Source organism: Mauremys reevesii, linkage group 7 (assembly GCF_016161935.1).
Source record: "Mauremys reevesii isolate NIE-2019 linkage group 7, ASM1616193v1, whole genome shotgun sequence".
Lineage (NCBI taxonomy): Eukaryota > Metazoa > Chordata > Testudines > Geoemydidae > Mauremys > Mauremys reevesii.
The window spans coordinates 89,915,948-90,036,285 of NC_052629.1; the positions used below are offsets into that span (position 1 = coordinate 89,915,948).

The 120,338-nt window shown below is 42.9% G+C and overlaps 1 protein-coding gene across 6 annotated transcripts; it reads right to left on the bottom strand.

Annotated features, from left to right (window-relative positions):
- Window positions 1–17,329: 17,329 nt before the first annotated feature.
- Window positions 17,330–111,854, bottom strand: EFCC1 (EF-hand and coiled-coil domain containing 1). Of its 6 annotated transcripts, none has more exons than XR_005601047.1 (9): window positions 110,958–111,852; window positions 107,623–108,032; window positions 38,844–38,989; window positions 34,339–34,474; window positions 33,451–33,616; window positions 24,539–24,697; window positions 21,364–21,433; window positions 18,672–19,490; window positions 17,330–17,642 (listed from the first exon to the last, which is right to left on the bottom strand). XR_005601047.1 is itself a non-coding variant. In XM_039546340.1 (8 exons), exons 1-8 carry the CDS (start codon window positions 111,681–111,683, stop codon window positions 19,357–19,359), a joined length of 1,947 nt encoding a protein of 648 aa, XP_039402274.1. In that variant the 5' UTR covers window positions 111,684–111,852; the 3' UTR covers window positions 18,615–19,356. The 6 variants fall into 6 exon arrangements, 3 of the variants coding, with proteins under 3 accessions (XP_039402274.1, XP_039402275.1, XP_039402276.1); XR_005601048.1 differs by lacking the exon at window positions 17,330–17,642 and adding an exon at window positions 22,640–22,728 and having other exon boundaries at window positions 19,444–19,490; window positions 110,958–111,854; XR_005601049.1 differs by lacking the exons at window positions 17,330–17,642; window positions 24,539–24,697 and adding exons at window positions 22,640–22,728; window positions 26,039–26,195 and having other exon boundaries at window positions 19,444–19,490; window positions 110,958–111,854.
- Window positions 111,855–120,338: the final 8,484 nt, after the last annotated feature.

A 120,338-nucleotide genomic window follows, 5' to 3' on the forward strand; every position in this document is an offset into this window, starting at 1 on the left:
TATGGAAAATGCATTTTAATTCACTTGTTGATTTTTATAAAAACCAACCAAAAAACCCCTCTTTTAGTCTTATTGAAAATACAGTTGTTAATGTTTGTGGGTTAGAGAGAAGTTTGCTCAGCTAAGTAATATAGCTTAAAACAATTAAACAAAGTATAATGCTGAATTTGCTAATTTAGATAATTCTCTTGTCTTTGGTTCAGAAGCTTTGGGCTGGTTTTACTCTCTTGATTCTATATCTCTCTGCTTTTTAAAGGTACAGTTCTTATATTTATCACAGATTTTTTAAGGCCAAAAGGTACCATTAGGATCATCCAATCTGATCTCCTGTATATACCAGGCCATATAATTCACCAAGTGATTTGATCCTAAAACCCATAATTTCTGTTTTGAACTAGAGTATCTCTGTTAGAAAGATATTCACCTTAAAGTGATGCAGAATCCAGCATGTTCTCTATAAGCTGTTCCAGTGGATAATTACCCTCACTGATATAAAAACTGTCCTTATTTCTAGTTGGAATTTGTCTAGCATCTGCTTCAGCCTTCGGATGTTGTTATGCTTTTGTCTGCTAGATTAAAGACTCTCCTGTCAGAAATCTTCTCTCCGTGCAGATACTTATAGACTATGTTCAAGTCACCTCTCAACTTTCTCTTGGATAAACTTATAAATTGGGTTTCTTTATCCTTTCACTATAAGACAGAGTTTCCAGATTTGAATAATTCTTGTAGGTCTTTACTGAACCCTTTCCAATTTGTCAACGTCCTTTGCAGTGCAGACACCAGACCTGGACACAGTATTCCGGTAATGGTCTCACTAATGCTACTTGCCATGCCAATGCCACCTCCCTATTTTTACTCACTAATCCCCTGCTTGTGTATCCAAGGATCACATTTGCTCTTTTAGCCACCAAATTGCACTAGAAGATGATGTTCAGATGATTATTCACCTTCTGACCCAAGTTCCTTTCTGAGAAACTGCTTTCTAAAAATACAGTGCCCTTCTCTATAAGTGTGACCTACATTCTTTTTTCTGAGACGTGACCTTGCATTTAGCTGTATTAAAAATGCATGTTGCTCAAGTGAGCCCAGCTTACCAAGTGGTCTAGGTTGTACTGTAGAAATGACTTGTCCTTAATATTATTTACCACTCCACCAATTTTTGTGTCCTCTGCAAACTTTACCAGCAATGATTTTGTTTTCTTCTAGCTCAGTGGTTCTCAAACTGTGGATTGGGACCCCATTTTAATTGGGGTTGCCAGGGCTGGCTAAGACTTGTTGGGGACAGGTCTGAAGCCTGGGCAATGGGGCTCAGGTTACAGGCCCTGAGCCTGGGGCTGAAGCCCCTAGGCTTTGCCACCCACCCACCCAAGATGGTGGAGCGCAGGCTTTAATCCGCCCCCCTTCCCCACAGGGAAATGGGGCTCAGGCGGCCTCAGGGGTTTGTGTAGTAATTTTTGTTGTCAGAAGGGGGTTGCGATGCAATGAAGTTTGAGAACCCCTGTTCTAGCTCATTGTGTGATGCTATCTGAAGTGGCTTACAACTGTGAGTGCTAATTTCAGGTCAGACTCAGAAAACAGGCCAGATGCTCCAAACTGCTGGTCTGTTCTATAATTAGATTTCACCAAGCCAGTAACAAATGTGCACTCCTGGATCACTATATTAGTCTTACCAAGGAGTCACAAACAGTCCCCATAGGCCTGGCCACTCGGGGTACGTCTACACTACGGGATTATTCCGAATTTACATAAACCGGTTTAGTAAAACAGATTGTATAAAATCGATTGCACGCGGCCACACTAAACACATTAAATCGGTGGTGTGCGTCCACGGTCCGAGGCTAGCGTCGATTTCGGGAGCGTTGCACTGTGGGTAGCTATCCCATAGCTATCCCATAGTTCCCGCAGCCTCCCCCGCCCCTTGGCATTTCCGGGTTGAGATCCCAGTGCCTGATGGGGCAAAAATCATTGTCGCGGGTGGTTCTGGGTACAGCCTCACCCCTCCCTCCCTGAAAGCAGCAGACAACCGTTTCGCGCCTTTTTTGCTTGGTGAACTGTGCAGACGCCATAACACAGCAAGCATGGACCCTGCTCAGCTCAATACCGCAGTCGTGGATGTTTTAAACACCTCGCGCACTCTCGTGCAGTATATGCTGAACCAGGACCTTCAAACCGAGTCGAGGAGGAGGCGGATACAGCAGCACGGCGATGACAGTGATGAGGACGTAGACACAGAATTCTCTCAAACCGCGGGCCCCCGCGCTTTGGAGATCCTGATGGTAATGGGGCAGATTCTATCCATTGAACGCCGATTTTGGGCCTGGGAAACAAGCACTGACTGGTGGGACCGCATTGTGTTGCAGGTGTGGGACGATTCGCAGTGGCTGCGAAACTTTCGCATGCGTAAGGGCACTTTCATGGAACTTTGTGACTTGCTTGCCCCTGCCCTGAAACACCATAATACCAAGATGAGAGCAGCCCTCACAGTAGAGAAGCGAGTGGCAATAGCCCTGTGGAAGCTTGCAACGCCAGACAGCTACCGGTCAGTCGGGAATCAATTTGGAGTTGGAAAATCTACTGTGGGGGCTGCTGTGATGCAAGTAGCCAAAGCAATCACTAAGCTGCTGCTACGAAAGGTTGTGACTCTGGGAAACGTGCAGGCCATAGTGGATGGCTTTGCTGCAATGGGATTCCCTAACTGTGGGGGGACGATAGATGGAACCCATATCCCTATCTTGGCACCGCAGCACCAGGGCACCCAGTACATAAACCGGAAGGGGTACTTTTCAATGGTGCTGCAAGCACTGGTGAATCACAAGGGACGTTTCACAAACATCCACGTGGGATGGCCAGGGAGGGTTCATGACGCTCGCGTATTCAGAAGCACTACTCTGTTTAAACGGCTGCAGCAAGGGAATTACTTCCCAGACCAGAAAATAACAGTTGGGGATGTTGAAATGCCTGTCGTTATCCTGGGGGACCCAGCCTACCCCTTGATGCCATGGCTCATGAAGCCATACACAGGCAGCCTGGACAGTGGACAGGATCTGTTCAATTACAGGCTGAGTAAGTGCAGAATGGTGGTGAAATGTGCATTTGGCCGTTTAAAGGCGCGCTGGCGGACATTACTGACTCGCTCAGACCTCAGCCAAACCAATGTCCCCTATGTTATTGCTGCTTGCTGTATTCTCCACAATCTCTGTGAGAGTAAGGGGGAGACCTTTATGGCGGGGTGGGAGGCTGAGGCAAATCACCTGGCCGCTGATTACGCGCAGCCAGACACCAGGGAGATTAGAAGAGCACACCAGGAAGCGGTGCGCATCAGAGAAGCTTTGAAAACGAGCTTCATCAATGGCCAGGGTACAGTGTGACTGCTGTGTTTGTTGATGAACATCCACCCCCCTTGATTGACTCATTCCCTGTAAGCAACTCACCCTCCCCCTTCGAGTACAGCTTACTTATGCAAATAAAGTCACTCTCGTTTAAAAATAATGAATTCTTTATTAATTCATTATAAAAAGAGGGAGAGAAGTAAGGGTGTGGTTTGGGAGGAGGATAGGAAGGATGGAGAAGGCCATTAAAAAAATTTCACATTAACGACAGCCTTCTGGTTGGGCTGTCCACGGGGGTGGAGTGGGCAGGTGCACGGAGCCTCCCCCCACGCGTTCTTACACGTCTGGGTGAGGAGGATATGGAACATGGTGAGGGTTGAGGGTGGTTACTCAGGGGCTGCAGCGGTACTCTGTGATCCTGCTGCCGTTCCTGAAGCTCCACCAGACGCCGGAGCATGTCAGTTTGATCACGCAGCAGCCCCAGAGTTGCATCCCGCCACCGCTGATCTTCCTGCCGCCACCTCTCATCTCGGTTGTCCCTCCTGTCCTCACGTTCACTGGCCTCTTTCCTGTAATTTGATACCACGTCCTTCCACTCATTCAGATGAGCTCTTTCATTGCGTGTAACTTCCATAATATCCGAGAACATCTAATCTCGCGTCTTCTTTTTCCTGCGCCTTATCTGTGCTAGCCTTTGGGATGGAGGAGGGACGCTTGAAATATTTGCAGCTGCATGTGAGGGAGAGAAATATTTTAAAAGATACATTTCACAGAACAATGGTTATACTCTTTCACAGTGAACAGCACTATTCACCTTACATAGCCCATGTGATTTCCCTACAAGGTCGCATTTTTCATCTTAATACTGAGTGCCTGCAGCTCTGTAGTTACAGATCTCACAGACACAGGTCCAGGCATCAGAATTCAGCTTGCATGCAGCCATGGTAAGCCACTGTCTTTCGGCTTCTGCAGTGATTTACCCCTTCCCCCAATGCATGGCTAATACCACGCTAGCTCCCTGCTAATCAACACCCTTCCCACCACCCCCACCCACTGCGTGGCTGGTAGCTTGGGGAAGCCCCGCTGGCCAAACACAAAAAAGATCATCGGCATTTCATTCCTCCCTTCCCCCCGCTTGGCTACGTGGAGGAAAGGATTTTTTTTTAAGCTGCTGCAGTCCACGAACCCAGTAGGAAAATGGCCATCCCCCTTACTTAAATTCCTGATTTTTAACCAGGTTATCCTGAACGATATCACTTTGCTGAGGATAACACAGCGAGATAAAGAGCGGATGCTTCTTGAATGCCAGCAATCACCGGGACCATACGCTGCTATGCTTTGCCACGCAATTATACCGGACTACTTGCTACATGCATGGCGTGGTAAAGTGTCCTACCATGGTGGGCGGAACAAGGCTGCCTTGCCCAGAAACCTTCTGCAAAGGCTTCTGGAGTACCTACAGGAGCGCTTCATCGAGATGTCCCTGGAGGATTTCCTCTCAATCCCCGGACATGTTAACAAACTTTTCTAAGTAACTATACTGTCTGCGAATGCATCCCAAGTCCTCAGGGCAAATCAATCATTAAAAAACGCTTGCTTAAAAAACAATGTTTGCTATTTACAAAGGTACACTCACCAGAGCTCCCTTCCATGGCGTCATTGTCTGGGATACTTGCTTGGGAGGGCTGGGAGGAGGGTAATTCCGTCAGGGTGAGAAAAAGCTCCTGGCTGCTGGGGCTCACGGAGTGCTGTGTGCTCTCTGCTAGGTCTTCCTCCTCTTCTTCATCTTCATCTTCCCCGTCTGCATAATCCTCAGCCATGGCAGAGATTACAACCCCCACCTCGGAATCCACGGTCAGGGGTGGGGTACTTGTGGTGCAGCCCCCTAAAATTGCATGCAGCTCAGCATAGAAGCGGCATGTTTTTCGACCTGCCCCGGACCTTCTGTTTGCTTCTTTGGTTTTCTGGTAGGCTTGTCTGAGCTCCTTAACTTTTCACTCTGCACTGCACTGAGTCCCTGCTGTGGCCTTTATCCGTCATAGCCTTAGAAATTCTTTCAAATACTTTTTCATTTCGTCTTTTGGAACGCAGTTCTGTTAGCACTGAATCCTCTCCCCATATAGCGATCAGATCCAGTACCTCCCGTGCAGTCCATGCTGGGGCTCTTTTTCGATTCTCAGGAGACTGCATTGTTACCTGTGCAGATGAGCTGTGCGTGGTCACCTGTGCTGATGAGCTCTCCACGCTGGGGAAGCAGGAAATGAATTTCAAAAGTTCATGGGCTTTTCCTGTCTACCTGGCCAGTGCATCCGAGTTCAGAATGCTGTCCAGAGCGGTCAGTGGTGCACTGTGGGATACTGCCCGGAGGCCAATACCGTCGATTTGCGGCCACACTAACCCTATTCTGATATGTTAATCCCGATATTAGCGCTACTCCTCTCGTCGGAGAGGAGTACAGAAACCGATTTAAAGAGCCATTAAAATCGATATAAGGTGCCTCCTAGTGTGGACGGGTGCAGCATTAAATCGGTTTTATGCTCCTAAAACCGATTTAAACACCTAGTGTAGACCAGGCATCAGACAAACTGAATTTTGTGATAATGGTTCCTTATACCACATATCACATCACATTAGGTTACTTCCAACCTGAAAGGGTCAGTCACTTACCCCAGGTCAATGGATACTCTCAATGTCACACCAAAGACAATGCTGGCAGCCAATTTCTCTAGTAAACTAACTAACTATTAGCTAAGAAAATAAATAAGCGTTATTGAGAGGTTAAAGCAGGTAAAATACATTAACAGGTGAGTCAAAGTTTGTAAGTCCAAGTGACAGCAGAGTTGTAGTGACCTGCTCATTTTCCACAAGTCTCTTAAGGTTATCCAAAATAATTCTGGGGATCTCTGTCCACTTGTTCAGTATTCCACCCTGTTAAAATCCAAAACAGTTAAGAGATACAGGATCGATCCCTGGAACCATCCTTCTAATGTCTTTCCCCAAAAGTCAATTTGGCATGTGTTTTCGTTCACTGCATGGGCTCTTCCTTTGTTGATTAAATGCAAGCAGAGTCTGAACTTCCATTGTCGAACACAACAACCCATGCTTTGAAGTCTGCAATTTTTTTACATTTCCAACGCTGCAATCTTGTGTGATGGGTAAATGTAATGTAAACACAATGTGATAGCCAGAAACAATCCTTCATTAGTTTTCATGAAATTTACACATCCAGTACAATCACATCTTAGCACACTTTAATCTAGGGTTATCTAATTACTGAGGGTACGTCTACACTACGGGACTATTCCGAATTTGCATAAACCGGTTTTGTAAAACAGATTTTATAAAATCGAGTGCGCGCGGCCACACTAAACACATTAAATCGGTGGTGTGCGTCCATGGTCCGAGGCTAGCGTCGATTTCTGGAGCGTTGCACTGTGGGTAGCTATTCCCTAGCTATCCCATAGTTCCCGCAGCCTCCCCCGCCCCTTGGAACTTCCGGGTTGAGATCCCAGTGCCTGATGGGGCAAAAATCATTGTCGCGGGTGGTTCTGGGTAAATGTCGTCAGTCACTCCTTCGTCTGGGAAAGCAACGGCAGACAAGCATTTCGCGCCTTTTTTCCCTGGATTGCCCTGGCAGATGCCATAGCATGGCAATCATGGAGCTTATTTTGCCGTTTGTGACTCTCACCGTATGTGTACTAGATGCCGCTCACAGAGGCGATTCAGCAGCGCTACACAGAAGCATGCTTTTGCTTTTGCATGACAGCAGAGATGGTTACTAGCCATATTGCACCATCCAAACCCTTCCATAAATTGGAACTGAGGATGATCATGGCTACCAGTCCTTTTGTACCATTTGCTGCTAGTGCCCCTGGTCAATCAGCCAGGGGCGCAAAGCCAAGAGTGGTTACTAGCCATATTGTACCTTCCATCGTTTTGTACCATTGGCTGCTGTCATAAGTGCCCCTGGCCGATCAGCCAGGGCGCAAAAGCAAAATTGGGAATGACTCCTGAGTCAATCCCTCCTTTTAGTATCTAAAAATAGAATCTGTGCTGCCTAATATAGGCAAGTGTGCTAGAGAACCACCTGCTCTGTGTCAGAGCCCGCAGAAATTATCTGTATGCTATTCACAGGGGGTGCTCCTGTAACAACCCCACCTGTTGATTCCGTTCTTCCCCCAGCCTTTCTTGGCTACCGTAGCATTGTCCCCCCACTTGTGTGATGAATTAATAAAGAATGCAGGAATAAGACACACTGACTTGTTAGTGAGAAATGAGTGGAAGGCAGCCTCCAGCTGCTATGATAGTCCAGACAGGACATTAAGCAGTGTGTAGGAGAGAAGCCCAGCATCCCACTGCTAGTCCAGGGGCAACTGAATCTTTTCTTTACACATGAAGGGTGGGGGCTGATGGAGCTCAGCCCCCTGTTGCTATGATGAGGATGGTTACCAGCCATATTGCACCATCCATCCACCAGAAAAAATTAGGGCCAATAGGCTGATGACGAGGACGGTTACCAGTCCTTTTGTCCCATCAGCTGAAGCTGATCATGAGGATAGATTTCCATCATTTTGTACGATCAGCTTATGCTGATGATGAGGATGGATTTCCATCTTTTGTACCATCAACCGCCCATGACGGGGAGCAAGGATGTTGGTGTTGAGTGCTGCACTATCGCGTCTATCTGCAGCATTCAGTAAAGATAGGGTGACATGTAAAAGAGTCAGAGGATTGTTTTACCTTTCGCTTCTGGGGGTGGGTGGGGGGTGGGTGAGTAGATTGCCAAGCTATGCCCTGACCCGCGGGCACTGTGTTTGACCCTAGAAGCATTTGGAGCTCAGCCAAGAATGCAAATAATTTTAGGAGGCTGCAGGAACTGTGGGATAGCTTCAGTCCTCCAGTCCATGCGCATCCATTTGATTCTTTGGCTTTCCGTTACGCTTGTCACGCTGCAGTGCGCTGAGTCCCTGCTTTGGCGTCTGTCTGGAGATTTTTAAAAAAGGATTCTAACGGAGCGCTGATAGAACGGATAGAACGGATTTGCCTGCCCTTACAGCGATCACATCCGCATGGTCCATGCGGGAGCTCTTTTTTTTATTTTGATTTCGGACTGCATCGCCACCCGTGCTGATCGGAGCTCCACGCTGGGCAAACAGGAAATATTCAAAAGTTCGCGGGGCTTTTCCTGTTTACCTGACCACTGCATCCGAGTTCAGATTGCGGTCCAGAGCGGTCACTGGTGCACTGTGGGATAGCTCCCGGAGGCCAATACCGTCGATCAGCGTCCACACTAACCCTAATCCGATATGTTAATACCGATACTAGCGTTACTCCTCTCGTTAGGGAGGAGTACAGAAACCGGTTTAAAGAGCCATTAAAATCGATATAAGGTGCCTGCTAGTGTGGACGGTTTCGGCGTTAAATCGGTTTTACGCTCCTAAAACCGATTTAAACGCCTAGTGTAGACCAGGCCTTAGTATACATAATGTAATGCAGTAGTAAATGAGAGGTTATAGGTAAGTGAAGACAAAAATATTAACGTTTCTTTGATATTCACCCACAAGTGAATTAGTCTATGGCTTTAATCTGAGCTGGCCTGTCAGTGTCATACATTGATTTTATATCATATATCACTAACTGATCAACTGGCTGAACAATTATTACTTTGCGATGTTGTCTGTGCAATACTCAGAAGGCTAGAGAATTCTCATTGTGTAGTACCTCTTAATCCGGTGTACAAATCCACCAGAATTTGTCTCTAGAATATCCTGACAGCTGACGGTGCCACTGAACCCGAACCCTAATAATACACTGTATAGTGCTTTCCATCAATAGATCTCAAAGTGCTTTACAAAGAAGGTGAGTGTCATTATCCCCATTTTACAGATGGGGAAATGGAAGCACAGAGGCATGAAGTGATTTGCCAATGGCTCATATTAGGCCCCTGGCAGAACTGGAACTAGAACACAGGTCTCCTGATTCCCAGTCTGGTGTTCTAGCCACTAGGCCTTCCCAAACTGAATTTGAATTTGTGGCCTTAGTCTGATTTTAGTTACACCTGTGTACATTAGGATTAATCCTATAGCAGTTAAAGCAGTTATATATGAGTAAGTGACTTATTGTCTTCTCGTCTAATTTCTAAGCACAAGCAATGCTCCCCTTGACAAGCTTACCCATTAGCTTGCTGCAGAAATTCTGCACAGACCACAGTTAAGAATAAAGTAGTCATTTTAGGGGAGAAATGTCATTTTAAAAGCAAATCTCACTTTAAGCATTTAAATCTCACTCCAAAATGACATACTTCATCTGAGTGAGTGAGAGAAAGTGAAAGTAAGGCAGACATGCCTAAAAGAGAGCTGTCCCAGAAGCTGAGTGCTGTACTCCAACTGTCTCAGCTTGAGGGCCAAATTTATTTCTAAAAAGTTAAGGTGCCAAAATAAACTTCAACTACTTTGGTAGGCAGACAAAGCCAGACAAGCACTCATCTCATTTACAATGTCACCTGAAAGTGAAAACAGGCATTCACATGGCACTGTTGTAGTCAGACTGGCAAGCATTGGCCTAAGTATGAAGGGGCATACAAATGTTTAGCATAGCTGGCTTGCAATGCCAGCTACAACAGTGCCATGCAAACACCTGTTCTCACTTTCAGGTAACACTGTAAATAAGAAATGGGCAGCATTATCTCCTGTAAATGTAAACAAACTTGTTTGTCTCAGCAGTTGGCTGAACAAGAAGTAGGACTGATTGGACTTGTAGGCTCTAAAGTTTTACATTATTTTGTTTTTGAGTGCAGTTATGTAAAAAAAATCTACATTTGTGAATTGCACTTTCACGATAGAGATTGCACTACAGCACTTGTGTGAGCTGAAGTAAAAACTCTCTTTTTTACAGTGCAAATATTTGTAATAATATAAAGTGAGCACTGTACACTTTGTATTGTGTTGTAATAGAAATCAATATATTTGAAAAAAAAAATATAAATAGTATTCTATTATTGTTTAACAACACAATTAAAACTGTTTAATCACAATTATTTTTATCTCACAATTAATTGTGATTAATTTTATTAATCTTTTGACAGCCCTACATATTTTTTTATTCACAGTTGCCCTTAAAGGCTGCACTGGTACCCCAGCAGGGAGCACTAGATATAGGTAATTATGCTGGTGAGTTACAAAGGGTTGAAAGATGTAGAACAGAAACATGATAAGAATGCTGAAAATCCAGGCCTCTGGAAAAACAAATGATAATTCAGGAAAGAAAGATGATATTCAATTAAATTTCTCACTAAGAAGGGCACTGTACTAGTTTTATGTAGTGCTGAATTATGTGTAGATTATAAAGCAAATAAATTGAAGTAGATTTTAAAAGGCTTAAACCTCCATGAAATTATTACCTTTATAGCAAACTTTTTGGGTGGTAATGTGATATCTCACACATGCTGAGTGTTTTGTCATACTTACTTGCAAGGAATTCTGCTTAATGCACCATTATTTTAATCTTTCTGGAACATTTCGGAATATAGAAATTGCCCTACTGATCAGACCAAGTGTCCTGTCTGTGACAGTGCCCAATACTATATACTTTAGTGGAGGGTCAAAAGACCCTGCAATAGGCAGTTATGGAATAACCTGCTGTGTCAGGTGGACTTTAATCTGCCAATAATTTATATTTCCTATAGATTAGAAATACTGGTAGGAGGAAATTATAATGGAAGAATACAACTTGTACGTTGACCATTTCGGAGCCACTGATTAGCCAGGAGTGAGAAAGGTAATGGAAGGAAGAGAGTGTGTGGAGAATAAAGTTAATTAGGAGGACTCGGGGGGTATGTGAGCACTTTGGAGCTCAGTGGGAAAAATGCTCTGATATCTGTGCTGAGGCAAACTTCCATTTTTAATGTAAATGATACTGGATATTTAATAGTAGCTGCTCATGAAACCAATTTGACTCTGGGACTGTAGAGAACTTATTTTGAGTCATTAAGCCCAAGGAAGTCTGACCACATTCTAGCAAAGACCATTTCCTTTCTTGTTTTTTTTTTTCTTTCCTGAGGCAAAAATACTGAAAAAGACAAGGCCCTGGAAGCACTGTTCCTTATTATTTACTGTTGCACTGTAGTAGCATCCAGTCAGGGATTAGGGCCCAGTTGCACTAGGCACCATATACACACGTACAACACAATAAAAAGAGGGTCCCTACCCAACAGAGCTTTCAATTGATGTATGTGATGAGACACAACAAGTGGATTCAACAAACACACAGGAGCACAAAGTAGCAATGAGGCTATGAAGATTAGTGTAACAAGCAGCAGTCACAGCACACCAGCTGCCTCGCCTAGCCTAGCCATTCCATTCCCTTGGTTGTACTGACTATAATACCTGTAACTTTCTTCATGAGGAGAATAACTATTGTGATGGAATAGAAAAAGATAAGGAACTTTTCCCTCACTCAATTCCCCTACAGAGCTGATCTCACATCTGTGCCACTGCCCTCAGCTTTCTGGAATAATCTGCAAAGAAAACAGAGTGCATAGGATATGGAGAGAAATGGTGGGATGGGGGGAGGAAATTAGGCAAAGCTATTGAGAAGAGTGATCAGAAGCAAGACTTGCATGAAGTATTGGGAAGATTTACTTGGGTGAAGACATCCAGTAATCAAAAAGTAAATTGGAATAGCTGAGAAATGTTTAAAATGGCGGTCTGTAGAGAAGAGAAGATCGGGCTAAAAAGGAAATAGGTTACTGAATTTAGGGAAAATAAATGTATATGTACGGTGCAGTAAACTTGCTTGATACCATATTATCTGGACCATCTGTAAAGAAATTGGTAGAAAATAAGACTGTCATTTAACATTTGGGGCCAAAGCCAGCTGGGTGATAAGTTTGAATCTGTTTCTGTGGCAAGTATCTGAGCATGCATCCTGAAGGATACAGACATATAAATCATGGCTGCTATCAGTGAAACAGAGTATAGATCTTTCAGCGTCTTCCCTTCTAATTCTTCTGTAGTATTCCCCAGAGGAATGTGTGAGAGAGGTGTGTATCAGTCTTTTGCACTGCTGGAAATGTATACAAAATCGTAATACAGAAAGTCTGTCAGATCCAAGCTGTCAGTTCCAGGTGATGCAAATTTGCAGGTAAAGGGACAAGTTCCTTGACACTTGCTGGGGTGAAGATTTGAGAATGGGGAGAGAGCTTTAAGCAGCCGTGCAAGAGAGGATTGGGTGCATAAGGGTCTGAGTGAAACCTGGCAGGTTGTGAAATTCTTTTTCTGAGGATTGGTTATGAAAGAGGAGGGAAAGGCCAGTAGAATTAGCTATGGGGAAAAAACTGGTTGAGGAAGAGTCCAAATTTTGAGATGACAGGATGTTTCACTCAACAGATACAGCTGGGGAGAAAACAAACCTTGTTACTATCTACGCCTAATAGAATCAGAAATAAGCATGGAAGGGGGGAGAGGGGAGCTTAAACACATTAAATAATGATGAAATATTCTATAGATGTAACTAAATTGGTGCAAACCCCAATTAAATTGGTGCAACCCCCTTGTGTGGACACTCATCAGTTCCTAAACCAATTTAGTTAAATTTGTACAACTTTCTCATTTAGACAAGGCCTAAATAACCCACACACCTTGGGTATGGCTCAGCATGGCTGTGCAGAAGGAGGCTTATAAGAAAGTCTTGCTTATACAAATGTATACATTAATCTAGAACTGCTTGATGTGAGGGTGGGTCTCCAATTTTAGTAGGAGTCTACTTTAGAGTGAGAGGTCTCCATTTGCGTAACAATACAGCCAAGCTGTATTGTTACGGTAGGTGTCACCTGGTAGAACTGTTATACATAGTGTTCCAAGTTCCTTTTCTTAGTGTGTGAGCAAATGTTCAGTGTTGGGAAGATGCTGTGTTGTGGTGGTCATTCTGTTACACAAAGTTTTAGGTAGAGAGAGCTGGGCAAGCAGCAGGAGAGTTCGCACTTGTACACCGTGACCTAGAATATATCCAGATTTCTCGTTACTGATTTCTCCTGCACTGGGAAACTGACCTGTAAGGCCTGGGCAGCTGCTACTGCAAAGCAGAGGGCAAAAATCCTGTACTACACTGCATGCAGGAATTTGGTCCTGGACTTGTAGCCTTATTTCCTACATGGAAGTTTTGGGGTTTTTTGACGGGGGGGGGGGGGAAAGGGGGGTCTGCATTTATATCCTGTGTATTTATTTTTCTTAGGGTGAGGGAAAAGGTGTTTGTTTTTTTTAACAAGGTTGGTTTTAAACTTGAGAGTCTTCCACAAAACCACAAAGTACTGGTTATATCATCTTGTGCCACAAGAGTGGGTGCAGAGCATGATACTGTGAGGGCGCTGATAACAGTTCAGAGACAGTTTATTTTGCAGTCCTACTAAGGTCACACATCAGTCAAGGGTGTGTATAAAAACTGTTCCAAGGCTTGAAAACTGGTATGAAATGTGCAGGTTTTGCAGTATTGCCAACTCTGTGTTCAAAACTCATAAGTCAAGTTCCAAAACACCCATGAGATTTAAAAAAAACACATTTTTTTTCTCTTCTCTCTTCTGAGCCTTAAAGATATACTCTGGTCATGTTTTCAAATTTTTCCTGCAATCCTAAGGGTAAGAAACTTCCTTTCTTTTTGTTTTATTAAAAGCTGAGATTCTCCCACTTGACTCTGAGGGATGGGGCTTTCAGAAGACAGCCAAGTATCAGAAAACTTGTAATAAATTGGCCAGATTTGGCAACACTGGCTTGCTTCACTGAGGGTAGTGTGACTGTTTCCTTTGGTTACAATCTGTGTGGCTTTGTGCACAGCCTCTCCTCCCACTTGAGTTTCACTTGGAGTTTCCTTGAACAAACTCCAGATAACTAGTGAAACTGATATGCTCCATCTGGTTTTGAGTAATAGTTGTTGAATTTTCATGCATTTGATGCAAAACCATAAGTTGGCCCAGCTTTGTGTGAAGTGTCTGGGAACCTCACCCACCCTTTCAACTGACTCGATCTGAGTATAAAAATATTAAATGGAAAAGCATTAAAATGCATTTTAATTTCCTTTTTTTTAGGTCACCAAAGTAGCTCTCCTGCATCACCAGTGCCCTGCTTTGCCTCAGACACTCAGCATGCAGTGGGCTGGTGATGGAAATGCCACTCAGTCTGTACTGAAGACGGCAGTCTGCCTATGGAGATACAGTAAATCTGATCTTATTCAATATTAAATGTTTGTTTTTTAAATATTCCTCTTTCACTAGGAAGATCTGATGTACTTGGACTATCCCGGGTTAGAGGGATTGGCCAAGCATTCTGTCCAGTTATGCTGATGACAAGATTGTGTTCCAGTATCAATAGGACCAGCCAGGACACCCTGATGACTAGACACAAACAAACGGTACCTCTGAGAGATCCATCTCTTTTACAGTTAGATAATATTACCATAAAGGGAAAATGGTTTCACACGGCAAGATTCCTTTACTTCCATATTGACTTAATCATTACATTCCAATGAAATTAGCAAAAGCTTCCTGTTAGCACCTGCTTTTTACCTTACTCTTAGCGGCAGCAATAACTTGTATTACAGATTCACCTTTTTGTCTCCAGTTAACCTTAATTGCTGTTTGTCTGTGCTACAGGGCATCTAAGTTACACTGCTCCTTCAGTTTCTCATTGGGACAACAGACTGCTTAATGTTTTAGATACCTAGGCTATGTTAGAAAGTGAAGTAGAAACCTAATGGCAGAAAAAAATTATAGTATTCCTCCCCATCCCCATCCCCCATACACAGCTTATTAGTAATACACATTCAAGGAACTGAGGATACCTTCCACATTTGCAGGAGTATATAGTAGGGATGTACTTGCATTATAAGCAGATTCCCTACACACCTTTTCCACCAAATACACATACAAATACTGTTCAGTATTTAAGAATTTTGCAGCAGTCGTGCTAAACCAAATTCTGCCTCTTAATACATGCACAGGGCAGGATTTGACTCATTGTTCTGGCCTTTGGAGGAAATGAACACAAACAGGAAACACATGGTGCCCTTTTTATCTGCTATTTCATTGTTGTATATTTGTACATAATTTCCTTGCCTGCAAGATGACTCCTATACTGCGACTGTCTCTCTATCCGTGGCCTTGTTTACGTGATGGGTGCTTTGTGGAGGTGTGATTTCTAAAGCACCCTAATGTATTGTGCATTAATGGATTGGGTGGAGACCCCGCTGGTGCGCTTTAATGCTGTGCTGTTTGAAATAGCATTACATTAAAGTGCATTAGGGAACCTTTAGTGTGCACCAGCAGGGTCTACATGGACCAATTAATGTGCAAGATGATAGTATGCTGTAGAAATCAACCCCCTGTAGAAAGCATTACCTCACCATGTAGAGAAGCCCTAAGTCTAATTTTGCGTGTGCATGTGTGTAAAAATGTATATCCACTGGGCCAAATTTTGCTCTCTGCTATCCCAGTGTAAATTCACAGTAACCCTACTGAAGTAACACTGGTGTAACACAAGACAGAATTTGGCCCACTATTTCCATAACCTTTTTCCTCCCCAAAAGGAGTGGAAAAGATCTATTGCAAATGTTTGTTATGAACACATTGCTAATAATATAGTGTCGTGTACAATTTTGGATGGAAAGTACACAGATGATGTGATCCACCTGCACAATAAGCACAGTGTGGTCCTAAAACAAAGGACTACAAAATAAAAAACCCCACAAAATAAATAGGATTGTGGTTTGAGCCATTTTGCTATAGACTCATAGATGTTATGGCCAGAAGGGATCATCATGACCATCTAGTCTGACTTCCTGCAGATCGCAGGCCACAGAACCTCACCCAGCTACTCCTGTAACAGGCACATAACCTCCTGCCTGAGTTACTGAAAGCCTCAAATCATTATTTAAAGACTTCAGGTACCAGAGAATCCACCATTTACTCTATTATAAACCTGTAAGTAACCCATGCCCCATGCTGCAGAGGAAGGTGAAGAAACCTCTAAGGTCTCTGCTAATCTGAAAAATTGCTTCCTGTCCCCAAATGTGGCGATCAATTACACCTGGTGCATGTGGGTGAGACCCACCAGCCAGACACCTGGGAAAGAATTCTCTGTAGTTGCTCAGAGCCTTCCCCATCTAATGTCCCGTCTCTGGCCATTAGCGATATTTGCTAATAGCAGTTGCATATGGGCCATATGCCATTGCATGCAACCTGATCATACCATCCCCTCCATAAACTTATCAAGCTTAGTCTTAAAACAAGTTAGCTTTTTTGCCCCTCACTATTTCTCTTGAAAGGCCGTTGCAGAACTTTACTCCTCTGGTTAGAAACCTTTGTCTAATTTCAAGCCTAAACTTGTTGATGGCCAGTTTATATCCATTTGTTCTTGTGTCAACGTTGGTGCTTAACTTAAATAACTCCTCTCCCTCCCTGGTGTTTTATCCCTCTGATGTGGTTAGAGAGAGCAATCATATCTCCCTTCAGCCTTCGTTGGTGAGACTAAACAAGCTGAGCAACTTGAGTCTCCTCTAATAAGGTAGATTTTCCATTCTTCTGATCCTCTTAGTAGCCCTTCTCTAAAAACCTTTTTCCTAGGAAGGCTGTGATTTCTAATCTGCATAATTTTTAATTCAGTTGTCTCGTTTTGTTCCCTGTATTATCTCAGGTGAATCCAGTTCTCTTCATATTCCCAGAAGAGCCTACTGTACGTCTTTTTTCATTACATAGATTCAGTAGACTGTCTTAAGAGCTTTGCCTTTTATTTGCTTCTGTTGATGATTGAGGAAGCAACAGCAACTTCGCAACACACTGTCCTCTTATATTTGTCCCTGGGGATTCTCTTATTACCAGGGCCAGCTCTAGGCACCAGTATTCCAAGCATGTGCTTGGGGCGGCACTTTTCAAGGGGCAGCAATCCGGCTTGTTTGTTTGCTTTGGCAGTGGCACTCTGACCCCCCTTTTTAATTTATTTTTTATTTTATTTTATTTTTTTTGCTTGGGGCGGTGAAAAACCTGGAGCCGGCCCTGCTTATTACTGACCAGAATATATGCTTTCATGAGCATGTCCAGCATTTTACTTCCATCAAGCCCTTTGCCTGCAAATGAGGCCTTGCTTTGTATCTTTACAATCTCACTTAGACTATATGGGATGGGAATGTCTTATATGTATATCATTTGCCAGTTGGTTGGGGAAAGAGTAATATGAAGCTTTCTTCCTTTCACTCCCTATCTCTGTAGCCTTCCCAGTTCCTGGCAACTTGGGGAACAAGATCATTCTTCACTTTTTTCCAAGCAGTTTACTGTTTAACATAAAATCTAAGATTATAACCAGCAAGGACAGTTACAGATTAATATCAAAACATAATCACTCTTCTAATGGACTTGTAATTACAAATACACCTCTACCCTGATATAACGCGGGTTCACATACAACGCAGTAAAGCTCTGACACGCTGCTCTGAGCAGCGTGTTAAGGGTGCCAGGCCAGGCTGGGGCCAAGGGGTTCGATAAGGGGCAGAGGGTCTCGGAGGCAGTCAGAGGCTCCCCCCCAGGGTCTAGGGGGCAGGAGCTGTGGGGAGGGCACTTTTGGGGGCCCCGCAGTCCCAGAGTGGCCCAGAGGATTAGCGGGGGGCTGAAAGCAGCCCACTCTGCTTCCCTTGCCCCGGCCCCAGCCGTGTCACTTGGGGGAGGGGGCTTGCGGGACAGGATCCCCCACACACTCATCAGCAGCGGCGGAAGCGGAGCAGCCCAGCCCCAGCCTGCTCCACTCTGCCAGCTCCCAGCCACCTCGCTCCGCTTCCTGCTGCAGGTGAGTGTGGGAGGCGTCCTTTCCCCAGCCTCCCCGCACTCACCAATGACGGGAAGCAGAGCAGCCCAGCTCCAGCAAGCTCCACTCCGCTAGTTCCCAGCCGTGGCGCTCCACTTCCCACCGTAGGTGAGTGCAGGACCTTTCCCCAGCTGCCCCCCAGCAACACGCCTGGGGCCAGGGCAAGGAAAGCGGAGCGGGCTGGGGCCATGTCACTCCGCTTCCCACCACAGGTGAGTACGGGGGGGCATCCTTTCCCCAACCTTCCCACACTCACCGGCAGCAGGAAGCGGAGTGGAGCAGGCTGGAGCCAGGCTGCTCAGCTTCCCACCGCTGCTGGTGAGTGCCTGTCAGGGGGTGGGGGTAGGGGTGGGGTGGACAGGGGTTGGAGCAGTCAGGGGACGGGGGGATGGGTAGAGGGTGGGGTCCTGGGGGTGATTAGGAATGGGGGTCTCTGGAGGGGGCGGTCAGGGAACAAGGAACGGGGGGGGAGCAAAGCAAGTTCGATATAACACGGTCTCACCTATAACGCGGTGAGATTTTTTTGTCACCCGAGGACCGTGTTATAGCAGGGTAGAGGTGTACAAAATCCGCATGAACAGAAACATAAATGTATCTCTAGAGTTAAATAAGATATATAATCACAATCACAAACACATACATTTATACATGGGTCTTTAACTTGCCCTACTGGCATATACTGGTGTGCATATATCTTTATAACACAGCAATTTTGTCTCTTGTACTTTAAGAAAGCAACATGTGTCAGCCAGTTAGTCTGTCTTCCACTATTGAATGTACTGGTTCAGCTATCAGAAGAGGAAAAATCTCTAGCTAATCGACAATCAGCTATTCAGTTTGGGGTTTTCCTCTATTGAGCTGATCAGTGCATTTGTAATACTTTTCATTTGGTGAACTGGTACAGTTACAATGCCATAATGTGGTGGTTGTCAGGCTTCAGAGATGGACATCATTAAGTAAGTCTCATGAAATGTGAACACTTATAGAGGACAGCTGCGAAGTTAGCTGAGGAATTAGAGGTCTTCCCAGAGCAGTATACCTGTGATTTCATGGCTTAGTTGTCCTAACTTGTCCCTTTATTATTGAACTCCTCCAAATCTGGCAAACTCATTCTTCCACCCTCTGTTTAACATGGTAAGATTTTAGATACTTGACTAATCATGACGAACTGTAGATGGCACTGTTGCTCAACAAGAGATAACCAGTGGGTTAGACAAGGACTGGTGACTTTGAGCTTTTTCTAGAGGCTCGCTTTGTAGGAGTTCACAGGCAGCCAGCTCATGGTAGAGAGTATCTAGGACCTCAAGAATGTGGGCTTTTCCTTTAAAAGAAAATTATGAAATATATTAGCATATTGACAAAGCCAGGGAGATGCAGTTTAACAATTTCAAATATAGAATTCTGAATTTGGAGACCACAGAATGAATTCTTCTGCGTATCAAAGGGACACAGAATGGAACAGTACACAGGGACTGAGTCTACTTCCGTTCCTCCTACTGCAAACTCTCTGCTCATTAAATCCCCTCATCCTTGTGTGAACAGAGACTGATTTTTGAAATGTATCGGCTGTCTGTGTTCTGCACTGCATCAGCAGTTAAACTTCCTGAAACCTATCCCTGAAAGATGGGTACACAGTGCTGGTCTAAATACCTACTCGTCATTCAAATGGAGACTGGATTCAAGTCACATCAACGAAACGTAGCTAATCGAATCAGCCATTGGGGTAGCATTCTCACACAGTGAGAGAATGTTTGACTACAGAGATTTTGGAAAGCAGCTCATGTGACATCAAGTGCAAAGCCAGAAAATCCAAAGCAGAGGAAGCATAGGGAGTTTATAGCAAAAGTGATGCAGAACAGATAGAGTATATATTGATTTGGGCTTCATAGCTTTCCCTCATTAAATACTTTGGTTCTCAATTATGCATCTCTGGAGGCTGAGCTGTGTTAGAGTTAGGGAGTGGGCACATTGCCTCAGCGACACTACTTGGAGTGATTATTTCCCTGTTAGGTAGGTTTAATACCTCCTGGGTGCTGTGGGAAGTGCTGGACAGCTATCCTATAAGATGGAGCACTGCCAGAAAACTTCCTCTGTACTCACTGGAGCTGCTAGTACTTCTGAGGGCACTAGCTACCATCTATCTTTTCCTTCCCAGGCCTACAGCTCAGGTATGGCTGCCTTCTGTGTGTGTGCATTGGCAGCAGGAGAAGGCCTTGCTGTGCCATTTTCCCCTGTTCCCAGAACACCCAGGCTGGAGCAGCACCACTTTGTTCGAGAATGTCTGGACACTGAATCACTGCATGCTAATGACAAGCCTTTTGTACGGCGAGAAGGCTTCGTGGAAGCCAGAGCGTTTTGTACATGTTACTTTCCCTGAATTACTGTTTGTAGTATTCTGCAGAACAAACCCTCAGGCTGCATCTACCCTTTCATTATCTCTTCTTTGACCCCTCTCTGCCTATTAAAAGCCCCTACAGGCAGTCTTCCTATGCAAACTGACTGGGTACAGTATGCCAGCTTCTTTGAAGAAGGTAAATGCAAAAGCTCTGCTAACAGGGACAAAGTAATCAAATGTAAACCTCCAGGCTGTGAAGCCTGCATGGTTCTTCCGTAGGCAGCTCCTGCACAGTGGGCTATTGTCCAGGGAGATGAGTTTGCAAGTTTAATTTTCGTAACAAGAACATGAAAGGCTGCTATTAAAGGAGAGGTTTGACCCACAGACTTTACTGAAAGATGCTGCTTTCCTTTGTACCTTCTCTTTATGTCAGGCAGAGAAGAGCTCTAGACAATGGAATTGTAAATGTTGATGAGTGGTCAGTCTACAAACTAGGGGCCCACATTCTGCTCTCTGATACCTGTGCAACCACACTGATGTGTTTAGAAGGCAAAATCTGGCCCCGTGGGCAATTTCTGCCCTTGGATGTGTGCAGATGGCTCCTATTGATTTCAGTGGGATGAAGAATTCACCTTAAGGGTAAAATTTAGCATGATGCCCCAGTTTCTGTAATTTCAAAGATTTGAAGCCTTCAGTTTTAGTAGGGGTCTTGCAAGTAATTTTTCCCCCTTTGGAAGTGAGTGACTTTTTGCTTTTCTGTCTACTGTTTACAAGGTATATAATCTGCCTCCCAAGTGACTCTGAATTACAAAATTACTTTGCACACTTCTTATTCTTCATATGTTTTTTACTTTCTTACCATGTTGGGGGTCACGACAGGATTCCAAAGTGCTCAGCAAGATTTTCCCCAAGGCTCGCTTAGATATGTTCTTTAAAACACAAAACAATATCATGGAACAATTAACTCCCTGACCAGCTTAATATAAACAACAAAATCTAAATATATTTACAGTGGATTTGCATTTGAAAATGAAAACAAAATTAATGCCTCATAACATAGTGTCTTATTTTGGAACCTTTGAGTCAGAAACTGCACAGTGAACGGCAGATTTGGGTGTCCCTGTTCCTTAGTTCCTGGCTTTACTATAAGAATCTGCAATAGTTCAAAGGGAAATGGAGAGCACAGGGCTGAGCTTTCAAAAGCTTGTGGCCATGAAAATCCAGATGCACGTGTGCTTATCACAGAATGCAAGCAGGAGATAGGCATGCTCAGGACTATCAAAGGCCTGGCCAGATTCATGCAAAGCCCTTGTGTGTTGAAAGATAGGCAGTACAAATACATGGATTGTGGGTGAGGCCTCAGAAATAGGTCCCCTGCACGTATTTTCAGAAACATATGATACCATTTTAAGCACACACAAACTAGGGGAAGTTACTGCATGTGTTGTTCAGGAGAAACAGCTGGGGAAGGTCCTTAATCAGCCCTCTCTTGGCTGCTGTCTATTGAGATCTATTAAACATTATTGAGAGTACCTCCAGTTTTTAGGGCTAAGGCAGCTTGGCTGGCCTGCCTTTGTAATGATTCCGTTTTAAAAATGGTTGAGGCTGCCACATGGTGTTTAGAAAGCACCACTCTCTTAACGTGGTACCTAACTCTCGTTTAGGGGAGAGGCAGTCCTGCAGTCTGTTTAACTGGCACCCTTAGCCCACCTACCTGAGAGGGCAAGATGTTTTGATTAAACTCCACGGAGTGGCAATAGGCAGAAGCAATTCCTGAAAAAAGAGAACTGCACAGCTCACAACTGCAGTTCAAGTGTTATTGCATCTGCTTATTCACATGTCCCATCCACCTTCCCCTCCTCTTTAGAATCCTACTTGTGTATAGCCCCCTTGGGTTTAGTGAAAATAGGAACTCAGGTGTTTGGGGCTGCATGACCCTTCGATTAACCTCTGTTCTGAACATTCAGTGCTGCAAAAGGATGCTTATTTGGCTCCAGACTGGCCCAGCTTTCTAGAAGGTTCCTGCACTTGTGTAATGCTGGGAATGCTGTATCCATAAGGGTGAATTTACAGAGGCAATATAGCTTTAAAAGCTTATTCATCTGTAACTGTAGTTTCTCATTCATCTAACGTACCTCCTCCATAGGACTCTATGGGACGTTCTTCAGGCTCTACAGGGGATCCTGTAAATCATCTTTTTCATTAACATCTTTATTCACTGGAGCTAGGGAACATGGCCACACACAAAGGCATATTTCCAGCAATGATTAGCATCAAGCAGTATTTTCACAACAATGTAGCACATTGCATGATGGATCATCTCCTAAGCTGGAATGATTTTCAATAACACTGCTGACCAGTGAATGACATGTCCAAGTCTTGACATGGAAAGTTCTTATGCCTGCTGTCAATCACAATCAGTCATTCTTTGCCAGCTTAATAGTACATCCTTCATTGGATTGGATTATTATTGATCCATGTGGCAAGCAGTGTCAGACTTGGGATGTGAAACTAAAACGGGCTGTGCCAAGCACTAAAGTAAGGTAACATAATTTGAGATACTGCATTTGTTCCCTAGAGTCAGCCGTAGAACACCAGCATACTTCAGGCATGGTGAAGTCATTATGTGCACGAATAATCTAATTAAATACACAGTGTACAGCTCTGCTGAAAATTCAGGAGATGCCCTGAATCCTAATACAAAAAATTAACTCCTAAAAGTGCAATGCAGACTCCATATATACCCCACGTTCAACAGCTTATCCAGCTTGCTCATCTCTTGGCTAATTCTCACCACTCCCCTCCACCTGAAGCAGGGATTTAAGAAGGACTGACCCATCACATTTTAAATAAGAACCACTTTGTGCTGTGATTCCATCAACTCTGATTAACTAAATAGCCCCTCTCTGGGTTAGTACTTGGATGAGACGCTTCTCAAAAACACCTCTGGCGCTGCAGGAAGTAGGTTTTTTCCTTCAGTAAGTTGTACTCTTCTTGCTACACTAGTGCCCCTATATGATGTAGTTGGATGTGCTAGAAGACTGAGGAACTGTTGTGTAATGTAGCTGGCTGCTGCATTTCAGCCCAGCACTGACCATACATAAGGCTGGTATTTCTGTGCTTGGGAATGAAAAGATTTATAGAAATGTAAGGGAGGATTATGTTCCTACATTTCTTTTTTTCAATAACATGTGGAGGTGAGTGGTGCCTAATCTATGCATGGTGCATTCAGGGGTGTGCCAGGCAAAGGCCCTTTAAAGTAGTAGCAATAGGATCAGACAAGTATTTCTCAGACCTGTTTCTACTAAATTGAAGGCAGTCAGGCTGCCACTAACCCATTCCCAAAAATATTTCCTGTGGATGTGGGGGTCAGCAGGCCTAACTTGTGCACTCCAGAGACTCAAAATGGACCGAGAAGTCAGTTTGATGTGAGGGCATTTATTTCTAAAGCTATCACTGGGGCAGTGTGGAAAGCCAGCAAACTCCTTCCAGAAGACAGTTGAAATAAAGAGAACCCTACACCCAGCCTTTGAGAAAATATCATGATGTGGTTCTGCAAGTATTGACTGATCCTTACAAATTCATATTGCAGAGCAATCCATGCAGTGATGTAGGTATGATCCCAAAGAACAGCATCTTAGATGTACTGGGTGTTTGGGTGGGTCCTACACTATCAATTTAATATTTGATGCATTTTCTTCCGGAGGACTAAATCCTGCTCTGAAAGGGGCTTGGACCTAATTTAGTGGAGTTTTAGAAAATCTGAAACTTCTATGATTCCAAACTTTTGTTTGGAGGGAGGGGAGAGTTTGGAGATCTATACTGGAAAGTCACAAGTAAGAGCTTCTCGGCTTTTCCTCTTTGCTGCAACGCAACCATTGGAGCTGATGGTTCCAGTGGCAAAGCTGTGCAGCTGTGTGTCTCGCATGTAAGGGAATCTTTGCATTTGGATGTAAGGTACAAACATCCTTTTCAGTTTGGGAGGGACACCATCAAAACCAGTTCTCGTTCTTTGGACTACTTTCTTGCCGTACCAGGTCTTGAAGTTGTTGAAGAAGCTGTAAAACATCCATGAGCTTTTCTTCCACCAGTGACAGCCTAACTCTCTCAGTCTCCAACATCTGTAGCTCCATCTTCAACAATTCAGTCTCCTCCACCTTTTGTTGCAGTTCACCTAGCAATGGGCCTTTCATCTGGACAACGACACAGGAAGTTAAAAGCACTGGAGCTTTTGTTCTCTTGCACAATAATCACAAAGCTAACTTTTTGTCCAATCTGGTAAATGTCAGTTTGCTCCAGAAAACTATTCTGATGGGAAATTCTTCACTTTGTTCTATTGCTACATTTCTTTAAGGCACTGAATAAATAGCTGCTAGGAGATGCATTTGCTCTTCTACTTCATGATATTTCATTCAATATTTGGTGCAATCAGACTACTCAGAAATTGTAACTGTTCTCATTCTGAATTCTGTACTTCAGCCTTTCTTATATCTATATTTTTCAAAGAAAGATAATGCAGAGAGGGCTCTGCTTCTCTCACAACTATTTTCACACTTTTTTCTACCCCATCCACTATGCATAGATTTATTTATTATTAAATTTATTTATTAAATAAAGTAATAAGTAGGTGATTTAGTTAGCAAGTTTCTTGTAAGCATCTTGGGAAAAGTGAGTCTTGGGGAAACTTTTAAGACCCTGATGCAGCAAAGCATTTAACCACATGCTTAAATGGGGAGAGGTCAGTGGTTTGCAGACCAGCTCAAGAAAGCCCGGTTCAAATAAGGCACTGAAGCAGGCTGAAGGGTAGCCTATGGAAGTACTCATGTGCTTAAAGTTAAGCATGTGATTAAGTGGTTTGTTGGATCAGGACCTTCCTGAGTTACTGCAAAGCCAATCTCCAGGACTGTCCAGTAACCAATAAAACATGGGTCTCCCACATTCCCAGTCAGCATCCTAACTACCAGGCTATAGAATCAGTTTCTCTCCCAGTCTTTCCAGTTGGAGCTGTTCCACTTTGTAAAAGTAATTAAATATTTTGTGAGACAGGCCAGAGAGATACAAACTCTGTAGTCAGTCTCCCACATCTCTGGCAAGTGCTCTAGCCACCAGCCTATATATTTTGATGGAACAAAGTCATGTTGAAATATTTTTGACCAGTTCTAAAACCTCTCCTCATTTAAGCACTTGCACAAGTGCTTTGCTGAATAGAGGTGGATTTCTTATGTATCTGCTTAAGCACTTTGCTGAATCAGGGTCTTAAATCCTTCCTCACAACTTCTTCCAAGATGTTTACAAGAAACTGTCTAAGTCATCTACTTATTTGTTTCATGTATTTTTCTTATGAGTTAAATGCTCACTTAGTGGCAGAAGTATGTCAAATGTTGGGAGGACAGGGCATGAGGTATCAAAAGCTGGGTTTGGTGTAGAAGAGAGACAAGAAGGCAGTATTGCGGAGGAAGGGCAACTTAACATTTAACTTACAAGTTTCATATTTGTAAAGAAATAGGACTTGTGCCTGTCATCACCCTGATCACCTGGGTTGTATGTTGTATCCCTTTTCCCACCTCTTGCCTGTCAGATGCTACACGGTCTTTGGAACAAGAACTGTGTCTTCCTTGCTGGTTGGAAAATGCCAAGATGCTCATGTGACCTAAATAATAGTAACCAGCTCTGTGAATCTCTCTCCCATTTCTGTAAAAACAAGTTCAAATGCCAGTTTGGGATATATGTGGCAATAATAGTTCAGAACACAGATTGGTCATTAACTAATTTCATAATATCTTGGGAGGGAGGCAGGGAAAGAGACAGATGAGCATTGGTATCCCCATTTTTCAGATGGGGAAAATGAAATAAGGAGGTTAAATGACTTGTCTAAAGCCAGCCAGAAAATCCTTGTCAGAGCCAGAACTCTGGAGTTCCTAGCGATCAGCCCCCATAGTCAGCCCACTAGCTAATTCTGCCTCTCAGAGTTCATGTTAGCCCCCTTGTTTGCATCATAAAACTGCCACACAATATGGACTGCTAGAGAGATCTACTCACCAGAGGCCCAGGACTAGGGGAGGTAGTGCTGGTCAGGAATGCAGTGCATTGGGCAAGCTATTAAAGTGAGCCTGGAAAGCATCTACTGGAAAAGTGCTTAGATTAAATATTAATGTCTGACTTTCATGAGCTCTAAGCTCCTTCAATTAATTAAATCAAAATAAACCTCATATCCCATTCATTACTAGACCCAGGCAGAGCTCACAGCCTTCCTAAATATTATCATTCTTTGCAATTATTTGCTGCAAAGAGAAGTCAAATATATTTATTCTTACTGTATTTATGAACAAAATCCTATGGGATAAGTTTCATGTTTTCTGGTTCTGTTAATCCCTTTTTGTTATCTTTATTAGTTTTAGCTGTATAGAATATCAGGGTTGGAAGGGACCTCAGGGGGTCATCTAGTCCAACCCCCTGCTCAAAGCAGGACCAATTCCCAGACAGATTTTTACCCCAGTTCCCTAAATGGCCCCCTCAAGGATTGAACTCACAAGCCTGGGTTTAGCAGGCCAAGGCTCAAACCACTGAGCTACCCCACCCTGCTGTAACAGGGCCCCTTCTGGGAGGGGAAGCAAGAGAGAGAGAGAGAGAGAGCACTGTACCAGAGTAACTGTAGGATTTAAACTAAACAGCCACTTCTTAGATTTTATTTGGCAGAAAATATTATCCGAATCAACGTTTACTAATTGGGCAAAACGTCACTCCTCCCCCTCCCCACTTCCAAGAGCAAATGTGGTCAGAGTGCAGAAGTGAGATAATCCTTGATCCACATAGAATCCTTCTAGAAGGTCATTTAATTTCTATGACACAGCTGAAAAGTATGTTTTAATTGGCACTTGCTGCAGCATCAGCTGAAAACTAGCTGCCTCCATTAGCCACACATGACCTTTACTTTATGAGCACCTCCAGCTCCTCCACCCTACAGAACAACGTACAGTTCGGATGACTTAGTCTATATCCTCTGCCAAATAGTGATTTGAGAGTTCCTCAGTGAACACCCATTTTGAAGGAACTAAGCAAATAAACAAATAGTTGTCTGTACATACACCCAACATAATCACCATCACTGGGGAGCAGTCAGACTGAGGCATAATTAATGCTCTCTGAGGTTGTGGGGAGGGAATTGTCTGTTGTGAATTAATCTTATTGCTTCTTTCAGTTAGCAGAGTTCCTCCTTTCCTCTTCTGCACTGCAGATATCCTGCACATCGTAGGAGCTGCCCATTACAGAGAGAGCCCTGAAAATCTGTGGATACCTACTTTATAGCCGCAGATATCTATGGATAATTTTTGCGAATTGGACGTGGATACAAATTTTGTATCCGCGCAGAGCTCTAGCCAACACATGAAGCAGAGCTACATTTCCCCCTCACATCAGTACAATGAAAGGGACAATATATAAATGAAAAGGGGCGGGAGGGGGAGGAAAGGCCTTTATCTGCTTAATCAGAGCACTTCTCTCTCTTGAAACGTTCTGGGACGTTTCCTCAATATTCTAGCCCCTCTGACCCTCTTCTCCTGCACCACCTTCCTAATGTGTTGGGCAGCAGCTGCTTCTTTCACACACAGCTATTCTGAACCTGAGTCCTAACAGCCCTCTGCGTTGACAACCAATAGGAACCCAATCTGCCACTTTGAAGAGCTTTTTTCAGGGTATCTTATCTTTAGCTACACTGGGGGGAAAAACACACATGAATTTATATGTCCTCTGCTGCCTGCTACTGCAAGGCAGCAGCCCCATGCTGTTCACCTTCAGTCACTGAACAAACCCTTCTGGAAAAAACTCAATCTTTTCTCTGTAGTTTGCATGCCACTTTAATTCTGCCCACCCAGCATTCAGCTGTCCAATGTCATAACCACCTGCTTTAGTTTTTATAGATACTCTGCTCAGAATATCACTGGATAGTTCTGCTGTTGTCTCCTTGTCCCAGCCTCACCTGTGGTGCTATTTCTTTTGTACCTCCCAATCTGCTGCTATTATACTAACTTTCCCAAGACAGTTCTTGCCTCTTGATGCTCTTACTATGAAATAGATGCTAGTTTCCCTTCATCTCCTAGTCTGTTTTGTTTATATCTAAGATGCCTATAGTTGCTTTTGGTGCTTTACTGTTCCTCCAGCAGTTGAAGATGGTGGCTCAATGTGGGTTGAAAAAGTTCTCCAAGGTAGTTTGCTTCACATAGGCTATATCTATTATCTTCTCTCACCCCATTTGTTGCAAATTAGATGATGATTACTATAATAAAGTATAGATTGTTCCCTAAAATAGATATGGAGGAAGGATGATCGACTTTTAAGGCACTGGACTGGGACTCTGGGTTCCAGTTCCAGCTCTGTTATAGACTTTCTGATTGGCTGTGAGCATGTCATTTAATCTGTCTCATCTATGAAATGGGGATAATACTTCCTTACCTCATGAGGTAAAATTCATTACTGCTTATGGGGTGCTCACATACTAACATGATGAGTGCGACAGAAAAACCCAAACACAAAACCAGGATATAGAGATTTGATAAATATGTTTGGCAATTTAGTTTCTTACTAGAACTCCTTTCTTTCTGTGTTCATCAATTGGTATAGAATCTGCTAATGAATTGTCCCTATTTGAAAACTCTGGACCAGTTTCAAAAGTGGGGACTCATTTCCATCTGTGTATGTCATAACTATAAAGGGAAGGGAACAGCCCTCCTGTGTACAATACTATAAAATCCCTCCTGGCCAGAGACACCAAAATCCTTTTACCTGTAAAGGGTTAAGAAGCTCAGGTAACCTGGCTGACACCTGACCCTGGCTCTCTGTCCCAGTTCAAATCTTGGTGGGGGGAAGGCTTTTGTTTGTGTGCTCTTTGTTTTGGGCTTGTTTGCTCTTGGGACTAAGAGGGACCAGACATCAATCCATGCTCTCCAAATCTTTCTGAACCAGTTTCTCATATTTCAAACTTGTAAGTAACAGCCAGGCAAGGCGTGTTAGGTTTATCTTTGTTTTCTCAACTTGTAAATGTTCCTTTTTGCTAAGAGGATTTACCTCTGTTTGCTGTAACTTGGAACCTAAGGCTAGAGGGGGTTCCTCTGGGCTCTATGAATCTGATTACCCTGTAAAAGTTATTTTCCATCCTGATTTTACAGAGATGATTTTTACCTTTCTTTCTTTAATTAAAAGCCTTCTTTTTAAGAACCTGATTGATTTTTCCTTGTTTTAAGATCCAAGGGGATTGGATCTGCACTCACCAAGAATTAGGAGGGGGAATGGTTAATTTCTCCTTGTTTTAAGATCCAGGGGTTTGGATCTGTGTTCACCAGGAACTTGGTGGAGAAGTCTCTTAAGGCTACTGGGAGGGAGATAGTCTGGGGGGAAGATAGACAGAGTTTCCCAAATAACTCTTAAAGGATTTGGGTGGTGGCAATAAAACCAGATCTAAGCTGGTAATTCAGCTTAGAGGTTCTCATGCAGATCCCTACAACTGTACCCTAGAGTTCAGAGTGGGGAAGAAACCTTGACAGTGTGTACTTAAAAAAAAAAAAAAAGAGAGAGAGAGAGAGAAAAAAGCACATGCAGACATAACTAAATGTGCAAACTTGCACTTGTGCTTGGAAATATTCTTGCATGATTACCTATTTGCACACAAGGGCGCATTTTTGACAGGTGTAAATTAATTCTCTACTTTTTGATTAATCTGGCCTTGCAAAGCTGAGGCATTTGTTCAGAGCACAAAGCTTTGTAAAGTGCCAATATAGCTTTAGAATTTTCTCATGTTTTCCTCAATCTATCATCTAGGCCTGACACCTTCATTAATCTGTCCTTGGTAGATGGTACTTAGACTTTTCAGTTATTGAGAACTGGAGCTCACTATAAAATGAATCAAAATTAGCTCCTCTTTAATCTTCTGTTTTTTGTAGTCTTAGATTGGCTCAATGATTGGTCCATATGTGCAGCTCTTGCTCTTCACCTGCCTGCTGATGTTGTTTGTGTGATCTTTCAGAATTGTTTTTGTAAATCTAAATAACAGAGCCTGTTGCTATGTGTGTGCTAGCTTCCCCAACACACCATGGAAAGTGACAGCTTGTTCTCAGTGATTTCTTTATTAAACCTGGAAATGCATTTAATTTGGTGAGAGAGGGTATTAAGAGTTTTCCTGCACACTTTTTGTGGATTTAGAAAGTTCAGGTGAGCATTCACTTTTTCAAAACTGATCTTTGATCCTTTCAAGATCACTATCTCTTATTGCCAAAGAGCTTTGTAGCAGCAGTAGCACCAAGCTAACCCACCAACTAAAATGATGCCTTCATACCAGCGATATACAGTACATTAGATGAATTGTAAATAAGCTAGGCTGTAATGGACTGTAATCTGGACTGTAATGACAAAGGCAAATTGATTCACAAATATTGATTTTTAAATTTGTGGTTATGCTACAATCAATGTGAAGTTTATCTCTTTTTTTTGGTATGATTTTTAGGAAAAGTTGATATTTTTATTCTGGAATTTTAGAATAACTACTGAAAATTTATAATGGGCCTTTTCTGAGCAAGTTGCACAGAACTCGTATCCATCAGCAGAGGTTATAAAGCAGGCAACAGGACATTCCTAGCTGTGCAAAAGGAAGATGAATACATCTAAAAGTGTGAGTGGAAGGCAAGGAAAAGAGGTAAACATGGCCACCATCAGTAAGAACAGAGTGAATTTAGCTTTTTACATGGTTGGTGTTTAAGCAGCACAGAAGCAAAGCATTCCATTAACCTAGGTAATATTACAGGGATACATTGTCATAGAACCTAGTGTTCTGACAGTATTCAATCACCAGTACACTGTACCAGGTGCAAGTACGTCTTCTTTTCATTTTCCACACTTTTTCCCTAAGCAAATTTCATTGTGTGTGGGGGTGGGAGGGGGGAGCATGTCCTTGAAACAGAAATCTTGATAAAGCCACTGAGTGGCAACATGCAGAAAAGTTGAAGATTAAGCTATGAATTTTAACAGACCTTAGTGGTTAATAAAATCATTCCAAAAACACTAAAGTCCACAAACTTCTTTTGAGGAAAGGAGCATAAAACAGCCAGTTTTTGATTGAGAAGCAGATGAAACTTTGGAACAAATTAGGCTAAAACAATGTGAGGTGATAACATTTTTATAGTATTCACAATTTCTGGCATAGAAACAAATGAATTGCTATACCCAGTCAGGCAAGTTGTAAGCCAGTTTATGACCACATTTTCTCCTCTTTCCTTCCTCCCCACCCCTTCAGCTGTACCAAGGTACAGTCAAACCCCGCCATAACGCACCCCGCCTTAACGTGAAATCGCATATAACGCGATCACAGGTTGGCTCTTATTTAAGGTACAGTATAATACAGTAGGATACTGTACCAATGGTCCCCAACACCATGGCAGGGGAGAGAAGCTGTGGCCCGCACCTGCTGGGGACAGAGAATTCTGAGGTTGCTGGCGCCGGTGCTCTCTGTCCCCGGCAGGCGGGGAGCCGCGGCTCCTCTTGTAGCCAGAGGGAGGCCGCGGCCCCGCACCTGCCAGGGACAGAGAGCACCGGCGCCCGCAGCCCCGGAGTTCTCTGTCCCCGGCAGGCGGGGAGCTGCGGCCCCACACCTGCCAGGGACAGAGAACTCCGGGGCTCCGGGCGCCCGTGCTCTCTGTCCCCGGCAGGCGGGGAGCCACGGCTCCTCTTGTAGTCGGAGGGAAGCTGTGGCCCCGCACCTGCCGGGGAGAGAGAGCATCGGCGCCCGCAGCCCTGGAGTTCTCTGTCCCCGGCAGGTGGGGGGCCACAGCTCCTCTCCCCTGCTGGGCACTAGGCACCAGGGGCACTAGGCGGTGCACCTCAATGCACCGCTTTGGGGACCACCTGACTGATTTGAAACCCCGCTATACCGCGACCCCGCATTTAGCGCGATGGGATTTTTTGGACCCCAAAGGTCACGTTATAGCGGGGTTTCACTGTATTATATACTACTTACTTGCTCCTCTGTTGTACAGATGACTATCTGGGCCATGTTCTGTATTCATTACTTTTAAATACCTCTATCAGGGAAAGACTGGTGGCATTTACACAGATGAGTAACTGAGGTTTTGTGCATTTAAATACGATTAGGTGAAGATACTGAGACAGCACGTGTTTTTGGAACCTTGACGTTATGTCCACACTAGAAATTGAGGTAACCCCAGCCCCCCAAGGCTGAGGTTGAGATTTTCCTTCTGTCAGTGAGCTGCAAGATTTAACCTAAGTTGAGCACCTGCTACTGAGCCAACTGGAGGTGTATTTAAAAAGGTTATTTTGGGGGACCGGTGAGAAGATTGGTAATAGGATATGTGAAGCCTTTCACCCAGTGCTGAGATACCACAGGGGAGCCTTGTATTTTCTGCACCTACTCTCTGCACTCTTTTAGAGTAGCAGCCGTGTTAGTCTGTATCCACAAAAAAAACCAGGAGTACTTGTGGCACCTTAAAGACTAACAAATTTATTTAAGCATGAGCTTTCGTGAGCTGTAGCTCACGAAAGCTCATGCTTAAATAAATTTGTTAGTCTTTAAGGTGCCACAAGTACTCCTGGTTTTTTTTTCCTCTGCACTCTGTTCTTCAGGGCTATCAGTCCTGCGCCTTTTCCAGCTATTAAATCCACATGGATATCTGACAGAATTTTAAACACATAATTTTGTGAAAATAGCCTGTGTTGCACAGTATAGTCCTTCAGATACATGGACGTTCATGTAATAGTCATATTGGAAGTGCTGTTGCCATGGAAAGCTAGGATGTGGCCCCGCTCCTGAATTGATGACACTGTGGTGAGGCATCAACAAGGTTGAACGCAAACAGAAATTAGATGTAAATACAAAACATGAGTATTTAAAATATTTATGAAAAGAATCTGTGTGTACATAAAATAATGTAAACCTCGCACTTGTTACCTCCTTCATGTTTGTTTCCAGTTTTTTCACTTCGTTCCCTTTCATCTCAAGCTGTTCAGTTAACATGGTGATTCTCTCTGCTAGCTCCACAGTGGCATTCTCATGGTCATCATTATTGGCACTCCCAAAATAAGACATCAGTTTCTTCACCATTTTGTCATCACATCTATATTTGAAAAAGAAAAGTTAGCGAAACCTCCCAGCCAAGGTCAATCTGCTTAAGAGCTATGACCGATTTCCTGCTGTTCTCCTGGCATCTCATAAATTCAAACTCGTGACTTTGACCTATTGATTTCTTTATGGTTTGGATCCCTATGATGCTGGTTTCCCATCCCCTCTTAGCTGACAGCTGAGATCAGCTGAGGTGCCAGAACTAACAGCTTCTACATTTGTACAGCTGGAAAGAGACTAGGGGCAGACTGGAAAGCCTATTCACTCATGGCTTTACTGGAAGGAGGATTATGATGGAAAAGATCTTTTCTGGCGTGTAGGGGGAGATTTCCCAGAAGGAATTAAAATCCATAATGATTGTTTATGCAGTAAAGACTTATGTGATATGTTGGGGTATGGGTGTAGAGAAAGATTTCCCTCTGGCATGTGGACCTCTTTTTACTTTCTTCTCTAGCATTGAGTAAAGTTTAGACACATGCACATACCTTCCCCCTCCGCTCCCCAATACCTCACTTTCCTCTCTGACTCCTGTTAGGATCAGGTGGATATATTACACCCAGTCTGGGTCCTGTGACTGGAGGATTTCTATCTTTTGTTTCTGTGAAATAGTTGTATGGCTTCTTACTGAAGCCACAATACTTCTGAAATCTTTAAATCATGCGATACAATTTGCAATGGGACAACCAAAGCCTAAACACTAATCTCCATGAAACATACCCACTTCCACAACAGGGAACCCTGTCCAGAAGTTTCTTCAATTCAGCCACCTGGGATTGCTGGTCCCCTATCCACTTCTCCTCCTCTTCATCTGAGGCAGCCTGGCCCTCCACAGAACGGAACATCTGATCTTCCACTGGGGAAAAGAACAGCCACTTAGCTGGAGCTAAAGCTTGGTCATGCTCATCACCTTTTGGATACTTAATTCTCAACTCCATCTATTTAGGTGAAAGTGAATCACTTTAAAATCTAACATGCTTAAGAGGGAAATGGCATATTCACATAATAGCATAAAAATACTCCCATAGCTTTTTAGCAGCATCTGAGATAAAATTAGTGGTTCTAAGATTTGATCCACTGCAAACAAATATGTAGTGGGCGGCATCAGCAACAGTTTTGTTCTGAGCATTAATCCCTGAATTTCCATCAGTTTAAATCAATTTAAATGTGGTCTTTCATTTTTAATTGTTTTAATAAAGTGCAGTGTCAGATCATTAAAATGCACGGTTTCAGTAGTTAGCAATTGTTGTTTGCAGTGTTGTTGTTGTAGCCATGTTGGTCCCAGGATATTAGACAAGGTGGGTGAAATTATATCTTTTATTAGCCCAACTTCTGATGGTGAAAGAGACAAGCTTCTGAGCTGTGTAGCTTGAAAGCTTGTATCTTTCGCTAAGAAAAGTTGGGCCAATAAAAGATATGAGCTCGCACACCTGATCCCACAAAGTCAGCAAGTCAAACCATGTATAAACAATCGATAAAGCTTATTTCTTCACAAATATAAAGTTATTAAACCTTAAACAATATTTCAAGTACAGTGTATGTGCACATTTAGTTATCGTCTGTTCAGGAACTTAGTGTTTTTAGTGTAAGGTATTAGCTTTGTGTGTATGAACAAGTGATGGTGCCCTCTAGAGGCAGGCATAAAAAGAAGATATGAGATCTGCACCTTCAACCAGCTAAAGGCTCAAGTGGTAGAGGCTTGTGTATTAGGAACTGAAGAACCAGAGTTCTAATCTTAGCTACTTCTGTGTCTACTTGTGCAGGGGAGAATGGGAGATTTATATAATTGTCTGCAGACTTGAATTTTATTTCAGTTGGCACCCAAACTGTGCTGTAGACTGCTGCCTATGCATTTGTTACAATAAACTACAATGTTCACGCAGTCCAGGAAATAAAATTCAGCCATCCTCAAGATACAGACCTCTTCTGCTCAAGTTTAAAGAACAATATCCATTAGCTGGCACTAGTGGTAGGGTTTGTTATGTAATCCCTTTGCCTCACCCTCTATTGGCAGAAGGGCTGTAATCACAAACATTTGGGTAGGTCTGATGTATTATATTCTATCCATTAGAGGGCAGTGTTGTTGCACATATGTACAGGCCAATACATTCATCTTTTACCTGGCTACAAGCCTAAATGATATGATACCAGCTCCTCTGTCAGGTATATTTTCTATAATTAAAAAAGGCAACCTGGTTTCTAATTATTTTTTTAAAATACTGGACAATGGCATGCTAATCCAATTTGCCTTCAAATGAAGTTCCATTTACCTAATTGATGGGTTATCACAATCAATAATTCATCTGCTGAGCAGGAATAAACCTTAGTTCCCTCCAGTATTACATAGTGTCTGTACATTTATATTGCAATACTTAATACTACGCACGTTAACTTCCTAGAACTGCTTTTCCTTCAGAACTCTTCCCACTGCCAAAACAAAGAATTCCTTTCAGAGCTTCAATCTGTGATACATTATTAGTACACATTTTTGCATAATCACTTATATTATCTTGCTAATAGAGTGCAACAGAAAAGGGATCCGGGTTACAGTGGTTGAGGGGGTAGCAGAATTGTTGATGAGCCACTGGTGTTACAGAACAACATCAATTCCTTTAAGATTTGCAGACGGTCATGTTTGTTCTAGTCAGTGTCGCATATGCCACGTGCGATACACAGATTAGCTCTTTACAAATGGAGGGGAAAGGACACAAACTTTCAGGCAGCCCTAATGCCTGAACATTTGAACCACTATTTATTACTTTTTCCATGCATGGAAATGCCACTTTCTCTAACTGAACATGTCCACTTACACATCCACTACTGTCATCACAATAGAATGACATAGCAGACGCTACCTTTTACATGTCCTTTACTGCCTATGGTTATTAGGACTGGAAACCAGAGAGACAAGTGAAATCTCTTTCATGGTGCTCCGAACAGCCATATAAATTGCATAAGACAAATATTCTCAGGCTTGTTCAATCTAATTCTCTAATCACATGTTGTTCAACAATAGTTACACATACTTTTCTGCAATGAGAAATTAAAATTTATAAAAGACCTACAAAAATAAATGCATGAAATCATATTACCTGCCAACCCTAGAGCTGTGTGAAGCTGACTAATTTTGTTTGTGCAACTTTCCAGTTTCATTCTGAGTGATTTTTGTCACTCCTGTCTTTCAACACCCAAATTGGTCTTTACTGGAGAAAATATCTATTTTCATATTGTAAAGGTGTTAATATGATTTTTTTTTGTGTCGTTCTTGATAGGAAAGACATTTAAACTAGAAATATAGGTTATTTTAGCTTGGAAATGAGGCCTGTCTTTGCATTACAAATGTGCCTACCTTAGCAAAATGTTGTGTGAAAATGGGCTCACTTTTTAGTTCCTAACAATGTGGGAAATTTTGAAATTTCAAGTATTTTGCATTTGAATATTTTGCAAATCTCTGGTCAGCTCTTCATCCAGGATTTCCAGATTTTAAAATAGCACATGTAAAAATTGGGTGGTTGTGAATGTGTACAGATCTTAGATACATTAGTAAAGATCTTTTCACTTATGCAAATATGTTCCCATGGGAGACCTGAGGATTTACACCCTCTCTCAGCTCACCCCCGCCCCATCATAAACAGCCTATGTAAAGGCCATCATCTTTCCAGCAGAGAATTGGATGGGACACCACCTACAGACTTTTAAGTGCCTCCCTTCAGTCTGTTCGAGAAGACGTTGATCAATGCATGCTCTGAACTACCCATCTCCTGAGTGCAGCTGAACAACTTGTCTAAGGCTACGTACGCACTTTAGTTTACGTTGGTATAAGTTACCTAACTTGGGTGTGAATAAGCCATCCCTCTGAGCAACATAAGTTACATTGACCTACGCGCCGGTGTGGACAATGCTATGTCAGCGGGAGAGCTTCTCCCACTGACATAGCAACCGCTGCTCATGGGGGCTGGTGTTAAGTCAGTAGGAGGGTTCTCTCCCGTCGACTTAGAATGTCTGCACTAGCAGCGCTACAGCGGCAAAGCTGCACTGCTGTAAAGCTCTGTAGTGCAGCTATAATCTAAGTCTCTCACATGGTAGTACGGAGTCACTGCCACACAGCAATCAGATCAGGTCTATGCTAGCCGTTTTGTTGTATTCAACTCAAATTAAAAGTACAGAGATGCCTTTAGAAAATCATGCTAGAAGCACTTCTTATTCCCACTCCCCTAGAGACACTCATACGCACAGCTGCACTCTAGCAGAACAAAATACCTGCTCATTTTTTATAATCAAGGACCCCAATGACATCTCTCTCTGTCTCTGGAGGGCATTATTGTATCACACTTCCAGGCATACACTTCAGACCTCAAATTTAGCTGTTCACCTTCAAATCTCTTCTCAATGGATTTCTTCTGTAGCACAATTTCTTGCTCATGGTTAATTCCTAAGCAGCCTGATATTTGTCTTCATTTGGCTGTAGATGTGTCCAACACCACTAAGAGAAATTCAGGCTCTAAGTTTGCAATTGCTGTCTACTTGGCATATAAACCATTACCAGGATGAAGGACCTTAGGATAATAAGACAGCTTTCTTAAATGGCTCTCATCATTACAGCATGTAAACGAGCCAACAAAATTGTCATCCCATCCAGAGTCCCTATAATTCTTTCTTCTGTAGAAGTCTAGTGGTATTCTGGGTAAATATTAACTAGCGCCAGTCTTGGGAGACCTAATGGCTTTACGAGACTTTCAAACAGTAGTACATGCAATTCCCAGGGGAAATTGCAGCAAAACAGCAAGTTTATAGCAGTAGTTAGCATTACATGCTCTAAACCAGTCGGATCATTCAAAATTACATAGGGGATAAGGTTGTTTTCAAAGAGCCTGTGTGGAATATTAACTGTGACTTGACGTTCTTGGGTATTATTCACACAGCAGCTAAAACCACTTACTAATAAGCAAGAAAAAAAAGTCACTCTGGTCCAGTGAATTCTAGGAAGCAGGTGATTTTTTTGAGTGTTAGTTACAAGTGACATGTTCTGGTTTTTAATAAACATAAGACATTTTTTGAGGGGAAGCTGACTTTTTGTTTAAGGTTTCAAAATTCATTAGAATTAGTCTGTGGCTTTGATTGTTCAAAATCTTTAAAGCAAATATTAGTTTGTCTGCCGAGAATCTGACACATCATTGAGGAAATAGAATAACTACGGATTCTGCACTTATAAGGATTCTCTATACCATTCTCTGACATCCCTGCTCCCCCAGTGGGTGAGCTTCGATCCAGTTGCACAGCAGATAAACAGTGTCTTCCATCCAGTAGTGCTGCTCCTTCTTTTTGCTTTGTGCTGCCTCTTGAAGGAAGCTGAAGCTTCAGAACCTCTGACCTGGAGAAGAAAAGGCGAAAGAAGATGGACTTTTAGTAAACTTCCAGTAAACTGGATGAATGTGCCCAGCAGAGGCTGCTTCGCCCCATTAACCATTCTGCTAAAATGAAATTGTTCAGACATGCTTCGGAAGCACAGGAGCATCTGCTTTCAATGCCTATTAAACACAGCCCTTGAGGGTAGTTTTAAAAGACTTTATTAAGAATCAGAGGAAGATGGAATTAAACTATTCTTGGACTTGGGCATTAATAATTAAACAAACATTACTTATAGCTTTTTGTTAAAATTCAAGATGTCTGTAAAACATGTGCGGACACAGTCTACTTTGGCCATAAAATCTGCCTTCTTCACTGACACTGATTATGTGCTTGATTTTTCCAATGTGGGCCCCTACTCAGGGCAGCAAATCCTGCATTTGGACACTTACGTTGGTGCTTAGGTTTATAAATGTCAGTTTTACATGCTTAAGCACTGGGCCAAAGTTGAAATTCACCCTGTTGAGCAGAGTTGGTGCAAGGCTCTTCAGGGAACTTAACCCCCACTTAAGCTTTTAAAGTCAGCGCTAAGCAAGGTTTTAAGTATCTCTAGGACTTTGTGAGGGGTCCTCTGCACTGGAATGACTGAATGGAGTGTAATATTAACAGTAATACTTAGCACTGCTATTGCTTTTCACAGGTTTAAATCACAAACACAGATAAATGAGACCTCATAATACCCACTTACGGCAGGTATTACCCTCATTTTATACATGGGGACACTGAAGCAGAGAGCTTGTGTCTTGCCCTAGACCATGCTGCATCTAAAATAATACAAAAGCAAAAAATACATGTAAGGAAACTTCCCCTATAGGCTGATTATCCCATAATTTTCCTCTTGAAGGTTTCTTGCATGTTCCTTTGAAGCATCTGATATTGGCCACTTTGTGAGACAGGATATGGAACTACATGGACTGTCAGTGTGATCCATTTTGGCAATTTCTATGTTCCAATGACCACACTGCTTCTTTGCTGCTCATGTTCAAGAATTAGGTTCCCATAGCTTTACTTAAAAATATATAGATAGATTTCATATTTTTCACTAGGACGTTTTCTAACTTAAATCATTCATTGCTGCTGTTGTGCACTTTACCTGTTGAGAGATGGTTCACAGCTCACAAGAATTCTTATTTAAATGTATATGAAAGCAAACCAAATCCAGGAGTTTTACTTAATAAATCTCTTCAAATACGTCTGGGGAATTGATTTTGTTCCATGCAAGCTGGAATATTCCTTGCACTTAACGCACTCTCTTAAACATATATCAAAAGAAAATGAGAGCAAAACACTTAGAAAATTGGTCCTACTAAAACAGTTTTGTAACACGATCTTTTCATACAAGCCTTTCAAACACTTCCCACAGTTATATGCATACATTCAAGTGTTAGATACAAAACTCTATATAGAGTAATGCAAAGGCTGGTGCCAGGTTAAAAAGATAAGTATCATGGCGAGCTTTTGTTTAATCTAACACAGCTGCTGTCAGTTTCTAAGAAACTACATCAGTTCTGGCTCCTTGTGTGTGTGCACGCGCACCAGGCAAGTAGATCAAAATGTAACAGAAAAGGGCATTATTTAAAGCTGTCTGTTAGGGAAACAGCTGAATAAAACTGCTAAAAAAAATGCTTCCAAGAATAGTGTTGGGTGTGCAAAAACAAACGATGTATTTCATTTACGATCTACAGTGATCCTTAGCTTAGCAACAGTTAGCTTTCCTATCAAAATAGAGGAGAATGGTAACCTTTAGAATGGGACCTGCCATTCATTTGTTCTGTACTAAATCATAATCTTGAAATCTATAAGAGTCCTTTTAAAATAAGGCAATCATTTAGGTTGTGAAAGGTTAGTTTGTGGTACAGCTTTCAGTTAAAATCCAAATGATTTCCATATTTTTTTTTCAGATGTTTTTCACAACATTCAAATGCAGGGCAACACATCAAAGGCATTACTTAAAAGTTTCTGTTGAAAGGCTTGTTTAAAATAATTGTCTGAGAAAACTCAGACTAAAATGTTGTTTTTCTAAATAGCTAAAATATAACTCTGTTTAGAAGTTTGAAAAAGGCTTCTCGCCAACCCTCTGAGCAAGAGGATCAGCAGCATCTGTAAGTGAAGCCAGGTTCCCCTACTGCCCTCTTGAATGCATAATAAACGTTGCTAAGATTTAAAAAAATGGCTAGTGATTCTGGGTGCCTCACATTTGGGCACATATCTTGACTATGGATACCTTAAAGATGTATGATTTTCAGAAAGTTCTGAGCAACCACATTGTGAAAATCAGGCCACTTCAAGGTTGGGCGCACTCTATTTCGAGCACCTCAATTTTTTGGGTGCCCAATTTACCAGTCATTTTTGCAATGATGCTCTTTAGTACCACTGTTGTAAGCTATAGTGTGCTGGGCTATTTACTGTGGAATGGAGTGTTTTTTGTTTATAAGGGATGTATATTATATATTATTTTTCAGAATGCAACCTTTCCCTCAACTTTTAAACAAAAATAATCTAGTACTCGATTCTACAAACACTTCCTACAAAAGCTTCAATGGCAGTAAGCACTACGTCTGGTAGTGTTGGGAGGATTGGGCCCTGTTTGGAACATTTACATGATTTGGGCCTGTCACAGACTAGCTGGTCCCTGTGAATAGACCAAGCCCAGCTCCTGTATCAGAGCAGGTGAGCCCAAGTAAGCTCATTAAACAAGGGCAGGGCTATAAAGACCTGTCAGAGGGCAGGAAGAGGAAGAGTGATTGGGGCAGCCTGTGCCTGGGGGGAGAGGGCTGGTGGTGGGGCTGTGGAGCAAGGGGCTAGGCGCCCAGAAAGGTTGCCCTGGATTGGACCCAATGTTCCTGAAAAGAAGCAGAGCTGGCTGGGACTGGAAAACTGCAAAAAAAATATTGGATCATCAAAAACCCTTGTAAGGGGTGACTATGAAACCCTAGGGTAAGCTAAAGGACTGTTTGTTTGTTTTTTACTTGCTTGTGTTGGGACAATAAACATTCTTAAAGAAGATGGGGTGGGGCAGCATGTGTTTGGAAGCTGGGGAGAAGCCCTGCCCTGTGAGGTATGGTGGAGAATGTGGGCACTTCGATCCGGCCTTGGTACAAAGGAAGAGTGAAGTGGACCTTTGGTGCCCAGGGAAGAGAGAGCCCCACCTGCAATACTGAGTGACCCCACACAGTTTGGGAAATAAGGGGGAAAATGGAGGCGGTGATCTGCCTGTTAGTAATGGGGCTGCAGCAGCAAGACAGCTGCGATACAGTGGCAAGAAGAACTGCAGCAGCAGACTCGGGCTCTGCTCATGCAAATGATGGTGAACCAGCAGAAACATCAGGAGACACAATTTGCTGCACCACAGAGGGTGGCAAGAAGCCCACTTTTAAGAACTGTTACATAAACAGTTGGAGCAAGAGACGGCAGGCAACATGGTTGGTGATGGGACAGTGAGGTGGCTGGCCCCGGGCCTGGTGAAGTTGGGACCAGAAGATGAGCACAAGGCCTTCCAAACACTTGAGAGAGTGATGAGGACAACAAGCTGGGAGGAATTGACATGGGCAGCCTACATAGCACTATTCCTGATGGCTGAGGCATAGGCAGTCTACTGGGAAGCAAGTGATGATGAACAGGTAAACTCCTATCTGGTAGCGAAGGCAGCCATTCTGGACCGATTAGGGTGGAGTCCTGAGGCATATAAACACAGATTTTGAGTTGCTTCGTTTCTGTGACGAGCACAACCATAGGTAGTGGCCCAGAAGTTACGGGACCTTGCAGCCTGGTGGGTCTGCTCCAAAGACCAGCTCGATACAAAGGATCATGGACCAAATTGTCCTGGAGCAGTTTCTAAAGGTTCTACCTATGGGAGCCAGAGCAGGGTAAGGCACTTTCAGCCGCCTCAGTCAGGGAAGCTGTTGAACGAATAGAGACTTTCTTCGAGGCTGAGGGACACAAGCGGCTGGGTGGTATGGCAAACTGAGGGAAGCTCCCTAGGCAGAAGACCTCAAGTGGCCAAAAGTTGGGGGATACACAAGAGCTCCAGAGACCCCAGGTAGTTCTACAATTTAATGGAAACACGCCTGGGGGTGGGAAAGGGGGCCCCTTGGCATGCTTCAGATGTGGCCAGCCTGGGCATTTCAGACAAGAATGTCCAGTCTGTGTGTGAGTGTGATTATCGAGGCTGTTAATACAGCCAGTCTAGGGTCGGGGTCCATTTGGAATCGTTAAGGGGGCTTGGCCATACATGCTATCAGTAGGTTGGGAGAAGTGGTGATTGAGGAACTCATAGACTCAGGTTGTAGGTGCACTCTTGTCAGAGAAAATGAGGTGAGGGTAGACCAACAAGGTAGACCAACATCTGCTGGTATGCATCTCATGTATCCAGGGTGAGACCCATGTCTACCCCATAGCAGAAATTGAGCTGGAGATCCAGGGCCGGAGAACTCAGCTGCACATGGGTGTGGTCAAGGAGCTACCCTTGCCAATAATTCTGGGGAGATAATGGATAGGTTTCTCAGCCCTCATGCAGCAGGAAGTAGAACAGCCCAGGACAGGGAGGGTCTGGGGTTGACTGGAAAAGGAAATAAGGGGCTGAAAGCTGGAGTAAGGATGGTGAAGGGGGAGTGAAAAGGGAGCACGCGACCATCCCCAAGGCCTGCAGGAGCAGCTTAAATCTTTCCAATAAGAATTGGAGGAGGTAAGCACTTATGGGAAAAGATTATTAAACAGTATGTTCGGAACAAAAGTTAGCCTGGGTTCAGAGGGAGGCTGAGAAAGAAACAGCAATGCTTAATCCTATAGCAAGAACTGGCCTGTCTTGAAGTAGAGAAAAATACTAGGGAATGACAGGTTTCAGAGTAGCAGCCATATTAGTCTGTATCCGCAAAAAGAACAGGAGTACTTGTGGCACCTTAGAGACTAACAAATTTATTTGAGCATAACCTTTCGTGGGCTACAGCCCACTTCATCAGATGCATAGAATGGAACATATAGTAAGAAGATATATATACAGAGAGCATGAAAAAGTGGAAGTAGCCATACCAACTGTAAGAGGCTAATTAATTAAGATGAGCTATAGTCAGCAGGAGAAAAAAATCTTTTGTAGCGATAATCAAGATGGCCCATTTTAGACAGTTGACAAGAAGGTGTGAGGATACTTAACAAGAGGAAATAGATTCAATATGTGTAATGACCCAGCCATTCCCTGTCTCTATTCAAACCCAAGTTAATGGTATCTAGTTTGCATATTAATTCAAGCTCAGCCATTTCTCATTGGAGTCTGTTTTTTAAGCTTTTCTGTTGCAAAATTGCCACCTTTAAGGAGGCTGGTAGGAACCCAAACAAAGTCTCAATCCCAGCAGGATACTGTGAAGACCCAGACAGGGCTGAACAAATGGTAGAGGACCAGATAAAGGGCTAAGGGTGGAAGCAGGGCTCCAGTACAGGAAGAGAGACAAAAAATACCTATTTTTATGAAGGCTGTCAATCACAGTTAATTCACGCGATTAACTCAAAAAAATTAATCATGATTAAAAAAATTAATCGCAATTAATCGCAGTTTTAATCACACTATTAAACAATAGAACACCAACTGAAATGTATTAAATATTTTTGGATGTTTTTCTACATTTTCAAATATATTGATTTCTCACTTTATTATTATTTTTATTACAAATATTCGCACTGTAAAAATCATAAACAAAAGAAATAATATTTTTCAATTCATATCATACAAGTACTGTAGTGCAATATTTTTATCATGAAAGTGTAACTTACAAATGTAGATTTTTTTTGTTGTATAACTGCACTCAAAAACAAAACAATGAAAAACTTCAGAGCCTACAAGTCCACTCAGTCCCACTTCTTGTTCAGCCAATTGCTAAGAGAAACGAGTTTGTTTACATTTACAGGAGATAATGCTGCCAGCTTCTTATTTAAAATGTAACCTGAAAGTGAGAACAGGCATTCGCATGGGACTTTTGTAGTCAGCATTGCAAGGTATGTACGTGCCAGATATGCTAAACATTCGTATGCCCCTTCATGCTTCGGCCATCATTCCAGAGGAGATGCTTCCATGCTGATGATGCTAGTTAAAAAAATAATGCTTTAATTAAATTTTGAATGAACTCCTTGGGGGAGAGTAGTCTGTCTCCTGCTTTATTTTACCTGCATTCTGCCATGTATTTCATGTTATAGCAGTCTTGGATGATGACCCAGCACATGTTGTTCATTTTAAGAACACTTTCACTGGAGATCTGACAAAAGGAAAAGGTACCAATGTGCGATTTCTAAAGACAGCTACAGCACTCAACCCAAGGTTTAAGAATCTGAAGTGCTTTCCAAAATCTGTTCAGGACAGTGTGTGGAGCATGCTTTCAGATGTCTTAAAAGAGCAACACTCCGATGTGGAAACTACAGCACCCGAACCATCAAAAAAGAAAATCAACCTTCGCTGGTGGCATCTGACTCAGATGATGAATGTGAACATGCGTTGGTCTGCACTGCCTTGGATCGTTATTGAGCAGAACCAGTCATCAGCATGGAAGCATGTCCTCTGGAATGGTGGTTGAAGATGAAGGGACATCTGAATTTTTAGCGCATCTGGCACGGAAATACCTTGCAACACCGGCTACAACAGTGCCATGCAAATGTCTGTTCTCGCTTTCAGGTGACATTGTAAACAAGAAGTGGGCAGCATTATCTCCTGCAAATATAAACAAACTTGTTTGTCTGAGCAATTGGCTGAACAAGAAGTAGGATTGAGTGGACTTGTAAAGTTTTACATTGTTTTATTTTGAATGCAGTTATTTTTTGTACATAATTCTACATTTGCAAGTTCAGCTTTCATGATAGAGATTGCATTATAGTACTTGTATTAGGTGAATTGAAAAATACTATTTATTTTGTTTTTTACAGCACAAATATTTGTAATAAAAATAAATATAAAGTGAGCACTGTACATGTTGTACTCTGTGTTGTAAGTTAAATCAATATACTTGTAAATGTATAAAACATCAAAAATATTTAAATAAATTGTATTCTATTATTGTTTAACTGTGTGATTAATCGTGATTAATTTTTTTAATCACACGATTAATTGTGATTTTTTTAAATTGCTTGACAGCCCTAATTTTTATGGCTTCCGTCCTGAAATCTGGGGAGCTCGCAGAACAATTAGAAGTGATGTGACGCATGTTACAGAACCCCAGGCATGAGAGAGAGCAACGGGCAACAGACCTGTGGTTCACTCAGGAGGAAAGAGGATGCTTAATCTTCATGGTCAATGAATCTGAGACTGAGTTAGAAACTCTGTGTGCAGACACTGAAAAACTTGTGGGTGCAGTGAGCTCAAAGTCCAGGTGGAGAAGATGAGATTGTATATTGACTATGCTATGCGAGGCTGAGTATGAGACCCTGGCTGTACTGCACTGGACTCAGAAGGATGGGGATTAGGGGTTTATTTCTGTGAGACTGGGTTAGGGTCCATGGGACTTGGGGAACCTTCTGTGCTCTCTCTGTTTGTGTAATGTCATATGGTTGGTTTGTTACGTTAAATAAATGCAGGGAAGGTTTTGGTTGGTTTGGGAAAATGTGGGGGTCAACCTTGATGGGGTTCTATTATATGGAACCTTTTCTGAAATGTATTTTGGCTTGGGGTGGGGATGAGAGAAGCCCAATATGGCATCTCACAGGTCGAGACAAAAAAACAACAACAAGGCTTATTTTCTCTGAAAAATGGGGAGGTATATTACAGGGTAGCTGGTCCCTGTAAGTACCCAGTTCCTGTGTGTCAAAGCAGGTGGGCCCAACTGAGCTAATTAAAGGGGGCAAGGCTACACCTGGGGCTATAATCAGGGGCGGCTCTACAAATCAGGCTGCCCCAAGCAGCGCGGAGCGCTGCGCCGCCCTTCCCCAGTCCCCGGGTCCCTTCCCCCGGCCCCTCGGCATCCCTGGGGAGGGGGCGGTTGGTTCGCCGAGCTCCCGCCGCATGCCTGGGCAGGTCGGGGCCGGGGGGGGGGACAGCGGACTGCATGCCTGCGGGGCTCCGGCGGGGAGAGCAGCGGGAGGACGGGGACCGCGCGACGCGCCGACGGCGGCAGGTCCGCGTCCCCCCGCTCGTGGGGACCACAGGCAGGGCGGCGGGCGGCGAGCAAACCGCGCGCCCGCCCCCCCCCCTCCCCCCCCCGCGCCCAGCCCGGTGCTTGCCGGCCGCCCCTGGCTACAATGACTGTCAGAGGGCAGGAAGAGGAGGAGTGATTGGGTCATTTTGTGCCTGCGGGGAGAGGAGCTAAATCCTGTGGAGGGGCCCTGGAAGGCTGTCCTGGATCTGTTCCAGAAAGGGAGAATAACTGGCTGGGAGTGGAAGAAATGCAAGAAGCTGGATCACCTCCCAGGAGGAGAGGCTGTGAAACACTAGGTCAAAGGGTGAACTACAGGACTATTTCTGTTTGTTTTACTTGCTTGTATTTGGCCTGGACAGGCCTCTTTTTTGGCTGGCTTTTCCTCTGTCCAGTACTGGGACAACACCGGATGTAGTTTTGTCCGGTATCTGATGGGGGAATGCCTTTTTGAACAGTGGATGGCTCTGCCCCCACTGGTGTGACTTTGCACACATGTGAGGTCAGGCCGATGGGGGCAGGGCAGTGCACTGCTGAAAATGGCATCCCCTGTGTAGCATGACCTTGCATGCACCATGTATGGTCATGCTGGTGGCGGGACGAGGTCATGCAGGCAGGGGTCGGCCCACGCTGTTCCCAGAAGTGCCAGAACGTTGGGTATTTTGGGAACAGGTGAGTGGTCACCATAGTTTTGACAATAAGCCTTCTTAAAGGAAGCTGAGTGGGGCAGAGTGTGTTTGGAAGCTGGGAAGAAGCACTGCCTTGTGACAGGCCCCTTTGCACTTTAGAGCAGGGGAGAGCAAACTTTTTGGTCTGAGGGCCATATCTGGGTGGGGAAATTGCATGCAGGGCCATGAATGTAGGGCTAGGGCAGGGGGTTGGGGTGCAGGAGGGAGTGCGGGGTGTGGAAGGGGGTGTGGTGTGCAAGAAGGGGCTCAGGGCAGAGGGTTGGGGTGCAGGAGGGGTGCAGGGTGTACAAGGGGGCTCAGGGCAGGGAGTTGGGGTGCAGGAGGAGGCACAGAGTGCCGTAGGGAGTTCAGGGCAGGAGGCTGGGGTGTGAGGTGCGGCAGGGGGCTCAGGGCAGGGAGTTGGGGTGCAGGAGGGGTGTGGGGTGTGGCAGGGGGTCAGGGCACAGGATTGGGGTGTAGGAGGGGCACGGGGTGCAGCAGGGGGCTCAGGGCAGGAGGTTGGGGTTTGGGGTGTGGGCTCCAGCCTGGCACCGCTTACCTGGAGCAGCTCTGGGGTGGCCACAGCGTGCAGTGGGGCTAAGACAGGCCCCCCGAGCCTGCCCTGGCCCTGCGCCGTGCTGCTCCCGGAAACGGCCAGCACCAGGTCTTTGTGGCCCCTGGAGAAGGGGGGAGGCAGAGGGCTCCGTGTGCTGCCCTTGCCTGGGGGTACCTCCCCCGAAGCTCCCACTGGCCGCGGTTCCCCATTCCGGCCAATGGGGACTGCAGGGGGCAGTGCCTGCAGGTGAGGGCAGCGCACGGAGCCCTTCCCCTGCTCCATCCAAAGGCTGCAGTGTTGTGGTGCTTGCCGCTTCTGGGAGCGGTGTGGGGCCCACAGAGCCATGGGAGAGGCAATCCCACAGGCCAGATCCAAAGCCCTGATGTGCTGGATTCAGCCTGTGGGCCGTAGTTTGCCCACCCCTGCTTTAGAGATTATTAAAGCTAGTTTTGCATTTAAAAGAGTGGCTTGCACTATGCTGTACATTTGCTGCTTAAGCTTTGAACCTGTAAACCATCGAGCATCTTCCACTAGTGTGAAAATCTTTTCTCATAGATGTGGGTGAGTGTCGGGCTGGTGAATTGGGAAATGTTGATAGCTATGGTGTTTCACATCTGGAGATCTGGTTTTAATTTAGCTTTCAGCCCTATGCACATTCAAGAGCTTACTAATAAAAATAATTATTTCCATAAAACTCTGCTCTGTCATGGTTTGGCACTACTGACTGTCTCTGCTTAGATGAGATTCAGGATGAAGCTAAACAGTATCTTGAACTCTTCCTATAGTTCAGGGGTCAGCAACCTTTCAGAAGTGGTGTGCCGAGTCTTCATTTATTCACTCAGATTTAAGGTTTCACGTGCCAGTAATACATTGTAATGTTTTTAGAAAGTCTCTTTCTATAAGTCTATAATATATAACTAAACTATTGTTGTATGTAAAGTAAATAAGGTTTTTAAAATGTTTAAGAAGCTTCATTTAAAATTAAATTAAAATGCAGAGCCCCCCGGACCAGTGGCCAGGACCTGGGCAGTGTGAGTGCCATTGAAAATCAGCTCGCGTGCTGCCTTCGGCACACGTGCAATAGGTTGCCTAGCTCTGCTATAGTTATTACTAAAGAATGTTCTAACTAGCCTCTGAACTACAAAGTTAAAGATAAATTCAGCTTCTTGTGGACAGGGATTCCTGATATGGGATGAAAGCATATAGGTATGATCAGGTACCCCCAAATGTGAAGCACTTGGGGGGGGAGCACAACAGGCAAGGTGTTTTATTTAATCTTTCTGCCCAACCCAGGAACTGGGGCGGGGGGGAAGGCACATCTTTGTTCTGTCATTTTTGGGAATGCCAGCTGTGAAACTAGAAAGAGAGCTGAGTTTTGAGCAGGGGACTGAGAATTAGGCACTTTGGAGGTCAAATCCCAGAACAGACATCAACTTCTGGGGCTTGCATCAAGTCTCCTAACCTCTTTGCCTCAGTTTCCCCAAACGCTGTAAGGCCAATTACTGTTTCTTCAGCCCTGAATAAAAAGTATGATGCAGTACTGACTGCACACCGCTCTAGAAAGGCTCATTTCCTGAAGGCGGGGGAGAAATGACAACTCCCATCGTTCAAGGAATTTGGACTGATTTGAAGTGTGAATCAGGGAGCATAGATCCATCCATGCTGGTACTTCAAAGCCTTGCATTTTGGTTTCTCTAAAATATCTTTGCCATTTCATTTTTGTTTTGAAAAATTGCTTTTTCCTACCCCCAGTTCTTCCACCTCATTAACTATCTCTACCCTCTATCCTCTATCCTCTACCCACTCTTTGCCGTTCTGCACCCCCAGCCCAAAACCTACTTTGCTGCAAGACCCAAGCTATTCTGCTTGGCTCTTCTGTGTCAGATTAGACTGAAATATCAAGGGAAGCAGTAACAGGGTTGACAAATGGAGATTTCAAATAAATCTTATTTCATAGATTCATCGATTCCAAAGCCAAAAGGGACCATTATGATCACTAATCCAAACTCCTATATAACGCAGGCCAGAGAACTTCCCCTAAATAATTCCTACAGTGTATCTTTTAGAAAACCATCTAACCTTGATTTGAAAATTGGTAGTGATGGAGTGTCCACCATGATCCTTGGTAAATTGTTCCAATAGCTAATTACCCTCATTGTTAAACAATTGTCTTATTTCCAGTCTGAACTTGTCTAGCTTCAACCAGCCATTGGATCATGCTATACCTTTCTCTGGTAGATTCAAGAGCCTAATTATTCAACCTCAGTTCCCCATGTAGGTACTTGCAAGCCGTAATCAAATCGTCCCTTAGCCTTCTCTTTGTTATGTTAAATAGATACCAGAAGGTCAATCACAGTCAGGCATGTATTCTAACCCTTTAATCCATTCTTGTGGCCCTTCTCTGAACCATCTCCAATTTATCCACATCCTTCTTGAATCATAGGCACTAGAACTGGACACACTATTCCAGTGCCAAATACTGAGGTAAAATAACCTCTCTAGTCCTGTGTGAGATTCCCCTGTTTATGCATAACAACATAAGAACGGCCATACTGGATCAGACCAAAGGTCCATCTAGTCCAGTATCCTGTCTTCCAACAGTGGCCAGTGCCAGGTGCTTCAGAGGGAATGAACAGAACAGGAGTTTTGGAGTGATCCATCTGTCACCCATTCCCAGCTTCTGGCAGAGCCAAGAGCATTAGCCTTTTTGGCCAGTGTCACACTGGGAGCTCATGTTCATCTGGTAATCTACTCTCTCCCTCCAGCCAAAAAAACCAACAACAAATCTTTTGAATTTGATCACGTAATCTGGATTAAATATCAGAGGATGGGGGGGAGGGGCATTATTCATTGTTCTGGAATGTCTTGCTAGGGATCCAGCATTATATGTCTGATGGTCAGAAGCAACCAGGGCAGGATAAAGGAAAAAGGCTCGGTCGACCAATAAACTGAAGATGATGCCCTGTGTCAGGGACCCAGCATGTTGTTCGAGGGACAAGGGGGAACGCTGAAGATGTATAAAGACCATTTCTAATTCAAAAACTGACTGAAATGGGAGAAGGTATGGAACAGTCTGAGCCGCTGTACAGCCAGCTCTACTTTCAAGATCAAAGGGGTACAGCTGCAAGCCTTTTTGTTTACAGAGCAAGTGGGGGACAGCTAATGTTTGCTGATCTTCCTGCAAGGATGTGTGCCTAGTTTCTTTACAACTGTAGCAGGATGCCAGGTCTGAGGGAGAGTGAGGAAGGTTCTAGACAGAAACTCTGCACTGAAGCAGAAGAGACAAAGTGGCTTTAGGGATAATAAAATGTCTTGCTCAGTGTTGGAAGAAAGTGTGCCTTTCTGTGATTTTTTTTTAACATTGCCACATGACCCTGAATTCCCTTAGGAGAGTGATTCAAGTAACGGGCTAAGTTCTGACTTGATTTTCCCCTCCTGGTTAGGCTGCATAATAGGACCAAGTCAAGCAGTAAAGAAGTGTTTTTCATGGGTGCTTACTCATGCTTCCTAATTCACACTGGTGGGATACACAGCGGATGCCCCAATACCAGCATGTTTACTATAACTGATGCAGCACTGGGTGGAAAGGGGCAAGGGCATGGCAAAGCGAGTCAGGGACAGAATAAAGCAAAAACCCTGATCTTATGATTCTGAAGTGTGTGCTTTAACCACTAGACAGTTCTTCTTTGCAAGTTCTTTATGCAGCAGCACAATGTAATACACAAAACAGACACTAATTTTGAATGTGCAGAGGTGTCCGAGTTTTAAGCAAGTGGGACTAAGCAGCCCAACCATGACACTTTGTACTGCCCTAATAAAGCCTCCTCAGAGGAAGTTACACTTTTTAAAGGGTGGGTTCAAGTCTTTTTCATTAGTATTCACAAACCGTCTAACAGGGTTTCATCAATAGGGAGAGGAGTGAATAAACTGCACATTTGTGTGGGGCAAAGATCACAGGGGAAAGTGGCTCTGAAGATTCCAGGGAAGCATTTGTGTACCATGCTGTGGCAAGGTTTCCATAGTGACAGTCAAACAGTCCACATTCATTTTAAGGCCTTTGTACTGAGGATAATGGGCAGCTTGAGAGAGGGAAAATCCAAGAGCAGAGAGTTTGCAAAGTGTTGGACCTCAGAATAATGTCCGTGACTAATTGGCTTTCAATTAGTGCTCCTGTCATTGTTACGGCAACTTCTAACCGCAACACAAAGCACCTGTTTTTGCCACTGACCAAATTTTTCTTGTTTAATCCAAAGCTAGCTCTAGGGAATTGTTTGGCATCGTAATTATAGATTCTTAACTGCTTCAAGGCAGATTCTTAACCATATTGCCTAAAAGAATGCATGTCTCTATTGTGTGTCTGTGTGTGTACATAGCAGTATATGCTGATGTGAAAATACTATATACTTTCAGAGGTGGGAAAAAGAGAAGGCATTTTTGGTTTTGTAAAGCTAAAATTAGGACTCATCCTGCTACCATTTTATCCAGACCTTCAAAGTTCAGGGATTTCACAGAGTGGTTTTAGTTCTGGGCATCTCTAATAGGGAAGGAACCATACCTTTAAGAGATTATGTATTACCACCATATATTTACTGCTTCTCAACACATATCAAGCAGTTCAAATACTATAGTACAGCTTCATATTGGAGCTAAATAGGTGTGTGGTCTGTCAGGATTCCCTTCTCCCTCCCACATTCTTAAAAGCCCCAAGAAGCAGTGCCTTTCCTTCCAGCTGAAATAGCACAAACGTACCTCCCACAGCCCATCCAGAGTGATCCAAACATTGTTCAGGGGGTTATGAGCTGATGCCCTCCACTCCCTGAGCAGGCTGTCCCTGCAGCTCTGCACTCTTCCAAATCCCAGCCTCAAGTTCCTTCCACTGTCACGGTCCAAAGATGGCCAAAAGTTTTCTTTAAACCTCTGTTGCATCCCACCCCAAATAAACAAATTAAAACCTTTTATGCTAAGTTTTAGTCTGTCTTTTAGGGCCAAGTTTTAAATGCCTAAAAACAGGGCAGTTTTTGTTTACTTTTAGCAGTCTTTGGTGCAGTAGCTAAAATGAGGGAGACTAGAAGTCTTGCAGTTTTAATGATTTGTGAATAAAACTGTCACGAGGGGAAATATGGTCTCTGAAATAAGGGTCATAATTCTGGGTTGTCTTTGTTATCTTCTGCTTGTGCTAATTTTCTTGTTAATTAACATAGATTAACATAAGCAGAAGAAAACAGAAAACTGTTATTCACAGCAGGGTTTGAATAGAGTGCAGTCAATAAGGCACAGGGCCACTTTAAAGAAAACTCTTGGGAAAATGACCTTGCTGACTGCAACTTTTCTTGCTCAGTCATTCTACTTGTCTGCATGTGCCTTCAGATGAGCAAATGTAACAGGCTGTGCTGCCACGTGTGATAGCATAAGATAGGAGAATAATCATGCTTTGCGCTCTTGTAGCTCTCTACATACCGAAAGGTCAGAGAGAGACGGAGGGGGGAGCGACCGGCTCACGTCACACGAGGTACGGTACGTCTACACAGCATTTTGGAATGAGCCTCCCAGCTTGGCTTGACAGACTTGTGTCAGCGGGGCTCATGCGAGTGCTCCAAAAATAGCTGAATAGACAGCTCTTTGAAGTTGTGGCTTGGCAGGGAGCTTGGGCTGTCAAGCCTAGGGAGGGGGTTGGCTGTCCGATGGGAATGACATTCTTTCCCCATACATATAGGAGTGAGCGATTGCTTTTATGGGGACAAGGTTAGCCTGGCTCCTGCTAGCTGGCTCTTTTGGCTCAAATGTTAGAGTGGCAGCCTTTGGTTCATGAAGGTCCCAGTTCAAGTCTCAGCTGTAACATGCATGATGCCCTCAGAGCAAATGTAGCCACCAGATGGGGGTACTCTGTTAATTGGGCTCTAATAGCTATAACCACCAGCTGGCTAATGTGGAGTCATCTAATAAGGGAGGGTCTTATACTGAACCACTTTGCACAGCATAATGAAATTACAGTGTAGACGCAAGTCATGTATTGTCCACAGTAGCATCTGCTAAAGAGCAAAAATGGATTGATTTGAATGTTTCCATCCCCAAAGATACATTGTCCATAATGCCCCTGCCTCCCTTGTTGCAGAAGTTGGATACTATGTAGTGAGGAAGGCAGGGGACTACAAGAAGAGAGAGGGTGATCTCATGCTTTAGGCAGTTGAATGACACTCTGGAGAAGTGGATTCTATCCCTGCCTCTGCCTGCCAGAGTTTCTTTGTGTTGCTGGACAAGTCACATAAATCACACTTTTCACAAGTGGTCACTAATCATATTCTTCATTTTGTGGGTGTCCAGTTTGAGACCCTGGTGTCTGATGTGCACTCACACTTGCAACAGAAGTCAATGGGAGCTGTGCTTTGAACACGTAAAGTGCTATATAATACTTATTACTTTGAAAAATCAGCTCCTAGGCATCTTAGATTGGGGATCTGCAATTAGTGGGCACCTTTGACTTTAATCTTTATGTCTCAATTCACCTTCTGTACAATGAGGATAATAATAACCCCTTGCCTCACAGAAGAGTTACAAAGATAAATTCATTAATGTTTGTGAAACCATCAGATACTATAGTGATAAGCACCATAGAAAAACCCAGGAGGAAATTAATATAGTTGCTCCTTCCATGAGCACCATCCATCCTACACACTGAATGAGGCAGGGGTCCTGTAGGAAAAAATAGTGTGTTCCTGTAATTAAAGACTGTATCAAAATGCATACACACTAGGGGGCTGAATTAAGGTTGCACAGGCATCCTTAATTCTGGTATTTCCTAACTTTTGGGGGCAGGAATTTGCAACTTGTTTTGTTTTATTGTAGTTTTATCACAGAAATGTAGAGTTGCAAGGGACATGAAGAGGTCATCTAGTCCAGCCCCATAACCCCACCCTGCGCTGAGGCAGGATTAAGTATACCTAGACAGGTGTTTGTTCTTTAAAACCTCCAATGTTGAGGATTCCACAACTGCCCTAGGTAACCTGTTCCACTGCTTAACTACCCAAAGCTTTCCTTCATATCTAATTTGACTCTCCCTTGCTGCAAACTAAGTTGATTATTTCTTCTCTTACCCGTGGTGGGACACCATCTTCTTTATAATAACCTTTTATGTATTTGAAGACTGTTATCATGTCTGCCTAAGCCTTTTCTCCTCTAGACTAAACGTGCCCAATTCTTTAAAACTTTCTCATTGGTCTAAACCTCTTATTTTTGTTTGCTCTCCTCTGGATTCTCTCCAATTTGTTGGTGTCCTTCTCAAAACACGAGTGCCCGAAATTGGACACAGTACTCTAGTTGAGGCCTCACTAGTGCTATGTAGAGTGGAACAATTACCTGCCATGTCTTCCATATGACACTTCTCTTAATGCAACCCAGCATATTTACCCCTTTTTTTTTCTGTTTTTTGGCAGCAGCAGCATAATACTGTTCATTCAATCAATTAACTATTTATATTACATACACCCTCTGTGTGTGTGTGAGAGAGAGAGAGCGAGAGCATGTGAGCGTTTAGCACTGATGAAAGGTGCCAGACTGACAACCCTATTGACTGAAATTCTTTATCTGTAGCACAGATATAGCACCAAGAGCAACAGTGTAAACTTTCCTATGCTCCATTGTGGCTCAACACTTAACTGAAGGAAAAACTTTTAAAGATGAGGATAGTTCAGTCTTTGCGATTATTCAGCCCTTGGCCTGCTTAGATTGCCAACAAGGTTGTCCGTTATTATTATTAAATCACTTATTTATAATATTTAGTTTAAAGACTTGTGCTGTTTAATGGAAGATGTATTTACTAACTGTCATACAACCTGCTACTACACTAAGCAGAGGTGGTAATTTTGGTAACCTCTGTACTTAGATGTGGTTAGAATTTGTATTGTACTGTGGTGAAATTTTGAGTATGTATGTAGTGAAATAGACTGCTTAAAAATCTGATGGATAACAGTGACTACATTGTCTTGGATGAACGCCTATCATTTCTGAATGGTCATTTAGATTCTGTTGTCCCTTTAATGAATTCTTTTATGACATTACAAAAGAAATACTTTCCAGATATTGTTTGAGTGGAACAAAAAATTCCTGTGCCACACCTCGCTAGCTAGAAATTCAGATAGTCATACTGGAAGTCTGTGAGTTGGAGTCGCATAGTGCAGTTTTAAGGGAAACTGTAAATATCCCTATTCTTAAGGAACATTACTCACTTGTAGAACCCTTGACATGAGCTCCCTAAAGCTTGCATAACTTCTCTCAGAGGTCCGAACCATAAAGATGGACTGAAGTTTCTTTCTTGTCATGGAAATGGAGCTCACAGGGTCTAGTGCTCCCCTTTGTGTACTATTCCCACCTAAGATCTAGGAAACCAAGTTTCCTCTCTGTTGTTCAGTCAGTGCATTGGGAAAACAATGGTGGATCACTTATGTCCACTCAGTGATGCCACATAATACATGTTATACTGATGGTTTCACAACTGCCCCAGAACCCCCCCAGAGCTTGTGGATTGCCTGTGGGCTTCTATAGCAGGTTCTACTGACACTAGCATTGTGCATACTAGCGTGTCATGTTGAGTAGAAGCTGCAGTCTGTGGCTTGTCTGCACCTCAAGAACAATACAGTATATTTTGCATTAAAATTACACATTCTTTGTACTGTGTTTTTCCTAGGGTATGTCTACAATGGGGCTGGAAGTGTAATTTCCAGCTCAGGTAGACACTTCATGCTAGCTCTGATTGAGCTAGTGTGCTAAAAATAGCAGTGTAGCTTCAGCAGTGCAAGTGATAGGATGGGCTCGCTGCCTGAGTATGTACTTAGGGTCTTGGAGGGGATCATACTCAGGGCAGCTATCCTGTCACACCATTGTAGGTACACTTCTATTTTTAGTGCACTAGCCTGATCAGAGGTAGTGCAGATATGTTTAGGCTCAAGCTGGAAATTGCTCCTCCCAGCTCCAGGGTAGGCCTACCCTTGCTGCAGATATCAAACCCTCCCAGGTTGTTAAGTACACTGTTCTGAGAGCAGACAGGCTTCACTCAATATGGAAGACTACTAGATTGGCTCCACTGATCACTGAGATTGGTTTCAAAATCAGTGTCTGCTTTTTTATGACTATATCAATGGAGTTTGAGCAAGGTCTCCCTTTCCTGCAGAACTTGAGGATACTGGGCTATCTTCCCTCAGGTCAGGTTGGCCATGCACACATTTGTTGAGGACTCTGTTGCAGCAATGGGAAGTGGTTAGGAGGTTCATTTCAGATCAGCATCCAAAAGTTCATACACTTCTCCAAACGATCAGAAAATATTAATCTGCAGAATGGGCTGGAGATCTCATAGGAACAAGTTCTCAAGTGGGACCTGCAGTACTTTCTTCTTCTGGTCAGGGTGGATATACCATGAGAACAACCTCTATAGCCATTTTTGAGGCTTTCACTTTCAGTCTAGCCCAGAAGCAGGAAGAGACAAGGAAGTAAAAATAAAAATTTCTTAATTTTAGCATTTTCCCTTAAACTTCAAAAAAGTTTCAGTTGAGGTTTGCAGTGAGGGTTCAGGATTTTATCTGAACAAGTTCCCCTACCCTTACTTTATATCAGTACAGGTCTCCAATTACAGTTGAGGCGTCAAGGCACTACTGTAATATTGCTGCTAATAATAAACTAGTAAATTAGTGGATTTGAAAATTCCCAGCAAGATTGGGGATGGGGGAAATCAGCAATGACCAAAATTTGCATTTGTTCCAGCAGGTCCATGAAATTTGCACAGGATGGTGCAGTCATAGAATCATGGAAGATTAGGGTTGGAAGAGACCTCAGGAGGTCCTCTAGTCCAACCCCCTGCTCAAAGCAGGACCAACATCAACTAAATCATCCCAGCCAGGGCTTTGTCAAGTTGGGCCTTAAAAACCTCTAAGAATGGAGATTCCACCACCTCCCTAGGTAACCCATTCCGGTGCTTCACCACCCTCCTAGTGAAATAGTGTTTCCTAATATCCAACCTAGTCATCATAGCCAAATTAATTTTGTTGCTTAGATTATTAGTGTGACTACTAATTAGTTCCTTCTAGGAAGGCCATAACCTAAAACTAATATCTAAAATAGCATGCCATCCTAAAACACTGGGATTGCGACTATAACCAAGATGTCTGATATTAAGATAATAAACAAAAGGACCAGAGCTTTTGCTTTTTAGAAGTCCAAATCATTTCCTCCTGCCTCTGTTTGTAAAGCAAACAAAAAGCTGCACATATCCTATATGTAGATTAGATGTGTGTTCTTTAACTGCCAGCGACTCTCCTGTTACCACTAATGCACTAATCTTGTAGGGTGCTGGCCAGTAGAGGATAAGTGTTTGATGAGTCTTTTAATGTCTCCTGTACCTAATATATAAATAAATGTTTCTGGCTAAACTGTGAGTCAATGTGTACTCTTCAATCAACTGGGAACTATATTATGTACAACTCTAGGAGCCTTAAAAACATTGATTAAACATTATTTAATTATAACCCTGCTTTGTGTGTGCAAAACTGCAGCTATGGCCAACAGAGGCACAACATAAGGTAGTGCCAGCTCTTTGGCATGCTCCCCCTTCATCCCCTGTGCTAGGTACCGCAGAGTTAGGACTCTGTGAATGTGAAAGTGCGGAATAAGGTGATGGCTGCTCTTGATAGCAGCATTCTTCCCTCACACACCACAAGACCACCTGTTGAAAAGTAAAGCTCACCAATTATGGCAGCTAAGCCTTTGGAAAAGAATACAGACTTACATTCCTTAGAGGAGCTGCATTCACTGATTTCCTATCGCTCCATATTTTAAAAAGCCCCCAGAAAATAAGGCCCCAAACCTGTCAGATAAATGGCCCTTGTATTGTGCTGAGTCCTTCACGAGCAGGTCATCTTGGTGCTAATGCTGTGTGGGTACCCAAAGTGCAAACAAGGTGTGTAGTTATTACAGAGCAGGACGGGAAGCCTGGATTATTCTTGTCATTGCCAAAGACTTGCTATATGATCAGAGGCAAGTCACAAATCCTCTGTGCCTCAGATTCTCCATCAGGAAATAGGAATAACAATTAACCCATGATGTTGTGCAGCTTAATGCACTAATGTATGTAAAGTGTTTTTAGATCCTTGGATGGAAAGCTCTACATAACTGCAAAGTATTGTTATAATACTCAACCTGTCTAATTAGACAAGCCTCCTTTGCATTTTAGCTCTGCATCTGCTGTTCTGAGGCCTGTGTGAAATTAGGGTGGATAAAAATCAATTTAAAAAATCAGATGCTTTTTATTTAAATCAGATTTGTTTGGTTTAAATTAAATACAGGCTTTTTTTTTTAAATAAGCCTATTTAAAACTAAATTTAAAATTGACAACTAATGCCAAGACCTAAACTCACTAATATATTTAATTTAGATTACTTTAATATACAAAATAATATTAAACAAAACATGTTTGCTGCCAAGTTTGAAAGAAGGTAAGACCACTGAAGTTGTGGAAGTCACTAGCTAGCCACCTGGAACCAGAGTTTGTTCAAGTGCTAAACCGGCTTTTGAAAGCAATAGCTTCTTCTGCAGGTGCAGAGAGAATATTTTCTTCATTTTAGTTTATTCAGCTAATTCAGTTCAATGACTAGTTCCTTCAAAGTTAAGAAACCAATTTGGAGTTGGAAAAGCAGGAGAACCTTTTCTTTTCCAATTTAGGAATAATAATAATAAATAAACAAAACAGGGGGGATGAGATCTACTAGTTCTAAAATCTTGAAATACATGGTGACCAGAAACAATCAGTTCAGTTTAGTAATTATAGGCACTTCCTTTGTTTAATAAATCAGTTAGTTTTAAATGCAAAACATGTTTTTATAAACTTTTTTCTTATGTTTCCAGCACATTTAAAGTATTTTGATTTAATTAAAAAAATTAATATGGTTTTTCTGCATTTTTAATTGCATTTGAATTTCCATCCAAATAGTTTGGCACAAATCACAAGTAAAAAATTAATCTAGTAAATAAGAACTGCATCTAACATAATGAAAACATAAAAAAATAAGAATCTGAAAAAATGTAGGCAGCTATATAGTTGCTTAAATACATAGATATAGTGTACCCTCCTGGTTAGCAAAAGACTAATGTAAAGGTTCTATTTAGGCTATAATATAAAGGCTAGTGTAGAAACTATATTTAGTTGCAAATCACTGTATTTTAATGTCAAGTATCAGAGGGGTAGCCGTGTTAGTCTGGTTCTGTAGAAGCAGCAAAGAATCCTGTGGCACCTTATAGACTAACAGACGTTTTGCAGCATGAGCTCATGCTGCAAAACGTCTGTTAGTCTATAAGGTGCCACAGGATTCTTTGCTGCTTCTACTGTATTTTAATGGGTATCAGGCAACGAGAATCAACTTCTTCAGGAAAATAACTAAAAAGTACAAATGCACGACATGATTAAAATAGATGATTTAAATCAAGGTTTCCTGCTTGCCAATTAAAATCCATAATTTAAATAGCTTTGATTTAAAGCAATCCACTGTTTGAAATAGTTTAAACTTTCCAGACAGCAGCCTGGCCCCCACTCTACTGCTCCTATGCTAGGTTAATCACAATTGCACTTGCCTTTACTACAATACTCAAGTTGAATTCCTGCTAACCTTTATATGTTATGTGCCAACGAATTACAATGGAGATCTGAAAAATACTGCTTATTCTTCCCTTTGTGTCAATTATGATCCCACCAGTCTAGCTGTGTTTTATCAGCAATTATATCCCTCTCCCAGTTGATCTCTTAATGGTCATGCAGTTGAACTAGAAACATAATGTTAGGATTGTTATGTTGCAGAGTGAAAACACATACAACATTACATTGCCTGATACATCTCCCTAATACAGGGTCATGGCCCCATATTATACTTTGTAGTGCTTTGTCTAGACTAGTTTTAAATATCTCTATTGATGGTTCTATTTCTCAATCTAACAAACCTCAGGGCTTGTCTACGTGGTATTCTAGTCTGCACCAGAGGGCTGTAAATTGTAGTGTGCACTGGCATGTCATGCACTTTCTGGTCTGTGAGCACTCTGCTGGAGCACACTAAAAGTTCCCTAGTGCTAGTTAATATAGTCCTGTTTCGAATAGTACTATGTTAACGCTCACTAGGGAACTAGTGCATGCCAGCAGGGTTAATAGGGGCCAGTTAGTGCATGACATGCTAGTGCTCAGTACAGTTTACAGCCTTCTGGTGCAGACTAAAGCACTGTGCAGACAAGCACCCTATGTATGAATTTATTTCTTATATCCATCTAAAATTTTCCATCTTTCAACTCATTACTGTTATGGCTTATAAATAATAATAATTCCTAAATAATTCCTTTGCCTGCTAAGACCCCAATCCAGCAAAACACTTAAGCAGGTGTATAGCTTTAAGGACGTGACCCACTGAAGTCAAATACATTTGAGTTAATTTGTGCTTCATGATGTCAATGGGACTAATTGTGTCTAAAGTTACATGCCTGCTTATGTGCTGTGCCCAGATTTTTAAAGGTATTAGGCACCTAACTCCCACTGGTAGTTAAACACCTAAATACCTTTAACTACCTGGCCATTCATGTTTACATCCTTCAAGTAGCTGATCTGATCCAAATTCAAACTGTTTGTGCAAATTCATTTGCCAACTCTCTTCAAACTCTTCTCTTTAGACACTGGATTTCAGTTTTCATAACTTAATATATTGCACACATTTATATGGTGCCCACTGGTATGTGGTTCCACAAATGGATTAGAAATACAGCAGTGTTCTGTTCAAGGAACAGTACTTTCCTCTACCATCCAGTAACACCTGGGATTCATGTGGTGGTCATGTGTAACATCATTAAACTTTTGTGGGAAATCAATAGAAATTAACCCTTAATCATGATATCAACTTTCCCTGTAACCCAAACATGTTGAAGATGCTAGCTGAGAGAGTTCTGACCTTTATTCAAAGGCAATAAAGGACCTCGGAGACCATAGATAGGAAGAACAATTTAAATAGAAATAATCATTAGAGATTAAAAACTATGACTGACACATTTTTCTGAAACAACAGATAAGGTGGATGTCATAAACATAGAACATATTTCAATACATCAATTGACCAGTGAAGTCAATGGGCATCATCCACAGAAACTCATGAGAGAATATGGTCTTATTCAAGGGGTTACAGTCTTAAAAGGTATGCAAACTGAAATTAAGCAACAAGCACATGCAAAGGAGGGTGAAGAAATATTTCTTTATGAAAACGGTGATTTGTGTAGGAAACAGGCCACCAAAAACAACAACAGAAGATGCAACTGTAAGATAGTTAGCCAAATCCCTGAGGTGTCGGGATATTACAGGGTACAAATGCTATATTAGTGTCTAGCTCTTGATGGGTCACATGGCTTTCTTCTCTCCTAAAATGTTACTACATTGCTACGGTCAGCGATCTGATCTCTTCTTTGGGAATGTATGTACAGTTACAGAATGAGGCCATGCTTTTTTGATTTAGGATCTGTCAAAGGGACTGTCACTCACTACAGGTCTGCACAGTACCCAGCTCAATGAGGCTCTGATCTACTTGAGGCCAGTAGCCACTACCGCAATACAAATAATCAAAAACATAGTCTCTGACATAAAGTGTAAAGCCCAGCGGTGTCCTCCTTTATCCAATGGAAAGTGGCCACTGACACTGCACGGCTGTGATAACATTCCAAGATTGTGTCAGCCTCTACATGTTTAGACTGTAAACTCTGCAGGGCAGGGTCAATGGCTTCCTACCTTCCCATGTGTTTGTACAGCACATGGTCCTAATTCTGATCAGGGTCTTTGGGCAATACTACAGTATAAATAATATATTAACTGGTCAATTTTTCCTGGAAAATTGGACTGATGGAGGGTTTTTCAAGCCAGTTACCAACACATTCTATTTTTCCTTATTCTTTCAACTATATTTCAATGAACCAGGAGAAAACCTGATTTAGCAGCAAGGCAGTCCATTGGACTGCAGAAAAATAGCACAATAATAGAATAAAAAAAGAGAGGAAAACATCTTCTGTCCCTTAATGCTTTAATATCCAGCCTCTTGAAATCTCCACGCATCCAGCTAAAATACAGCTGCTTTGGGGAGCAAATTTCATCCAGGTTCCATGGAGCCAAGCAGACTGTCAGAAACCAGAAACAGATGATGAAATTATGTTGCAATACTTCAATTGCCTTTTTCTCTTTTTTTTCTATACTAGAATTTCTAACTTCACAGTCTGGAAATGAGGATGTCAAAAGCAAACTGGGGTGCAGCTTGGAAAGAAAGCAATTCAAGTTGTAACTCCGCTAAGTGTAATTCTGTTTTGACCACTGTAAAATCAAGGCACATAAAAACTTACCAACAGTAAGGCTATGTCTACATTACACAGCTTTTAGCAACACAGCTGTGTCGTTACAGCCGGGCTGCTAAACGGCACGCAATGTAGCTGCAGTTTGTCAGCTATCTTGCTGACAAAGCACTGGTCACACCAGCACCTGTCATCAGCAAAACTTTTGTCTTTCAGGGTGTGTGTGTTTTTTTTAACACCGTTGAAAGACAAAAGTTTTGTTGTTCAGTTGCCAGTGTAGACATAGCCTAAGGTACATAAAAGAAAATAGTCGTTATAATATTTAGGTCATGTCTTGAATCATACGTGGCTCTAAGTCCATGCTATTGTATCTTATTCTCTGCATAAATGTTGCTTATATGTGGGTTTCTCTGGGTCCAGTGCAGTCCAGCTCTCCAGGGAGGAGAGCCAATTCTAGTAGAACATAACAGGGAGGTGTGGAAGGGGGAAAGCCATCCCCCTGGGAAAGTTCTTCCATAAGAGTGTTGTAGGGGCTGAACTCTGCTTAATTTTATAGATGAGGCGGAGTGGGGCAGTATTGTTCATTGGCTAGATCCTGCTAGTATATGGGCACTCAAACGCTGATTGATCCCAATGGGAATTCTACTCACAGAACATTTCTTGGATCAGCTGCAAAGCCTATATCCTACAGAAACCTAAGAGCGAGTAAAGGGGAGCCTTTTGGACAGTCTTGCAGGTATTCAGACAAATATTTCGTATTGTCATAGTTTCCTCAATAGATTTCCCCAGGAAAAGTGGGAAATCTGTATGAAAAACAGAGAACAACACTCGGAAGACGCAAACTGTAGCATGGCACAAGGAGGAAGACCTAAAATAAACACAGTTGCTGGAGACACAGGCCATAGGTGGACACCAGTTGTGTTGTCTTGCTATGAAAGCAGCTGATTAAACCAAACATCACAGGACTCCAACAGAAAAATAATATTTTTATCATTTTGTTTTGAGTCGAGAGTGGAAGTGGTTTAATATGGAAGCTATTGAGAACTGTATGTTTAACCCTCAGAGCACTCAGTATGCACTAACTTTACTGAGAACGGAAGGTAAAAACACCTCATCTCCCTCAGCCCACAATGAGACCCTAAGCCTCCAAATGCTGATCTCTTCCAACCCAATCTTTGACTCAACACCCTCCTCGGTTTCCCACAACCCAACCCCTACTCCTGGGATAAGGTCAGGATTTGATCTACCTAAGAGTCTCTGCTACCAGAAACCTTCCTAATCCGCCGATTTGGAAGCCCTCATTGACTCCCCTGCAATCTCTTACAATTCCCAGTTCCCACCAACCATTAAGAAATTGGTCAGTGTTCTATGCTTTGTTGTGGAGCGCTGTAACTGGCTTGTAATGTTTGTCTGAAACATCCCACCTTCTTAGCAAGTGTTGATCCTGCTATGGAAGAGTTAAATGGATTCTGCTAACTTACAGAGAGAAGGGATTCATTGCCCCACCTGGTCAAAAGGAGGTGTAGAAGAGGTCCTTTAGGGAAGGAAGATCTAGGATGTGGGCTGAACAGTTCTGAGAGAGGAACCCTAGTAGCAGCCAAACCTGGGGAGAAGGTTTGAGCTGAACCTTACTTTATTTACTCTGTTTTTAGAAAAAGGGTGAGTGTGTTGTCAGGTTGAGAATGGTTAGGAATGGCACACATGCTCACATGCATATCTTGTGCTCAGTTCTCAAGGGAAAATGGGTATAGAATGAATGTTCTCATAATTTTAATTGCAAGCATTTTAGTTGAGTACCTTCTTGAAGTTATGAGAGGTCCTTAAAATAATATTTAAAATAAAATCCTCACTAACCTCAGGCCTTTAAAACATTGTTAAGAAAACTCTGTATCATACTAGTCAGCTGGCAATCCTGCTCCTTTAATTTTTGTTTCTCGAGATTATACTAAGAAAAGGTCTAGCTTTTTGTAGTTTGATTAAAATACGTACACCTCTGTAAAATGATGGGCAGAGGTTTAAAAAGATCTTGTCTTGCTAGGATCTTTAAGATGCCACTTAACATACTTTTAAATGGTTGGTATAAGACTAGATTAAAAGTAGTATAGATCAAGAGAAATTCAATTGAAATCAATAGGGTAAATGAAAGCAGAATCCATCAGGCCCAGCATACCTCAACAGCTGAGACTGTTTTCAGGTTTAGTCCCCCAACCAAGTCTGCTGTCTTTGCCACCTTTTCCTGATTTAATACAGTCTCTTTGCATTTCCCATCTGGAAATGGAATGCATTTTTTTATCTGATATAACTATTGGGTAGTTTGCAAACAAAGCAATAGTAAATCCTTATAGCAAATGCAATACTTTTTTTGAAATAAATTCTTTGTTTTAAACAGAAAAAATCAGGTATCATCAAAGAGCAAAAAGCTATATTGATGCAACAGTAAGCCTCAAATTTTGAACAAAGAAGCTCAAAAAAAATCACTTAAAGTTCTCATGACAATCTTAACTCAGTTCAGTTGCTTGTATGTAGTCATGATGAGGCTTTTCATTATAGAATCACATGACACTGTGCAGTGTGTCACACAGTTCAGCAAATATGTAATTCTCTAATTCTGTATCACTATCAGTAACTTTTATGTGTGTGCTGTCAGTACTTCGCATGCAACGATTCCCTGTCGTAGAGGATGCCATTTGCTTTGCCTGAAGCCCCAACTGTAAACTCTGAAACAGGGCACCACAGCATAAACATCATATGTCATGAAGGGTCATTTAAATAAATAAATAAGAGTTCTTGCTTGTAAACTAAGCCAGCTGTAAGTTTTATCTCTTTGAAGGATTGATGAAAGCATCCCATGAGCATGCGGAAGTCTGGTTTGCATCAGGAAGGGCTCACTGAGTTTCATTTGTTCTGAGCAGAATTGGGATATGTAGGATAAATGTAGCATGTTTTCAGGTCCTCACCCTACCTGGAAAAGAACTGACCTTTAGTTCAGATCTAATAGGAGCAGCCAGTAGACAGAGCCACTATTAACTTTCAGTGCAGAACTGACAGACACCAGGCATAGGAGAGACCAGACTTGTAAATGTAAACTTCATTTCCTAGCAGGAGTTTTTGTTTGGACGGGAGAAGCCAAGCCCTTCATTCCCAAACCTTTAGTCAAAAACCAAGCAGTCCATTACTAACAGAAGCAAAAAACCTCTCATGCAGATCAGTTACAGATGCATTTAAAATTGTATCTTCATTTAGGACATGATCGCTTGAGAAAGTCCCTTGTGAGCCCCTTGTGAACTCCCACAGAATATTTAAAATAATTCATTTAAATATAGTTATGAGAGTGACATGAGTTGAGGGTTCAGAGCTGCATAGGAAAACCATACCAGTAAAAAGCAATGGCTTACTGATTTGCAAGTAAATGCCCAAACATCCCCTTAAAATGCACTGTTTACTTCAGTCCTTTGAAATGCTATGCTGGATCAAAGGTTAGTTCAAAGGGGATCATTACTGTTAAGAAAAAAGTCCAGCAGCTGCTTGTCTTCAGGTAGAACTTGAATGGTTTCTCTCATTCCAAAAGAGTTAATTGTGTGCACCCATTTCATCAGGTTCTGGCAATTTAAGTCCATCAAGATGTTTGGCATTTGACTCAGAGTCAGAATACTTCCCATCTAGGTTTGTATAAGCTGTTAGAACCTGGAGTTTCCGTCTGGCATGTACAGTTGGACACTGAAGGTCTCATTACCTGGGCTCAAATTTAAAATGATTTCCTATTGAGGAAGGATGGTGCTTAGATTTTAAAAAAAATGTTCATTAAATGTGCCCTGTTTATAGATTATGCTATTTATTGACTCATCTGGGTTTATAGTCTTAGGAAGCTGGAATGTATGACTTCAAACTTTTAATGTGTGACCCTCAATGAAAGCCTTCAGCAGGACCATATGCATCAAATCTGAAACTCAGGGGTTAATTACTATTTCTACTTCTTGTTGTTAATTTCAGCTCAGTACCAGGAGGGAGAGACGGCACCATCAAGCTGTCACTCGCCGAACTCAGGAATGGTGTGACCAAGTCAGAGCCTCAGAAATCTGCATTCCCACTGATGGGCAGAGGATTTAGCATTAATGTGAGTTCATTGATAAATCAATGAGAGAACAGATACCTCCATCCTGAGAAATTATAACTATATTCTGCTGCTGTCATTCTGTTGTCTCAATAGCTGGGAAGTTCAGGTGAGACTCAAATTCTAACCCACCCTGTTGTGCTTAAGGTAGGAACAGCTGTGCACATAGGATCTGATATAAAGCCCACTGAAATCAGTGGGAGTCATTTCACTGACATCACTAGGGTCTATAGCATATGAGGTCAGCTACTGTTTAAAGGGAAAGCAACAGAACAAAACTGAGGAGTTCATTAAAATATGGTCTCTTATTACATACTATGATTTTTTTGTTTTTGTGTTTACAAGTCTGACCCTTAACATCAACGAAGGTGCACAAGCGGGCTTGGGAAAACTCCATATTTGTTTGCAAAGTGTCCAATTTCCATTTTGGGTTACTGAGCATATACAGTTCTAAGCCAGGCTAATACAGTAAGAGTTTGTCCTCCTTTAGTGGAGGGTCCTAGGTTCAGTCCCAATCTTTATATGGAAACTCCTGATAGCGAGCACAATCCCCTAGTTTACCTGTGTAAATGTAGATCTTTTGAGGCACAAGGGTTGCACATGAGTTTTTGCAAGGAAGTCTTGTTGAAGGAATTTAGCTTTCAATGTAAATCATATTTTTCTGGTGATATTTTAAAAAGCAATATGAAAAAGTAAATTAAAAACTCAATGGGCATGGGATGTACTAATTGAAAAGCCAAGATTTTTAGTATCTTGAATTTTGGTTGACATAGTGCTCACTCTCCTATTACTGCTAGATTTCAGCCTGAACGTGATATCTACAGAACCATTAGAAATCCAGGAGAGGCAGGGGAGGGAAAGCAGAGACACTGTTTAGTATCTGAAATGATAGTGCTACTGTACCTCCCTCTCTCACTCACACACAGGCTGTTGTGTATCATTGCTGATCCTTGCAATATGGCTAAAAAAGCTTCTTCATGTCAGCTATTTCTAATTTCCATGAGGATATATCCTCATTTGACTCAAATTTTCCACACTTTCTCCCTTCACCTATTAACTTTTTCCAGAAAAAAATTAAAGGAACTTTGTCACAATCAACAGGCACCAAATTTAATAACTAAATACTTTTGAAAATCTGACCCTTTGTGCTTTTGGTTCATTTTATCCCAATACGGTGAAGGCAAAACTCAAAATGAAATGCTGATTTTGTTCCACATATGCACTGCATGTGGTTTTCCAAGGGTTTGTCATCCCAGAAGACCTATAATGTGACCAAATGTCACTAGCCATTATATAAACCAGAACAGAACTGCAGAAATCAAAAGTCTTCCACTTATTCACCGCCACATGCTTATTCACTTGGGCTAAATTTCATACAAAACTTCTTTTGCTGATATTTAGTTTGGTTTCCATGTTCAACTAATCTGGTTCGCATGGCTTCACAGCACTAGTTAAAATCTCAGTCAAGAGATCCCGAACAGAGAACCGGATCATGGATATGTTTGTAAACTGATCTGCTTTTTTCATTCTGCTGCCTCAAAAGAACGAAGCAGGTAGGCAATGACTGAAGTTAGCTGCATTTCTATTCTGTGAAGCACCATGCCTCAATCTCATGCACCTCCAAGGGACATTGTGAGGCTTAAATAACATTTATAAAATGCTTGATGACCCTCAGATGGAAGATGACAAAGAAAAATAATTAATTCCATTCTCCTAATGGAGCTAAGAGGGGACTGCAGAGGAACACACAATGTGCAAACCCATGTTCAAATCATGTGTGTGGGGGGACAGTGTGACAACAAATCCAGTTAGGGTTTTTTAATAGATTTATTGGTGATGGCTGCCTGGCTGAGGGGTGGGCATTTAGCACAGGTGTTGCCCTTGTTTCAGAGAGTGGCAAAGTTTTATACTATCAAGAAGATGCTTTAACGCAAACAAGTGAGGGAAGGGTAATGTTTTGGGATTGCCTATTCTGGCAATGCCCCTCAGATAGCAATTTGTTCTCTGTCAAGAAAAAAATTACCCCTCTCCTAAAATGAAATTGAAGACTTAATGAAACAAACCAAAAAGGAAAATCCTACAGAGGACATAAATCCAACAAAGGAAAAATCGGCTGCTCTCCAGTCAATATTTTCAACTATGCTGCTCAGAGAGAGTGATTTGGTGCCACCTTTGCTTTCAGATGGCTTTTCCAGATACCATGTATCAGTCTGAAGTCATTAATCAGATTCTAATTTCCAACATCACATATATACAAAACCGTAACATTAGTCAAAGCTGTGGAAGAACTAAGGGTTCCCTCTACAATTATAAAACCAGAAATACCATACCAATGGGATGCAGGTACTGTATTTAAGTTGTATACAGAGACAATACATGCTGCTGTGTATGGGCTTCTGTTGCCACATTTTCCTTCCATTCCAACTTCCACGCTAACATAAAATGACAGGGGTGCATTAGCTTTAACAAACAGCTAAACAATATGGTGAAAAGTTTGCAGAGAAATCCCAAATGATGTGAAGCTCACCTTGGACCAGTTTTAGTTATAAACTTGAAATGCAAAACAGTTTTACTGAAAGATCAAACTGAAGTTTTTAAGCAGTTTGGGACAGGGACAGTTTCTACAGTAACTAGTTCAAGGGGGACCACATTTTGGTTGGGGCCTTTTGTTCCTGCCATAATAAGAACAATAAAATATCTTTACCATTTTAAGTAGAGATGGCTCCACACCCAAACCTCCCCAGACGTTTGGGTCTTTAAAAATCCACATCTGAATTTGGTAGCATAAACAGATCTCTACTTTTAAGCCGCCAGGGGCTAGTTTTGAGTGAACTTTAGGTGATTAATGGTGTCACATTAAAACTGTGTGAAACTTGCAGTTTAATATGATTTCAAAAATGATTGAAAACCAGACAGAATTTGGTGGTTTCAACCATGTTTCACTTTAAATGAAAATGAACATAAATCTTGGGATATACACCTATGTAGATGCGGGGGAAAATCTGCACAAGATTCTATAAAGAAAAATTTTGCTCACCTATAAAATGTCACCCATTTCTTAATGTAACAGTAAGTATTTTTTGGGGTGGAAGGAGAGAGATTAGGCTGCTAATACCCTTCCAAGATGTATTGCTACAAAAACCATTGTATCTAAGAAGGGTGATTTTTAACAGATTTCACAGAATTCTGCCTTTTAAAGTTAATTTTGCCAATGCAATACCTGATTATCTGTAGAACTGTGGTTTAATGGCACAGCGCAATGACTTTGACAATATTTTGGTCCCTTTTAAGCCCTGCAGTCTGGGGCAAGGGTGGGACAGGGATCCCAGAAGATTTTTTTTTTTAGTGCATTATTTTAGGGAACATTATAGCAGTAGACAGAACAGATGTTAGTAATTTGTGAGTGAATAGACAGGCTATTTCCTCTGTTTACAGTATAATAAATTCAGACTGTGACCATATACATGGGGTTAAAAAGACCCAAAGGCTTCCCATAGGATTTAGGAAAGAAACCACATTTAAAGCTTCAGGGCTGTCCATATTCCCATGGCCGAGTCTGAGAGGTGAAACAGTGTTGATAGCTGTAAAGTATTTTTCTGAATAAGACAGGATTACTTGACAAGTTTGTCATCTCCTACGTGACAAAGTAGATTTTGAAATGTTGTGATGCTGAAGCAGCTATCATGATGCTTTTCTTTTGATGGTATCATAACTTTACTATACTGTAGGAGAAAACACTAGATGCTAATTCATAACATGTTTATGCGACTGTCAGCTTCAGAGAATTTCACTTTTTACTGTTGTTTTTTTTTTAAAGACCCTGCATTCAGTCTCTTCAAGCCTTACTATGTGAGTGGTCTTGAAATCAAACCAGCACCATTTCTATGCAACAAATCTGACTCTTGTTCATACTATACATTTGATTAAATCCAGAAAAACAAAATAAAAACCCTCAGGCTTTGTGCAAAATTCCTTTATAAAATTTAAATTCACACCTTGCAATAAACTTATCTACTAAAGAATGTCAGGGTAAGTATCGTGAGTGAAGGCTCTGGAATCCAAAATAATTATGTATTTTAGTGTTTAGAGTCAGCTAGCTGTACTTAAATGCTCTTTCTTTTTTCTGGGGGCCTAAAGCTGTCCTTAAAACTTGGTTTTAGTCTAACAGGTAGAATCTGCTAATGCACTTGCACATGAATGCCCTAGTTGGGCAGTTGGTTTATGACACTTGGTTTATTACCTGAATTTTACTTGTATTTAGTATTTTTACTTATTTTCCAGCACCAAAAGCACTGGAGAGATGCTTTATAAATGAAAAGAACTAAAATGAAAATCCATAAAGGCAGACTGTGCTACAGACCCTCTGGCGATATGCAGATGGTTGTCTGTGATCACAACTTACTCCTCTATAGTCTGATACAAGACTTTGCTTTGTTCTAAGCACTCAGAGAGCACCTACATCACATGGGAAGGACTACTATAGCACAACACTTACTAAACTGCTAATAACTTTATTTCTGCCTGTACCTCCCCTCAAAGATTAATGGTTACTTTTGTAAATGTCTGTTTGATATTCAGAGTTCTCTTGGTAATGAAAACAGGGGCGGCTCTAGGCACCAGCAAAACAAGCTGGTGCCTAGGGCGGCCAAATCTAGGGGGCGGCAGGCTGCGCCGGCAGACCTGCCGCAGTCATGCCTGCGGGAGGTCCACCGGAGCCCCGGGACGACCGGACCTGCCGCAGGCATGACTGCGGAGGGAGCGCTCGTCCCGCGGCTCGGCTGGACCTCCCGCAGGCATGGCTGCGGCAGCTCAGCGAGCCGCGGGATCCGCAACCGCCCGCAGCCGCTGGGGTCCAGCCGGGCCACGCGGGACCAGCGGACCCTCTGCAGTCATGCCCGCGGGAGGTCCGCTGCTCCCGCGGCTCCGGGGCGCCTCCCGCGCATGACTGCTTGGGGCGGCCAAAACTGTAGAGCCGCCCCTGAATGAAAAGAGTTCGCTAGATTTACAGTATCCCATATGAACACACTGGACTCCCATTGACTTGAATGGGCTTTGGATCAGGCCTATACTGCATTAATACAAAAGGATAATTTCATCTTGGTGCACAGGGAGTTACACACTCAATTACCTATATATTCATATGAGACTATGGCGACACTGCAGCCGGGGTTGTGATTAACAGCTCATGTAGATGTACCTACGCTAGCTGCACTGTAGCTAACTTGCTAAAAATAGCAAAGTCATGGACTTAAGCACAGGCTGTACAAGGTATGTATCTTTTTGTGCAGCCTGTGCTGAAGCCTGCACAAAAAGGCTTCCTCAGCCTGTGCTGAAGCTACATCCTCACTGCTCTTTGTAGTAAGATAGCTAGATTAAAGCTAATGTGGGTAAATCTGCATGAACCAGAAATCAAACTCCCCCAGCTGCAGGGTAGCCAAAGATTTTCTGGGCAGGGATGGTCTGTGCTTTCTGTCTTGTAGAATGCAAGCACATAGCCATCTCTAAAATAATAAATATTAATGTCCAAGTTCAAAATGCAAAGAAAACCAAGGCTATATGTACACAGAATTGGGGAATAGAATTTTTGTAATACATAATGGTACTTTCTCAACCCCCCCCCCCACACACACAATAGAATAGTTATTATTCTGGTGACTTAAATTATCCCTGTGATCCTAATTAATTAACACATTAGTACAGTTTCAGTGCGTGTAATGTATTTAGCCTAATTGTGGTTGTAGTCAGTGGGAGCTGCAGATACTCAGTGCCCTTTAAAATCAGGCCCATTGTATGTATATGCAAATCTAACAGAGAATATTATTGATCTGAGTTTTAATATGAATGACAGATAAAGTGAATAAGTATTATATTTATGAAGAAACTCGCAGGTTTCAGAACTGTTTGCCCTCAAACCTGGAGCTCTGCAGGTGGTCATAATGCAAGCTAAGAATAACCTTTTTCAATTACTTGGCTGTATGCAAGAGAATACATTGTAAACAGTCGCTCTGGCATCATGTCAAGAACGCTAAAGCTTACCTGGAGAACTAGCCTTTGCTGTGCAAGAAGGGATCAAATCAGTTTCCTCAGTCTGGATATGGTTCTCTTACACCAAAACAGAAACAACCTTGAACAGCGTGTGCTGGTTTGTAACCCCAGTGGGCAATGTCTAAGAATTGAACTGAAATAGATTAAATGATTTGGGACGACACAATTGATGTCAGTCAAAAAGGATCTAGTGTATAGATGATGAAAACATGACAGGGAATTCTAATTTTAGAAATTGCTATACTGGATCAGACCCATGGTCTGTCTAATCCCTGATCCTGCCATTGACAGTGGCCAGGACCAGATGCTTCTGAGGAAGATGCAAGCAATCCTGCAATAGGCAGTGTTGGGGACAGTTCCATCTAACATCCAATAGTCAGAGGTTTGCTTGTGCCATGAAGGCGGGTTTGTATCACTCCAAGATTCTTGGTACTATTTGCTATTATAATCTCTTAATATCCTTGTTAACCGTATCACTATCTAATCCCTTTTTAAATCCTGCTAAACTCTTGGCCTCAAGGCTATCCCATAGCAATGAGTTACGCAGATATTTTTTCATGGAATGTATAAGTGATTTCAAATATATCCCATAGCAACCTCTCCCTATTACTTCTGGAAGGAATAAAGCAGATTGACAGCAGGTTTCTATTAATAAATTACTAGAGTTCTTTTTCTTCCAAGTGCTTTAGAAATTTTAATCTTCACAAGTAGGTAGATATTATTAACCTTATTTTATAGATGGAGAAAGTGAGGCAGAGCAGTTAAGTGCATCTGGGCTGAGATTAAAACTCAGGAGTTCCTAATTCCTAGTTCTGTGCTCAGACCATATCTTGTTTCTTTTATGGTTAGATAAAGCAGATTTTTAGAGTAATAAAACAAGACTCCTGAAGTGGGATGGAGGTAGGGAGGCCTCTGTCAGATGGGCTGGGTGTGGGTGACGACAGAAAAGGTTACCATCTATACCCTCCCCTCCTACCTCTCAACTTGCCACCCATCATCCTTTCAGAATAAAAACTCAGAACGAGTTACAGTGTGAAGTTAAGGGAGGAGGAAATAGTTATTTGCCCTGTCATGGGGTCTCACCCCCACTTTGAGCTTGTGGGTTCAAAGATGGGGACCCGCATGGTTTCCCTCTAAACTAAAATCCTAGTTTAGATCTAGTAAACTGCCACCACTCAATCAGGGAATGTGGATTGAGACACAGTCCTTCCCCAAAATCCTAGGGGATTCCAAGAGCCCCAAATCCATGGAGTTCTTACACCCAGGAGAAACAAACCATTCCCCCTGCTTCCTTCCCCCTCCCTTTTCCTAGGAGAGATACCGGGATCTAACTACAGAGGGATACCCCCCCTTCTCTTTCCCTGAGAATCCACCCAAGGGAAGACCAAACAAGTCCTTAATAGAAAAGAATTTATTAAAGACTACAAAAAGAAAATACAGAATCTCTATGAGCCCAAGCTGGACACTCATAGGGTATAACCTTATCAATCTCTGGAGAGAATCCCCCCTCCCCCTTTCTCAGTAAGAAGCAATATCAGCAAACAGGAATAAAGCATTTCCTTTAGCAAACACCCAATTGCAAATATAGAAATCAAATCATAAGACTAATTCGCCTTTCTAATTAATACTCACTATTAATTAGTAGAAACTACTCCAGGAGAACTTGGAGACATGACTGTCTCTCTTAGATTCAAAAAGAGTTCTAACAAAGAACACAGACAAAGGCTTCCCTCCACAGAGATTTGAAATTATCTCGTCTCTGATTGGTCCTTTGGTCAGGTGGTCACCAGGTACTGCATGTTAACCCTTTACAGGTAAAACAGACTTTAACCCTTAACTATCTGTTTATGACATGCCCCTTTACAGTTTTCTCCCAGTCCCAGCCCTTCCTTCTATTTTATCTGTGGGCTCATCTATTTTTTTTTTTAATTAAAGAAAAACAGCTTATGGTACTCTGTCTGACTTTTTTTTTTTGGCTCTGCTTCTTTCATACATACATACACAAATGTGTGCGTGTGCACACGTACATAGAGGCCAACATTTTCAAAATCATGTTCCTCAAACTAAACTGCTACTTCTAATATTAGACACTGAAGTAACAATGGTTTGATTTTTCAGAGCACTCCCAACTATGGGAGTCTAAAAATTTGGGCCACTTTTCAATGAAGGACCCTTGTGATGAGATGTGCACCCCATACCAGCCCTGAAAGGGTTAATGAGGGCCTGAGAGATCAGTTGTGTTAACTGTTGTCACGTCCAAGAGGGAGGACCAGGGTTAATTGAGGGTGAAGCCCAACTGGGGAAGGGCTGGGACAGCACTGTAAAGTTTGGAGGCTGAAACCAGAGGAAGCTGCAGTCACTCCCTGGGATGAGAGTTCCTCTAAGACAAAGAGGAAGTCCAGGGGGAGCGTAAGCCCTGAGATCCTGCTCTTAGAGCAAGGAGTCTGGCAAGAGGGTAGGAGGGAGTGAAGTAGCCATGATGAGTAGAGTAGCCAGAAGCAGGTAAGAGACGAAAGGGAGGCTAGGTAGGAAGGAGCCCAGAGAAACAGCAACATTGACTAGTACTGAGGACTTGGACTGATGGTTATAAAGGCTCTGTGCTGGAACCCGGTGTAGCAGGTGGGCCTGGGCTCCCCTGCAAGCCACCGGTATCGTGACATAGAGCCCCAAGCTGGGGCTGAACACTGTCTAGAGATGACATTTGGACAAAGTTACCCGAAGAAGGACTGTCACAGAGCCAGCAATGAGCAGCAGGGGGGCACCCAATGCAATGAAAGCGACATTCCCAGATGGAAATGCAAGGAGGTGTGCTAGCAGTGAGTGGCAACCCCGTATACAGACCTGAATATGGAGCTAGGGACCCAGGTGTGAAAATGTTGGCAATTCTATACCAGCAGGTACTAGGGTGTGTACATGTCACTGTTTAATTTTCTAAGTATGTGAACTGTCTCTGCAAATTTGGCATAACTTGCCTAGGCAGTTGCCAGTATCATCCTTTGGTGTTGCAGAGTTAGGCCATCCCTGACAACAATTCAGATCACTGCCTACAGAGTTCTAAAGTAAGATAACTGAGCACTCTAATTGCTTTGGCTAAGGTGTCTGAACTCTCTTCATGGAGTGGTGTATTGAAAACTGGGTTCAAGTGATAGATCACAATTTTAAATTCTCAGGGGTTTTTCTGGTCCTGCTGGCAGGCAGAAGTTTCTGCATGGAAGCCTGCAATCAGGGTCAGGGCATGGCTACATTAGAGAGTTTGCAGCAGTGCAGCTACACCGCTGCAAGCTCTCTAATGTAGCTGCTCTAAGCCAGAGGGCAAGAGCTACTCCAGTCCCTGCAAGCAGCAGTAGCTACGTTGGCAAGAGGCGCTCTCACGCCAACATAGAGCTGTCCACACTGGTGCTTATGTCAGTGTAACCTATGTCACTAAGGGGAGATGATTTATTCATCCCCCAAGTGACATAAATTATGTCAACATAAGCTGTAGTGTAGACATCGCCTCAGTTTGCAGGCACCCAGCCTAGAATAAGACAGGGTGAGTCGTGCCTCTCTGTTTTCAGGGCCAGCCTGCTTTCTCTTTCTGTTTTGCGGTTCTTGTGTGTCATCATTCTGAATTCAGAGAAATACTGTACATTTACTCCTGGGGGAATTCTGTGTCACTGCACGTGCACATATTTAATGGGACGTGCATATTTTTAATTTTTTTGCAGAAAATAGCTTCTGCTGAAAAGCTGCTGCAGTTCTGCCTTTTACCCACCAGAGGGTGCTGGGCCACTAGAACAGAGCAGCTGCTCCCGGCCAACTAGGGAAGAGAAAGAGCCTGATTTCTTCACAGTGTCTGTTGGGCCAGGTCAGGAGACAGACACCGTGGAGCTGTTGTGGGGTCATACAGGGGCTCATAAAGGCTACTGGGGGAGGACATTCTGGGATAGGGGTTGAATGGGAGTGGAGGTGCAGGGCCACACATAGGGATGGGGGGTGGCTGAGTGGGGACGCAAAGACCTGGGGACGTGGAGGCAGCGCATGGACACATGTGGACAGAAGGGGGTGCAGGGCCACATGGGGATGCGGGGAGTGGTGTCTGAGCAGGCATGGAGGGACACGTGGACAGGGGGTGCAGGGACACATGGGGACAGGGGCAGATGTGCCTGACTGAATGGGAGAGGCTAGGGGTCATCCAGGGTCTGCATGGGGGATGCTCCCTAAAAATCTCTTTCCCCCCCCCAAACCTGTTCCATACTTTTCCCACCCATACCCAACAGCCCTCCATGTTCATATCCAGTGTCCTTCCCAGCAATTATTTCCCTCTCCCTTAGCTCCTCTGTTACCCCTGACTCCCCCAAGCTTTTGCACTGTTTCTGAGGAGTATGGGAAATACAGTTCTGCATTGTAGTTTAAATGAATTATTACTCTGAGTTCTGTATTAATATGCCTAGTAAGGAATCTATTTGTCAAAAAAAATTTCCTGAATCTTTTTTATTGTCTGTGTTGTTACAGATATACTTGCTGACAAGTATTTTGAAATAAATTACCAAAATAATTGAAACTGGTGTGATTATATTGTTGGTTTGACAAGATTTGCAGAATTTTAAAATATTGTGTGCAGAATTTTTTGTGTGTGTGCGGAATTCCCCCAGGAATATATATTGCAATCTTTCAGCAAGAGTATATGGTTTTATCTAATTTGTCTGGGTGTATGCCGTGAATGTAACAGTCATAGCCACTGACCTTCAAATAACAAGTTTTTAACATAGAAAAGAACGTCATAGTTCCCCACAAAGAGTGAAATCGTTGTCTTAGCTCTAATGTAAAAATTACTTGCAATGAAAACATTTTTTAAAATGTGAGGGAGGAAATAGGTACCTAAATACCTTTGAGGGTCTCGGCCTAAGTCTCTGCATCCTGCCCATCACATCCCACACCTTCATTCATTCCCCTCCTGTCTGTCCAATTGCCACTAATTTCTATGGGAGTTATGCACGTTAATACCTTTGAGGAGCTGGGCCTTACACCCTATCAGTCTGGGAATGCTTTTTCCCCAATTCCTCTAGAATGAAATAAGAAACACATTGTTATGACTGCTCTGCCTCACATGGCATACAGCATATTTTCCTAACTGAAATATAGAGCAAGCAAACACACATGTTTTCAAACACCAGGCAACACACTCTGCATGATCATGAACCTAAGTCCCAGCTCCAGCTCCTCCTCTAACTATGGGAAATTCTGAACTGAAACCAAACTTCCAGGTTCAACCCTTTCTTTAGTTAAGATATGATAAACCATATTCATCCCTGGTAGAACTTCACTGGCTTCAGTGGATTTATAGCAGAAGTGAATTTGGCTTCTCATCTTAACTATTGTATGTTCTGCAGTGTGTTAAAGGGATAGAAAAATGTGAAGTAATTTGACACATTTATTCCAACAACCCAGCTTTATACATTGTTTATTTAATGTATTACAGAAACTTCTTCCCTTTTGCAAACAAGTAAATCTCTTTTAATGCATAATTCTTAATCCCCATTCACAATACATACTATAATTGTTCCTTTGGAACTGCAACTGTATGGACTTGGGGCAATTACATCCCTGATATAGCTCTACTGAAGTCAATGGAGTTACACCAAGCATATATTTGACTGATAAACCATAGTCAGCAGTTGCATATTTGCATTCTTAACATGCAGATAGTATATTGGGGAACATCAGTGTGGAAAATTTGAGAATCCAGATGAGTAGTAGTTACATGAGTCTCATTCGTCCACAATACATCTGGAGGATTAACAAATTTTTTGAAGTCCAGACCATCAGCTACGCTGTACATTAACAATTAGCAATGTTGCATTTGTCTATTTGGAAAAAGAGGCTTTTTAACTTTAAGAATAAACAAAAAGTTAAACCACCAACTTTTTATTTTTCTTTTTTTCTATTTGTTTTGTGCTCTTGTTTCATAGCACTCACCTTCACACTGGCACCTAGTACGCAACATTTCAGGCTGGATCACATTTTTACACATTACTTGAAATGCCATGGGAGAAGTCTAGCATTCTAGCAGGCACTGCAGCGATACATATGTCCCAAAACCCTGGTAGGACTTCTGTCTTTGCAAATGGCCTTATTTTACAGGTTAATCAAAATCCCAAACCTGGAAAAGCTTGGTATGGTTTGTTTAACCTCATCATGAATAATAAAACTGAGTGTATTAGGGACTCTGCACAATGAACTGACAGATAAAATGCATAAGCCTTCCTTTAAAAATAACAGGGCATTTAAAAGGTTTAATTTAAAAGTTTCTATGGAGCTCCGTTTTCTTCTTTGTGAGCTGCAAGAGCTGCTAAACATTTCATCCGAGCTACTGCAGAATTCTTACGCCACGCTCCTTCTGCTATGAGTACCTAATCAAAATTAGCCATCCCAGCTGCCAATATTAAAACTTTATTTCTGACTGTTGTCCAGCTCCTTTTCAAAGGATGATGGACAACTGCTGTCTCTTCATTTCTCTGGTCTCCTCACAACTCTCCTTCCCCTTGACCACAAAATTAGGGTCTATGCTTTAGAGATGCAGGAGCTTTACAGGCTCTTGTTATTGTTATAAAGTGAAGGGAGTCTCTATTCCCACCAGGGCTCTTCAAACACCAGGCTCTGTGACAAGGAAACAAACAGCTGAGTGTTCTCTGTTGCCTCCAGATGGTGCCCCCCTTTTACCTCTCTCAGCAGCCCCTTTTTTTGTTTTACACAGACTGTGCCGTTTCATCATTCATTCTGACTGTTTGATTTAAGCCTCCAGTCCTTAGGTCAAGAAAAGGCTGGCAAAGAAGGAAGGATGAAAGAAGGTGGCACTTTGATGGCTTCTTTTTCACACTAATGAGCTAAACTGCTCTTTCTTTCCAATCTCCTTTCCCCCGCCATGCTTCCCTCCCACCCCTTGGTGTTGCTGTATAGAAATAGTCAGTTCTGCTGTGCCTTCCAGAGATGACTAGATAACCTAGAACAGCGGTTCTCAAACTTTAACAACCCGAGGACCCCCATTTTGATTTAAAATATTCTGTGGACGCTCCCAAGCCCCTGCTCAGACCCTGCCCCCACTCCACCCCTTCCCCCCAAGGCCCCACCTCTTCCCACCCCTGCTCCACCCCTGCCCCTCCTCTTCCCTGCCTCTTTCCGCCCCCTGCCCCGAGCATGCCCCATCCCCAATCCTCTCCCTCCGTCCCAGTGCCTCTTGCACACCACCGAAGAGTTGTTCCATGTCGTTCAGGAGGCACTGGGAGGGACAGGGAGGAGTTGATCAGTGGGGCTGGTGTCCCCAGATATGACTCACGGGCCCCCTCGAGTATCCTCACAGGCCCCTGGGGTCCGCGGACCCCAGTTTGAGAAACCCTGACCTAGAAGGTTCCGTGCTTCCTTTGGTGGGCTGTGCCTATAGAGTCACTGCTTTGTTTGGGAGTTATTTTCTGTTGTTTTGGGGTTTCGTTGTTCCCTGTGTATAATGATGGCTAAATGCAGATTAATGGAATGAAAGTTTCTCCATGAGTATGTGCTGCAGCAAAACACTTTAGGGTTGCCAGGTACCCAGTTTTGGACCAAAACACCTAGTCAAAAAGGGACCCTGGTGACTTCAGTCAGCACTGCTGATCGAGCTGCAAAAAGTGCAGGGACATGTTGCTGTTCCAGGAGCTGCCTGAGGTAAGTGCTATCCAGGGCCATTCCTACCCATACCCAAAGTATGCAGCTGTGTAGGGCACCAAGAAATTTGGGGCACCAAATTTCCTGGTACCCTACGCAGCTGCGTGCTGCTCCAGCCCCTGCTCTGCCTCTTCCCCATGCCTCCAGCCCCGCCTCTTCCCACCCCTGCTCTGCCCCCACTCCCCTGAGGACTGCAGCAGGGGGCGGGCCTACACTCACTGGTGGCGGTAAGTGGATCGACCTGGCCCCAGCCTGCTCCGCTCGCCTGGTTCCCAGCCACACCACTGGTGAGTGTGGAGGAGCTGTTCCCCCAAGCCTGGGAGCCAGGGGAGCAGAGTGGAGCAGGCTGGGGCCGGGTCACTCCACTTCCCGCCGCCCTGTGAGTGTGGGATCAGGCCTGCCCTGCACTCACCGGGCGGCAGAAAGTGGAGCCCCCCTGCCCCTCAAGCCAGCCCCCCTCTCCCTCGTGGAGGCCTGGGGCCCCACACAGCCTCCCCACGGGGGGGCTCTGTCGGGCACCAAAATGGCTAGGGATGGCCCTGCCTGCACCCCTCACCCCCTCCTGCACCCCAACCCCTTGCCCCAGCCCAGGGAAAATGAGTGAGAGAGTGAGGGTGGAGGAGAGCGAGTGATGGAGGGAGGGGGGATGGAGTGAGTGGGGTCAGTGTCTCAGGGAAGAGGATGGGGCCGCAGGGAAGGGGGCGGGCCAAGGGTGCTCAGTTTTTGGCAATCAGAAAGTTGGCAACCCTCAAACACCTCCTAGTGACTTCTGTATTGTGATGGCTGTTAGCTATCAAAAACAAAGCTTCATTGGTTTAGCAAACTAGCCTAGCCTATAGTAAAGCTTTTGTAGAAAATTACTCTTTGTTCTAGTAGATCAGACAAATAATTGCTACACTTCCAGCCTTAGCAATCTTCTATTTTAAAAGAACACCTTAAGGTTGAGTCACAAGAGGAGGGGAAAGTGGTATTTTAGCTCACAAATAACTTGGGTTTTGCCAAGAGGATAAAAGGCTCGTTCATAATAATAAAACACTATTTTTTCAGAAATGGGGCATTGACCAATTAAGGTTTGATAACAGCAACCACTGTTTTTTAAATGTCAGTGATTTTTAATATTTGAGAGCAACTGCAATAAAACCACAGAGAAATCCTCTCTTCAAGTCTGAAACACTGACACTGCCTCAGATTTATGTAAAGGACAAATAAATTATGTGACTCCACAATGCCTTCAAGGCTTTTTAGCCTTGTGGCTGCTTGATGTGAATTGAATGATCCATGTGTGAGGTACAGAGTTCCAGCTGTATACTGAGGAACTGGAAGGAGTCTCTGGCAAAACCAAAATTTTGTTTCAGAGCATCTTTTGGAACTAGAGAAGCTACCTCACAGTGCAGAGCTAGACACTGGGGTGAACAGAGAGGCATTCCAAGAGTTAGAAGAGTGTGTGCTTTAAGGTCCTGATCCAACCCCATTGAAGTCAATGGAAAGACTCCTATTGACTTCAATGGGCTTTGGATCAGGCCCAAACCACCTGTGTAACGAAACTGGCTGGGATTGCTGGAAAAACCTTTAGACAACGCTTGCACTGCTCTGTTAATACAATTCTTGCATGTGCACTATCTGACAGAATGGCAGTTCGGGGGAGGGGTTTCCCAATCCATCTGGAAAGGATTCTGAGCCAAGTGACTGAAGCTGTGGTAATATTGCTGTAGCCTGAGCTTTAGTTAAGGATCAGTTAATACTTTATTTAGTATGGAATTATTTTGAATGGGTTTGGGTTTCTCCCCACAGATATTGGGTGTTTTTTCTTCTCTATGCTGTATATATTGCTTCACTTTTTCGGTTTCTGAATCCTCTGCTTTTTTATACATACTAATTCATCATTTTTATAATTTATAGGAATAAGCCTAATTTTTTAATTCTCCCTCCCCTCCACCCCCTCCAATCCACTGTTTATAGTTACAGTAGAGCAATGAAGGAAGTACCCTATTGTGACCATCGTCATTACAGGCTATGATAACAACCTGCAAGAACCAGGGAAACCACTCTTAGCCCTGAGCTATATACCTACATAAATAGGGGTTATTTTCTCTCTCAAAATAATCAACCAGATTCCCTTTTCTACAGTTGGGTTTTTGGGTATCCCAGACCACTCCAGGACCCAACATACTATATATTTAAACACACAGCTCTTACACATGCCACTTTTGCTTTCATTTCTCAGAAATATATGTTAGAAATGGCAAAAATCCCATTGCCAGGAAATGAGATAAGATTTATCTCATGGCTGTATCATTTGAGGATTATATTTCATAGCTGTAACATCATAGCTGAAAACTCTGACTTGACTTGAGAACTTTTCAAGCATTTTAACCATAAGATTTCAGTATGCAAAAGAAGTCATCTTTGTCTAAATTCTCATATGTCCTAGTCTCACCACCCAGTAACTGTTCATAAGTCTTGATATCAAATTGCAAATTAAAAATATCTTTTAAAATGTTTGATCCTATTCTGCTTGTCATACTAGTAATTAGAATCTTATAAAAATAAAAAACAAGACATTGTGTATGGAATTTTAATAAAAACTTGTACACTTGCTTAAAATCTTAAAATGTCCTTCCAGTAAACAACTTAACTTGATTGTAAAAATGTCCTCTGCCCTTGTTCTCTAGTTTCCTATCACAGTTTTGGTCTCTTTTCTATACAGAGAGCAATATTATTTCTACTAGTACCTCCACATCAGCCTTATTTTATTTCTGATAGATTGTATTAAACATAGTACATGTCATATATTCTGTTCTGAAAAGGTTGCATCCACCATTTCTATTACTCAGTCATGATCTATACTTAAAATTTAGATTGATCCAGCTATGTCTCTTGGGTGTGTGTGTGAAATGTTCACACCCCGGAGCACCTCAGTTAAACCATGCTAACCCCCAGTATAGACACAGCTAGGATTATGGAAGAATTCTTCCATTGACCCTAGCTGCTTTTGCTCAGGTGGTGTATTCCCTACATTGATGGGGAAACCCCTTCCATTGATGTAGGAAGCATTTTCAACACTACAGCACTACAGCAACATAGTAGTGCTGTTGTAGCACCCATAGTGTAGACTGGCCATCTGTGTCGGATTTAATATAGTTTTTCTACCCAATGAATTGACTGATTCCTCTTTTAATAGAGATCATATACTGTACAGTAATTATTTTTTTATGTTTATTTTCTATTTTCAAACACATCTTTAACCATCACTCACAAAGTCAAACCCTGTGACACACAAAACACATACAATAGAGACTATAAGGGGAGAGTGCCAAAGGAAAAGAGAAGACAAAAGGCTAATAAATATGCAACACTGGGGAAAGTGCACTACAAAGGAAAGTCCCTATAAGCAAGGGACAAAGAAATGGCAAGCATAAAATTGACAACCCAAATATCAAGCACCATTGTATAACTCTACTTTAGTGAGATTAATCATAACTTTCCTGAAAGGCTTCAACCCCACTGCAGCACTGAAAAGTGATTTGTTCACAGATGGTGCGTTCACTTAGAACAGTTGTGCCAGTGGCTAGTATTCCACACCTAGGAGATTTCCCCTTTTGCAAAATCAATTTTGTCACAAATACTGCTCCAGTAATACAGATTTGTGCTTGCTGTCACTATAAGATCCTGTTGTTTTTGGCCCTCCCAATACTTTTCTTATGTTAAAGAACTGATATTGGAGGCCACAGATAATAGCAGAAACAAAACAGAGTTTTGTGTATTAACAAAAAACAGGTTGTTCATAATCTGAGGGCTGTATTCTCAAATCACTCTTGCTCCTTTGTGCTGCCCAGGCCTAGAGGGAATTAGGAATGAGGTGGAGATCTGCTCCACTATGTCCAGTTTCAACTGGTATAAGTTAGAGCCACTGCTCTCACTAGAGCACCATTTCTCATATGCGGCCACTGTGGCCGCAAGCGGCCACCAGGGCATTTCCCTGTGGCCACGGCAGTTTCCTGGACAGTACGGGGGAAGGAGGGGAAACCTCAGCCCCTCCCCTACATCCCTGTTGCTCCTGCATGTGCCACCCCTCTGGAGACACAGGTGGGGCACATAATGCTTAAGGAGCAAGGTGAGGCGGTGAGGAGGGGGTGAGAAGGTGAGCGGCGAGGCAAGCAGCAGGCGCGGGGGTGAGGAGGCGAGCAGTGAGGCGAGTGGCAGGAGGAGCTCTGGTGGAGGAGTGAGGAGGCGAGCAGAGGTGGGGTGAGGAGGCAGGTGGACAGGTAGGGGGCCCTGGCGGAGGAATAAAGAGGCAAGTGGCAAGCCAACAGCAGGGTGACGAGGTGGGCAGGAGAGTCTGGCTGCAAGCGGGGGAGTGAGGAGGCGAGAGCCAAGTGGGGTGGGGAGCGAGGAGGCAAGCAGCAGGTGGATGGGGGGGTCCCTGGCGGAGGAATAAAGAGGTGAGCGGTGAGCCAGCAGCAGGGTGATGAGGTGGGTAGGGGGGTCTGGCTGCAAGCGGGGGAGTGAGGAGGCGAGCAGTGAGCCACCAGCGAGCAGGAGTTCTGGCGGCTGGCAGGGGGTGTTTGTGGCAGGGGAGTCAGGAGGTGAGCGGTGGGTGGGGGAGGGAGGAGGGACACAGGAGGTGGGCAGTGGCTAGAGCCCCAAGACCCCCTTTGCCTGGAGCCACAAGCCCCTCTCCTGGAGAACCTCTGAGCACCCCACCCCACCCCCACGCAACCAGAAGAGCCCCGGGCTCACTGAAGCCCCAGGACCCGCCCCCACACCTGCCTGGAGGAGCCCCGGGCTAGCCGCAGCTGTGTGTCCCCTCCCCAGACCTAAGCCACGCAGATATGTTTTTCATTATTATTTGGACTTCTATTATGTCAAAGCATTTTTAAATTTACTTCAGAATTGTTATGCAAACACTTTTACCAAAAAAGCAAAAGAAACAATAAAAAAGACAAGAACGTGCAAAACACCTTATTTGTGTTTCTATTCTGTTAGGTCCAGTGAAGAATAGAGATAATTGTCCATGATTTTTATTGAGTCTGCAAAAAAAACCCCAAACCTTACATAAATAAATTATGGTGATTGGATGTATATATGTGAATACTACTTTATTCACTTAAGGAAAAATAAATAAATAATTTTAGGAAAAAGTGTCAGTGCGGCCACCAGCAAGAGTTGGTGGCTGCACCCTGAAGCCACCAAAAAATTTGTAGCAAGAACCCCTGCACTAGAGCCAGGGTTAGGGTCAGTGCAGACCGGCTCACAGAGACATAAACAGCTTCCTGATGTCCTACCCCGCCCTTCTGCACCATGCAAAATCAATGCAACTTGTACTCCTAAGTTACTTAGGTGCTATGGATCATTATTCAAAGGGAAAAAATCATTCAATTCACTTTCATTTTCAAATCCCACTCTAAATATTTGCCGGCATGGAAGCTGGTGGAATAAATGCTTTTTCTGTAAGGATTCCTGACATTTGCATAAGTCTTAGCTGTGCTTTTCATTCATTCAGATTGTTTATATTTCAAAGGGTCACTCTCAAGTCTTTTAGTAAACAAAATGCTACTTAGGTCTGCCAGCTGCAGGAATTCTGGAATATTTTACTCAAAGCTCAACTCAAATCTTACTAAGTTCTACTTTAAACTTGGCTGACCTTTCAGTAAGCATTACCAAATACCTCCAGTGTTCTGTGTTGTGAACTAATGCCAAGTATATATGATGGGTTCAAGTCAAGGGGAGAGAATAAAAGCTGAGCAGATGTGCCGCATGTGCCAGGTTTTCCAGTGTTATGACTAATGTGACATCACAAACCTTCACCAAAACTTTATGCTATGAAAAGAGACGCTCCATAAAACAAAGTATGGGGCCCTAAACTTGTTCTGTGGCTAGACTGAATGATTTGGGGCACTTCCAATGCAATCTGATTCCTTACACTTGGCACCTCCTGTGTTAAATTGAATGATGTGTGATGTGATGCCAGTTACCGTTAGAAACTCGGGCACTGTTCAGAGCTTTTTCCACCGGAAAGACAGCATTGAAAAACGCCATCAATTAGCTTTGCACAAATTTGTCAAGAGTTTTTAAGAACTCTGCTATGTGCATTGAGGTTCTTTCTTCCACAGAAATTTCCAAAGGGACCTCATCCTGGCCACAAAGTTTGCATCTCCAACTTACTTTCCACCTAAATTTTTGCATATGAAAGTTCACGTGAAAATATCATTTGCGAATTGGGTGTACAGAGGAATCCAGGTCCTAGAACATAGATTTGCTGTGAGACACTGCACAAATCATTTCTCTCTGTGCCTTAGTTTCCCCATCTATGAAATGGAGATAAATAATATCTAGCTCCCTCACTGGGATGCTGCAAGGCCACATTTATTAATTTTTGTAAACTGTTGTGAGATCCTCAGAAGGGCTATATAAGGGCAAAGTATTATTGGAAATGCATAGCTAAAGAGCTGATTTTTGTAGACACAAACCAAAACCTAGGACCATTGCACAACAGAACTCCAGGATTATTTGATTTCTGCACCCAGATGTGGATCTGGATTTTGGAAATGTCATTCATCTGTATAATGGTCTCAGCCAAAATCCTGGATCCAAACACGCCTCTGAACTTTGGAGTGTTGGAACATCTGCCTGTATCCTAATGTTTACAGTGTGAGATAATCTCCAAGGATGATGTGCAAAACCTCCAGCTCAAATGCAGAGGTCATTTAATTAAAATGTTGCCCATAGGGTGTGGAATTTTTTTTAAGTCTTTTGAGAGCAGAATCTTGTTTGAGTTGTGACTGCCTGAATAACTGCCAACAGCTATTGATGTAGATGACAAAGATTCAGATTTGTGGGGCAGTTGGACAGTTATCCACAAATCTGCTGAGTGTCATAAATAAAAACCTAGAAAAGCCAAAGCCCTACTATTCTGCACTGCAAGTAATAGTTAGACCTGTTACGCAGATGAGATGCTTATTATAAACTTGAAAAAAAAACATGTAATTGAAAGTAAATAGAATGGAATCTGGCACTGAATTAGAGCAATGATCCTCTATTTGCTATCCTCACTGCAGAGGAGACTGGAAATAAAATCAGAAGGTCAGCATGGAATATATTTGCTGTAGTCCTACCCACATGTACTGCTAAATAACATTCCTGCTTCTCTGAAAATACAAAAATATTTCGTTTTGTAAGTGACACACATTGGCTCACCTGCCCTAATCAATTTAGAATCTTGGCAGGTTCAAGTGACAATGGAGCTGTTGTATATTTGTATAGCCAAAAATCTGTGGTTGGTTGCCATAATAACATCTCCTAAGACCATATCATCGTTCTAAACAGACTAGGGGTGTCCAAGATCCTTTGCGATGTATCAGCCCAGACTGGCCCAAAGATGGAATCCAAACATATCTTTGACAGTGGGTTTCAGTGTGGTGGGTTTTCAGTATAGCTGGGCGGTTCAACGCCTGTTTTTCCATTCATGGATATTTTCCAATGCTTTTAGATAATTAAAAAATAATTTACCTGGGCAATTGATAGCATGAACATTACCAAAATATGGATCTAGGAATGCTAAAAGAGAAAGAAGAACATGTAACCAAGTAAAGGGCTAAATTAATTTAATTCTCTAGATAGTTAAACTATAGTAGATTAAAGGCTGAAGTGCAAACTCTGGCTACAGCAGAGCTGAAGCAAAAGATATTATCTATATATCAAAAATCAACTAAGTGGGTTCCCCCCCTACAGTTTAGTATATGGTGGCTCTAGGTCATTCATTCTGAATGCATGACTTTATCCTTCCATGCTTTTTTCTGGAATATAAAAAGGTCATTATTTTTTTACAATAACATCTGCAAGTCTCCCATGAGCTATTCCAGGGTGACTTCATTCATTTTGTCATATTATTATTGTCCCTGGGTGCATTCCTGCACATAAGGTCTCCTCCCCTGAAGAACAGTAACTCTTCCACATTATGAGAGCAGATTTTTTCCCTTGTACAGAACAAATTATTTCAACCAATTCTAACATCTGGACTATTAGTAACTTCCTGCAAACTACTGACTGTTTTTGTATCCTGCAGGCATTTCTGTGTTTAGGAGGATGGTCTGAGGAGCCAAGGGAAAGTAATACTTTTTTCTTTAAAATTCCCCTTCCCTTCATTCTTGTGAGATAGTGATCGAATACTCTGAAACAATTAACTCTCCCTTTTATACTTACTATAGAATAAAAAGGCTAAGAGAGTGGAGACTTCTTCAGCTGCGTGTTTTTCAGGATATGCAGTATCAATACTGGCTGATTTTCAAAGTGGCTTGGGCGAGCTGGGACCCAAAACCCCATCCACAATTATATGGGTATGTCTACACTACCCGCCGGATCGGCGGGCAGTAATCGATCTATTGGGGATCGATTTATCACGTCTAGTGTAGACATGATAAAATGATCCCCAATTGCTCTGCCGTCGACTCTGGAACTCCACCGTGCGTGAGAGGCGGAAGCGGAGTCGACAGGGGAGCGGCAGCGGTCAACTCGCCACCATCCTCACGGCCAGGTAAATCAACCTAAGATACGCCGACTTCAGCTACGCTATTTGCTATTTGCGTAGCTGAAGTTGCGTATCTTAGGTCGACTCCCACCCCTAGTGTAGACCTAGCTTATATGAGATATGATTTGTTAATTTATTCATTTTCTTAATGGGGCTTCAATGAGATTGCCTACGTGCTTAAAATTAAGCATGTGTTTAAGTATTTTGATGAATCAGGACCACCATGCTCAGCTTGGCCCTTGCAGGATCCAGCCCTAGTACCTAGACTTTGCTTGGCATTCTGAATTTTATTCAAGCTCTGTTTCACAAGTAGGGAGGCAGAGAGATTCTGTCAAAAGAACTAGAAGTTCACGATTAATGTGATGCTTTGAAATGCATATCTAAAAGGTTTGCAACACTCACATTCATTAAGTTTTTAGCACCACATCCTGCTTTTCTTACTCATATGAGTAGTCCCAATGAATTCAGTGGAGCTACTCACATGAATACAGAGAGCAGGAATTGTCTGTTAACTTTTATTAGGTTTTATTCTCACTTTCTATATGGCTTGCATCCACAAAGACATGGTGCGACACTGTTGCACGTAATAATACAGTGACTCCTACGAAGACATGGAGAAAAATCAGAATGCTCGGCATGCTTCCTTGACTCTAGAAACTCCTTCTACAATTGTCACAAGATAAAGAGTGAAAACCTGTCAAGTTTTCTTTAAAAAAAATGAGGCAAAGTGTGTGACTGTGTAGATAATATTTAACTGAGGAATCTTCCCAAATCCCCACTGAGGTACATAATAAGCTGTAACACACTGGAAGCTTGCATCCGAAGAAGTGGGTATTCACCCACGAAAGCTCATGCTGCAAAACTTCTGTTAGTCTATAAGGTGCCACAGGATTCTTTGCTGCTTACACTGGAAGCTGCAAACCCATGGCTTCCAGTTGCATTACTTGTGGTTATAAATAATTGTCTTTTTTATACACCTCTTAATGACACTCATATTGGATGGCTTTTAAGTAGAAGAATGTGCAGTCAGTGTAAAAACAGTGCTGTACCCAGAGTAAGCTCCTGTATGTAGACTTGTCTGTATTTATAGATGCCCATCTTATGCAGATGTATCTGCAATGCCACTATAATCAACACTAACGTTGTCAGGCCTGTGAGTTGATTATGCCAAAGCACAGCAATAGATGGGACTGATGTGCTGTTATCTTGCACCTGGGCCCATGGATCAGCATTTCTCTAGGAAGCCCTCCTGGCAGAAAATGACTTATATGTTAACTATATATCTGGACTGCTGCTGGCTAAGCACCCGTGAATCAAAGGGTGTGTACCTGATGGGTGGGCTAGTGGCATTTCTTTTCAGACTCGGTTCACATGAAAATGAAAATTAAGAAATAACTCCTTTCTGAGAAGTGAGAAGTCCAAGTTTCATAGCCTGTGAGAGACAGAGAACGCATGCACCCATCGAAGGGAATTCATTTGTTTATTTTTACGTGTAAATGGACATGGTTAGGAAGCTGCCTTTATGATTTAAAGGGCTAGCTGGTTTTGCTGGTATAAACCAAGTTGCATGACTCCTGGCTTCAGAAAGTCTGCCAATGGAAAGGCTGTGATGATACAAGGTGGCCACATCTCTCTGCTGGGAACACCATAGGTAGTGGGGGAGGGTAATGCGGTCCAGAACCAGAGTTGTGCTGTCATTGGGGATGATCCAGGGCAGCCTTGGGATGCACTGATGGAGTACATCTATATCCACCTCAGCTGGCAGGGTACCAATGAAGCTGCTAGCTGAAATTAAAGTTCCCCTCCGCAGCACAAATTTGACAGAGGCAGAAACACCACCTGGCCTGCTTCTGGGCTAAATTAATTTTGTTAGAGAGGATCTAGTTAGTTAGCCAATGAAATGCTGGAATCTGCTTTTAAAGATTTCTGTACACAGTAGATATGGCACATGCTACATGACAAAACTCATTCGGTCCTTTGGCCTGGATGATTTTTGTCTTTCCTCACCTTCATAACGCTCACTGGAGTTAATATTTCAGCAGCTGGAAAGTGTCCATTGCAGAGGGGGTTGCTAAGTGACAGCTACAATGTGTGCAACAAATAGTTCCTACTCAGACTTATGGAAAGAAGTTCTCAGACTGTGCAAATGTAGGTCTGTTGGAATGAATAGGCAGCGTCCCTACATGCAATGCTGCTATTGTGCTCCCATTGAAACCCATCAAATAGGGCAAGCTGGATTAAAAAAAAAAAGGAGGATTTAATGAGAAGCCCAGCAAAGTCTCCCAAGAATAGATGCTGTGTAACTAAATGTCCAGCACTGAAAAGCCTAAAGAGAACTAGATTTGGCTGTATTTCAGCTATCAGATTAAACAGAGCAAGAGCAGCCTCACTTTTGGATAGGCATCCTTCAGTGTTAATTGTAATGAATTTGGAGCAAAGGTTTTTCTGTTATTTGAAACAAACATGTCAAAAGTACAGATAAACACTTTGTACATCCAAAACAAAACAACCTTTGCTGAAACAGATTCTATACATTTTATTTGATGTGAACAGTCCTAAGTACAATATGTTGAAATGGTTCTTTAAGCTTCTTTCTACTGGAGATGAATAATAATAGACCACCAGCACCAATATGTCCCTTTTAAGGTCCCCTCTTCCCAGTATTACCCCAAGCTGACCCTGTTAAGAATGTTCAATGCACTGTAAGGAATCTTAGTCAGTCAAGGGACATATGAAAAGGTGTTAAGTTGCTAATACTTTTAATTTATTTAAGAACTTCATTTTCAAGTTCCCTTTTTTTGTGTGTTTCAAACGTTTAACATAACAAGTAACTAATTACAACCTGCTGTTTACCCTGGGAATGTGCTTGGTGGGTGGGGGTTAAGAAGGAGAGGGTCAAAGCAATCATCTAGAACAATCTGGTTGACTGCTCTTCCAGCTGGCAATCAGAGTGTCAATATTCAGGCAGCTGCTTCAGTCATAGTCTGCTTCACCATCCGAGAGTTCAGTTCCCAGGTTATTGTTGTTCTTCACCTAAAAATGTTTCTCAGTGTAAATTAACAAACCTGTACTACTACATTTTTGTAGGAATGGCCCAAATGTCTGGCTACGGTCAGTCGCTACGGCCGACTGTCTGGCTAAGTGTTGAAGAAGAAGATTTTAAACACCCCAAAGGCAAGTAATATGAAGTTATTATTCTCACAGGAACTGAAACCTGACCCCTCCTGGACCTTACACATATCTATTAGGTGGTTTTAAGCATGCCTTAATATTACAGATGGGCCCAGGAAGTGCTGTTAAGATCTGGATGAGCTTTAGGCTAGGAGGATCAGGATAAAGGTTAAATCAGAGCTAGGGCTCACTGTAATCTCACAAAATGTTTTTGTGGGACCATGGGGTCCAAATTGCACAAGTCCCACAAAGTCAGTTGGTCTCATGCAATTTTAGCCTCATCTGAACAAAGCCCTGGAATGAAATCCCATAAATGCTTGATCTGCAGCCAAATTTCCCCTGCCCTGAAATTCAGAACCTCAGATCCAAGTGCCTTCAGTTTTGTCCCATCTCCATTTAATGTTGTATGAACGTGGCCAAGTAGTTCATTAACTTTTTGAGGCTCTTCTGTTTTGTTTTTGTATTTAATTTCTTTAGAAACAAAGGAAAAAAAACAAATATGAGAAAATGGCCAGGGCATTTATCAGTCTGTGGATCTGATTCAGTCTCCATTCAGATTTCATGCCCTCCCTAGAGTGGATTCCCATTAAAGTGAGTTGAGAGGGCCCAGCATCTTGGAGAATTGGGACCATAAATGGCACATGTTTTTAAAAGTACACTTTTATAATAAGGAAGCTAGGTGCGATTATTTTCCCCTTTCAAAATTACCAGTCATTCAGGGCCTCCCTATGGAGCTGACAGCAGGAACCTCAGTGCACATGTACAAGGGTGGACATAAAATATTACTTTGCATTGAAAGACATGAAGCTGTCATCTACAACATCATTAAAACTTCTCAATTAAGAATTTCTGGAGTAACCTATTTGGCTGTAATGGCAGCAATTTCCAGTACTAGAGGAAACTGAATTCTACAAATCAAGACAGCTGAAATATAAAAGGAAACAATACATTTGAGTATATTACGTGCTTTAAAATGTTGGCATCCAAAGACCAATGCAAATCTAGATTTTTTTTTTAAATCTTACTGTAGTATGACTTGCAAGGTACCATGATTTCCCCTCCCTCATCACATCTATATTTAGAAAATAATGACACAATTTTGGTTTGTTTATACTTGATAAACAATCTGATGTTTAAAGAATTTGTTTGGTAAAAGAAGGGAAATCATCTCAATAATCAGAGTTCCACACTTCTCTTGCACCTAGATATGTTTGTCAGCTCTCTCTTGCCAACCCACTGTGCTCTAACAGTGCAAAAGGAGTAATATAATGCACCTTAGCCCTGATCTGGGACTCCTTAGCTCACACAAAACTCTCATTGACTTGAACGCAAAGTTTACTTGAGTAAGGACTTCTGAATCAGTGAGTGTTTTCTGTGATGCAACTACGGTGTTTCTAGACATTATCTCTACTATCACAGATGGTACTTTCCCACCTGAGGATCAGAAACATGATGGCACAGTGCCCCAGGTGAACGGGAAGGCTAGCTGTCTATAAGTGGCCAGGTTCCCTCTGTGAAAGGCCAGGTACTTTCTATCTACATTTAGATATACCCAAATCTTGTTCTTTTTCTTTCTTTCTTTTTTTTGGGGGGGTGGGGTGGGGGGAGGGTGGTTCTTGTGACATCTCTAGTATGACAACTACACAACAGAGCTGGTCGTAAATTTTCCAACAGAATGATTTTCTGTCAGAAAATGCCTGTTTGTTGAAAGCAAATTGTTTTCCATAAATGTGTTTATTTCAGGGAAAGTTTTCAAAAGAAAAAATGAAAAACATCTTTATAAGGTCAAACATTCCATATTGACCTTTTCAGAACAGAACATATCTATTTTCTGTTTTGAAATTACTTCTGTTATCTCTCTCTCTCTCTGTATATATAAATGTAATATAAAAGAAATAAAAGTAAAAATTGGAACAAAACATTTTGATTGTATTGCAACAAAGCACTGCAATTGACCTATAACCATTTTTTCCTCTGGAAGCTCATTTTGTGGGGAATTATGAAGCTTTTTGCTTTCATTTTATTTTGAAACAGAAAATGTTTCAAACTCTCAGCACTCCCTGTGAAATGAAAAATCTGGTTCTGCCTAGCTCTACTATATAATGCATTTTAAATGTTTCCCAACACTGAATATTGCCTTTTTTTTTAATCTTTGTAAGATGCTTAGGGTACCAGACAGGCAGTATTAACTTTAAACAGCACATTCCTAATACTCTTGTGCTGAAACTCTGCAGTTTAATTTCTTTCTATTAATATTAATTTATGAAAATTGATTAAAAGAGCTAAATATAAGCTCTGCATCAGTGCCCAGCTTAAAATAACACATTTACATATTGACACATGAAAACACGATTTTTTGTTGGGGCAGGGAAAGTATTTTCTCTGTAGTACTTTCCCACCTTCACCTAATAGAAGCATTCCAAAACAGACCAGTAGGGGGAAATATTCTTTTCCTCTGCCTTCTTGGATCAGCGTGTCTACTTTGGATTTACTTGGTCCATATTGAAACTTAGGGCAGGTCTACACTATGGGGTTACGTCAACCTAAGATATACAACTCCAGCTACATGTAGCTGAAGTCGACGTAGCTTAGGTCAACTTATTGCGGCATGTGTCTACACTGTGCTGGGTCGACTTACCTTATGCTTCTTGTTCTGGTGGAGTACTGGAGTCAACGGGACAGTGATCTGTGGTCGATTTAGTGGATCTTCACTAGACCCACTAAACTGACCCCTGGTGGATCGATCATTGCAATGTTGATCCACTGTACGTGTAGACATGCCCTTAAAGATGGAAAGGACCTATTACATTAGGTTCACTCTCCACAAAGTCAGGTTGTAGACTGTTAGAAAGGGAAGATCCACACATCATCCTCCGATACTGTTGATATAAAATGTAACTATTTTGAAAAATCAGCACTGGTGAATGTAAATCAGAGGAAAACGGAATCGTAGGCATCCATTTCTCAGATGTATATGGATATGTGAATGGATGAAACAGACCATTGTACAGTCCATACAGAAAAGAATTCTTGTTTAACTCATATAAATACTCATGGATAATTAAATAATTGTGAACCAGGCCATGCATGCTAGGAGCATAATTGGCATTGTCTGACCCCTTGCATTGACCTATATGACTAGCGTACTGCTGGTTAGCACTGATATAGTAAATGCTCTGTCAACATCTCCATTACTAACTCTGTTTCACTAAGATCAATTTTGCTTTTGTTTTTGTTTCAAGTTGGATGAAAAAACAGTTTGTTTCCTCCTTGTCCCTCTGCTGCTTTAAGGAGAAAAACCTGTAATTTTTTCTCTAATCCAGTTTAGCCAGTACATAATCCCTACTGTGGATTGCTTCTTTTAGGGTACGTCTACACTACGGGACTATTCCAAATTTGCATAAACCGGTTTTGTAAAACAGATTGTATAAAATCGAGTGCTCACGGCCACACTAAACACATTAAATCGGTGTGTGTCGGTCCGGTCGAGGAGAGCTATCGACGATGAGCATTGCACTGCTATTAGTATTTAGCCCCATAGTTCCCCATAGTTCCGCCCCTCCCCCCTTCCGGGTTGGTTGAGATCCCAGTGCCTGAAAAAAAAAAAAAAAAATTGCTGCGGGGTGGGTTCAAAATGTCACTCCTTCCTCTTCCTCTGGAAAGGCAACGCAGACAAGCATTTTTTTTCCTTTTCCTGGATTGCCCTGATGCCATAGCATGGCATGCATGGATATGGTGTTGTTTTGTTTTTGTGTTTTTGTGACTGTGTGTGTGTAGATGCGATGCCAGATCAGCATTCAGCAGCATTAGCATGCTTTTGCATGACAGCAGAGATGGTTACCAGCCATGATACCAGCCATACTGCCACATCCACAAAAGATGATCATGGTTAAAAGATGACAGTCGTTTTTTTACTGTGTCATTTGTTGCCTGGCTGTCATTCTGTGCCCTGGGCTGCTGGGCCAAATTGGGAATGACTCCAAACCCATCTCCTCTTCCTCCCTCCTCCTTTCTCCTCCTTTATAGAAATAAAATAGAATCAGTCCTGAGAGAAATGTAGAGAGAGGAGCTGGAGAGAGTGTCCAGACTGAGCACAGCTGCTCTGCTGTGAATCTGCAGATGCCTGCAACAGGTATGCTGCCACTGTGGTTCCCTCCCAACACCACTCCTCCTGTTCCCCTCTTCTTCCCCCCCCTCCTGTGTCCCTGAGTGTCATGCCCCCCAAAGACACATGAAGTAATAAAAGAATGATGGAAGGAAGTGCACTGACTTGTTAAGTGATAAGACAGAAGGGGCAGCCTCCAGCTATGATGATAGAGACAGACAGGAGAGGGAGGAGTGGAGGGGAGAGCCCAGCACATTTTCTGCTTGAATAGGGGAATTGAAGATTTTTACCCATGAGCATATGGCTGAGAGAGCTCAGCCCCTGTTGTTGCCATCTACCAGCTCACCGCAGCCATACTGCACCATCTACCAGGAAAACCCTGCCAGACACCAGCATACCTGTCCTTGCACCTCACCTAGTCTGCATGGCAGCCCATGCTTTGCACTGCATGATGAGCCAATGATGAGATGATGAGGGTACCAGAGCAACACCCACAGCAGGTGAGCATGCATGGGGAGAGAGTGCTGCAGGCAAGCAGTTAATGCAGCCATTCAAAGATAGCATTCAGACATGTTAAAGAGTTATGTTCAATGTTTAAGAGAGAACTTCTGGGGGTGGGGTGGTGGGGGGGTGGGTGGGGGGCAAAACCCAGTGCCTGACCCCTGTTTGGACACTGTGAAGAGTTTGAAGAAGCATTTGGAGCTGAGCCAAGGATTGGAGCTCTTTTTTGCCAGTCCATGAGCCATGGGATCCAGTGAGTTCTTTCCCTTTTGTCCTGTCCATTTTATTCTTTTTTTTTTCTTTCTTTTGTCTGGTGGTCTGTTTTGAAATGAAATGGCTGCTTTTTGGTCTGCGATTTAATTTTTTTTCTTTTGATTTTTGCCTTCCCTTGCATTTTTTTGCATCCGCGCATGCGCCATGCTCTTTTTTTTGTTTTTTTTTAACTTTCTTTATTTTTTTTTTTTACTTTGGCTTTTTTGCATTCTACCAGGAAATGATCAACTACAGATTGCTGTGAAAAGCAAACAGGCCTATCTGGCAAGTTCATGTCACTTTTCTGTCTGGTCAGTCAGATTCCAGTCCAGGCGGTGGGGATACCATTGGATCGCGTTGCGGCCATGGTACCGTGGATAATGCCAATTCTAATAATCCGAGCCCTACTCAATCTAGAGAGAAGCCTGATCACGGGAGCGGCACCCTCGTGATAGAAAGAAAGGGCTAGAGTGGATAAAGGCGCCTCAGTGTGGGGCCTCTGGGCGTGCTCCTAAAACGTTTGTGTCTAAAAATCGTTAAACTTAGTGCTGCATTTTAGATGGTGGTTCAGTTTTTGTTTGTTTTAATAGTCAATTGACTAACATTTTAAAATTCAATACTGGACCTGTGCAGTAATTTTTTTCATTATGCACTATATATATATTGTAGCAAGTACATTACAAAATTGTTCCAAAAGATTTGCTTATTAAAGCCTCTAGGTTATACTCATATGATATGATAGGGACACATCTATAGTAGTCATAATGTGTTGAAGATGAATGTTATGACTTGACTTTTTCCTAAGGTTGGGGATGGTGTGGGGAGGGTGGGGAGGTGTCTTTTAACTTAAAATGCCCTCGCTTTTAGTGAGTTTAATTCATTTTACTGTTTACAATTTTTGAATTTAATATGCACTTTTCTAGCTTCCATGCTCAAAGCTCTTTAAAGACTAGCTGAGCTTTTTCTTTGGTGCTTGGTTTTTTGTTTTCTAAGTTAATTTAGTTCCCCAGATAGGGACCAGACTGATGCTGGAAAGGACAGGATTCTGCTTATCTACAGAACAAGGGCACTAGGAATGCAAGTCTCCTAGGGTGACCAGATGTTCCAATTTTATAGGGACAGTCCCGATTTTGGGGGCTTTTTCTTATATAGGTTCCTATTACCCCCCACCCCCTGTCCCAATTTTTCACACTTGCTGCCTGCTCATCCTAAAGTCTCCCCACACATGCACCTTAGCCATGACTTGATGGCCTCAAGTATCTGATCCACATGAGCATAGTCGCCAACTTTCTCCGGCGCCGGTGGGTGCCCACGCCCCCCCGCCCCTTTTCCCACCCCAACTCCACCCCATCCCTGCCCCCGGCCCCGCCCCCATTCGAACCCCATCCCAAAGTCCCTGCCCTAACTCTGCCCCCTCCTTGCCCTTATTGGATCCCTTCCCCAAATCCCTGCCCTGGCCCTGCCTCTTCCCCCAGCGCACAGCGTTCCCTCTCCTCCCCCCTCCCTCTCTGCCCCACAAATCACAAGCACTGGGAGGAAGGGGGGAGAAGCAGGACACGGCAGCGCACTCGCGGAGGAGGCGGAGGCAGAGGCAGAGGTGAGCTGGAGCAGGGGGGCGGGGCAGGGCCACGGGGAGCTGCCGGTGGGTGCTGAGCACCCACCAATTTTTTTCCGTGGGTGCTCCAGCCCCAGAGCATCCACAGAGTCGGCGCCTATGCGCATGAGTGGGATGAGTGTATAAGGAGATTTTGTGACATTTGCTGGGGAGGGTTTCTGGAGTTTATTTCAGCTGCTGCAAAAAGATTTTCTTACAATTAATAATGATTCTTTCCTAAAAACTTTTCTGAAAAATTTCAAATGTAACATTTAATTAAAAAGAACCCTTTGGTATACGATCAGTTACACACACACCTCTATGTACAGACAACTATCCCTCTTCCTTTCACCCCCAGATCTGAGGCCAGTGATCTGTGCAGATGGGAGCTCATGCAAACCTTCCATAATGCCTCCCACAGCCATAGGGGCATTTATGTATTACCAAGAGTTCTGAAGGAGCTCAGATATCAAACTACAGAATTACGCCCTAACTATGGTGTGTAACCTATTGCTTAAATTAGCCTCTGTGCCTGATGATTAGAGGGTAACTAATGTAACATCGACTTTTTAAAAGGGCTCCAAAGGTAATTTTAGCAATTACAGGCCAGTGAGCCTAACTTCAGTACCAGGCAAATTAGTTATAACTTTAATAAAGAACAGAATTATCAGACACACAGATAAACACGATTTGTTAAGAGTCAACACAACTTTTGGAAAGGGAAATCATGCCTCACCAATCTATTAAAATTCTTTGAGGGTGTCAACAAGCATGTGGATAAGGGTAATCTGGACTTTCAGAAAGCCTTTGACAAGAGCCTTAGATGACAGACCTTAAGGAAGCTATGTAGCCATAGGATGAAAGGGAAGGTCCTCTTATGGATCAGTAACTAGTTGAAAGATAGGAAACAAAGGGTAGGAATAAATGGCCAGTTTTTCACAATGGAAAGAGGTGAACAGTGGGGTCCCCCAAGAATCTGTACTGGGACCTGTGCTGTTAACCATATTCATAGATGATTTGGGAAAAGGGGTGAACAGCGAAGTGGCCATCCATGTTTGCAGATGATACAATTATTGAAGACAGTTAAATCCAAAGTGAAGAATTATGGAGGGATCTCTCAAAAAAGGATGACTGAGCAACAAAATGGCAGATGAAATTCAGTGTTGATTAAAGCACATTGGAAAAAATAATCCCAACTATACATATACAATGGTGGGTTCTAAATTAGTTATAACTACCCAAGAAAGAGAACTTGGAGTCACCATGTATATTCTCTGAAAACTTCTGCTGTTGTGCATTGAGCAGTCAAAAAGGCTAACAGTAGGTTAGGAACCATTAGGAAAGGAATAAAAATAAAACCGTAAATATCATAATGTTACTATATAAATCCACCCACACTTTGGTTGGTCCTGTTCTGGTTGCCACATCTGTAAAAGGACATAGTAGCACTGGAAAAGATTCAGAGAAGAGCAACAAAGATGATCAAGGGTATGGAACAGCTTCCATATGAGGAGAGACTAAAAAGATTAGGGCTGGAGAGATTTTTGTTTTAACATGGGCAAAACATATTATCCTCCAATCTTGTTCTCTGAAATGGCTGAACCATTTTTGTTAAAACTTTGCTTAAAAAAAAAAAATCTGGAGCAGTGGTCACCAGTCGCGATTGACTGGTCGCTTCTAGAGACTCTCCCAGTCAATCGTGATTTCTGGTGGTGCAGCAGGGCTGCCACTAAGGCAGGCTCACTCCCTGCCTGCCCCTACCTGATGCCGCTCCCGGAAGCAGCCAGCGCACTCCTGTGCCCTGGGCGGGGGGAGGGCGGGGTGGCCAGAGGTCTCCGCACACTGCTCCTGCCTGCAAGCACCACTCCTGCAGTTTCCATTAACCGGAAACGGGGAACTCTGGCCAATGGGAGCTGCAGGGACGGTGCCTGCAGAGAGGGGCAGCGCACAGAGCCACGTATTCCCCGTCCGTCCCCCCCAGGGGCTGCAGGGGCTTGTTGTCCCCTTCTAGGAGAGGCGTGGGGCTGGAGCAGGCAGGGAGCCTGCCTTAGCCTCACTGCCCCACTGACCGGGAGCCACCTGAGGTAAGTGCAGCCTGGTGGGAGGCCATACCCTGACCCCCAACCCTGAGCCCCCTCCCAGAGCCAGCACCCCATACTCCCTCTGCACCTGGAACCCCCTCCTGCACCCCAAGCCCCTGCCCTGAGCCCCTTCCCAGAGCTAGCACCCCAACACTCTGCCTGAGCCCTGAGCCCCCACCTGCACCCAAACTACCTCCCAGACCCCACACCCCCTCCTGCACCCCAACACTTTGCCCCAGCCCAGAGCCCTCTCCTGCACCCAAACTCTCTCCCAGAGCTTGCACCCCTCACCCCCTCCTGCACCCCTGCCCCAGGTTCAGCCCAGAGCCCGCTCCTACACTGCAAACCCCTCAGCTGCAGCCCAGAGCCCACACCCCCTCCTGAACCCCAGCCTGGTGAAAGTGAGTGAGGGTGGGGGAGAGTGAGCGACAGGGGTGGGTGGGAGGGGGAGATGGAGTCGACAGGGCGGGGCTTTGGGGAAGGGGCGGGGCTCGGGGAAGGAACAGGGTAGATCCTGTGTTGCCCTTAAATTCAAAAAGTGATCTTGGGCGTAAAAAGGTTGGAGACCACTGATCTGGAGGCAACCACCCAGTATGGAAAATTTCAGCTCAAAAGATTGAAGTCTGGCAAAATTATAAGCAATTAAAACAGAGTCTTATTATGGAAAGTGTTGGGAAGTCTTAAGTATAACCAGTGCTACCAGCTCATCATCATAATTTCATCAATGGTGAAATCTAACAGAAAAATCTGTTAGACCAGCTGTTATTTTCAGAACCAAACATCAGCGAATTTGTGGGGCTATGATAACTTCTCAGCTATTTCCAATATATAACAATGTGAATGGCACACTCTGTTTAATGCCAGGCAACAAGACACACAAATCCTATTGAGATAAATATACACTCATACCCTTGAAATGAACTTTGATTCATGCTTTTCAATAAGTGTTTTCTACAAATTTACCTTTACAATAACAAATTTATCTTAAAATGGCAGGTATTTTTTAAAAAAAGATAGTATACATTAATTTAGCCTTACTGAATTTCTTATGCTGGAGAGAAGTAAATCTCAAAGAAAGGAGAGTATTGAACAAACCCACCCATTATAGAAAGAGATAAGAGCTCAGACAAGTAGCAGCATTAAGCAAAATTTATCAATACAGTAACTATAAGAGTATTTTGTAGCAGGGAGGTTTGGGGACCTAATAATGGATTGTGAAGCTTTCACACCCTAATTCAGAAAATCATCCCTATTCAGGAAAGCACTTAAGCACATGTTTAACTCCTATTGAAGTCACTACAGTCCTCATCTTGATGGTGCAAAGATTTACTAGGCATACAGGTATCAATATTCTGCATGACTGTTTGCAGGAATATGCATTAGGCCCCAAATCAGGAGACTATCCTTATTCAGAAAAGTATTTAAGTGCAAGTGATTTTCTGAATAGAAATGGATGTAAGGACACGCTTACATTCTTTCCTGAAACAGGGCCCATAACTTTAGGTCACTGTTTGAATGCAGATCTGACTGATAGTGACCAAAATCTATTGCAGGGGTCGGCAGCCTTTCAGAAATGCTGTGCCAAGTCTTCATTTATTCACTCTAATTTAAGGTTTCGTGTGCCAGTGATACATTTTAACGTTTTTAGAAGGTCTCTTTCTATAAGTCTATAATATATAACTAAACTATATTTGTATGGAAAGTAAATAAGGTTTTTAAAATGTTTTAAGAAGCTTCATTTAAAATTAAATTAAAATGTAGAGCCCCACGGTCCGGTGGCCAGGACCCAGGCAGTGTGAGTGCCACTGAAAATCAGCTCGCATACTGCCTTTGGCACCTGTGCCATAGGTTGCCTACCCCTGATCTATTGCAATGTGATGGCTATTTGATGACTGAATCAAATTCTCCCCTTTGCGACTTTAAAAGCAGGAAAGGTGAGCATGGGAACTGTGTGTGACTTGCAGCTTAGTGGAGGTCTCTGTACCACCCCCTCTGGAAGGAATGGGACTTTCAGCAGAGTGGATCTGGGAGGGGAAGTGACCAGACAAAGCTAGATAGGTTGGGATCCTCAGGAAACAAACCTGTAGATCATCAGCCTTTTCTAGCACAATAGATTCTGCCTCTGTGCCTCTCTTTGCTCCTGCCCTGCAGAATTCATTCTTGCTGTACCTGGATCCCTCTAATATGCTCACAATCCCATCGTGGTACAGAAAATGAACAGAGATGCACGGAATTAGAGGCTCACAGCAGCTGTAACCTACAATGCTTTAAGTATTATAGCTTCCAACTGACTTTAAGAGGAGCATACAGTAGCTATTCCCCTGACTCCATGCTTTGACCAATCCTCCTGCAGGTCACATGGTATCCATTGCTGTGGCTGCAGAGGAGAGATAGGTGGATATAGTATGAAGGGACCATACTCCATAACTGTCTTTCCCTTCCACATGGGCTCCCTGCACCCCGTCTGACCCACCTTCAAAGGATTTGGGCTTCTGTGCTGCATAGGTAGAGTGGAGCATATGGCTCTTAGCAGAATCTGGCCCCTGTTCACTATCAGTTACACAGGTGCAACCCAGTGAAGTCAGTGGGATGCTTATGTAACTGAAAGGGGCATTCATCCCCATGAGTCTCTATCACAATTGACATTAACTGGCTCTGTTGTTGGCAGTTTCAGCTGAGGACTAGGAGAAAGAATTACTCCTCATGGTGATGTCACTAATGTAGAGCTGAGGTGTGTTGATGGATCAGTGGGGGAAGCCTGCATTTGTCCCATATGGAATGTGTTCTGTGGCTAAAAAGACTGGTTCCCAGTAAGTCAGGGCAGGCACCATTCCTGAGCCATATACTCACTTCAAACTATTTCAAAAATAAAATATCTGAGGATTGTATATCAAATCACATATAATGTGCATTTTTAAACCATGGATCTTTATGTTGCTATGGCCTGCAAGAGCGCTCACTGAGCAAGTTTGGGCTGATGTTTCTTATTCATCTTTTAACTAGCTCAATACCCTCTTCTCAAAAATGTGCTTTCATGATCCATCAAACTTTGGAACTGAGCCCTCACTGTGTTGGCCGGAGGAGACTTTCTATTTCAGGCAGTCGAAAGAAGGCTGTATGGCTTATACAGGACTAGAGCTGGGTAAATAACAGATTTTTCAATTTACTGGAAATTCAAAAAGATTTTAAAAAATTGTTTGGGTAAAAACTAAAACTTAATTTTTTTGAAATTTTTTGCAAATAAAAAAATTTAAAAAAATGTTTCATTAAATGTTTTATTTTGATTTCAAGCATTTGTTTAACTTTATACAAATGTTAAAAAAATAAAATTAAAGAAATCCAAGCAAAGTCATTTTTGAATGACATTTTTTTGAAAATATCAAAATGAATTTTTTTTACCAAAATAGTTTAGCAAAACTGACATGAATTCTTGAAATGCTTGAGTGTGACCAAATCTGTGGTTTTCACTGAAAAAAGCTTTGGTCAAAAAATTTCTCCCAGCTCTGTTCTAAACCCATTGCCAGCAAATCCCTGTGAGTAGCTGTCTTGGAAGTTACATGCCCTTGACGGTATTTTAAAATGGTACAGCCATTTAATGAAATGCATTTATTTTCTGCAAACCCAAAGATATCAACATACACAATGCTTATAGAAAGACACTGGATAGAGTGATTATTTTTAGATACTTCCCCCATCCTATAAATACAGTACAATAGCTGTAACTCCACAAATAGCTCTGTATGAATTCTTACTATAAGGAAACAGGAAATATCAGATTAAAAAGAGAAAAGCTGTTCTGAATAGTCAAAATATTAAAATACCAGTTTTAAGTAAAGAATCAGAAAAAAAATTGTCAGTCAAGTTGCATATAAGTTACCTTTTTATTATATGTCAGTCTAAATGTGGCCATTGTGGGGAATAGCTCAGTGGTTTGAGCATTGGCCTGCTAAATCCAGGGTTGTGAGTTCAAACCTTAAGAGGGGCCATTTAGGGGAACTGGGGTAAAAATCTATCTGAGGATTGGTCCTACCTTGAGCAGGTGGTTGGACTACATGATCTCCTAAGGGCCCTTCCAATCCTGATATTCTGTGATTAAGTCTATGGATCTAGCCCTGGCTCATGCAAAATTCCCAGCAACTTAAATAAGCATCAGTGAATTCAATGAAAGTTTTGTCTGAGCAAGAACAGCAGGATTAGGCACTAATTAAATTTGTGCACATTTTTCTGCCTTGGAGATATAGTTATCCAAGCTGTTGTCCTAGTGGTTAAAGCACAAGGCTAGGAGTTAGGCCTAGGTTCTGTTTCAGATTGCCACTAAATTACTGTGTGACTTTAGGTACGTGACTTAACTTCTCTATGCCTCAGTTTCCTCATATGTAAAATAGGGCTAATAATACCTTTGAAAAGACTTTGTGATCTATGTATGAAAACTGATACATGGTCTCACAAGTATATTGTCATACTTATTGGTGCTCACTTGGCATGCAGTAGGTATTAAATTAAAAATTGCTCCTACTAGTAATAAAACTGTGAAGTGGGCCACCTGGTATACTAAGAACTGTAAGCCACAACTTTAACTGCTTGCTAATCTTTTCTTGCTTTTGACTTCCATTTGTCTTACCATCAGTGGAAGGCTATATAGTGGGTACAAGGCATGGAATCATTACCCATCATCTGTTTTGTTTTGAATGAGCTTGCTAGCTAATTAAGTACAATACATTATATCAATGAAAAATGATAGACATAAATTATGCCACAGTTTAACATTGTAGGCCAGAATCTGGCCTTATGTATGGCACTTCTGAGCTGCTTGTCCAGGTGTAGGTTTAGGCTAGGTCTACACTAGGGGGGGAGTCGACCTATGATACGCAACTTCAGCTACGCAAATAGCGTAGCTGAAGTCGGCCTATCTTAGGTTGATTTACCTGGCCGTGAGGACGGCGGCGAGTCAACCGCTGCCGCTCCCCCGTCAACTCTGCTTCCGCCTCTCGCTGTGGTGGAGTTCCGGAGTCGACAGCAGAGCTATCGGGGATTGATTTTATCGCGTCTACACTAGAAGCGATAAATCGATCCACAATAGATCGATCACTACCCACCAATCCTGCAGGTAATGTAGGCATACCCTTAGACTGAGTGATGGAACATCATCTCTTCAGTTACTATTTTTATGTGTATCTAGTTTAAGTAACAGGAACTAATCCAATTCAAATTAGTTATAGTAAAAAAAAACACCTTAGCAATGGAAAATATAATATATAAAGGATTGAGTAAACAATGGCTTTTTAGATTTATCTTGATATGTTACTACTCTAACTTTCATTGGTGGGTAGATTATTCCCACCTCATTGTAGACCAAAACCAGTAATTCTTTCTCAGGCCAAACTCCATGAAGGCATGGAGCTCTGCAAGGGACCCTTTCTAAGAAAATGAGTAGGTAGCTCCTAATTCCTCTCCAACCACACTTTAGAAAATATCTTAGGGCAGGTCTACACTAAGGGCGGGGGTTGAACTAGGGTACGCAAGTTCAGCTACGTGAATAGTGTAGCTGAATTCGAAGTACCCTAGTTCGAACTATTCACCCGTCCAGATGCTGCAGAATCGAAGTCCGCGGCTCCAAGGTCGACTCCGCCACCGCCTTTTGCAGTGGTGGAATACCGGAGTCGACCGCGGCGCTTCCGGAGTTCGAACTATCGCGTCCAGATTAGACGCGATAGTTCGAACTCCAAGAAGTCGAACTCACCGCGTCGACCCGGCTGGTAAGTGTAGACTAGCCCTTAGTAGATTCATTAACATAAGCATTTATTTTCCAGACCAGCTATGTTTAAATGTAATTTGATAGATTTATTCTGAATGGTATCAGACTTACCTATAGTACTGTAGTTCTGATTCTAGCTGCTGGATGTATATCTGCAAATGTGGCACTTTATTGGCTTTTGCTTCTAACTCCTTCACTTTACCAAGACTGTTAAGGACTGCATGTCTAGCTTCTTCCACTTTCTTCCTCATTTCTGCCTGTTCCCTCTTCAGATTATGGTTGCAGTCTTCCAGGGTGACTATAGCTTCCTGGGAACTCCTCAGTTCTTTTTGCAGTTCGTGATTGACCCTAATTGCTTCTTCAATTTGTCCATCCCTGGAATTCCGGATTAGTTCCACCTCCTTTAGGACACTCTGAAGGCACTTGGTGGGCTGGGAGTGTTTGGGAGTTAACTGTCTCCTATTACCTATAAAACAGGTCCCATCTTTCGTATGATTAGCATGGCTTTTCCACAGTCCTACCTACAATCAACAGGAGCATAAAGAGGAACACAGATTAATTTATTTGAAAATAACTTACCATTTTAACCAAAGCTGAAAATGGGCAGATTTTTTTGACATATTTTCTTCATGTGTAGTAAACCTACCCTTAATTAGGAATCTACCTTTGGCCTATACAAAGTTCTGGGCACAATCCATGGGTTAATACAATTATTTTCAAAATACATAATTTCTGTAGAAAAGTTGACTCATTAAAAGTACAGCAAACTTTGTCTCAAATGTTTTACATGCTCACATATTGTTTTAATGTCATGTCTCCCCATGCATCCGATGAAGTGGGTATTCACCCACGAAAGCTCATGCTCCAAAACATCAGTTAGACTATAAGGTGCCACAAGACTCTTTACTGCTTTTATGTCTCCCCATTGTTTCAGTCAGTTCTCAGGGGTGCAACTAGCGTTTTGAGAAGCATAACATGACTTTTTTTAGGCATGTGGGCTATACAAATTAGCATGAAGCTGGTCAGGGCCAGCTCCAGACCCCAGCGCGCCAAGCGCGCACTTGGGGCAGCGTCCCGCGGGAGGGCGGCAGGCGGCTCCAGTGGACCTCCCGCAGACATGCCTGCAGAGGGTCCGCTGGTCCTGCGGCTCGGTGGAGCATGCACAGGCATGCCTGCGGGAGGTCCACCGGAGCCGCGGGACCAGCGGACCCTCCGCAGGCATGTCTGCAGGAGGTCCACGGGAGCCGCGGGACCGGCGACCGCCAGAGCGCCCTCCGTGGTGTGCCGCCCTGCTTGGGGCGGCGCAAATCCTAGAGCCGCCCCTGAAGCTGGTAATCAGTAGGTGTCCTGAGTTTTAATCCTAGTTCTTCCAGTGATTCACTCTGTGGCCCTGGGCCAGTAACTTCACCGTTTTGTCTCAATTTTCCTATTTGTAAACCAGAGAGAGTACTATTTCACTGGGCTGGTGTGAAGATTTAATAGTTAATGTCAAATTAGAACTTCAAACATATATAAGCATTATCTGAATGTAAGTATATTTATTAACTCAAGTTAACTAGTCACACCAAAAAAAGTGGAGAAGTCAAGCTTCCAGGGCCTCACCCTTTCTATACTACTCCTTCATGCCAGACAGCGTTCTTTGTCTCCCTACCTAGAGCAATCAAGCAATGCCTGCAATTAAAATCCTGTACTCTTTACTAATTGGAATCAATGGAAGTTCTGCCTGAGCAAGGACTGGGCATTGAGGCCCCAAAGTCAGTGGGGCTCTGCACAGGTGCAAGGGTCTGCTCACCAGTTCAACTGTAGGAGTGGGGCCTAACTATGAACTCAGAGGTCATCTGTGAGTCTCAAAACATTTCTTGCTCAATGAACTGCCTACTTATTGTTCTCACAGGTAAAAATCCAAACATTATCACATCCATTACTGATAAAACACTGACAAACCAAAGCCACATATAAGAAAAGAGTAAGATCAAAATACACATTTCAGGAGGACGGTCAATATATTTGTTTAAAAACCCTATAATGCACTAGCTTATAGTGTCTCATTAATAAATAGTAATACTGCAACAAAACATTTCCTCTTGAAAACTGTACATAACCAAACTGGTTGTCTTAAACAAAAAAACAGCAACAACACAAACACACAATACCCAGGAAGAAATAATGACAAGTATCCAAGTTGCCATTTGTTTAGAAACAGAACTATTTATATTCAGTAATCTGGAACTAGATGGAACATAACTCTCTGAATCATTCAGGTAAACATCATTAATAGGTCAGATGTTCATTTTTTGAAAATCACAGCATCTTCATCTTTAATTTACATATAACATTAACACCGAAAAAGTATGAAAGCCTTGATGGCCCATGAAATAAACTGACTGAAAGGTCAAAAATCTTTTCCAGCATAAACAAGTAGCCCCAGCCAGGCCTGGAAGGATATAAATTCTCCCACCCTCCTTTGCACTTTCACCCACATATATTTCAATGGGCTTTTAGTGGTCTAACTTTTTTAAATATGTTCCAGCAGCTTGTTGCACTGTGTAATCAATGTGAGTTTTAATGACCCAAACACCAACGTCTATTGCTATGGCTTGTCATGACAAGCATTTGGCGGTAGACAGACCCCCCTTCACCCAAGACTGAGGTGAATGCAAATAGGTCACAAACTAATTAACAAAATGTTTGCTCTGAACACAAACTTTAATGAGCTCCTTTAACCACTACTAGCTCCAGTGAACTTTACTTTCAGTTAACAAAAGTAGTGTTGTGCTTTAGGTTAAATTTAAACCAACATTTAATGCACAGTTACCGTGACACCAAAAATGGAAGCCTCTCTCCCCTGTCCAGCAGTACTGATAGAAATGGATGCACTCCATTTATCCGTTAATTAAATCTCTCCCCAAACGTAGTAGCAATAATCCTCCAATCTTTTTATAATCCAGTTACCCAACAATAACCTGATTAGATTTCCTGGAAATGTTTCATAGATCTAGTGGGGCGAGCACAGAGTTTAACATGGTGCATTTCATTCCCTTCTTTTAGCTCTTTCTCTCATACTCGGGAGCAGAGCAGCACGACCACTGCTAGACAAATGCAGCTAGTGAATACATAATGTCAGAGCTGGAGCCCAAGTCTGCCCTGCTTTACACGGCAAAGTGCCCCTGAAATCAGAACAGCGGCTCCCAAACTTCTGCTGGTAGGAAGAAGGCGGGCAGGGCTCTGGAGTGCCAGCGTGCCAGGGTGTAGGCGTGGCAGTGCTTGGGAACAGTGGGACCTGTCACCCTGCCTTTACAGGGAGCTCTGCAGCTTTTGCTGCCTAGGACTAATGCCATGTGTCAGTTTCCCACGGTTGGGTTCGCTCTGGCCGCAGGCTGAGTCCCCGGAGCGGGGTCTGGCCAGAGCCCCCGAGTGTGCAGCGGCCCGCGCCCTTCCCCGCTCACCTGCAGAGCGAGGCACCTGGCGTCGCTGCTCTGCAGCGCTGCCCGCATGTCCTCCACCAGCTCCCGCAGGCTGCCGTTCTCTTCCTCCAGCTTCACGATCCGGTCTTCAGCCTGCTCCAGAGCCACGATCTCCTCGTAGCACTCCCTGGAGCAGGGGCCCGGCCGCCTGGCGTGCGGGGCCAGCCCGGGGGCGGCCGGGGGAGGAGAAGCCCCGCGGGGGCCGCCGCTTTTGACGGCAGCAGCCCCCTGGCCCGCCCTGGCCCGGCGCCGCCGCAGCGGGCTGCGCAGCCGGATCTGGGTCTCGATGTGCTCGCTCTCCTTGCCCAGCGGCAGCCTGCCCAGCGCCGGGCGCTGCTGCTGCGCGCAGCCGGCCTTGGTGCTGAAGTAGCCGCAGAGCTTGGCGTGGAACTGGCGGAAGCTCAGCTCCGGGGCCAGGTCGTCGCACAGGCCGGCGCACTCCTCCGGGTCGGCCGCCGCCTCCTCCGGGTCCGCCAGCCCCAGCACCTGGCAGAGGGTGCGGAAGTCCTCGCCGGGGATCGTGCCTTCCGCCTCGCAGTCCAGGTGGTGGAAGATCTCCTGCAAGTACTGGTCCAAGCCCGTGGCCAGCACGATGATCTCGTTCTCCACGCCCCGGTCCAGCCCGTAGTGATACGCCAGGGCGCTGACCAGCCACTGGGTCCGGCGGGCCGGCCGGCTGTAGGGGTCCCAAGCGTCGGGGGGATCCATCTCACCCCACCACCATGCTGCCCCTGCTGGCGCACTGGAGTGTCCGGAGCCCTGCAGGCAGCTCCGCTCCCGCAAGCCCAGCGCGGAGTCAGAGCAGGGCCGGTGTCCGGCCCCCGGACGCGCCGCCCCCGGGAGCACGTGCGCGGAGATGTGCACAGGCCCCGGGGCTAAGGGACGCTGCTGCCCTCTGCGCTCGGGCTCCGCTTCCCCCAAGCCATGCAGGAAGGGACAGGGAGCGGAGCAGGGGGTGGGGAAGATAGAGGAGGGTGGGGGGAAGGATGTATGAACAGATCGGCAGGGTGGGGGGCGGAGCAGATTGCGGGGTGCGTGGGGGGAGATGGACAGACGAAGGGATCGGGAGGTGCATGGGAAAGATGGAGGGGGGGGATCGGGAGGGTGCATGGGGGAGATGGAGCAGATGGGGGGTGTCTAGGGGAGCTGGATGGGCAGGAAAAATCTGAATTACACTGAACTCCCTCCTGGTGCTCCAACACTTTCCCCATGACTATGCTATACTGTTTTGTGTATGTGGCTGTCTTGTTTATGCCCCTTGAAGAGTACACAGAATGAGAGATGGGGTTTGTTCGACGGACTTTACAATTTACTTTGTGTAGCTGGGGAGTGATTGTCAGATCATGTTTTGAATCAAGTTTCTCACTCTAAATATTTTCACATGTGGCTTCATGTTTGCATTTTATTATTTTCTCTCTAACTAGTGCTGCTTTTGCTATTGTCAAATATCCACTACACTGAGTTTCCCTGTTTATAATTTATTCTCTCAACTAGAAACAGCTCCCAAGACAGGAGAGCGTTGTTGTGGTTAACAGAATTAATCAAACAACAACTCAGCTTCAAATACATGTCAGTCTAAGCAAAGAGTAAAATATATGTGCTTGGGTTTATGCTCTTAGTAACCCTAGAACCCCTTTCTGTAGACTGCACTCAAGCAAAACTCCTGTGGGACGGCCCTGGCATCAGTAAGGATTACATGCTCAGCATTCTGGTTTGTAAGATGACCCATTGTTTGGAGACCCTAGCAATAACTTAAGCACAAAAAACAAAATTAAAGAAACCTCAACGCCCAGCAGATATTGACTACCACTGAAACAAACAATGGAATTTTAAACAGCCTGATTAAAAAAAAAATATCTTCCCTTCTCAGTTGTTCAACTTTGTCTCTTGATTCTTGTGACAGCTTGTTGTACGGTCCTTCAGGGAGGACATATCCTGAATTTCTAATTTAAAAAAGAAGCAGAAAGATATTTTTTGTTTTGGGGAAAGATGGAGGGGGACACAATCCATCAAGCCTTCCTTATTCATCCTAAATAGCAAAGAGGAGAGTAGAAGCCCAGTTGTTTTTTTCATTGATTCTACTCCAGTAGAAATTACTGAGAGCTTTAGTCTTGACTTAGGTGCTAAGCCTTAAGTTCTCAAGTCAAAATCCTTCTTCAAGTAACATTTCCCAAAGATGACACTGTTGTAAAGTGATTGCAGTGATGCATTTTCCTGAGAAGATTGAAGGATTATGGGTATGACCCAATGTCTGCCGAAATCAGTGGATGTCTTTCCACTGATTTCAATGAACACTGCATCAGGCCCTAAATCCAAAGTAAAATGTTTGAACTATTGATAATACCGATACAACAGAGGCTCAAAGAGTGTACAAAAACAATGAGGAGTCCAGTGGCACCTTAAAGACTAACAGATTTATTTGGGCATAAGCTTTGTGGGTAAAAACCCCACTTCTTCAGATGCATGGAGTGAAAATTACAGATACAGGCATAAATATACTGGCACATGAAGAGAAGGGAGTTGCCTTGCAAGTGGAGAACCAATGTTGAGAGGGCCAATTCAGTCAGGGTGGATGTGGTCCACTCCCACTAATTGATGAGGAGGTGTCAATACCAAGAGAGGGAAAATTGATTTTGTAGTGAGCCAGCCATTCCCAGTCCCTAATCAAGCACAAATTAATGTTATTAAGTTTGCAAATGAATTGTAGCTCTGCAGTTTCTCTTTGAAGTCTATATTTGAAGTTTTTTTGTTGAAGGATGGCTACTTTTAAATCTGTTATTGAATGTCCAGGGAGATTGAAGTGTTCTACTGGCTTTTGTATGTTACCATCCCTGATGTCTGATTTGTGTCCATTTATTCTTTTACATAGAGGCTGTCTGATTTGGCCAATGTACATGGCAGAGGGGCATTGCTGGCACATGATGGCATAGGCGCTGACTCCGTGGGTGCTCCGGGGCTTGAGCACCCATGGGGAAAAATTGGTGGGTGCTCTGTACCCACCAGCAGCTCCTTGCCCCACCCCACCTCTGCTCCACCTCCTCCCCTCAGTGTGCTGCCACGTCCTGCTTCTCCCCCCAGACTAACATGACTACCCCTCTGATACTTGGCACCATGCAAAGAGTGTACAGTATCTTGTGAAAGCAAATTAACAGTGCTCAGTTTTGTGTTACATATCACATAATAAAGATTATTGTGAATAGTAATTAGAAGTAGCTGCACTTTATATATCTGTCACATAACTGTATATTACTTTAAATATGTCTACAGAATCTAATTTTAAACTAGCTATTTTTAGGAGAGTGTAAAATAAAGGCATTAGAGGCTGGTAAATATCAACTTCTTTGTATGCTGATATGTTTTGAAGGTTTTATTTAAAGAAAACAGCTCTTGGTCTCAAAACATTTCTGTTCAGTTTCAGCCTGGAACACTTTTTTCAGTTGAGTTGTATACAGCCATGAGAAATAGGGGTTTATAATGGAAATGCACTGTTGTAACAGCACAACCAGATGCCACTGTGATATTTCAACAATGTTTTTGTTAAAAGTTCAGAATAAGTTAACCTTAATGCCTTCATTGCCATTTTGGTTGTATTTTCTTGAGTCTGAGTTTGGCTGAGCATTTGTTTCCAGTTTTGTAAAACTGCAAGCCTAAAGTTGGCAAAAAACCCTAAAATATGATAGGTCCCGGTTCCAAAAGGTACTTAAGCATGTGGCTAATTTTAAGCATGTGTGTAGTTCCACTGAAATTCTTGGGAATACTCTCATGCTTAAAGTTTGGCATATGCTTAAGTACCTTGCAGAATTCAGGGCCATAATTTGCTTGGTTTTGGTTTTGCTCCTGTATTTTTGCACCTCTCGGTAGATGTGATATGTTTGTGGCATAAGTATGTGCCTTGTAAGAAATTGTCAGATGTAACATAAAAGTATGTCTATTTACTCCACAATTTAAACTGGCTTAAATCCATGTACGGTAAAAACCTCAGAGTTAGGAACACCTTAGGAGTGGAAGTTGTTCGTAACTCTAAACAAAACATTATGGTTGTTCTTTCAAAAGTTTATAACTGAAAATTGGCTTAATACAGCTTTGAAATTTTACCATGCAAAAGACAAGTGCTGCTTTTAACCATCTTAATTTAAATGAAACAAGCACAGAAACAGTTTCCTTACCTTGTCAATCTTTTTTAAACTTTCCTTTTTTTTAGTTGTTTACGTTTAACACAGTATTGTACATTATTTGTCTTTTTTTTCTTTTTCTTTGTCTCTGCTGCCTGATTGCGAGGTGTGTGATTGACCGGTCAGTTCATAACTCTGGTGTTCATAACTCTGAAGTTCTACAGTATTTTCTAAAGCTGTGAAATTTCCAGAAGATGTATATCTGAGGGGAGTATGTTCTCCTTAAAAATTTAATGTTTGCTCAAACATGAAGCTGTCAACATTAATTTCTTGTTATTCAAATGGTAAAAAACTGTTTATTGCAGCCTCTGCATGTTAGTAGTCCCATTGACTTCATTGGGATTCATCGCATGAGTAAGAGATAGTATTTGCTGAATGGAGTGACTCTCCTTAGTTCACGCTGAATGGGAATGGTTACTTAATTCCATCTGCTGTGAATCTCCAAGAGAAACAAAGGGGCCCATTGTCCTGTCCTCTTTAATATAAATCAGATTTCTGATTATTCATATGATAAAAGTCTGTACATTGATAACATGCAATACTGTGTTGCTGAAGAGCTCCCTTTGGCCTTGATGCTGTAAGGCAATAGTTTTCAACCTTCCTTCATTTGCAGACCCCTAAAAAATGTCAAATGGAGGTGCAGACCCACATGGTCAGGCCCTATTTTCCCAGGGAGTGAGCTCTACCCACTAATCATAGAATCATAGAATCATAGAATCATAGATCAGAAGGGACCAATATGATCATCTAGTCTGACCTCCTGCAAGATGCAGCCACACATTAATCTCCCTCCCCCCACATTAGCGACCCCCCCCCCCCCCTTGGAGGAGGAAGAAAAATGTTCTCTCTGTTGTGTGTTTATTATTGAAAACAGTAATTTGTTTTGTAATTATGCAACCACTGGGGACTGTAAAACCTTCTTCCTGGTTTTCATCAGTTCATTTCTGGTTTGTTAAGGCTCAGTGTATTCTCATACCTTGTCTTAAGGAGTATTTTCTCTCATAGGTTTTTTTCCCCTGCTTATAAAACTTGACATGATAAATTTTTAGCTCACATAATTTGCAACCTATCTTATTCTTGATTGGCAAGAGGAATGACTATCTGATTTAATAAGTCTCTTCCATCCTTAATGAGTATGCTTTCTTTGTGTAGGCCTGGCTTGACAAAAGTAATTGGACATGGCTGAGACCTCATTTCTTGGGAGACAGGATTAGGGAGGTAAATGGATCAGCAGCCTGGAAACAGAATATCTGTACTAGCTAAGATAAGAGGCAACACTTAGGGAATCATTTACAATGGGCAAGATAAATGTAAGGAATGTAAAGATGAGGTACTGAGTAGGCCATACATGGATAGTGTGTGGACAGAGCATGCTGTACAGGGATTGGTTCCTATAAAGTAATCAAGCAAGTCCCAAAATGTGTAATTCAATGTATAGTAAATGCAATGTAAATGTGTGTAAAAGAAGAGATTTGTTGTGTAACACTGGATGTGTGGTACGCTTTATGCTCATCCCCTATGCTTGAGTCTGATCAACTCATTATAGCTTTGCTGTATGCCAGATAAAGGAATCTGGATGAGGAGACTGCAGTCAAACTGAGTTCCTTGGGAACGGAGTGAAAGAGGTCTCGGGGGAACCCCATCACTTTGTTTAATGGCATAGTATGTAAATATGAAACTCTATCTAAACCTACCTCTTTTTTAATCCTATTATATTCATTAAGTTCAACAAAATATTCTCTGTCATACAGTATTAGGGGATAAAATACAAACCATAAACACTTTTGAGATTTTAGTAGGTATTATGTAAATCCACATCTCCTATCTAGACACATCAATTGAACTAAGGCATAAAGGTCTTGGAGTAGATGCTGAAACAATTACACTTGGTTTGGTCTAGCTATTTTAAATTGTAAAAAATTTCCAAACTGGAGATAATTGATTTAAAGATTGACAGAATCTTTACCAGACTATAAACATGTCAGTATAAATTTTACTGCAACACCTGGAGTTCCCAGTTGAGTTGCTACTGAGTTTTTTGGTCATATCTCTTGCTAGAATACAGGCACTAAAACACCTTTGGAAGACATTTGAGCCTTTGTTGAACTGCTCACTGCCCATCTGTTGTTCTTCTGTTTTAAAAGAATGGAGGACCATTAAATGGCATGATAAATCTGTGGCTTGTCATTTTGCACTGTTATAGGGAAACAAGTAGGTCAGAATGGTTTCAGTTCACCTAAGTTATATCTGTGACACAAAGTAGATATTGTATATGAACGTAAGTGCCTTGGCCATTACATTGTTTCCTTTCTCATCTCTTGGAAAGCAGTTGTTTTTGCATGATGAAGGTTCTTCAGTAAATCGTGCAGTCTTTGAAAATGTTGTAAGAGCAGCTAGACCAAAAAAATCTGCAGCTCCCCCAGTGGGGTAGTGGTAAAAAAAAGAAATAAATTATCTAAACTAAACTCCTTATTCCCCAAATGAAAAGAGGGAAAACTCAATTTACTTTTGACTACACTACTGCAGCTCACTTCAGCCCGTTTTATTGGGCTTCCGCTTTTTGAAAAAGGAAGCTTTGCATTTGCTTATAGAATCTATTTACCTTTAAAATGAAGACATGAATTTGCACACACTTAAGCCTTGTTTACCAAGGACGTTGGTAAAAAAATTCCACTGTTGCAATGCAGCTCCACCAGTGTTAGCAATGTTGGGAAGACTATATTAGCCCCATTAAATTCAGTGGGATTATTGTCCTTGACTTCAGTGGGGCTAGGATTCACGGGTAGTGCACACAAGTCTTCTGTACCTGCTAGCATTTTTAATACCACATTCTAAATGGCTCAGAGCGGGTCTGATAATACGGTGTATGACAGGGTCAGGCCAGATGGCTACAAGAGAGTGGTCGAAGGTAGATACATTAGTTCCAGGTTAAGCAGGTCCCTTTTCCCTGGGTAAGGTAACAGGGACTATTCCAGAACACTCAGGAACTTTCTAGAACTAATTAAGGCAGGCAGGCTAATTAGGACACCTGTAGCCAATTGGGAAGTTACTAGAATTAATTAAGGCTAATCAGGATACCTGGTATAAAAAGGCTCTCACTCCAGTTAGTGAGGTGTGTGTAAGGAGCTGGGAGTGAGAGGATGTGCTGCTGGAGGACTGAGGAGTACAAGTGTTAACAGAGATCAGGAGGAAGGTCCTGTGGTGAGAACAAAGAAGGTGTTGGGAGGAGGCCATGGGGAAGTAGCCCAGGGAGTTGTAGCTGTCATGCAGCTGTTACAGGAGGCACTCTAGACAGCTGCAGTCCACAGGGCCCTGGGCTGGAACCTGGGGTAGAGGGCAGGCCTGGGTTCCCCCCCAAAACCTCCCAACTCTTGATCCAACACAGGAAGATCTCTGAGGCTAGCAAAATCTGCCAATAAGCACAGGACCCACCAAGGTAGAGGAGGAACTTTATCACAGGTGTTAAAAATGTAAGCACTTTGTCTACACCAGGGCTCCCACTGTCACTAGCACCAGTGGAATATTTGTATGATGAATCCATATAATAAACAAGGCCATATGTGACAGCTGGAGTTGCATGGCGTGTCTGCTCCTAGTGTTGTGACAGCATTTGAAAATTAAAAACATTTAAAATGTTGCCTTTGAAATTTGTTAAACAGAAGTGATGTTTGAATTTAAGAGAAGACTTTGATTTGACTGCCAGTACTGCTGATGGATTGCTAATTGTAACCACATTAGCTAGGAATGGGCTTGTTTCTGATCTAGATGCACACGCAGTAAGGTCACTTATAGAAACAATTGTTCTGAGTTTCAGAGAAGTAGACCAATCTTTTATTTTAGATTAGGTACATGCTGCAGGACAAGTAGTCAGCACTGACTGCTTTGCTATTCAAAGTTCCAAAATAACAATATAATGGTCCTATAGCTGTGGTGGATTGTCACTCAGTAGTACTATATAGGGCTGCTAGAACTGTTAGACTTTGGAGAAAATGTACCTTGCAGGCAAAATCATGTCAGAACTTTAAAAAATGTCTTATTCACTCAATACTTTTGTTTAACAGGGTCTGTAGAGAAAAGTTCTCCTTCACATTAGAGACATCCAATATGTCTGTATCCTGTGAATCAAATGATATAAAATTAGCATTACATAAGCACCAAATAATACAATAGGAAGAAGCTGATAGTGCAGCCAGCAGGCAGGCTATGAATACTAGCTATATATAAAGGACACTGGTTAGTATAGTTTGTCTATGTATGACATGGGCGGTGGCTACTGGAGGCTGGGGGAGGCTAAGCCTCCCCAAACCTCTGGTAATTGCTGCAGCCCTGGGGCTGGGCTGTGGCAAGGCTCAGAGCTCCTCTGGGAAGCCTAGGCTCAGGCCTCAGCATCAGCCGGCCGGGCCTCCTCCGGACTGCTCTGGGTCCCGGCAGGCCAGCTTGGATTTGGGGCTGTGCTAATGGTTGGCGAGAGTGGGGGAGTTGAAGGGGCAGAGTGGGGGCAGGGCCTCGGGCGGAAGGGGGGCTAGCTTCCTCGAACTGGGGGTATGCACTGCCCATGATGTATGATAAAGTGTTAACAGAACATGCAGGAAACGGATGTCCAGTGACCTCAGTAAATACAGACCGTGTGGCATTTAGAAAGACTTCATATTGTACTGTGCTAGAGCTAGAAGTACAGATTTTATGCCAAACATCTTGTTTTCCCAAATCCTTTCTAACAAAGAGGTGATCATATGCGTTTTATGTATAACTTTGGAATTAATATTGTATGTCTCTTAAGCTTCTTCTATCACAGAAGAAAACTTATGGGATGAACTAACAGCAGTAATAATGGTACAGTCTTGTCCTTGTCATATTCTAAGTTATCTGCTACCTGCCTTCTTGTTTATTAGGCCCAGCAATGTTTGGAAAAGTTTTGTATATATAGTAAAATACATAGGGAAAATGATAAATATGGAATGGCGTCTCATTATGGGAGGCAGTGTTGAGCAGGAGGCTGAGTTAGGACACTGGAATTCTATCTTCTGCTCTACTGGTGACTCACTGCATGATGTTGGGTAAATCACTTCACCTTTCTGTGCCTTAGGTAAAGCATGTAAATTTGGTACTTGCCTCAGTGTTTTGAGGCTTAATTATTATCTGTATATTTTCAGCAGTGAGATAGACACATTTTACAGAGGTGTATGAAGAT

Coding starts and splice junctions, on each gene's coding strand:
- EFCC1 (XM_039546340.1), bottom strand. CDS start 111,683: ATGGATCCCCCCGACGCTTGGGACCCCTACAGCCGGCCGGCCCGCCGG. Junction 33,617..34,338: donor GTTCCCTGTTGTGGAAGTGG/GTATGTTTCATG, acceptor TTTCAAATATAG/ATGTGATGACAAAATGGTGA. Junction 24,698..33,450: donor TGGAAACAAACATGAAGGAG/GTAACAAGTGCG, acceptor GTCGTTGTCCAG/ATGAAAGGCCCATTGCTAGG.